General features: G+C 45.8%; 1 protein-coding gene across 2 annotated transcripts; it reads left to right on the top strand.

The window, feature by feature from the left end:
• The first annotated feature begins 82,687 nt into the window (after nucleotides 1–82,687).
• AGA (aspartylglucosaminidase) lies at nucleotides 82,688–143,764 on the top strand. Of its 2 annotated transcripts, XM_073577852.1 has the most exons (9): nucleotides 82,782–82,914; nucleotides 85,324–85,477; nucleotides 97,652–97,764; nucleotides 99,836–99,948; nucleotides 106,149–106,266; nucleotides 106,369–106,444; nucleotides 108,519–108,626; nucleotides 117,211–117,344; nucleotides 143,561–143,764. In XM_073577852.1, exons 1-9 carry the CDS (start codon nucleotides 82,794–82,796, stop codon nucleotides 143,659–143,661), a joined length of 1,038 nt encoding a protein of 345 aa, XP_073433953.1. In that variant the 5' UTR covers nucleotides 82,782–82,793; the 3' UTR covers nucleotides 143,662–143,764. The 2 variants fall into 2 exon arrangements, with proteins under 2 accessions (XP_073433962.1, XP_073433953.1); XM_073577861.1 differs by lacking the exon at nucleotides 85,324–85,477 and having other exon boundaries at nucleotides 82,688–82,914.
• The last annotated feature ends 415 nt before the right edge of the window (nucleotides 143,765–144,179 follow it).

Below are 144,179 nucleotides of genomic sequence, written 5' to 3'. Positions count from 1 at the left end.
ATCTAAAAACATCAAGGCTAATGCCTTATCCCGAAGCTTTGATTCGGTGTCCCCTCCAGAACCCCCCTCCTCCATTCTTCAGCCAGGAGTAGTGGTGGCCGAAATCTCATCTGAGTTACTGAGAGAGATTTTGGAGGCCCAGGCACGGGCTCCGGGTGGTAAACCCCCGGATAAATTGTTTGTACCGGAACGTTTCCGTCTCGGACTTATGCAGGAATTTCATGATTCTATGTTGAGTGCTCACCCTGGGATTGCAGCTACCTGGGGGGCAATTGCGAGGGGTTTCTGGTGGCCCTCTATGGTAACAGATATTAAAAAGTTTGTGACTGCATGTGGGGTGTACGCTCGTTCTAAAAGTTCTCAGGTCCGGCCGGCCGGGGAGTTGGTGCCTTTGCCAATTCCGGATAGACCATGGACACATTTGTCCATGGATTTTATCACAAATCTTCCACCTTCCATTTTCAATTAACTTTATTGAAATTTAAAAAGTAACAGTAATATTCAATGTAGCCTTGAAATGTAGATGTTACATTCATAGAGTAAAGAAGGGGGGGGGATAGGGAAAGTTGGGTATGGTACTGGTAGGGGAGTTCGGAATGAGTTTTATTGTTTTATTAAAACAGACAAGGAAGGAGGGGGGAAGGAGGGGGGATAAGGAGGGGGGGGAAATATAACAGTAATGTTACAAGTATGAAATAGGTTGAGATAAAATCTAACATTAACAATACAGTCACAAACAAATTGCAAGTACAAAAGAGGTAAAACCTAATACAAAAAAAATTAACCGTTGTTTAATCAAACAATAATGCGGTTAGGGATTTGCTTAGAGTAAACAGTGATACAGATATTCAGATTGGATTAGGAATAGGAGAGAGGCCAAAGCAGATAATTAAGAAGCGTTAAAATCTGTCCAACACTTCCATCTCTTACTATAAGTTGTGTAGTAATTATTCGCAGTAGCGTGGCTTTTTTCGTAAGACTCATGTAGATTCATTTTATCAATAATGTCGCTAATTTTAGGGACTGAGTCTTCTTTCCAAAAAAGTGCTATAGCATTTTTAGTTATTAAGAATAGATGAATAATTACGGAGCGATATGAGGGATGAATATTCTCGAGATCAAGGGATAACAGGGCTTTATGTGGAGTTAAAGTAATTTTAGTTTTGGTGATTTGATTGATTAAATCGGAAATTTCAGACCACAGGGGTCTGATTTTTGGACAATCCCAGAACATGTGGAGTAAGCTGCCTATTTCACCACATTTTCTCCAGCATTCAGGGGATCTACCAGGAAAAAACTTTGCTAATTTAAAGGGGGTGAAGTACCATCTAGATAAGATTTTGAAATATGACTCATGAAGATTTGCACAGATGTTAGATGAGTATGTTGATTTTAGTGCTTTGGACCACTGTTGTTGAGTTCTTGAAGCGTTGAGGTCCTTTTCCCAGTTAAGCATAAAGGTGGTTTTCTCTGGACAATTATTGGAGTTGAGAAAATCGTAAATATTTCTAGATTTCCAATAATATTTATTGCCAGGATTACATATTAGCGAGCTAGTGGAATCTGTTATGAAGGTTCTTTTTCTCAGAAGCTTCTTAATGAGTTTTTTTAAATTAGATAAAAAGTAGAAGTCATTGATGGTAAAATTGAATTTGGTTCGTAGTAAATTGTCGCTGGTAAATTGTTTACCATCATGTATATCCGCTAGCTTTTTAATACCAGCTTGTTTCCAATTAGAAGGAATTTCCCTCTCTAAAATTAAACCAAAAACTTTGAGAGGAACGTTTTTGATTTGTTTATACTTTGAACCCTTACTGGTGTGAATTTGGGATTTGGCTAAGTATTTCCAAGCTAATAATGTGGCTGAGGTTGTTGGAGGAAGATGTGTTAAGCAACTAGAGGATACCAACCCATCCAGAATTAGTCTTGATAGTGGAGTGTTATTGTTCCATGATCTCTCTATGTCTGCCCATATTGGGCGGTCAACCTGGTTAAACCATGATAAGGATTGAGTTATAAGATTCGAATAGTAATAATTAACTAAATTAGGGAGGGCCAAACCTCCCTCATCCTTCCTTCTAGTAAGAGTTAGGAATGCTACTCTAGCTTTTTTTTTGTTAGAAATAAATCTGTTCACTATGGTCTGCAGTTGTCTAATATATTTAAGGGGAAGGGAAAGGGGTAGAGACCTAAAAATGTAAAGAATCTTGGGAAGGGTGAGAAGCTTGAAAAGGACTATCCTCCCTACCCATGAAATTTCGTGCTTGGAGTAAGTGTTAAATTCCGTTTGAGTATTTTTAATAAGATTCTGCATATTTACTTCGATTGTTTTGTCAAAATTTCTAGATATGGAAATGCCTAAATATAAAATTGCTTCTTTTTCCCAATCAAATTTGGTGATGTTTTTAATACTAGAAATAGTTTCAGTGCATAAGAAAAAATCTAAAATCTTAGATTTCGTATCATTTATTCTGTAAAATGAGACCCTTGAAAATTCCTCAAAAATAGGAAGGACACTTTTAATCGAATCTAATGGGTTTGAAAGGCTTAATATAATATCATCGGCAAATAATCCTATTTTATATTGTGTCTCACCAATTTGGATACCCTCAATAAGTTCGTTGGATCTAATAGTTTCTGCTAGGGGTTCCATAATTAAAGCAAAGAGTAGGGGTGAGAGGGGACAACCTTGTCTAGTACCGTTGGTAATCAAAATTTGCTTAGATAAGTGGTTATTAGCATATATATTGGCAGAGGGGGATGAATAGAGTGCCATTATTGTATTTATTAATTTAGAACTAAAACCGAATTTGTTTAGAGTGGCGATTAAGAATTCCCAATTGACTCTGTCAAAGGCTTTCTCAGCGTCTAGAGCAAGGAGTAATGATGAAATCTTTTTGGTTTTGATATGATTAATTAGCTTAAATACTCTCCTAGTCCCATCACTTGTTTGTCTACCGCCTATAAAGCCTAACTGGTCTCTATGAACTATGTTTGGAAGGAATTTTTTCATTCTTGTAGCAATTATTTTTGAGTATATCTTAACATCAGTATTAATTAATGAAATGGGCCTATAATTTCTAACAGATTCCAGATCTCCTTTAGGCTTAGGAATTAAAGATATAATGGCCTGTAGCATTTCATGAGGGAATTTCCCAGTTTCAGAAGCTTTATTAAAAACCCGGGTCAAGTATGGAGTTAATATCGAAGCAAAAGTTAAATAATAGTCGTTTGAAAATCCATCAGGACCTGGTGATTTCTTTGTTTTGAGTGTTTTAATGGCTTCTAAAACCTCTAGATCTGAAAAGGGAACCTCAAGGGATGATAATTGTTGAGTAGAGAGTTTGGGTAAATTAAGACGCATAAGAAATTTGTCAATTTTTTGTTTACTTGGTTGCGGAGTACTTTGGTCATCTTTAAGATTATACAGTGAGGTGTAATAGTCCGCAAATTTATTAACTATATCTGCCGGATTGACTAGGGATTCACCATTATGTTTAATTTTGTTGATTCTCTTTTTAATTCTATCCATTTTGAATTTTTGGGCCATAATTTTAGTCGGCTTGTTGAATGAGGAGTAAAAATTTGATTTCATGCTTTTTGCAAATTTTTCATATTCATTAAAGAGAATCGCCCTCAATCTAGTTCTAAGTTTAATAATTTCCAAGTGAAGAGTCATAGAAGGTTGGGGTAAGTTTTTCTGAGTATCCTCTTTTTCTTTTAGCTCTAATTGTATTTTGTTTATATCTTTTATATTTTGTTTTTTATTTTTACAGGAAATGTGTATCATCGTACCTCTAATAACTGCCTTATGGGCATTCCAAATTGTAAATGGGCATATGCTATCCATGTCATTTTCTTTAAAATAATTCGTGATAGAAGATTCGATTTCTTTCTTTGAGTCAGGTTTGTGTAATAGTGAAGTGTTACCTCTCCATAAGGGATGATGACCTGTTGACCTACCTAGTAGAACTTCACATAGAACAGGTGTATGATCTGAAAAGGATCTAGGAAGGATCTCGATTTTTTTGAATTTGGAAATAGAAAGGGAATCCGTAATAAAAAGATCTATTCTGGAAAAAGTTTTGTGAACCGATGAGTAATGAGTATATTCCAAAGAAGAGGTATTAAGACACCTAAAGATATCTAAATACTCATGGTTGATAAGCCAGTTACCCAACTCCGGAAAAGCTGATCTGGTGGGAGAAGTGGAGTCGTATGCACTGTTAGGGACAATATTAAAGTCTCCAACCACAATCAATGTACCTTTTTTAACCTCTTGTATTTTTTTGTCTAGATTATTAAAATAGCGCATTTGCCCATCATTGGGTGCGTAAACATTGACTAGGGTGGTCAATTGGTTTTCTATCAAGCATATTAAAATTAGGTATCTACCCTCTGAGTCGGAAAACTGTTCGAGTAGCTCAAAAGATATGGAATTTTTAATTAAAGTGATCACACCAGCCTTTTTAGATTCATTTAAGGATTTAAATGTATGAGGGAAATTCTTGTGTTCTATCCCGGGATGCCCTGATTTAGCTAATTTATCTTCCACCTTCCAGGGGCAACTCTGTGATATGGGTGGTGGATAGGTTTTCAAAACAAGCCCACTTTGTACCTCTCCCAGCGTTACCATCTGCTGAAACCCTGGATGCTTACTTATGCAGCATATAATTCGGTTGCATGGAGTGCCTATGAATGTGGTGTCAGACAGAGGGGTACAGTTTGTAGCCAGGTTCTGGAGGGCTTTTTGCAAAAATCTGGAGATTTCGTTGTCCTTCTCCTCTGCGTACCACCCAGAGTCTAATGGACAGACGGAGCGCACGAACCAATCATTGGAGCAGATTCTGAGATGCTTGGCCTCTTCCAGGCTGGAGGACTGGTGTGAGGTATTGCCCATGGCAGAGTTTGCATTCAGCGGTCGTGTGAGTCAATCTACTGGGAAGTCTCCCTTTCAGATCAACTATGGGTTTAACCCACATTTTGGAGAGTTTTCCCGCATGGATTCAGGTTGTCCTGGAGCTGAAAGTGCGACACAATGTCTTAGAATTCTTTGGAGCGAGGTTCAGAGGAGTATTTCCAAGGCCCAGGAAAACTATAAGCGGTTTGCTGACAGGAGGAGGGGGTAAGGTCCAGCATTTGCAGTAGGGGAGAAGGTTTGGCTATCCACCCGCAATATCAAGCTTAAGATACCATCTATAAAGCTGGGCCCCAAGTTTATTGGCCCATACAAAGTTGTGGAGGTTGTTAACCCAGTAGCCTACCGACTGCAGCTGCCCATCTCCTTTAAAATTTCTTATGTCTTCCACAGGTCCCTGTTAAAGCCTGTGGGGACAGTGAGAGAGGATCCCTCATCAAATGCTCCGCCAGTGCTGGTAGAGGGGCAGCTGGAGTATGAAGTAGGGCGCATTGTCGACTCCCAGTGGGTGTGCCAGAGACTTCAGTATCTGATACACTGGAAGGGGTACTCTCTGGAGGATCAGTCATGGGTTCCGGCCAGTTCGGTGCATGCCGATCATCTGGTGCGGGCTTTCCACGCCAGATACCCAGACAAGCCTGGGGGTCCAGTGGCCCCCCGTTAAGAGGGGGGTACTGTCATGGTTTGAACAGGGTTTTTGCCCTGCACTCACAGGGTAAAGTGTTCGTGGCCTCTTTCTGGATCTGGGAGGGGTATTTATACTCAATCTTTACCAGGGTTCTCTGTCAGCTATACTGTTATTCTGGTGTGTCTGACCCCTGGTGTGCGTGTATTCTGCGTTGCTTGTTTGCTTCCCGTGTATGATCCGGTCCGTTCCCTCACTCTGTACTCCGTCTCTCGTTTTGGTACTATTGTCTTTTCTGGTTCTGACCTCCTGGCTTGGCTATCGTTACTCCGTTACAGTTTGTCCCTATTGTACCATCTATTGCCCGTTCTGGCTTTCGGATCTATTGCTACGTCCTGACTATCCATTCTGTCTAACCCTTTGGTACTGTATTGCTATCTCGTGCTTTGACCCGGCTTGATCTGGTTTCTGTCTCTGTCTATGCCCCTTGGTAACATTGCCCTGTAGTTACCTTTCTAGGAGTTTCCCTGCAGCTCCTGGCTCTGTGGAGCTGAGGACACGCCCCCAGCAGTCACATGCTTCAGGTCCTGTGAGCTTGGAGCATGCATCGTTACCACTGAGTCCCCACTCCGCAGGTATCTTTGTGCACAGTCTTTGTACTCAGGACACGCGCACTGGCTCAGTGAGCAAGTGCAGTGCGGTGTTCCTGACAGCTGACATCTCAAACTGTGTGACCTCAAGAAAAAGAGCTGGAGTGACAGAGGCTTGGAAAAAGCTTGCATGCATGTAAAGTCCGTCACAATCATTTACATATTGATTCAAACGCTGGACATGTAAAGGTATTGCCTGACGTGTCTTTGAAAGATCTACATGACAATATAAATAGTTTGCGAGGTGAATACCTGTTGACAGACTAACTTTAAGTGAAGGTGGCCCAGCATTTTTTTTTATATTGAATAAAAGTAGTTACTAGATTAAACATATTGGGAGAGATGACAAGTCCTCTTAAAAACAATCTAGAGTTATATTTGCCATCATTGTATCAGTAATCTCTTATCAGTAAGTAACAGCCAGACATGTACATATGATGCTGGTTTGAATATTTAACCTGGGCTGCTTTATTACTTTTTGTTGGGGTAATCAGGAAATGCCATTTTCTTATTACATCGATATAAGCTATACTCTGTATTTTTCATCTGATTTACTCTAAAGGGTTACAGACTTTATACCAAAACCTCCAAGAAAACGATGACTTTGTTCTACTGATCTTTGACAGTAGGGATCTTAATTGGTGATTTTAATCCCTTGAATATTGCTATTGCACCCAATGTGCCATCTTTTTGCTTGTACTTTGTTCTCCACAACCAGAGATAATCAAGGATTTTCACCTACTGACTGTAATTTGCCAGCGAGGTTGGTGGAAATAGTGGGATGCCAGAAATACACTGATGGACCAGTGCTTGCTAGCTCCAGAAACAATGATTAATCTGCACAGGTCAATTATTCATTGCTTGGAAGAACATCAAAGAGGCAGAAAACCACATGATATGCTACCAGCGTCGAAAGCAAAGATAAAGCCAGTATTAATGCTGGAGATATATCAGCTATAAAATCATATTATTTCCAATGTTATGACTATCTTGGAGACATTCTAGTTTCATGCAATAGTACTCAGTGATAATGTTATCAGTAATCTCTTTGGAAAGCTATGCATAAATTGATGTGTATCTAGGCAACCAGGATAAAAGTGTATAAGTACACATATAAGAATCACATCATACGTGTTTTTAAATATTATCAGGCCTCGATCACTCCCATCAGGTACAATGGCCAACCGTGACTAATAATAATAGAACTTAGCTTGTTATGTGGTCATTTTGTAAATTACATTTCTCAAATGATTCTTAAATGTTATTTATAGACAGAGAGACCTTACAAGCCGAGAATAAGTTCAGACTGAGGGAAAAGTAAATGTAAAAACATGATGGCGAGTATCATGAGACACTTTGTAATTTTAGCTCATCTTAATGTGAAGAATTTATGGTGGAAGATAGGCGAAAAAATACTCCACCCCTGGAACCAACAGGAATCATTAGCACAGATGTCTCAAGTCTCTTTCTCTTCATCTGAACAATCACATAGAGAAGTTTGTGCAGAGCGATGGTGCAGGGATGTACAGTGGCACGAAAAAGTTTGGACACCCCTGGGCAAAAATACTGTTATTCTGAACAGTTAAGCAAGTTGAAGATAAAATGATCTCTATGACCTAAAGTTAAAGATGACACATTTCTTTTGTATTTTAGGCAAAAAAATGGATAAATTGTCATTTTTTACATTTAAAAGATTACAAAAATTACATGCATGCAATCCTTGACCAGCTGGTCGAGGGTGCATACTGCTGCGTGAGATGTGAGCACATTGTGCATTTGGAAGCCCAGATACTGGATCTAAATGTGCAGCTGGCAACACTGAGATCAATAGACAATATGGAAAGGAGTCTTCTGCTCACTGAGCAGACACTCTGTGGAATAGATGGGGGGGGGATGCTAGGTGGGAGCTGCAGGACAGTGAAGCATCAAGCTGGGTGACAGTTAGAAGGCGGGGTAGAGGGAAGAGCGCCAGGGAGGCTAGTCCTGATCTGGTACACCCCAATAAGTTTGCTAAGTTGGCAGATAAGGGGGGTGTCAGTACAAGGGAGGAATAGGGCTAAGTGACAGCACATGTGAAAAAGACTTGGGTATACTAATAGATCACAGACTGAATATGAGTCAACAGTGTGATGCAGCAGCAAAAAAGGCAAATGCAATTCTAGGATGTATTAACAGAAGCATACAGTCTAGATCACGTGAAGTCATTATTTCCCTCTACTCCTCTTTGGTCAGACCTCATCTGGAATATTGTGTCCAGTTTTGGGCACCACATTTTAAAAAAGACATCAACAAACTGGAGCAAGTTCAGAAAAGAGCGACCAGAATGGTGACCGGTCTGCAAACCCTGTCTTATGAGGAAAGGTTGCAGGATTTGGGAATGTTTAGTTTGCAAAAGAGAAGACTGAGAGGAGACTTAATAGCTGTCTACAAATATCTAAAGGGCTGTCACATTGTAGAAGGATCAACTTTATTCTCATTTGCGCAAGGAAAGACTAGAAGCAATGGGATGAAACTGAATGGGAGGAGACACAGATTAGATATTAGAAAAAACTTTTTGACAGTTAGAGTGATCAATGAGTGGAACAGGCTGCCACGAGAAGTGGTGAGTTCTCCTTCAATGGAAGTCTTCAAACAGAGGCTGGACAGACATCTGACTGGGATGATTTAGCGAATCCTGCTTTGAGCAGGGGGTTGGACCAGATGGCCCAGGAGGTCCCTTCCAACTCTACGATTCTATGATTCTATGATTCTATGAAGGGTAGCACTGCTGCAGCAAGGCATGTCCTCTGAAAGCCGGAGGAGTGTCTGCTCCAGTAAGGGGGGAAATAGGAGAGCAGGGCAGGCCAGACAGGTGCTGGTAGTGGGGGAGTCAATTATTACGGGAACAGATAGGGCAATCTGTCACAAAGACAGGGATCATCAAATGGTGTGCTGCCTACCTGGCGCTTGAGTCCGACACATTACTGATCGAGTTGACAGATAACTGGGAGGGGCTGGTGAGGATCCAGCGGTCATGGTGCACATTGGCACAAATGACAAAGTTAGTGGAAGGTCCTTAAAGATGATTTCAGGTAATTAGGCTGCAAGCTTAAAGCAAGGACCTCCAAGGTGGTATTTTCGGAAATACTTCCTGTAACACGTGCCACGCCAGAGAGACATTGGGAGATTAGGGAGGTTAATAAGTGGCTCAAGAATTGGTGTAGGAAGGAGGGGTTTGAGTTCCTGGAGAACTGGGCCGACTTCTCAGTTGGCTACAGGTTCTACGCTAGGGATGGGCTGCACCTCAATGGGGAGGGTGCAGCTGTGTTTGGTGATAAAATGGCTAGAAGGTTGGAGGAGTGTTTAAACTAGGAACTGGGGGGAAGGTATTCCTTTTATAGGAGAGGAAGACAGTGCAGATAGAGACCTGGGCACAAATAATGAAATTAGGGGTGGGGTTAAAACAGTTAATAATTTAAGTAAGAACAGAGGTACAGAGAGATACATTAAATGCATGTATACTAATGCTAAAAGTCTCACCAACAAAATGGAGGAATTAGAATTAATTTTGTTGGAACATAATTATGACATGGTGGGGATATGAGACATGGCTGGATGATAGACATGACTGGGTGGTCAATTTACAGGGCTATAGTCTGTTCAGAAATGACTGTACAAATGAGAGGGGGGTATGTTTATATGTAAAACCATCCTTAAAACCCATCCTGCATGATAATATTTGTGAATCTAATGAAAATGTAGAGTCTCTGTGGGTGGAGATAAGGGGAGGGGGAATAAATAATAATTTACTGATAGGGGTTTGTTATAAGTCTCCAAAAATAATGGAAGCAACAGAGAATATCCTCATTAAGCAAATAGATGAAGCAGCGACTCAAGGAGAAGTCATTATTATGGAGGACTTCAACTACCCTGAAATACATTGGGGAACCGAAACCTGCAGTTCCAGTAAAGGTAATAGGTTTCTGACAACTATGAGAGACAATTACCTTTCACAACTGGTTCAGGACCCAACAAGAGGGGGGCACTGCTAGACCTAATATGAACCAACAGGTCAGACCGCATATCAAATATAAGGGTTGAGGGTCACTTGGGTAATAGTGATCACAAAATAATACGTTTTCATGTATCCTTTAATAAGATGTTTGGTAGAGGGGTAACTAGGACACTAAACTTCAGCAAGGCAAATTTCCAACAGATGAGAGATGATCTTGGTGCAATCAACTGGGATGTTATCCAGAGACATAAAAATGCACAAAAAAAAAGGGAGACTTTGTTGATATGTGCACACATGCGGAATTCCTGCGGAAATTTCCGCGGCAATTCCGCTACTCCCTGCCGCGGGAAATACGCGAGAAATACACATGCGAAATTCCCGTGAAGAACTAGCATTTTGCAAGCGTAATTAGCTTGCAGAATACTAGCGTTTTCCAAGCGATCTGTAGCATCACTTGGAAAACTGATTGACAGGTTGGTCACACTTGTCAAACATAGTGTGACCAACTTTTTATTATTGAGGCTGCCTATGCAGCATCAGTAGTAAAAATATATAATGTTAAAAATAATTTAAAAATAAAAAATTATGATATTCTCACCTTCCTGCATCCCCTGCAGCGTCCCCAGGCCTCTCCCGGCACGTCCTGTTCCCATCGATGCCTTGCGGCAATGACATTTGATGACGCAGCGGTCTCGCGAGACCACTACGTCATCAATGGTCATTGTCGCAAGGCATCGCTGGGAACGTGAGTTGCCGGGAGCATCGCTGAGGCCTGGGGACGCTGCGGGGGATGCTGGAAGGTGAGAATATCATGATTTTTTATTTTAATTCTTTTTTAACAGGGATATGGTACCCAGAGCCTGGAGGAGAATCTCCTCTCCTCCAGACCCTGGGGACCATCCGCACATTTTCCGCTTACTTTGCGCATGGTGGGCATAGCCACATGCGGAAAGTAAGCGGAACAATGCATTCCTATGTGTGCGGAGTTCCAGCGATTCCGCAAAAAGAATGAGCATGCTGCGTATTTTTGCACATAGCCTTTTTAGCATCCTGAATATTACCTGTGCACAATATATACCGTATAGGCATAAACATGGTAGAAATAGGAGGAAACCACTACGGTTAAATAGAGCTGTAAGGGGTGCAATAAGTGACGAAAAGAAAGCATTTAGAGAATTAAGGCAAGTAGGTAGTGATGAGGCATTAAATCAATACAGAAGATTAAATAAATTCTGTAAAAAGCAAATCAACACAGCAAAGTTTGAGACAGAGAGACTCATTGCCAGAGAAAGTAAAAATAATCCCAAAACATTCCTTAACTACATAAATAGTAAGAAACTAAAAAATGATAGTGTTGGTCCCCTTAAAAATAGTCTGGGTGAAATGGTGGATGAGGATGAGGAAAAAGACAATATGCTAAATGACTTTTTTTCAGCAGTATTTACACAAGAAAATCCCATGACGGATAACATGATCAGTGATAACAAAAATTCTCCATTAAATGTCACCTGCTTAACCCAACAGGAAGTATGGAGGCATCTAAAATTCACTAAATTGACAAATCCCCAGGCCCGGATGGGATACACCCCCGAGTACTACAGGAATTAAGTACAGTCATTGATAGACCACTATATTTAATCTTTAAAGATTCCATAATAACAGGGTCTGTACCACAGGACTGGAGTATAGCAAATGTGGTGCCAATATTCAAAAAGGGGACAAAAACTGTACTTGGAAATTATAGGCCTCTACTGTGGGTAAAATCCTGGGGGTTTTCTAAGAGATACTATACTGGAGTATCTGAAGAAGAATAACCTCATTACCCAATATCAACATGGGTTTACGAGCGACCATTCCTGTCAGACTAATCTGATAAACTTTTATGAAGCGGTACCATATGTTCCGGGGTATAAGACGACCCCCCAACTTTTCTATTTAAAATATAAAATCTTCTTAAAAGTCACGGGTCTTCTTATATGCCGGGTGTCATCTTATACACAGGGTGTGGAGCAATCTGCATATGGTGGGGGAGTGGTCCTGATGACGAAGGGAGGGGGCGTCTCACAGGGAAGGTCTAAGTGTAGTTATCATCCCCTTTTACCTCATTGGTGGCAGCGGTGCTATCTGCGGGTCTCTGTGCTGGGGGGCAGCGGCTCCTCCTTCAGCAGTGTGGAGGATCTGTGCTGCGGGCTGTCGTCGGCTCCTCTTTGTGCAGTGTGGGGGCTCTGTGTTGGAGGCGGCTGCGTCAGCTCTTTGTCCAACGTTGGGGCTCCGCCTGCAATTCCCCAAAGCCCGGAGGCCCCGGCAGCTCCACTGCTGCGATGCGGTGGCCTCCGGGAAATCTGAATCTGAGCATGCATGGGCTCCAGCGGCCATTTACCCGCAGGCCACCGCATTGCAGCAATGGAGCTGCCGGGGTCTCCGTGCTTTGGGGAAATGTCGGCGGAGCCCCGATACTGGACAAAGAGCTGTCGCAGCCGCCCCCAGCACAAAGCCCCCACGCTGCACAAGGAGGAGACGCTGCCGCCTCCAGCATAGAGACCCGCAGATAGCACCGCTGCCACCAATGTGGTAAAAAGGGAATGATAGCTTCACTTACACCTTCCCAGTGAGATGGCCCCTCTCTTCGTCATCGGGACCACTCCCCCACCATATGCAGATTGGTCTGCACTCAGCGTATAAGATGACACCCACAAAGGGTGGTTATTAATGGAGCACACTCGGACTGGGTCAAGGTTAACAGTGGGTCACATGGGTCAGTATTGGGCCCGCTTCTTTTTAACATATTTGTTAATGACCTTGTAGGGGGCATAGAGAGTAAAATTTCAATATTTGCAGATGACACTAAACTCTGCAGGGTAATCAATACAGAGGAGGACAATTTTATATTACAGGAGGATTTATGTAAACTAGAAGCTTGGGCTGATAAATGGCAAATGAGCTTTAATGGGGATAAATGTAAGGTCATGCACTTGGGTAGAACAACAAGATGTATAATTATGTGCTTAATTGTAAAACACTGGGCAAAACTGTCACTGAAAAAGACCTGGGTGTATGGGTGGACGACAAACACATTTAGTGGCCAGTGTCAGGCAGCTGCTGCAAAGGCAAATAAAATAATGGGATGCATTAAAAGAGGCACAGATGCTCATGAGGGGAACATAATTTTACCTCTATATAAGTCAATAGTGCAACTACACTTAGAATACAGCGTACAGTTCTGGTCTCCGGTGTATAAGAAAGACATAGCTGAACTGGAGCGGGTCCAGAGAAGAGCGACCAAGTTTATTAGGGAACTAGGGGGTCTGCAATACCAAGACAGGTTATTATACTTGGGGTTATTTAGTTTGGAAAAACGAAAGTTTGGGGGGGATCTTATTACAATGTGTCAATATATGAGGCGGCAGTACAAAGACCTTTCTAATGATCTTTTTACTCTTAGACCTGTGACGGGGACAAGGGGGCATCCTCTACGTCTGGAGGAAAGAAGGTTTAAGCATAATCACAGACGCAGATTCTTTACTGTAAGAGCAGTGAGAGTATGGAACTCTCTGCCATATGATGTTGTAATGAGTGATTCCCTACTAAAAAGTATAATATTACAGGGTATATACACTAGTTTCCTTGATAGGGCGTTGATCCAGAGAACTAGTCTGATTGCCGTATGTGTAGTCAGGAAGGAATTATTTTCCCCAAATATGAAGCTTACTGTTTGCCACATGGGTTTTTTTTTGCCTTCCTCTGGATTAACATGTTAGGGCATGTTAGGATAGGATATGGGTTGAACTAGTTGGACTTAAAGTCTTCCTTGAACCTTAATAACTACACTCACTGGCCACTTTATTAGGTACACCTGTCCAACTGTGTGTTAAGACTTAATTTCTAATCAGCCAATCACATGGCGGCAACTCAGTGCATTTAGGCATGTAGACATGGTCAAGACAATCTCCTGCAGTTCAAACCGAGCATCAGTATGGGGAAGTAAGGTGATTTGAGTGCCTTTGAACGTGGCATGATTGTTGGTGCCAGAAGGGCTGGTCTGAGAATTTCAGAAACTGCTGATCTACTGGGATTTTCACGCACAACCATCTCTAGGGTTTACAGAGAATGGTCCGAAAAAGAAAAAAAATCCAGTGAGCGGCAGTTCTGTGGCCGGAAATGCCATATTGATGCCAGAGGTCAGAGGAGAATGGGCAGACTGGTTCGAGCTGATAGAAAGGCAACAGTGACTCAAATTGCCACCCGTTACAACCAAGGTAGGCAGAAGAGCATCTCTGAACGCACAGTGCGTCGAACTTTGAGGCAGATGGGCTACAGCAGCAGAAGACCACACTGGGTACCACTCCTCTCAGCTAAGAACAGGAAACTGAGGCTACAATTTGCACAAGCTCATCGAAATTGGACAGTAGAAGATTGGAAAAACGTTGCCTGGTCTGATGAGTCTCGATTTCTGCTGCGACATTCGGATGGTAGGGTCAGAATTTGGCGTAAACAACATGAAAGCATGGATCCATCCTGCCTTGTATCAACGGTTCAGGCTGGTGGTGGTGGTGTCATGGTGTGGGGAATTTTTTCTGGGCACTCTTTGGGCCCCTTGGTACCAATTGAGCATCGTTGCAACGCCACAGCCTACCTGAGTATTGTTGCTGACCATGTCCATCCCTTTATGACCACAATGTACCCAACATCTGATGGCTACTTTCAGCAGGATAATGCGCCATGTCATAAAGCTCGAATCATCTCAGATTGGTTTCTTGAACATGACAATGAGTTTACTGTACTCAAATGGCCTCCTCAGTCACCAGATCTCAATCCAATAGAGCATCTTTGGGATGTGGTGGAACGGGAGATTCGCATCAGGGATGTGCAGCCGACAAATCTGCGCCAACTGTGTGATGCCATCATGTCAATATGGTCCAAAATCTCTGAGGAATGCTTCCAGCACCTTGTTGAATCTCTGCCACGAAGAATTGAGGCAGTTCTGAAGGCAAAAGGGGGTCCAACCCCTTACTAGCATGGTGTACCTAATAAAGTGGCCAGTGAGTGTATGTTACTATGTAAAAAAGGAACATGGGCCAATGCAAATGTTTGGGCAACCTTAGAGATTTGTGTGCTCAGATAACTTTGTCCAATGTTAATGAACCTGTTAGGGTCCAATCTATACAAAAAATACAAAAATAATTAACCTGATTGGAAAACCTGGCATTATGGTAGCTGCAATTCTATAAAAAATGCTGTAACAAGAGATTAAAATGTTACAGCTATCCAAAATGCTATTAATAAAAATGTTGTCTTGTCCCACAAAAATTAAGCCCTCACACAGCTCCATCAACAAGAATAAAAATGCTATGACTGTAGGGAAAAGGCAACACAATCTCCAACAATTTTTTTTAAGAAAACTTCTGATTTTGTTTCACAACTTAAATTTAAAAAAAATGGACGTTTATTATCACCATAACCGTATAAGCAGAATCACATTGCAAAATGTATAGTAAAAACAATTCCTAAAAAACAATGTCAGAATTGCGTTTTTCTTCTTCACAGTTTCTCCCCACTTGAAAGCTTTTTTTGTTTTCTAGTACACTGTGTGGTAAAATGAATGGTGTCTTTCAAAAGCACGACTCATCCCGCAAAAAAACAAGCCCTCATATGTTATGTTATGATTCTGGGGAGGAAAATGCAAAAAAAATGGAAATTGGCTCCATTGTGAAGGGGTTAATGGGCCTAGGGAAATTGAAAAATATTGACAAAGTTGATTCTCACCTTCTGTACCAAAACAACTTCTCCAGACTCAGTGACCTGTCAGCCCACTGTTTCTAAAGCTGTGATCAAATCAGCACATGCTGATTGGCTACAGCCCCAATGAGAGACCCTCCAGATGTTAATCCTAACAAAACGGCAGGAGACATAGCACTAAGTATTATTTTTTGTTTATTTTTTCTACCTTTTCTGGTCTTGTAAAGGATAGACACTTTCAGTTGAAGAACGGCAACTATTTGGTAGCTAGTTTAAATGGAACGTGTCATCTTGGAAAACGATATTCGCAGTTACAGGTTTAGTCTGCAGGTAAATATTGTTACAATGCTGATTAGTCTCCTTATTGAAAGTATGGCTACTAAAATGAACTTGTTTCCTCTCAGGTGTCATGGGGCTTTGAGTTGTGAGGCAGCTACAGTCACCGTTAACAGAACCACTCACTATGATGCTCACAATTGTGACAGCAGTATATAAGTTATTACAAAGGCGTCACAAGACCCCCTTAGTAACCAACGGAACCCCGCAATGAGAATCACAGATCTCGATGGTTACCATGATGCACTGAGGTCATGTGAGATACAGCATGAGGCTGGAGTCTGGAGTCTGGAGTCACACACAATGTATAAAAATAATGGTCTGTTTTTCACGGACCAGAATCGCACAAATGTTTCATGCTACCGGCCTGGCTGTAAACCACTGCAGAATTAATGAAATCATGTCTACACAGGTGCCCCGGCTGACCAGGGATGAATTGATTAGCGTGGGAAAGTTTCTGAACTCTGCACAGCCTCACTGACTACCACTGACGTCACTGAGGCTGCACAGAGTCCCCGGCTGACCTGAGGTGAACTCATGGGCATAGGAAAAAGTTCAGAAACTTTCCCACACTAAACAGTTCATCTCCGGTCAACCAGAGAGGCTGCGCAGACATGATTTCATTCATTCGGCAGTGGTTTACAGCCAGGCCGGTAGCATTAGCACTGGTCCCAGTTGTAAACTAGTTAACCCCTTGTGATGGATTGCAACGGGGACCTTGCTGAACTGGGTAGAGGTATGGATATTGTTGGTTTTTTATTTATTTTTGGCTACAGGAGAACAAGAGATTCTGTTGGATTGGCAGCGTAATAAATTTGGTCAAATTTGGTTTGTGTAATTATTTCATTAAAAGAATTTTAAATCAATGTGTGTGTGTCTTTTTAACCCTTTACTACTATAGGATTAATAATGGAGAGGTGTCTTATTGACACCTCTCCATTATTAACCTGACTTAATGTCACCTTTCAATACCAAGGTGACATTAACCCCTTATTAACCCATAAGTCACCGCTAAAAGCAATGTGAATAGAGAGGCTAAGTGCCAGAAAAAGCGCATCATATAGATGCACCTTTTCTCCTTTTCTAGGGTGGCTGGGGGCAGATGTTTGTAGCCGGGGGGGGGAATAACCATGATCCCTTCAAAGGCTATTAATATCTGCCCTCAGTCACTGGCTTTCCCTCTCTGGCGGAGAAAATACCGCGGGAGCCCACGCAATTTTTTTCCGTGATTATAGCCTTAAATTTAACCCCTAGAGTTCCAAATTTTTCCTAACACAATCCAATAAATTTATTAAACACTGACATATATAAATCATTTTGATAGAACATAGTTTACTATATGTAAACCATGTTTCATATCATGTCGGGTTCTGTAATGATTTTACAGAAGCTGGCAATTGATTTAGCGGCTATTATGCTATGTAGAACTCTATGAACTATAAATATATATATATACTGCTCAAAAAAATAAAGGGAACACTTCCATTTGCATCAGGCTATTTATGTTCCCTTTATTTGTTTGAGCAGTATATATATATGTCTCAATGACATGTATATATATATATATATATATATATATATATATATATATACACACACTAGTTGAAGAGCCAGGCGTCGCCCGGGCATAGTAACTAACTATGGTTAGTTATAACAAATTATAATGATTATATATATGTATATATATATATACTAGTTGAAGAGCCCGGTGCTGCCCGGGCATAGTAACTAACTGTGGTTAGTTATAGCAAATTATAATTATCCTCCATCCCATAGTCCTGTGCCCATATACCCATCATACATATCCACGATCCCATAGGCCCGTGCCCATATACCCATCACACATATCCTCCATCCCATAGTCGAGTGCCCATATACCTATCAGTGATAGGTATATGGGCACTCGACTATGGGATGGAGGATGTGTGATAGGCTATCACACATCCTCCATCCCATAGTCCCATGCCCATATGCCCATCACACATCCTCCATCCCATAGTTCTTTGCCCATATACCCATCATACATATTCGCCATCCCATAGTCGAGTGCCCATATACCCATCACACATCCTTCATCTCATAGTCCCATGCCCATATACCCATCATACATATCCTCCATCCCATAGTCCCGTGCCCATATACCCATCATACATATCCGCCATCCCATAGTCCCGTGCCCATATACCCGTCATACATATCCTCATCCCATAGTCCAGTGCCCATATACCCATCACACATCCTCCATCCCATAGTTTCGTGCCCATATACCCGTCATACATATCCTCCATCCCATAGTCCAGTGCCCATATACCCATCACACACCCTCCATCCCATAGTCAACCATTATGACATCATAATGAGCGATGGGCTTGCAACTTATGATGACATCAGCGTCGCCATGGCAACCATTATGACATCATAATGAGGGGCGGGGCTTGATACACACACACTTTTTCCCCATTAAGTAGATAGGGGCAAAATTGTTTGGTGAATTGGAACGCGCAGGGTTAAAATTTCACCTCACAACATAGCCTAGGACACTCTCGGGGTCCAGACGTGTGACTGTGCCAAATTTTATGGCTGTAGCTGCGACGGTGTGGATGCCAATCCCGGACATACACACATACATACACACATACATACATACACACACTTGAGCTTTATATATTATATATATATATATATATATAAAGTTGAGTGTAGAGCCCTGCCCACTCCGCATAGCCACATTCACTATAATATCCCACATCTTCCCATCAGCCAGATCCACCAGACTACTGCCCCCAATATCCCACATCATCCCATCAGCCAGAGCCACCCGACTACTACCCCTAATATCCCACATCATCCCGTCAGCCAGAGGTCACCAGACTACTACGACTAATATCCCACATCATCCCGTCAGAGCCACCAGACTACTACCACTAATATCCCACATCATCCCATCAGCCAGAGTCACCGGACTATTACCCCTAATATCCCACATCATCCTGTCAGCCTGGGATCAGAACCAGAGTGCTGAATGGACCAGTCCTAACTTCCATACCGGGGATCCCTTTAAGAGAGGCCTGGTATCAGAACCAGAGTGCTGAGTGGATTTGCCCTGACTTCCATGCCAATGATCCCTTTAATAGAAGCCTGGGGTGAGAATCAGAGCACTGAGGGATTTACCCTAACTTCCATACTGGAGATCCCTTTAAGAGAGGTCTGGGGTCAGTACCAAAGCGCTGGATGGATTTGCCCTGACTTCCATACTAATGATCCCTTAAATAGAAGTCTGGGGTCAAAATCAGAGCGCTGAGGAATTTGCCCTAACTTCCATACCGGAGATCCCTTTAAGAGGGAAGATGTAACTATGGGAAGGAGGATGTGTGATGGGTATATGGCACGGAAGAGGGTGATTCATTTCTGTCATGTGCTCTCTGCTTCTTTCTGGGGGGCAGACAATGGCTGGGAGCTTACTGTATGTTCCCGGGGATGCTAGATTTCTCCCACCTGGTCACTGTCTGCTGAGGTGTTGTCGTGGAGTGGGAAAACTGTTGTTCATAGCAACCAATCACAGCTCAGCTTCTTTTAAACAGCTCTGGTGAAATGAAAGATGCTTAGCAGCGCCGCCATCAGGGCATGACAGCCCTTACTGCTGTTTGGGGCCCGATAAACAGCAGTACAGAAGGGGGTCCCGCAGATCATGGGCCCCGCTCCTGTGCTTACAGTCATCGGGCCCCAAGTGCTGCATGTCATGGGGCGCCAGGCGGGCCCCAAGTGTGCGCTGCGGTCGCCAGTTGGGCCCCAAGTGTGCTCTGCAGCCGGGCCTGCAGCGCACACATCAGCAGAGCCACCACAGCGGCCGACATCCAAAGCTACAGAAGAGCTGAAGGACCTGTAGTGACGTCATCATTACCACAGTCCTTCACCATTGATCAGCCCACCCCCTGATCACATGACGATGACGTCACCACAGGTCCTTTCAGCTCAGCCTCACACAGCTGCAGCTCCAACTTCAACGCAGGAGCGAGGCCAGGTAAGAAAAAAGCTTTTATTTTATGTTATTACTAGCTGAAGAGCCCGGCGCTGCCCGGGCATAGTAACTAACTGTGGTTAGTTATAGAAAATTATAATTATCCTCCATCCCATAGTCCCGTGCTCATATACCCATCATACATATCCACGATCCCATAGGCCCGTGCCCATATACCCATCATACATATCCTCCATCCCATAGTCCAGTGCCCATATACCCATCACACATCCTCCATCCCATAGTCCCATGCCCATATACCCATCATACATAATCTCCATCCCATAGTCCCATGCCCATATACCCATCATACATATTCTCCATCCCATAGTCCCATGCCCATATACCCATCATACATATTCGCCATCCCATAGTCGAGTGCCCATATACCCATCACACATCCTTCATCTCATAGTCCCGTGCCCATATACCCATCATACATATCCATGATCCCATAGGCCCGTGCCCATATGCCCATCATACATATCCTCCATCCCATAGTCGAGTGCCCATATACCCATCATACATATCCTCCATCCCATAGTCCCATGCCCATATACCCATCACACATCCTTCATCTCATAGTCCCATGCCCATATACCCATCATACATATCCTCCATCCCATAGTCCCGTGCCCATATACCCATCATACATATCCGCCATCTCATAGTCCCGTGCCCATATACCCATCATACATATCCTCCATCCTATAGTCCAGTGCCCATATACCCATCACAAATCCTCCATCCCATAGTCCCGTGCCCAAATACATATCCGCCATCCCATAGTCCCGTGCCCATATACCCATCATACATATCCTCCATCCCATAGTCCAGTGCCCATATACCGATCACACATCCTCCATCCCATAGTCCCGTTCCCATATACCCATCATACATATCCTCCATTCCATAGTCCCGTGCCCATATACATATCCTCCAACCCATAGTCCCGTGCCCATATACCCATCATACATATCCTCCATCCCATAGTCCGGTGCCCATATACTCATCACACATCCTCCATTCCATAGTCAACCATTATGACATCATAATGAGCGGCGGCGGGGCTTGCAACCTTTGATGACATCAGCGTCGCCATGGCAACCATTGTGACATCATAATGAGGGGCGGGGCTTGATATGCACACACTGCTTCCCCAGTATGCAAATAGGGGCATTGTGACATCACAATGAGGGGCGGGGCTTGACGCGCACACACACTTTTTCCCCCAGTATGTAGATAGGGGCAAAATTGTTTGGTGAATTGGAATGCACGGGGTTAAAATTTCGCCTCACAACATAGCTTAGGACGCTCTCGGGGTCCAGACGTGTGACTGTGCCAAATTTTGTGGCTGTAGCTGCGACGGTGCGGATGCCTATCCCGAACATACACACATACACACACACACATACATACATACACACATACATACACACTTTGAGCTTTATATATTAGATTGAAAGGGGCAATATGTTTCCCTGGCAGAATGGAGACTCGGGGGCAGGACTGGAGACACACAGGGGCAAATATGGAGAAATGGGGGCAGAATGCAAGACATGGGGGCAGAATGCAGACATGATGGGGCAGAATGCAGATATGATGGGGCAGAATGCAAGACATGGGGCAGAATGCAGACATGATGGGGACAGAATGCAAGACATGGGGGCAGAATGCAGACATGATGGGGCAGAATGCAAGACATGGGGCAGAATGCAGACATGATGGGGGCAGAATGCAGATATGATGGGGGCAGAATGAAAGACATGATGGGGCAGAATGCAAGACATGATGGGGCAGAATGCAAGACATGATGAGGCAGAATGCAAGACATGATGGGGCAGAATGCAGATATGATGGGGCAGAATGCAAGACATGATGGGGCAGAATACAAGACATGATGGGGGCAGAATACAAGACATGATGGGGCAGAATGCAAGACATGATGGGGGCAGAATGCAAGACATGATGGGGCAGAATGCAAGACATGATGGGGCAGAATGCAAGACATGATGGAGGCAGAATGCAAGACATGATGGGGCAGAAGGCAAGACATGATGGGGGCAGAATGCAGATATGATGGGGGCAGAATGCAAGACATGGGGCAGAATGCAAGACATGATGGGGCAGATTACAAGAAATGGGGGCAGAATGCAGACATGATGGGGCAGAATGCAGACATGATGGGGCAGAATGCAGATATGATGGGGCAGAATGCAAGACATGATGGGGGCAGAATGCAGACATGATGGGGCAGAATGCAAGACAGGATGGGGGCAGAATGCAGACATGATGGTGCAGAATGCAGATATGATGGGGGCAGAATGAAAGACATGATGGGGCAGAATGCAAGACATGATGGGGGCAGAATGCAGACATGATGGGGCAGAATGCAGATATGATGGGGGCAGAATGCAAGACATGATGGGGGCAGAATGCAAGACACGATGGGGCAGAATGCAAGACATCATGGGGCAGAATGCAAGACATGATGGGGGCAGAATGCAAGACATGATGGGGGCAGAATGCAAGACATGATGGGGGCAGAATGCAAGACATGATGGGGCAGAATGCAGACATGATGGGGCAGAATGCAGATATGATGGGGGCAGAATGCAAGACATGATGGGGCAGAATGCAAGACATGGGGGCAGAATGCAGACATGATGGGGCAGAATGCAGATATGATGGGGGCAGAATGCAAGACATGGGGCAGAATGCAAGACATTGGGGAAGAATGCAGACATGATGGGGCAGAATGCAGATATGATGGAGGCAGAATGCAAGACATGGGGCAGAATGCAAGACATGATGGGGCAGAATGCAAGACATGATGGGGCAGAATGCAAGACATGATGGGGGCAGAATGCAAGACATGGGGCAGAATGCAAGACATGATGGGGCAGAATGCAAGACATGACGGGGCAGAATGCAAGACATGATGGGGCAGAATGCAGACATGATGGGGCAGAATGCAGATATGATGGGGACAGAATGAAAGACATGATGGGGCAGAATGCAAGACATGATGGGGGCAGAATGCAAGACATGATCGGGGCAGAATGCAAGACATGATGGGGGCAGAATGCAGATATGATGGGGGCAGAATGCAAGACATGATGGGGCAGAATGCAAGACATGATGGGGGAAGAATGCAAGACATGATGGGGCAGAATGCAAGACATGATGGGGGCAGAATGCAAGACATGATGGGGGCAGAATGCAAGACATGATGGGGGCAGAATGCAAGACATGATGAGGCAGAATGCAGATATGATGGGGGCAGAATGCAAGACATGATGGGGCAGAATGCAAGACATGATGGGGCAGAATGCAAGACATGATGGGGGCAGAATGCAGACATGATGGGGGCAGAATGCAGATATGATGGGGACAGAATGAAAGACATGATGGGGCAGAATGCAAGACATGACGGGGGCAGAATGCAAGACATGATGGAGGCAGAATGCAGACATGATGGGGGCAGAATGCAGATATGATGGGGACAGAATGAAAGACATGATGGGGCAGAATACAAGACATGATGGGGGCAGAATGCAAGACATGATCGGGGCAGAATGCAAGACATGATGGGGCAGAATGCAGATATGATGGGGCAGAATGCAAGACATGATGGGGCAGAATGCAAGACATGATGGGGCAGAATGCAAGACATGATGAGGCAGAATGCAAGACATGATGGGGCAGAATGCAGACATGATGGGGCAGAATGCAGATATGATGGGGCAGAATGCAAGACATGATGGGGGCAGAATACAAGACATGATGGGGGCAGAATACAAGACATGATGGGGCAGAATGCAAGACATGACGGGGGCAGAATGCAAGACATGATGGGGGCAGAATGCAGACATGATGGGGGCAGAATGCAGATATGATGGGGACAGAATGAAAGACATGATGGGGCAGAATGCAAGACATGATGGGGGCAGAATGCAAGACATGATCGGGGCAGAAATCAAGACATGATGGGGCAGAATGCAGATATGATGGGGCAGAATGCAAGACATGATGGGGCAGAATGCAAGACATGACGGGGGAAGAATGCAAGACATGATGGGGCAGAATGCAAGACATGATGGGGGCAGAATGCAAGACATGATGGGGGCAGAATGCAAGACATGATGGGGGCAGAATGCAAGACATGATGGGGGGCAGAATGCAAGACATGATGGGGGCAGAATGCAAGACATTATGGGGGCAGAATGCAAGACATGATGGGGCAGAATGCAAGACATGATGGGGCAGAATGCAAGACATGATGGGGGCAGAATGCAAGACATGATGGGGGCAGAATGCAGATATGATGGGGCAGAATGCAAGACATGATGGGGGCAGAATGCAAGACATGATGGGGGCAGAATGCAAGACATTATGGGGGCAGAATGCAAGACATGATGGGGCAGAATGCAACACATGATGGGGCAGAATGCTGGACATGATGGGGCAGAATGCAAGACATGGGGGCAGAATGCTGGACATGATGGGGGCAGAATGCAAGACATTATGGGGGCAGAATGCAAGACATGATGGGGCAGAATGCAACACATGATGGGGCAGAATGCTGGACATGATGGGGCAGAATGCAAGACATGGGGGCAGAATGCTGGACATGATGGGGCGGATTGCTGTACATGATGGGGCAGAATGCAAGACATGATGGGGCAGATTGCTGGACATGATGGGGGCAGAATGCTGGACATGATGGGGGCAGATTGCAAGACATGATGGGGGCAGATTGCAAGACATGATGGGGGCAGATTGCAAGACATGATGTGGCAAGAATGCAAGACATGATGGGGCAGATTGCAAGACATGATGGGGGCAGATTGCAAGACATGATGGGGCAGAATGCAGACATGATGGGGGCAGAATGCAAGACATGGGGCAGAATGCAGACATGATGGGACAGAATGCAAGACATGGGGCAGAATGCAAGACATGGGGGCAGAATGCAGATATGATGGGGCAGAATGCAGACATGGGGGCAGAATGTGCCAGTAAGACAGGATGGGGCAGAATGTGACAGTGAGACACAGGAGGGGGCAGAAAGTGAGACATGGGGGCAGAATGTGACAGTAAGACACAGCAGGGGGCAGAATGTGACAGTGAGACACAGGAGGGGGCAGAATGCGAGACATGGGGGCAGAATGTGACAGTAAGACACAGCAGGGGGCAGAATGTGACAGTGAGACACAGGAGGGGGCAGAATGTGAGACATGGGGCAGAATGTGACAGTGAGACACAGGAGGGGGCAGAATGTGACAGTAATGACACAGGAGGGGGCAAAATGTGAGACATGGGGGCAGAATGGACATGGTGCAGAATGTGACAGTAAGACACAGGAGGGGGCAGAATGTGACAGTGAGGCACAGTAGGGGGCAGAATGTGACAGTAAGACACAGGAGGGGGCAGAATGCAACAGTGAGACACAGGAGGGGGCAGAATGTGACAGTAATGACACAGGAGGGGGCAGAATGTGAGACATTGGGGCAGAATGGCCATGGGGCAGAATGTGACAGTAAGACACAGGAGGGGGCAGAATGTGACAGTGAGACACAGGAGGGGGGCAGAATGTGACAGTGTAACGCAGGATGGGGCAGAATGTGAGGCACGGGGGCAGAATGTGACAGTAAGACACAGGAAGGGGCAGAATGTGAAAGTAGGACACAGGAGAGGGCAGAATGTGACAGTGAGACACAGGAGGGGCAGAATGTGACAGTGAGACACAGGAGGGGGCAGAATGTGACAGTAAGACACAGGAGGGGGCAGAATGTGAAAGTGAGACACAGGACGGGGCAGAATGTGAGACACAGGGGGCAGGATGGGAGACACATGGTGCAGGATCATGGGGCAGAATGGATACGATGTAGACGGGGCAGGATCGGGAGATCATATGGGGGCAGAATGGATACTCATGAGGGCAGGATGAGAGAAAATATGGCTGAAGTCAGGAATGAGACACACAGGGGTCAGGATGGGGGATATTATTACCATAGGGGCTAATTAAGGGATATTATTACTGCAGTGATGTATTTATTTTATTTTTTTGAGGATACTGTTTTAAATGGGGGCGGTTCTGTTACTGTGGAGACAGACACTATGTCGCCTTTTTTTCTTCATCTGGTGTAGTGTAGAAGTTGGGAAAAAAATAAGGAATGTGTTCTGTAAGCGGAGCTCTAGATAATTCTGTTATTTCCTGCAGAGACGAGCCCTGGCTGGAAGACGTGATGGCTGTGTGTGCTGGATGAAAGATGAAAAACAAAGATGAAGGACTTCACCTAGAGACATCACTGGTGAGTCAGTGTGTTACCTGTACACTGACACTATACACTATATACAGAGTGCCTTTGTACAATGTCACCACTGATCACTGTGTTATCTGTACACTGACACTATATACAGCGCTCCTGTGTATAATGTCATTAGTGGTCACTGTATTACCTGTACACTATATACAGAGTGCCTTTGTACAATGTCACCAGTGATCACTGTATTACCTGTACACTGGCACTATATACATTGGTCCTGTGCATAATGTCACCGGTGATCACTGTATTACCTGAACACAGACACTACATGCTAAGTACAGCTCTCCTGTGTATAATGGCACTTATGGTGATAGTATTATGTTTTTTTATTAATGATCAGTATTGTAGTATTCAGTCACCATGTCATGGTAATATGTGGTCTGGGCATGGTGCAGTGGTATTTGTTCCTTGTATGTGCTATTATTCTGTCACTGGTGGTAATATGTGGTCTGGTCATGGTGTGGCAGTATTTGTTCCTTGTATGTGGTATTATTGGTCACCATGTGGTGGTAATATGTGGTCTCGGCATGGTGCCGTGGTATTTGTTCCTTGTATGTGCTATTATTCTGTCACTTGTGGTAATATGTGGTCTGGTCATGGTGTGGCAGTATTTGTTCCTTGCATGTGGTATTATTGGTCACCATGTGGTGGTAATATGTGGTTGGGACATGGTGTGGTGGTATTTGTCCCTTGTATGTGCTATTATTTTGTCTCTGTGGTGGTAATATGTGGTCTGGTCATGGTGTGGCTGTATTTGTTCCATGTATGTGGTATTATAGGTCACTATGTGGTGGTAATATGTGGTCTGGACATGGTGATGGTGCGGTGGTATTAGTCCCTTTGGATGTGATATTATTGGTCATTTTAAAAATTAAAAAATAAATAAAAAAACATACCTAAATTGTATTGGATATTTTAGCAAATGTTTAATAGGTTACAGTAGAGTAGGTGGCAGATTTAAAAAATCTTTTGGCCAAAACAAGAGCTGCTGGCTAGATGTGTGATCTGGTAATGGGAACTGTTAATGTGTGATTGATGAGAAGTGCAGTTTTTCCAAGAGAGAGGTGGGACTGTGGACAGTTTGAGGGGTGGAGGTGGGGCTGGGGTGGAGCCTGGGTGGAGTCTCAAGGGGGCCCCGAAATTTTTGCCAGTATGGGGCCCTGAAATTCCTAGTGGCAGCCCTGATGCTTAGTGATTGGTTGCAAGGAAAACTGTTGCTCATAGCAACCAATCACAGCTCAGCTTCTTTTAAACAGCTATGGTGAAATGAAAGATGCTTTGTGATTGGTTTTTGATACACACACACACTTTCAGTTTTATATATATAGATGTATTCTATGTGTATATATCTATTCTTTCTATTTTTTTTTAAACATGTCAGTGTGATTTTACTGTATCGCACACTGAATTGCCTGCTTTTCTAAAGGACACCGGTGCGTATTTCTCGCAAATCACACACATAGTCCTTGTGTAATCCGTTTTTTTCTCGCACCGATAGACTCACATTGGCGAGTCTCGGGCGTAATACGCTGACAATCTCAGCATGCTGCGATTTCCTCAGCACGTATAATACGGTTGAGAAAAAAATCGGATGATGGGAGCTGCTCCATAGATTAACATTGGGACGAGTGCTACGCGATTTTTTCTCGTATAGCACTCGTCCATATTTCTCGCTTGTGTGACTCTGGCCTGAAGCTAAGTCTCACAGGCACAGTCATTGCCTTGCCGACAGTCTAATGCCACTCAAAAAACAGCGTTTCTGATAAACCAAAAATAAACAAAAAAATACACATAATTGGTATTGTCGCATCTGAAACGACCCGCTCAATAAAACTGTCATGTTATTTATTCCATTTCACGAACGCTGTGAAAAAACTAATATAAAACATGTCAAAAATTTCACTATTTCTTCATACTGGCTCACAAAAAAGTGAATAAAAAGCGATTAAAAAAGTAATATTTAAATAAAAATGGTACAAATGAAAACGCCAAACTGTCTCGCAAAATACAAGCCCTAATATGGCAATATGGCTCATTCAGCAAAAAAATAAAAAAGTTACAGCTCTCAGTTACAAATTCATTTTGCTAAAATATTGCTTTTAGTGTGTAAAAAGAGCAAAACATAAAAAAATATAAATCTGGTGTCGCTGTAATCGTACAGAGCCGACGAACATATTGGTCTTATCACTTTTACCGCACGATGAACAGCGCAAAGAAAGTAAAATAGAAACAATAACTGAATTGCTGGGGTTTGTTCATTCTGTGTCTGAAAAATCTGAATAAAAAGCTATCAAAAATTATTATGTGCCCCAAAATGGGACCAAAAATATCTGCAAAAAATTAGGCCTTGTGCAGTTCTGTTTGCAAAAAAATGAAAAGTTAGGGTTTGTGCACATGCTGCGGATTCTGCTGCAGATCCGCAGCGGATTTGGCCTCTGCGGATCCGCAGCAGTTCCGCAGACAATGTACAGTACCCTGTAAGTCTATGGGATTTACAATCCGCTGTGCACATGCTGCATTTTTTTCACTGCGGTCAAGCTGCGGTTTTAAATCCACAGAAAGAATTGCCATGTCACTTCTTTCTGCGGATTCCGCTGTGGTTTGCCACCTATTCCATTGTCCAGGTGTCAAACCGCAGGGGAAAACCGCAGGCCAATCCACAGGTAAAACCGCAGGTCAATTTATCTGCGGTTTTACCTGTGGATCCGCATGGAAAAATCCGCTGGTGAATCCGCAGCGTGTGCACATAGCCTTACAGCTTTCCAAATATGGCAACAAAAAACCCTGCTTTGTATGAAAAAGCATTTTTAATGTGTGATAGCAGTAAAACCTAAACAAAGTAATATATAAAGCCAGCCTCCTCTCAGGTGCGTCATCTGTCAATGGAACTATAGGGGGTTTCCCAATTTAGTGGTAGAACAAAGACTCTGAAAAAGTAACATGAATTCCGCTCTCCCAAATCCAAATGCCCCTCTCCTTTCGGCATTCATAGATGTATTCATTGAGGAATGTAATTTTCAAAATATGGTCTCTTTTAGGGTTTCTCTGCTTTTTTCTGTATGTCTGGGTCTCTGTAAATTGGAAACGGAAATCTATCCGAGAATTTGTCTCCAGGGATACCCCCCAAAAGTGCAGATTAACATTGAAAAGAAAGCATTTTTCAAACTATACTAATGTTATTCTGCCCTTATGTGGGTTTCCTTGTGTTCAGGAGAAAATGCATAACAAACTGAGAGCAAATTTAAGGAGATGGGTTCACCTTGGAGAGTCTGGAGTAGCATCCCCTCAACCCGACGCGCGTTTATCCACTGGCTCCTTCCAGGGGTGTCGGGGTGAATCTCCAGACTCTCCAAGGTGAATCCGTCTCCTTAACTTTGCAAGCAATGTATTTTCCATGGTCTAAGGCCACTTCTTTTCCTCCTCACTAGTAGGCGTTACCTTACACACAATAGGATTAGATGCTCTGACCTGCCATTATTATCCATTGATAAGCATTGTGAGTTTCAGATTCACTAGGTACTCATACCCTTCCTTTCAAGGGGAAACCTTTAGAGCATGATAGGAATATATTGATTCAGGTCATTGAAATTTGTTAAGTACCAGGCACTTTATCGATTTGTACTAATAAGTAGGTAATCATTGTCTTACCATAAGTCATTCCCTGTCTCATTTGTTGGAGAATGGTATAGTCCCTATCACTTTTTCATATATGTTCACAATAATATATTGTGATCTATTGGAAGTCTGGGCCATCTCCTAAGTGAGGCACTCTGCTTTTTTATGTTTGTGCATGTATTTTGCTTTAATTCATTAATAAAAGTTAATTTTTATTCTAATAGATCTCTTCATTCCACTTGTTTATTTTAACTGGGGTTCGTGGTTCATGTCATGTAGTAAGCATTTTGTTGAATTTAACGGTCTGATGTCAGGGCGTTACAATTCAAGGTTTGAAAATTGCACATTTTTCTAAATTTTCACCAAATATCTGATCATTTCACAAATAAATGAAAATTTTATTGGATTAAATGTTGCAGTGTTTCAGATAAAAAATATAGTTTTATAGCCACCGGGGACTGAATCGTGCTATAGACTGATCGGACAGGTGGGTTTCTTCTCCTCGCCCACTGCCATTGACTGACAGGTCTCTCCCAGGGCAGAGGGCCGGGAGAAACCACTGCATACCTGCCTCTCTGACTAGTCCCAAGAGTGGCACAGTCCCCATGCTGTGATTAATACAGTATATGTCTGAAATTATGTAGTCACTCTTTGCCGGTGGATCGAGCTGCATGTATCACCTGTCAGATTCCTCTTAAACAATTATGCTTAGTTTACTGACAATTTAAAGTTATTTTACTGAGTTTGTTGTTCTTTAGTTCAGCATAAGAAACAGCAGCTAAAAGTCAATTTCTGAGAGTGATATTTTCTGCACGATTGTGGTGCAGTACATACATATTATATGATGCATTTTAAATATCTAGTTGAAATGTGCAGTCTCTCTTTAGATTTGCTATAAGGCTGTCTACAGCATGTTTGCTAAAGAGAAACAAAGCTAGCTTTGGCCATGTTTTATGATTTTTAACTCAGTTGGGATGCTTCTCTAGTCAGTTTCTACTGCTGAGAAGTATTTGATGAAAATCTTAAAAGCAATTGAGTGGTCTAAACTATCGACTTTTATCCATTTTTATCAGCATCTACTTGTTCTTTGAAGATTTTACCTGGGAGGCTTTAAATTGCCATTGCTATTCTATATTAAGATAAAAATTTAAGTTTTCAAGGACACAGTGTTCTGGGGTTATTCAGCTGAAAAGTTACTGAGCAAGTTACTTACCATATGTGCCATAAATTCTCAGAGTCAATTACACGTAGAGACTCCAAATAAAACATAGATCAATCTATTCTGCTTAGACCTCCTAGGAGAAACATACTGAGCGACTAGTAAAGCTTTCAAAAAGACAAAACACACTGCTCAACATTAAACAAGAAGATCCTAATGGCCAGGGAACCAGCTATGAAAAGATGTTGTTGACATATGAAATATGTAAATGGTATATGCCATAGTTCAATTGCGTATCATTCGTTTGTTGAGTGTTTTATTTTGCCCTTAGCTTAGGTAATGTTTCTTTTTACGATCCCCCCCTACTTAGCTCAGTGTATGTGCGGCAATAACCTGATAATTTTTTTTTTTCAGAGGTTTAGTAGCTTGTTCTTTGCAATCTTTATGACCCTGTTGTAATGAAAAGTAGCATAGCCCCTTAGTGACAGAGCCAATTTTGTACTTAATGACCAAGCCAATTTTTACTATTCCGACCCCTGACACTTTGTGAGGTTATAGCCCTAGAACGCTTCAACGTATCCCACTGATTATGAGAATGTTTTTTCGTGACACATTGTACTTCATATTAGTGGTAAAATTTCTTCTATATAACTTGTGTTTATTTTTTAAAAAAATGGAAATTTGGCATAAATTTTGAAAATTTTGCAGTTTTCAAACTTTTAATTTTTGTACCCTTAAATCAGAGAGTGGTGTCACACAAAAAAGTTAATAAATAACATTTCTCACATGTCAACTTTACATCAGCACAATTTTTTTTGTTAGGACGTTATAAGGGTTAAAAGTTGACCAGCGAATGCTCATTTATCCAACAAAATATACAAAGCCATTTTTTTAAGGGACCACCTCACATTTGAAGTGAGTTTGGGGGGTCAATATAGCAGAAAATACCCAAAATTGACACCATTCTAAAAACTGCACCCCTCAAGGTGCTCAAAACGACATTAAAGAAGTTTATTAAACCTTCAAGAGCTTCACGAGAACTAAAGTAATGTGGAAGGAAAAAAATGAACATTTGACTTTTTTCACAAAAAGTTTACTTTGGAGCCAATTTTTTTTTATTTTCACAAGGTTATCAGGAGAAAATGGACCACAATATTTGTTGTGCAATTTCTCCTGAGTACACCATTACCCCATATGTGGGGGAAAGCCATTGTTTGGGTGGATGGCAGGGCACAGAAGGGAGGGAGCACCATTTGACTTTTTGAATGCAAAATTGTCTGGAATCAATGGTTGCGCCATGTCACATTTGGAGACCCCCTGATGTACATAAACAGTGGAAACCCCCAATTGTAACCACAACCCTAACCCCAACACACCCCTAAATCTACTCCCAACCCTAAGCAAAATGCTAACCACAAACCTAACCCAAACACACCCCTAACCCTGATCCCAACTCTAATAGTAATCCCAACCATAATCACAACCCTAGCCCTAGCCCATCCCTAACATTAGCCCAACCCTAACCCTAGCACAACCCTCATTTTAGCCCAACCCTATCTTTAGCCAAACCCCAGCCCTAGCCCAACCCTAACCCTAGCCCAACCCTAACCCTAGCCCAACCCAAACTTTAGCCGAAACCTAATGGAAAAATGGAAATCATTTTTTTTTAATTATTTTTACCTAAGTGGGTGATAAAGGGGGGTTTGATTTACTATTTTTTTATTTTGATCACAGATCTCAGTGGGCGCACTGCACTTGTGCCTGCCATTTTCTTCTCGGAAGAAGATGCGCTGTCTGGGGACATCATGTGGGGATGCGGGAGGGACCAGAGACATCGGAGCTACCGGAGGGAATCGGGGAACACCATTTCCCTCTCCTCTGATGTGGACTTACATCAGAGGAGAGAGAAATTAAATGGGAAATCAGACTTTTTTTGCGGTTGCCGTAATTCCAATAATAACGGCGATCGCAACACTGGGGTTGGTAAAAAAACGATCCGAATCATGTTCTCTGGGGTCTTAGTAGCCAAGACCCCAGAGAATTTACGACACTAGGGGGCGCTATACACTTATTTCTCAGTGCTGTTAAAAAGCGCTGAGGCATAAGTGCCCCTAACTGCTGCCATTAAAATGAGTATCGGGGGTCGTTAAGGGGATAGACCTCAGCATAAGCTCTGCAGCCAGCATATACAGGAGACAATAAGAGAAACAGATGAAGTGTAGAGTATATAGGAGGTACACTGCTGCCATTTAGACTTCTCATTATAAATGAGGTGCATTTGGTTGGGTTTTGATGATACATCAAATGTGTCCAATCATTTTTTTTTTACTGAGCCGGACACAATTGAAGCCAAGGTGAGCACAGAGTGATGTAGGGGCAGAGACCCTAATTCCAGTGATGTATCACCTTCTTTACTTTATGCTGCAGTTTTGATTAAAAACTTTTTTATCTGCTGCAGATCTACCAGTTCTCAGAATGCTGAGAGCTTTATTACCCACCCACACCTCTGATTGGCAGCTTTTTATGTACCCAGTGTATAACCAGAAATCAGTGGAGGGGGAGGAATTTGAAATGAGGTCAAGTAGTCCTCTAATGATAATCTCCCACTGATAAATCTGAAATTTTATAAAAATAAACTACAGCCCAGCAAGTGACAATTAGCTGGAATCAAGGTATCTCTCTCTCAACATCATGCTGCTCTCAGGTTAGTTAGCAAGAACCGGGTGACAGATTTCATTTAAGTGATACACAACCATAGCTTCCATATACAGTATGAATGCTTCACTACTACCTCTACAACTGTGACTAGACAGTCCCACACTTCCATTGCGGACAATGCAGAGTGACACAAGCAGTTCTATGAAATAATTTATTGGACTTGTGGTGCCATCCAAGCATGGAAATAATAGGTTAATACCTTAACATTGTCCATCTAGGTAGCTCTTTGCTGAGAACCTTAGACAGGGCCACACACTATTTAAACCTACTGCAGCTATAGCCTAAGAGTGTTGACAGCTAGAACTTGTAACTACCCTTTTCTGTTTCTTATCTAGTCCTAGTGTAAGGGGAACAAACTAGTTAGACATGTCTCCTTCGTGATGGGTCCAGAACCATCAGGGCTGTCACCTAAGTCGTAGGGGGAAAAGCGAAGGGGTCGTGCAAAGGGGGCGTGAACAAGCTGAGAGAAGGTTCGTTTACGAGAATTCAAACAGTTTGGGGGGAACGTCAAGCACACGAGTCTATGCTGACTAAAAGGATAGGACTACATGCTGAGATGCAGGTGGAGACAGTCAACATGCTGGTACTGTGCATGTGCAGCACAGTCTGTGCTGACGGAAAGGATAGGACTATGGGCTGAGCTGCAGGAGGAGACAGTCAACATGCTGGTACTGGTCAGCACAGTCTGTGATAACTAAAAGGATAGGACTACGGGCTGAGCTGCAGGTGGAGACAATGTGCCTACTAATCTTGGCACTGGAGATCTGTCCCCCTGGGCCCTGGCTCACCCCATCAGCCGGGCCTCCTGGGCCCCCCCATCAGCTGGGCCACTCAGACCCCCCCCATCAGCCGGGCCCCTCAGACCCCCCCGTGAACAGCCAGGCCCCCCCATCATCAGCTGGGCCCCTGGCTCCCCCAGACCCCCCCACGGACAGCTGTGCGGGCCCCTGGGTGACCCCCCACGGACAGCCGGGCGGGCCCCTGGGTGACCCACTACGGACAGCCGGGCGGGCCCCTGGGTGACCCCCCACGGACAGCTGGGTGGGCCCCTGGGTGACCCTTCACGGACAGCCGGGCGGGCCCCTGGGTGACCCCCCACGGACAGCTGGGCGGGCCCCTGGGTGACCACCCACGGACAGCCGGGCCCCTGGGTCCCCCCATCATCAGTTGGGCCCCTGGGTCCCCCAGGCCCCCCAATGTCCCCATGATAAGACACAACCAGCCCCCCCGGGCCCCCAGACTCCCCCCCTGTGATCAGACAACCAGCCTACGGCGCCGGGGCCCCCAGACTTCCCCCCCATGTTCATACAGCAACCAGCCCCAGGCGCCGGGGCCCCCAGAGACTCACCCCCATGATCAGACTGAGACAACAGGCCCTCGGCCCAATGTCCCCATCCCCATGATCAGCAGGCTGCAGCCAGACATACAGACATAAAAAGAATTCACTTACCTCCACAGCACCGTCAGACTGCCACCCAGCCCAGGGGCCCAACGTCTTCTGCTCTGCTGCAGGCCTGCAGCCGCTCCCACACCGATGCCACGTGCACACCGCTCTTCAGCTTTCTCAGGAATGAGGAAGTGAAGAGACAATGTGTGACGTCACATCACGTGAGCCGGGGGCGGTGCTGGAGTGACCATCCGACACAGGCAGAGCAGGCTGAGGGGGAGAATGGGGGCCCGAACCGCTGAAATAATTGTAGGGGGGGCCCGGCCAGGACCTGAGCGGCGAGCGCGAACCAGGCTGCAGCGCCCAGCTTGCTCAGGTGCCGCCGTGGCCGCCGGGCCCGGGCGGGCCCCCCTGATCACCGGGGCCCCATACAGGTGTAATGCCTGTCATGCCCTGATGGCGGCCCTGTTGATACATCAAATGTGTCCAATCATTTTTTTTTTACTGAGCCGGACACAATTGAAGCCAAGGTGAGCACCATTGACACTTGTCCAGTGGCCATAGTCATATTAGAAAATGCTACATGCAGTGTTTTCTGATTCAGCTCAACATGAGATACTCCAAATGACTGGAAAAGACGAGATTGCGGCATAAGTGGAAACAAACCTTTAAGCTGCTCTATCCATGAGACAGCTGTCAACCAAACGTTTGTCAGACAACAATCTCTCTCGACTCTCACAAGCATGAGCATTCTGCCAGGTACTTAAGTCTTTTCAATGAGGAGATAGGAGAAAGCCAATGCCAGACACCTTTAGCAGCACCTTAAATCTCCTGAAAACGGAAAAGACATGAGCACTGGAATTGCGACTGCCCGATTTTTCTCTTCTCCGACATCATATATCAAGGTTGACTTGGGAGGCCCCATACACATCATATGGTCATCCGATGCCGCTAATATCGTTAGGACTGGCCAACTATCATCTAGTATGTATAGAGGCCTTCACACTTCCTTAAATTTTCATTAGACATATTTGGAATAACATTGCATACATGGAGTAAAGCTAGAAAGCAGCCAAGCAGACAAAATTAAATAGTACGCTTATGCATACATTTTATCAGACTTATTTTTATTTAAAGAAGCACTCGTCCCATCAAAGTTTTATCCTCTTGATATATTGCAGTCATCATATTATACAGAACTGTGTACATACAATTGCTCATTTTGCCTTTCTACCCAATTAATTCTTCTCTTTTCAATTAGGTATATGGTATCACATGATTAAAAACTGATTAGCTAAATCCTTCTAAGCTCTATGTAGACACAGGCAGTCTATTTTCTGTGAATAAGTCTTGAGTCACTGCAAAAATTCCTGGCAAGGGGAGGAGGGAGCAGCTGAGTCAGGAGTTGAAGAGGAAACGGTAAATACAGGGACATAAGACTTCCTGCTTCTACACAGAGCAGAGAAAAGAGAATTAGCTGGGCGGAAAGGCAAAATGAGCAATTGTAAGTACACATAGCTATATAATATGATGATGGCATTATATTTAGACAATAACAACTTTGATGGGAGAGCTTCTTTAAGCAAACTTTACATGTGATAAAGGTGACATGACAATAAATCCATTAAATGAAAGGTAAAACAAGCACGTCATAGCATTTATTACTCACTAATCTAAGAAAGTAGAGTACTTTTTAACAGTAAAGGGAATGTGTCACCTGTTGTATGCTACCCCATCTAAGCACAGAGTGATGTAGGGGCAGAGACCCTAATTCCAGTGATGTATCACCTTCTTTACTTTATGCTGCAGTTTTGATTAAAAACTTTTTTATCTGCTGCAGATCTACCAGTTCTCAGAATGCTGAGAGCTTTATTACCCACCCACACCTCTGATTGGCAGCTTTTTATGTACCCAGTGTATAACCAGAAATCAGTGGAGGGGGAGGAATTTGAAATTAGGTCAAGTAGTCCTCTAATGATAATCTCCCACTGATAAATCTGAAATTTTATAAAAATAAACTACAGCCCAGCAAGTGACAATTAGCTGGAATCAAGGTATCTCTCTCTCAACATCATGCTGCTCTCAGGTTAGTTAGCAAGAACCGGGTGACAGATTTCATTTAAGTGATACACAACCATAGCTTCCATATATGAATGCTTCACTACTACCTCTACAACTGTGACTAGACAGTCCCACACTTCCATTGCGGACAATGCAGAGTGACACAAGCAGTTCTATGAAATAATTTATTGGACTTGTGGTGCCATCCAAGCATGGAAATAATAGGTTAATACCTTAACATTGTCCATCTAGGTAGCTCTTTGCTGAGAACCTTAGACAGGGCCACACACTATTTAAACCTACTGCAGCTATAGCCTAAGAGTGTTGACAGCTAGAACTTGTAACTACCCTTTTCTGTTTCTTATCTAGTCCTAGTGTAAGGGGAACAAACTAGTTAGACATGTCTCCTTCGTGATGGGTCCAGAACCATCAGGGCTGTCACCTAAGTCGTAGGGGGAAAAGCGAAGGGGTCGTGCAAAGGGGGCGTGAACAAGCTGAGAGAAGGTTCGTTCGCGAGAATTCAAACAGTTTGGGGGGAACGTCAAGCACACGAGAGACATGTGAGGTAAAATCAGCTGAGAGGCGACTGGGCAGAGTAGAGAAGAGCCTGAGACGGCAGAGCGCTTTGACAGAAGACTACCGACTGAGTACCGCTGAGACACCACTGTCCCTGCTGACATCACTGCCCTCGCTGAGACCGCTGACGCAGCTGACATCTTTGCCACAGCACTGACCGTGAGAGACAAGGTCTGTGAACTGCACTTAGGAATGTGTCGAGTCGACACAGCGAACCGGGCTGCCAGTTGTAAACTGTGTTTGGGCAGTGCTGCAAGTCTCCATAGTGTTGGGACACTCACCGCTGAGGGAAAAGACATTTCCCTCTTCATCGCTTCATCTTCTGGATACAAGACCTGCATCAGGATCCCGAGGAGTCGCCACCATCATCATGACCACGAGAGGACACCCCCATCGTCAGGATATATTATACCAGCTTCCTCGGGACTGTGTCAGACCTCCACTATGACACATCCTTAGCGGCTCCAGTCACGGTCAAGAGTTTAACCGTGACTGACACCTGAGGGATAAGTAGTATTTAATTGTACTGTCTGCCTTACTTATTCTTGTGCCTTAAGCTATCCTCAATAGTCATTTGCTGTGTTAGAGAATAATATCCCTCCGTTTTCTCCCTGCGTGGAGTTTTCTGTTGTAAAATAAACTCCTTTCACCCTTTGTCTATGTATGGTCCGTTACTGCATCCTATGTGCCTGCAGTCTACTCACACTAGCGTTCTGTGTTTTCTGGTGCTTAGTTCCTAACCTCAGATTGTATTTCGACTACCCAACTGTTTCTCGATTTTGACCTTAATTTGTGAGACCCGGCTTTATAATCCTTCACACCACCAACCAGAAGTCACTCCTTTGGTGTAGTCTAGGGGGGGTTTGCATAACTGTGTAAGTCCAGATCGCCAGGTAGGGGTTAAAGGCTGAAAGACAGGATTCCTCTGGGAATTACTATACAGAGTGGCTTGTGTAGTCTGACACTGTTCAAATCCGTCGCTGTCTTGGCCAAAAGTGAATTTAATTGAAGACAACCTAGAAGGAAACCACTGTTGAAAACAAATTATAAAAACTACAAAACTGGAGCAATTTGGCAAGTCACATGATTTCTATGTTCACAACCCCAAAAAAACGAAGCATACAAACAAAACAACTTTATATCCACTGTGAAACATGGACAAGAATGTTACATTTTGGGTCTGCTTTGCTGTATCTAGAATGGGGTGTCTTGCATCTGCGAAGGGTACAATGAAATCCCAAGACTGAAAAGGTATTCTGTAAGAAAATATGCAGCCCAATGTCAGAAATGTGGTCTGAGTTGCAGGTTATGGGTCCTTCAATAGGGTAATTACCCAAAACACAGTTAAAAACATCCAAAAATGGCTAAGAGCAAAGCATTGGACTATTCTGAAGGGGCTTTTAAGAGCTCTAATTTAAATCCTATTGAACATCCCTGGTAGGAGCTGAAATATGAAGTCAGGAGAAGGCATACTTCAGACCTGAAATCGGCTGGAGCAGTTTGCTCAGGAAGAGTGGGTCAAAATACCTGTGGACAAGTGCAGAAGTCTCAATGAGAGTTACAAAAATTGCTTTTTTGCACTGATAGCTTAAAAAAGTTGTGCAGCAAAACATGAAGTTAAGGCTACCAACATTTTGTCCAGGGCATTTTCACTAGGTTTTTTAAATCTATTTTTATGTTGAACTAAAATTCAAAAGCTATGTCTGATTCTCATTAGTTGGAATTCAGAAGGGGCCGGAGCCGTATGATTGTGATTGGGCCAGGAGAGGGAAATAAGGTTTAAATGGGGGCTATGGGATTGGATCATGAAGGAGTGGGAGGGAGCAACAGTAAAAGGGAGGCATAAAAAAAGAGTGCTTGAAAAGGGGGGTCATTCTTGTGGGGATATCACTTACAAGAGTCCCACCCACCATCTTTTTCAGGAAATTGAGGCATTTATTATTGTATATATGTTGTCATATTGTATGATTTGGACTTATGTTAAGTAAAAAAATCTTTCCTGTGAGTCGCAGTGGCTGTGGTGGAGGGGGGGTCCTTGGGGTTGGTGGAATTTATTATGTGGGGGGAATTTACTGAGATGGTTCCCCTCAAGATGGAATTACTGTTTGACTGATCTGGCAATTAGTGGGGCTCTGGACCAGGGTGTTTCCTGGGAGCCAGTGGTGGTGTTTTTTTTTACTACTGATTGTGATGTGATGCCATGGAGCTTGGGGGTACGTCTGAGGGTAAAATAACTATATTAAAAATACTTTGTTGTACATGTGCCGGATGTTGGAGCATTGGTTATTGTTGTTGGTTACTAAATGGCCGCTGTGGCCAATAATATCCAAAAAAGAAAGTCTCCTGTGTATTATTATTATTACAAGTTAAGGGGTATGGGAGAATGTGGGAAGAAAAATAAATAAATTAATATAGGGGATGGCTTCAGTAGAACGAGTTGGGCCATACACTGTCAAGTAAATTTAAATTTGAAATGACTTTTGCCAGCCTTAACATATTGCAGTGAATGTTTTTGTGGGTTTTTCTTACTTTACCAGAAGGGTACCAACAATTTTATCCTTGTGTGTAGTAATAAGATCTTGTAAATATTTGAACAGAAATGTTAAGAGTATATTCTCTTTACTGTAAAATAACAGTGAACCAAATTCCTGATTTGTTAAAATGTATTTCTAAAGAGGATGGCTTCAGGGGGTGAATTGTGTTTTCATTTCAGAAAAGCTTCCTTCTGAACAGAAAAAAATTATGTGTACTGCTATGCAAATATTTATTATCAATAGAAATACCCCTGTTTTCTAACCCTGGACCTTAAAAGTACCATTAAATTGACTAGAAATTATAGTCAAAATCAATGTTCATTATTTTTATTTGAAATCATTTTGCTATTCATCTATTAATCCGCCTCTAGAAGCATATTCTACTTTGCAGATGTCTGCCATTCTACCTGAACTTGAATGAGGCCAAGTTCCGACTAATATTTGTGGATTTACGTGCTGTGATTGTGTTTTTCTTGTGAAAAAAATTAGTTCAGGAAAATGCTGCAAGCAAAACTGCAAATGTGGTACCACATGTAACGACAGAAAACATTAATCACATTTTTTTACATGTGGCTTTCAATGCTAAATTTTTATATATTAAAGGGAACCTGTCAGAAGGATTGTACACAGTAACCTACAGACACCGTCAGGTCGGCACCGTTATACTGATTAGAATGATCCCATGGCAAGTGGGAAGAGCCAGGCAAAGCCCCAGAATTGGTTCATCTAATAGATGGGCCTTTTCTAGGTGGCCTGGGGTGGGGCTGTGGTCGGCCTGGAGCTGGCTTTATGTGGTGCTCTGCTAACATATTTATCTGTATGGCCCTCAGTGATCTGTCCCCTACTTCACATACTGAATATATGTTTTGAAAAAAAAAATTCACATTCAGCAGGTAGGCGCCAGCGGCGGCTACGCTGTAGCATGGTCGCATCTATAATATCCATGTAATCATTTTATTTGGTGATATAAATTTATTCAGGAAAAAAATCTCTCTCAAAATGACGCCAGCCGCCCCTGAGAACTAGCATCAATGGACGATCCGATAGATGATACTGCGCAGGCCCTGCCAAAACCATCTTGGTGGAGCCAATTTTCTTTGTACTCTAGCAAAATGTCTCTGGCTGCGCCAGCACAGTAGCATCTGTCGGATTGCTTATAGATGCTACTGCACAGGTGTGGCCGGTGCCATTTTGATCAACAATTGTTTTCTGAATAAATTTATATCGCCAAATAAATACATGAAACAAGAGAAAATGAAACAGCACAATCCAAAATCTTCAAGTGCACAGGCCTCCCAAGCAATTATCCCAAAAGCCAAAATTCACATATGAATAAACTGAAGGCAGCACTCCTTTACAAAGAGTAAAAAATGTGGTTTTATTTCAGACCCACATGGTTGGCGACGTTTCGACTCATGCAGAGCCTTTATCAATTTTATCATATTTCATATGCAAATAAATACATGGCTATTATAGATGCGATCATGATACAGAGCAGGCGTGTGCCTGCTGAATTTGATGTTTTTTTCCAAAACATATTATATTCAGTATGTAATATAGGGGGCAGGTCAGTGAAGGATCAGTGACCAGTCATAAGCCATACAGATGAATATGTATGCAGTTCACCACATAAAGACCCCCCACATACCCATCCCGAAGCACGAGAATATCATTAAGTGAAAACTACAAAGATTAAACAACACCCACAAGACAGCTTTCATCACCCAAGGTATCATTTTAAACCGTATAACGGCACCAACCTGACAGCTTCTGTAGGTCACTATGCACATGTAATAACATGCAGGAGAGGTATATGTCACCACGGAGCAGGCAGACCAACAGTAAAAGGGGAGGTTTATTTACAGGGGATAATACTGGTAAAACAAACAGTATAAAAGCGAATATGATCTGAACAAATTATATCAACAGCAGAGAGACATATACACAGTGCAAACAGTAGAAAAGTTATTTACCTATGAGACAAACTTATCAGTCCTCAGGGGTCTTGATTGGAGGGATCACTCTTGTCCAACGTTGGCACCGAGGCACCAGCGGTGCTTGCTGTCCTCTGTCTCTGGGGTCCTCGATGTAGTCCAGCTGGAGTATGAGGGGTTAACGCAGGAGCCAAAGGGGTATGAGGCTGATGATATCCCCCTTTGCTCCAAGCCCTTATCTCTGATAAGGCAGCGGTGTTCTCCCACCGAGGCCAGGGGCTCTGCCGTACACAGTCTCTCTTTACAGGTCACTGCCCTGTCACTGAACGTCCCTTGGTCACAGGGGAGCGTCTCAGCACACAACACGGTCTCTCTGCGGGGGGAGCGCCTGGTCGAGATATGCAGTCTCCCTGTGAGGCAAAGTCTCATCAAGGAGGGGAGTCAGCAGCCTTCCTGGCAGTGCAGTACCAGGCTTCTCGTACTCACTGCCCACCGCCTGTGTCCACAGTCTCTCTGACTCCAGCGGCTGTACCCGCATCCTCTCCCCTCCTGGGTCAGCATCCTCTCTCCTCTGGTCTCTGCGCTGCTCTGCAGAAAGCGCGCGCAGTTATCCCGCTACCAGTCCTGCCCTCTTCCAGTTCCTGTATTCAGTCCAGTCCTCTAAAGTGTCCCCCGGGGAACCTAATGCCCTGCTCAATGGTTTCGGGCATGGAGCTGGGAAGGCAACTCCCCCTCAGCTCCTTCGGTGCTTCACCCCCAATCCTGTTGAGAGGTTCCATTTATTATAGTCAATTGTAAAAAAAAAAAAAACAGCAAAACTGCGACACAAAAAGAATGTAATTCAGAGTTACGTAGAATCTAGATCAGTGGTCACTACCCTATTTCACTTGCCTCTCAGCTGGTACCCGAGTCATGTGTGCTTGGTACACTTGTAAGGTGTTAGCTATTTAAAAATACAAACATTTGGATGCAAATGTTTTCAGAGGCAAAACATGATTGTGATGCATAAGGATATGACAAGGGAAGATAGGACTTGAGAACAGCTGCTGGCGTGAAGAAAGAACAGACAGAATCTGCATAGAAGTGGCCTCCAGAACTGAGTTATAGTTGGGGAAGAGCCGGGGCAGCACTTTTCCGCAGAGAGTGAACTGGTACCTGAAAGAGTGGCAGTTTACCCATTTCTCTCATTATACTGTAGTACTGAACATCTTGCAACTCTTCATAGTTTTTTGGGCATTTCATTTCTTAAAACAATCATAGATTGCTGTGTTATTAAAATGACTGGTTTTGTTTTGTCAATTTTTCATTTCAGAAATAATCTTTCTGCAGCTGATATAATAAAAAGTTGACTACTCCATACATTTGAACAAAGTTTATAAAAAGACCAAATAGTTACAGCTGTCACGCTTGGGTCGGGAGAGCCGCCGGCCAGTCTGAGTATTGCGTTGCGATCCCCATCTGAGTTATATGGCCGCCGGACTGTCCCTTAACTCAGGAAGATTTATCAGTCTCAATTAGAGCTGAGCGAAACGGGTCGGTCAAATTCATAAGTCGCCGACTTTCGCTAATGTCGGGTTTCGCTGATCAAAACCCGACCATAGCGTGAGGTCGGCCATGAGGTTGCCGACCAGCGCGCCAAAGTCGCGTTTCCCATAATGTTTCCAGCGCCTTTTCTCAGCCAATCATCAAGGACGCACACTGTGAGCAACGCGATGACATCGGCAGCGGCCACCACCATCTTAGAAAAGGGCATTTGTGTGATTGGCTTGCTTTGTGTGGCGTCACAGTGGCTACAAAAACCCTGACCGCCGACCGCCATTTTACTTCTGCCGATCTTAGCATAGGGAGAGGTTGCTGTCGCTGATTCTCAATAGGGAGAGCTTTAGGCAACAAAGAAAAAAAAACTGTGCTTCTTCTGATAGCGATTTCAAATGTACAATTAAGGTACTGTCACACTTAGCGATGTACCAGCGATCCCAACCAGCGATATGACGCGGTCAGGATCGCTGGTACATCGCTAAGTGGTCACTAGTGAGATGCCACACAGGCAGATCTCACCAGCGACATAGCAGGGGTCGGGGGTCGCTACTTACCTGTCACACTAGGCGATCCTGCATCCTCCCGCCCGACTCCACGCGTCGCTCGTCGTCACAGCAGGAAGCGCCGCAGGAAGGTGACGACGAGAAACAGTCCAGCCTGTTCTCGCGCGATCAGCGATAACCAGCGGGGGAGCGGGTCGTAGGTAAGTATCAGACATAGCGATATCGCTAGCAATATCACTATAACGTCACAAGTTATAGCGATATTGCTAGCGATATCGCTTAGTGTGACATGCCCTTTAGTGTGCAGTGACAGGGGAGGATTTTTGTGTGTGCAGCAGCGCTGGTGATTATTAGGCTACCTTATACGGCTACCTGATAGCTGCATTGCTGTGTGCATACTGCTGTGCAAACTGCTTTTTTAAAAGCAAAAAAAACTTTTATTCTGATTTTCTGCACAGTTACAGAGCGTTCATTTTTTCACACACCGTATAGAGGTGTATGCTCCTCACACACTACCATGTACCGGCTGGTATCACGGACATATAGATGCTATCTGTGTGTGACTCCGTAAAAAAATAGACAGAGATTTTAAATTTTCCATACATACACCAGATAGAGCTGTCCGCTTCTCAAACAGTATCGTATATCTGCTGTTTATAATGTGGTCAAACCTATACAGAGACAGCGTGTGTGTGTGAGACTCCGTAAATACATATACGGACATTTCAATTTTTCCATACACCATATAGAGCTGTCCGCTTCTCAAACAGTATTGTATATCTGCTGTTTGATAACGGTCAAATCTATACAGAGACAGCGTGTGTGTGTGTGTGACTCTGTAAAAAAATAGATGGAGATTTAAAATTTTCCATACATACACAGTATAGAGCTGTCCGCTTGTCAAACAGTATCGTATATCTGCTGTTTGATTACGGTCAAATCTATACAGAGACAGCGTGTGTGTGTGACTCCGTAAAAAAATAAACGGAGATTTAAAATTTTCCATACATACACCATATAGAGCTGTCCGCTTGTCAAACAGTATCGTATATCTGCTGTTTCTTTATGGTCAAATCTATACAGAGACAGCGTGTGTGTGAGACTCCATAAATACATATATGGACATTTCCATTTTTGTATACACCGTATAGAGCTGTCCACTTGTCAAACAGTATCGTATATCTGCTGTTTGATAACGGTCAAATCTATACAGAGACAGCGTGTGTGTGACTCCGAAAAAAATTAGATGGAGATTTACAAATTTCCATACAAACACCGTATAGAGCTGTACACTCCTCACACACTACCGTTTACCGGCTGGTATCACGGACAAATACATGCTGTCTGTGACTCCGTAAAAAGGTAGACAAAGGTTTTCATTTTTCCATACATACACCGTATAGAGGTATCCGCTTCTGATACAGTACCGTATATCTGCTATTTAGATTACGGTAAAATCCATACTGAGACAGCGTTTGTGTGTGACTACGGAAAAAAATAGACGCAGATTTTCATTTTTCCATAGATACACCATATAGAGCTGTACGTTCCTCACACACTACCGTGTACCAGCTGGTATCACGGACAAATACATGCTATCTTTGTTTGACTCCGTAAAAAAACAGACGGAGATTTAAAATTTTCAATACATACACCATATACAGCTGTCCAATCTATACAGAGACAGCGCGTGTGTGTGTGAGTCTGTAAATACATAGACAGACATTTCCATTTTTCCATACAAAGTATAGAGCTGTCCGCTTCTCTAACAGTATCGTATATCTGCTGTTGAGAAGGCTGAACTTTTAAATTCCTATTTTGCATTTGTTTTCTCTCAGAAAGGAAATGTAACATCAACTGTTCTTCACTGTCCTATTAAGGGAATAGAAGAATCCAGGATATCTATAAACAGAAAGATAGTGAGGAAATACTTAGCTAACCTAAATGAATTCAAGTCTCCAGGTCCAGATGAATTACACCCCAGAGTACTGAAGGAGATAGCAGAAGAAATTTTTGAACCCCTCTCCATAATCTTTGAAAATTCTTGGAGAACAGGAGAAGTGCCAGAAGACTGGAGAAGAGCAAATGTTGTTCCTATCTTCAATAAGGGGAAGAAGGTGGATCCAGGCAACTATAGGCCGGTGAGTCTGACTTCTATACCAGGAAAGATCTTTGAACAAATTATTAAACAACATGTATGTCAGTACCTGGATAAGAATGAAGTGATTAAACAGAGTCAGCATGGGTTTGTAACTAATAAATCATGTCAGACTAACTTAATTTCCTTCTATGATGGAATCACTGATTGAGTGGATCAAGGAAATGCTGTAGATATAGTATATCTTGACTTCAGCAAAGCATTTGACAAAGTCTCTCATACAATCCTTATAGAAAAAATGACTAAGTATGGAATGGACAAGGCAACTGTTAGGTGGATTCATAACTGGCTTAGTGATCGGACCCAAAGAGTGGTCGTAAATGGCTGCACATCCAGTTGGAAGAATGTCTCAAGTGGGGTACCATAGGGCTCTGTCCTGGGCCCTGTATTGTTCAACATCTTTATCAACGATTTAGATGAAGGAATTGAGGGTAAACTGATTAAATTTGCTGATGACACAAAGCTAGGAGGGATAGCTAATACTAGAGAGGAGAGAGAGAGGATTCAAAAGATATAAATAAACTGGAGAAGTGGGCAGCAACTAACAGAATGGTTTTTAACAGGGAGAAATGCAAAGTACTACATCTGGGCAATAAAAATGAAAAAAGCATATACAGAATGGGAGGAATAGGGCTAAGTGACAGCACATGTGAAAAAGACTTGGGTATACTAATAGATCAGAGACTGAATATGAGTCAACAGTGTGATGCAGCAGCAAAAAAGGCAAATGCAATTCTAGGATGTATTAACAGAAGCATACAGTCTAGATCACGTGAAGTCATTATTTCCCTTTACTCCTCTTTGGTCAGACCTCATCTGGAATATTGTGTCCAGTTTTGGGCACCACATTTTAAAAAAGACATCAACAAACTGGAGCAAGTTCAGAAAAGAGCGAACAGAATGGTGACCGGTCTGCAAACCCTGTCTTATGAGGAAAGGTTGCAGGATTTGGGAATGTTTAGTTTGCAAAAGAGAAGACTGAGAGGAGACTTAATAGCTGTCTACAAATATCTAAAGGGCTGTCACATTGTAGAAGGATCAACTTTATTCTCATTTGCACAAGGAAAGACTAGAAGCAATGGGATGAAACTGAATGGGAGGAGACAGATTAGATATTAGAAAAAACTTTTTGACAGTTAGAGTGATCAATGAGTGGAACAGGCTGCCACGAGAAGTGGTGAGTTCTCCTTCAATGGAAGTCTTCAAACAGAGGCTGGACAGACATCTGACTGGGATGATTTAGCGAATCCTGCTTTGAGCAGGGGGTTGGACCAGATGGCCCACGAGGTCCCTTCCAACTCTACGATTCTATGAAAAAATAGACGGAGATTTAAAATTTTCCATACATACACCGTATAGAGCTGTACGCTCCTCACACACTATCGTGTACCGGCTGGTATCATGGAAAAATACATGCTATCTGTGTGTGACTCCATTAAAAAATAGACAGAGATTTTCATTTTTCCATACATACACCATATAGAGCTATCTGCTTCTGATACAGTACCGTATATCTGCTGTTTGGATCACGGTCAAATACATACTGGGAGAGCGTCTGTGACTAAGGAAATATATACGGAGATTTAAATTTTTACCTACACCTTATACAGCTGTACGCTCCTCATACAGTACCATACATCTGCTGGTATTTTTGTTACATTTTCACAAATATGAGGAAGTATGGTGGAAGAGGCCACGAATGTGGGTGGGGGGGCATCTGGTACTGATGGTGGTGGTGGTGCATCTGCTGGTTATGCCAAAAGCACAACAGCAGCTAAGGCAGGAGGTGTTGAGCCTGCATCATTGTCTGGCACAAGAAGGCCTGTAAGGTTCCCTTTTCTGGGAGTAGAAAAAACGCTTTTAAAACCAGAGCATCAGGAACAGGTTTTGGCTTACATTGCCGAAACAGCCACCAGCTCTATTGCCTCCTCTTCTGAACTTTCAAAACCTGCATGCACTGAGTCGTCAGTGCAGGGATCTGGTCAGGAAAAACATCTTTCCTTGTGTCCTTCACCCCCACCAAAAGTGAAGGATGCGGCAGCCCACACTTCAGATTACTCCATGGAGCTCTTTTCACATACCATGCCTGGGTTATCAAGTCAAATCCTGAATTCCCCAGTCTAAGATGAATCTGACATGGAGTGCACTGATGCACAGCCACTGCTAGATGATTCTGCTGGTACATTGACCCACAGCACTACATTGCCCTCGCAGTCCACTGAGCCAGAATCTGACTCTGATGAAACTCAGGTGCCCCTTCCTGCATACTAAACCACCTTACAAGGTGACGAAGAGGAAGGTGCAGATGAAATTGAAGAGGAGGTGATGGATGACCCAGTTGTTGACCCGGATTGGAATCCATTGGGGGAAGAGAGTGCCGCTGGAAATAGCTCAGATGAGGAGAAGGATCCGCAGCTGGCATCGACATTGCAGCAGCAGTTATCTGGCAGGCCCGTAGCTGTCCAAAAACGTGGAACAAAAACCAAAAGAGTTGCAGGACAGCTTGGCCACACGGTCAAATTAGCACAGCGTGCAAGCCCTGAAAATTTATACCATAGTAGGAAGAGTGCAGTGTGGCACATCTTTGTCCAAAATCCTACTGATGAGGCAAAGGTTATCTGTAAGATGTGCGGAAGGACCTTTAGCCGAGGGAAAAATCTCAGAAATTTGAATACCAGTTGCATGCTTAGACATTTAACCACCATGCACTTGCAAGCATGGGCAGATTACAAAACCTCAGGTACCACATGTGCACCTGCTCCGACTGAAGGTAGCCAGCAATGCTCCATCGCTTGCCCCACTGTAAGACCACCGCCACTGGTAAGCACACCACCAGCAATAAATGTTGAGGTGTCGTCGAAAGGCCAAAGCAGTCAGGGAATCACAATGGTTTTGCAACGAAAGACTGAATCTAGGCAATCCCCACCAACACCATCACCAACCCCCTCTCAGTCCGTCCGGTCCACTGCTAGTTCCCCCATATGCAGCTCTCAAGTCCAGCTCACCCTACCAGACACTCTGAGTAGGACAAGAAAGTACTCATCCTCTCATCCGCGTACACTGGCTTTGAACGCCTACATTGCCAAACTGATCTCATTAGAGATGATGCCCTTCCATTTGGTTGAAAGCAAAGCTTTCCATGAGCTCATGGCCTACGCTGTCCCACGCTATGACCTACCTAGTCCGCACTTCTTTTCTCGAAAAGCCATCCCAGCCCTCCACCTGCATGTGAAAGACCGCAGTGTCCATGCACTCAAACAATCAGTGAATGGAAAGGTGCACCTCACAACAGATGCATGGTCCAGTAGGCATGGCCAGGGCCATTACGTGTCCATCACTGCGCACTGGGTTAATGTGGTGGATGCAGGCTCCACAGGGGACAGCGGTGGTGGAACAGTGCTGCCTAGCCCATGGTACAGGAAACAGTTGGCTGTAGGCGTTCGACCCTCCTCCTCCTCCAGAAGCAAAAGCTCATCGACAGAGCGCAGTCGCACGAGCACTCCGCAGCTGCCAGTGTTTCACACGAGGTGTCCCACTATCGAACAGCTAGTGGTAAGCGTCAGCAAGCTGTCTTAAAGATGATGTCTTTGGGCGACAACAGACACACAGCGGAGGTACTGGCTGACTACTTGCAGCGACAAACTGAGTCATGGCTGGGAAGTCTACATCTTGAGCCAGGCAAGGTAGTCAGTGATAACGGACGGAATTTTGTGGCAGCCATAGCCCTTGCAAAACTCACACACATACCTTGCCTGGCTCACACTTTGAACGTGGTGGTGCAGTGCGTCCTAAATACTTATCCAGAGTTAGCAGTCCTGCTCCATAAGGTGCGAAGACTGTGCTTGCACATCCGTCGCTCACCCGTACACTCGTCGTATGCAGAAGCTGCGATTGCTCCACCTCCCCAAGCACCGCCTAATCATAGACGTTGCAACAAGGTGGAACTCCACCCTGCACATGGTTGAGAGGCTGTGCGAACAGAGGCAGGCTGTAATGCATTTGTGGGAGGATACAAGGGCAGGCAGTTTGAGGGCAGACATGGAGTTGTCCGGTGTGCAGTGGTCAAAGCTGAAAGACCTCTGTAAAGTCCTTAAGTGTTTTGAGGAATGCACACGGCTGGGAAGCGCAGGCGACGCCATCATAAGCATGAGAATCCCACTTATTCATCTGCTCATGCAAAGTTTGACGCACATTAAGGAACAGGCGTCTGCAGCGGAGGAGGAACAGGAGGAGGAGGAGGGAAGCCTTGATGAAAGTCAGCCATTGTCTGATCAGGGAACTGTCCTGGACGAGGTGGAGGAAGAAGAGGAAGAGGAGGATGAGGGGGATGACTATTTTGGGGAGGAGGATGCTTCTCAGGGGGCAAGAGAAAATCTTGGCATGGCAACGTCAGGTACAGAGTTTGTGCGTGACAGGAGGGGTGTGGATTTGCCAGAAAGTGCTCCTCCACCCACCACTGCCAGTGCATCATTGACACCTGGAACATTGGACCACATGCATGATTATGCCTTGTGGATCCTAAAAAGGGACCCCTGCATTGCCAAAATGGTTAGCCAGCATCCTCGATCCACGCTATAAAGGCAAATTACACAACATCATGCCACAGGAGAACCTAGAGATAATATTGGCTAACAAACAAGCAACTCTGGTAAACCGTTTGTTTGAGGCATTCCCAGCACACAGCAGCAGTACTGGTTCTCCCACGAGCCGTAGTGGGCAAAATGGAAGAGGTGTTCGTGGTGCACACAGCCGAAGTGGCGTTGGAGACAGGGGTTTTATGACCATGTTGTGGACTGATCTCTCAAGTACCGCTCACACGACTGGTAATACTGCATCGATTGCAAGTGACAGGAGACAGCAGTTGTCAACTATGGTTACAAACTACTTCTCCCATATCGATGTTCTCCCTCACAGGTCATTCCCCTTTGACTATTGGGCCTGTAAACTGGACACCTGGCCTGAATTGGCATAATATGCCTTACAGGAGCTCGCTTGCCCTGCTGCTAGTGTGCAATCTGAAAGTCTTCAGTGCTGCTGGATCAATCCTGACAGAAAAAAGGACCCGTCTGTCTACCCAAAATGTTGATGATCTAACTTTCATTAAAATGAACCATGCATGGGTTTCAAAGGATTCAGTCCCACCTTCCCCTGATGACACATAGGTTGCCAGAAAATTGGCTCGCTTTTGTCCTCCTCTTCCTCGGACTTGTCCAATTTCTCCATTTGCAGCTGCTGAATGTACAGCCTACACATCAACATATGCCATTTTTTTTAAACCTCCCTAACTGGGCTGCCCCCCGGGGCCACCACCTGGCGCAAGTGCCATTGCTCTGAACAGGTGGGTGAGCCCACTCTTGGCCGACAGCACTGGCACAGGGCCCCTCATAGTACAATACAGTGTCTCTGACGGTGGGGGGCCCACTCGCCGTCAGACACACCGGCGTACTATGAGGGGCCCTGTGCCAGTACCGTTGCCCACGAGTGGGCCCCCCCTGCTTGTTCATGGCCACAGCACTTGCAAGTTGCAATACATAACTCTCCCTGCTCCACCGCTGTGTAGCCTGGGCAGATAAAATCCTTCACAGAGACAGCCACTACAAATTTGGTGAACTGATCGATGATGGTTAAGATGTAGCTATGGCCTGTCCTGCTGGCCTCTACCTTCAGATGATCAATGGCTACCATTTGTAATGGACGTCAACTCACAATTGGATGCAGTGGTGCTTTATGATCAGCTTTCACAATTTTCCTAGTCACAGACGAGTGACATTCCTGCCACCATTTTTCAATGTCTCCTCTCATGCCAATCCAATAGAATCGCCTTCGGCCTGTGGCTTCTGTCTTTTGCACTCCAAAGTGACCAGACACATCATGATAGGCAGTGAGGACCATGTCTACATCTTTCCCTGTGATCACAATTTGATGGAGACGAGTAACGGTGATGGGATCCACGCTATGCGATACAGCAATCCTTTCTTCACAAATAACCGTTTTCGCTGTCTCCACAAAGTAATTGAGGGTCAGCATCGCCTCTGCAAAATCTACCAGGAGGTTTTCCCGTGATTAGTAATTCCCAAATTTCTGCAAACACTCCACTTTCCGTCTGTACTTGTATCCATCTAGTTTCCAGTAGCGGAGAGTCTGGACTGTACTTACTGAGACTGAAATATATACGAAGATTTAAATGTACCCCAACATTGTATACTGGTGTATGTTTCGAATACATCTCCCTTTTTCTACTTTTTATATTCTGGTGTAATCCATACTGAGCCTGTGAGTGTCTGTGTCTGACTTCGGAAATATAGACGGAAATTTACAATTACCCCTAGACTGGATACACCTGGTATCTGCTGATACAGTACCTTTGTTCTAAATTTTTTATTACGGTATAATCCATACTGAGTGAGCGTGTGTGGTTTACTCCTTCTATATATACGGAGATAAAAATTTTACCCTATACTATCTACAGCTTCTATCTTGTTATACAGTACCTTTGTTCGACATTTAGTATTACGGTCAAATCCATACTGAGTGAGCATCTGAGGGTGATTACGGGAATATCTATATGGAGATTTAAATTGTACCCTATAATATATATATATACTTGCTATCTTGTTATCCAGTACCTTTTTTTCAACACTTTGTATTATGGTCAAATCCAGACTGAGTGAGCGTCTGCGGGTGACTCCGGAAATATATAAGTGGATTTCAAATTTGCCCAGCACTGTATACAGCTCTACACTTCTGATACAGTACTCTTTTTTGCTATTTAGATTCTGGTGTAATCCATAATGAGCCTGTGAACATCTGTCTGTTACTCCGGAAATTTATTTTGATTTTTAAGATTACACCAACACTGTATACAGCTGTACGCTTGTGATACATTACCCATTTACAGCTTTTTATATTCTGGTATAATCCATACTGAGGCAGTGAGAGTCTGTTTCTGACTATGGAAATATATACGGAGATTTACAATGCCCCCTATACTGTATACAGCTGTACGCTTCTGATCCATTACCCTTTTATTGCTTTTTATGTTGTGGTGTAATCCATACTGGGCCTGAGAGCATATGTGTCTGCCTCTTCAAATATATACTGAGATTTAGAATGTTTAAACAATACTATATATACCTATTATCTGCTGATACTGTACTTGTTGTCAAATTTCTATATTATTGTCGAATCCATACTGGGCCTGAGAGTGTCTGGGTCTGCCTCCTGAAAAAAATATGGATATTTTTTCTACTTTCACTAAACTATATATACTTTGTATCTGATAGAGTACCCTTTGAGCCAGAAAGTCCTCCTCCACCAACCACTCTAAGTGCATCATTGACACCTGAAATATTGGCCCACATGTGTGATTATTTCTTGCGGATCTTTTTTTATATTATGGTGTGATCCATACTGAGCCTGTGAGAGTCTGTGTGTTACTCATTAAATATACACTCACTGGCCACTTTATTAGGTACACCATGCTAGTAAGGGGTTGGACCCCCTTTTGCCTTCAGAACTGCCTCAATTCTTCGTGGCAGAGATTCAACAAGGTGCTGGAAGCATTCCTCAGAGATTTTGGACCATATTGACATGATGGCATCACACAGTTGGCGCAGATTTGTCGGCTGCACATCCCTGATGCGAATCTCCCGTTCCACCACATCCCAAAGATGCTCTATTGGATTGAGATCTGGTGACTGAGGAGGCCATTTGAGTACAGTAAACTCATTGTCATGTTCAAGAAACCAATCTGAGATGATTCGAGCTTTATGACATGGCGCATTATCCTGCTGAAAGTAGCCATCAGATGTTGGGTACATTGTGGTCATAAAGGGATGGACATGGTCAGCAACAATACTCAGGTAGGCTGTGGCGTTGCAACGATGCTCAATTGGTACCAAGGGGCCCAAAGAGTGCCCAGAAAAAATTCCCCACACCATGACACCACCACCACCAGCCTGAACCGTTGATACAAGGCAGGATGGATCCATGCTTTCATGTTGTTTACGCCAAATTCTGACCCTACCATCCGAATGTCGCAGCAGAAATCGAGACTCATCAGACCAGGCAACGTTTTTCCAATCTTCTACTGTCCAATTTCGATGAGCTTGTGCAAATTGTAGCCTCAGTTTCCTGTTCTTAGCTGAGAGGAGTGGTACCCAGTGTGGTCTTCTGCTGCTGTAGCCCATCTGCCTCAAAGTTCGACGCACTGTGCGTTCAGAGATGCTCTTCTGCCTACCTTGGTTGTAACGGGTGGCAATTTGAGTCACTGTTGCCTTTCTATCAGCTCGAACCAGTCTGCCCATTCTCCTCTGACCTCTGGCATCAACATGGCATTTCCGGCCACAGAACTGCCGCTCACTGGATTTTTTTTCTTTTTCGGACCATTCTCTGTAAACCCTAGAGATGGTTGTGCGTGAAAATCCCAGTAGATCAGCAGTTTCTGAAATTCTCAGACCAGCCCATCTGGCACCAACAATCATGCCACGTTCAAAGGCACTCAAATCACCTTTCTTCCCCATACTGATGCTCGGTTTGAACTGCAGGAGATTGTCTTGACCATGTCTACATGCCTAAATGCACTGAGTTGCCGCCATGTGATTGGCTGATTAGAAATTAAGTCTTAACACACAGTTGGACAGGTGTACCTAATAAAGTGGCCAGTGAGTGTATATGTAGATTTAAAAATTATTTATATTCTTGTCTAATCCATACTGGGCCTGAGAGCATTTGTGTCTGCCTCGTGAAATCTATACGGAGATTCAGAATGTTTAAACTATACTATATATATCTTGTATCTGGTGATACTGTACCCTTTTTCAACTTTTTAGATTATTGTGTAATCCATACTGAGCCTGTGAGCATCTGTGTTTGACTCATAAAATATATACAGAGATTTACAATTATCCCTAGACTGTATAGAGCTGTACACTTCGGATACAGTACCATATATCTGCTGGTATTTTGGGTACATTTTCACAAAAATTAGTAAGTATGGTGGAAGAAGCCGCGTGGGGGGGGGCAGCATGTCTGATGGTGGTGGTGGTGCATCTGCTGGTAGTGCCAAAAGCACAATAGCAGCTAAGGCAGGAGGTGTTGAGTCTGCGTCATGGTCTGGCTCCGGAAGGCCTTAAAGGCTCCCTTTTCTGGGAGTAGGTAAATAATAATAATAATCTTTATTTATATAGCGCCAACATATTCCGCAGCGCTTTACAGTTTAACAGTTTCAAAGCACAAGTCATAAGTAACAACATTAACAATACAATAATTAAAGCAAAATAAGACGAAGTAAGACGAAATAAGACGACCCTGCTCGTGAGAGCTTACAATCTACCATGAGGTGAGGGAGATTCAAAGTACAGGGGTGTATTTACAATTGTATATTTACAATGAAGGTCCAGCCATCTTGAGGGAGTGAAGGATGGATGGAGATAGTGAATGGGCTATACACGCACACTTACACATAGAATGACTTTGATTAGTGAACGTGATAAGTCGCTCTGAACAAATGTGTTTTGAGGTAGCGCCTAAAACTATGCAAATTGTGGTTAGTCCTAATTTCTTGGGGTAGAGAATTCCAGAGGATAGGAGCAGCACGGGAGAAGTCTTGGAGTCGGGAGTGGGAGGCACGGATTAGTGCAGAGGTTAGTCGAAAGTCGTTTGCAGAGCGCAGCGATTGGCTAGGCCGATAGACAAAAATGAGGGAGATGTAGGGGGTGCCACACTGTGGAGAGCTTTGTGGGTGAGAACAAGTACTTTGAATTGGATCCTATAATGAATGGGCAGCCAGTGTAATGACTGACGAAGAGCAGACACGTCCGAGTACCGATTAGCCAGATGGACGACCCTGGCTGCTGCATTAAGTATGGACTAGAGAGGGAATAGTCGAATGACGGGGAGGCTAATTAATAGAGCGTTGCAGTAATACAGGTGGGAGTGGATCAATGCTACAGTGAGGGTGAGAAAAGGGCAGATTCTAGAGATGTTCTTTAGGTGTAAGTGGCAAGAGCGGGCAAGAGATCGTATATGGAATGTGAAGGAGAGATTGGTTTCAAACATAACACCCAGACAGCGCGCCTGCTGCCGGGGAGTTATTGTGGTACCACCCATGGAGAGGGAAATGTCAGATTTAGGGAGGTTAGTAGATGGCGGGAGCAGAAGTTCAGTTTTGGAGAGGTTGAGTTTCAGATAGAGAGTGGACATGATATTGGAGACTGCGGACAGTCACTGGCGTTCTGTAGTACAGCGGGGGTAAGGTCGGGGAATGATGTATATAGTTGTGTGTCATCAGCATAAAGATGGTACTGAAAGCCAAATCTGCTGATGGTCTGTCCAATTGGGAGTGTAGAGAGAGAAGAGAAGGGGGCCAAGGACTGAGCCCTGAGGTACCCCGACAACGAGAGGAAGAGGAGATGACGTGGAGCCAGAGAACAAAACACTGAAGGGGCAGTCAGAGAGATAGGAAGAGAACCAGGAGAGAGCAGTGTCCTTAATGCCTAGTGACTGGAGCCTAGAGAGTAGGAGATTGTGGTCAACAGTATTGAAAGCTGCAGATAGGTCAAGAAGAATGAGCAGAGAGTGGTCACCGTTACGTTTTGCTGTCAGAAGGTCATTGGTCACTTTGATGAGTGCAGTTTCACTCGAATGTAGGGGGCGGAAGCAGGACTGTGAAAGGTCTATAAGGGAGTGAGTGGAGAGGTAACGGGTAAGGCGGGAGTAAACTAGGCGCTCCAAAAGTTTAGAGATGATGGAGTGATTGGAGACTGGTCTGTAGTTGTTTGTGCAGGATGGGTCAAGAGCGGGTTTCTTTAGTAATGGAGTAATGATGGCGCATTTGAAAGAGGAAGGAAAATGCCCGAGGAGAGGGAGAGATTAAAGATTGTAGCTAGGTGGGTTGTGACGACTGGAGAGAGAGACTGGAGATGTGAGGGAATGGGGTCGGTAGTGCATGTAGTCGGACGAGAAGAGAGGAGTCTGGAGACTTCTTCTGTGATGGGATCAAATGTGGAAAGTGAGCCAGGGGAGATGTAGGAAGGGATACTGCTTTTAAAGCCAGAGCATCAGGAACTGGTTTTGGCTTACATTGCTGAAACAGCCTCCAGCTCTATCGCCTACTCTTCTGAAGTTTCAAAAAATGCAAGCACTGAGTCGTCAGTGCAGTCTTCTGGTCAGGAGCAACCCCTTTCCTTGGGTCCTTCACCCACACCAAAAGTGAAGCATGCGGCAGCCCACACTTCAGATTACTCCATGGAGCTCTTTTCACATACGATGCATGGGTTCATTCTAAATGGAGCACATTATATATGGAGCATTATTTGGGCCCATAAGACCCTGGAGCATCATCCATGGGGCCCATCATATACTGGAGCATTCTAAATGGGGCAGATTATATATGGAGCATTATTTGGGCCCTTAAGACACTGGAACATCATCCATGGGGCCCATCAAATACTGGAGCATTCCAAATGGGGGACATCAGACACCGGAGCAGCATTTACGGGGCCCATTATCCACTGGAGCATTAGAAATGGGGCTCATATATGGAGCATTATTTTGGCCCATAAGACACTGGAGCATCATCCATGGGGCTCATCAAATACTGGAGCATTCTAAATGGGGCAGATCAGACAATGGAGCAGCATCTATGGGGCCCATTATACACTGGAGCATTAGAAATGGGGCCCATTATATATGGAGCATTATTTGGGCCCATAACACACTGGAGCATCATCCATGGAGACCATTATATACTGTAGCATTATGTGGAGCTCATCATATACTGTATGGAACATTATATGAGACCAATTATTCTGTATGGAGAAATATATGGGGCTCATTATTCTGTATGGCGCACCATGTGGTGGCCATAATACTGTATGGAGCAATATAGTGTCCGTTTTTTGAGCTATTGTAGAATTTAAAATAGATATCAGTCATGTCATGTAAGAAGTGAAGTATTTTTCATTGTACTATGCCTATATTTCTGTGCCGTATCGGAGCATCATGAATTGTGGTATGTGTTAAAGGGGCGCACTGACACTCTTTGGCCCAGGGCACACGAAAACCTGGAGCCAGCCCTACCTCCCCACAACTTTAGCCAAATAACCCCGCTTTCAATGCGTAACTATTAGGCTGAGTTCACACGTGGCGTTTTTTTCGCGTTTCCACGGCGGTTTTAACCGCGCGATTTTGCCGCGAAAACGTGAAAAATAAGCATCCCATGCATTCCTATGGGATTCCGCAATGCTGTGCTAATGCTGCGGTTTTTACCGCGGCGGAATCGCTTCGCGGTAAAAACCGCAGCATGCTCATTAATTTGCGGAATCGTGGCGATCCCGCACCCATAGGAATGCATTGTTCCACTTACTTCCCGCATGTGGCTGTGCACACCATGCGGAAAGTAAGCAGAACAATTGCGGATGGTACCCACGGTCAGGAGGAGAGGAGACTGTCGTCCGGGCTTTGGGTACCATATCCCTGTAAAAAATAGAATTTAAAATAAAAAATATTGTTATTCTCACCCTCCGGCGTCCCGCGCAGCCTTCCCGCTTCTCTTCACGCTCTCGTTCCCAGTAGTCCTTTGCGAAAATGCTCGCGATGACGTCCGTTCTCGCGGGATCGCGAAGTCTCGCGGTCATTCGTGCGACGTCATCGCGAATTACCGTGAGACGTCGCGATCCCGCGAGAACTGACGTCATCGCGGGCATTTTCACAAAGGATTACTGGGAACGGATGCGCGGGACGTCGGAAGGTTAGAATTAACACTATTTTTTTTTTTTTTTTACATTCTATCTTTTACTACTGATGCTGCATAGGCGGCCTCAGTAGTAAAAAGTTGGTCACACTTGTCAAACACTGTGTTTGACGAGTGTGACCAACCTGTCAATCAGTTCTCCAAGCGATGCTACAGATCGCTTGGAAAACGCTAGCATTCTGCAAGCTAATTACGCTTGCAAAATGCTAGTTTTTCCGCGGGAAAATCGCGGGAATTTAAAATGCGATTTTCCCACGGACTGGAATTCCGGAATTCTCGCGGTAATTTCCACGAGAGTTCCGGTACGTGTGCACTTAGCCTTATTATAAAGTAAATTATGGTTGACAAGCTTAAGTAATAAGAATTGATGTTGTTGGCATTGAAATGGGCACTGTAGGTGTGTTTACTGTCCTCCACTCCCTGCCGACTTTGCTTCCCCATTGACTTGCATTGGGTTTTGTGTTTCAGTCGGACCTCCGACTTTTGCCTATAGTTGGCCGATTTCGTTCGACTCGACTTTTGAAAAAGTCAGGTTTCATGAAACCCGACTCGACCCTAAAAAAGGCAAAGTCGCTCATCTCTAGTCTCTATGTGCATGAGATATGTAAAACATTAGAGACTGATAAATCTTTCTTTTTCACAGCAGAATAATCTTTATCCAGATAATCTGCACACTGCTCAAATGATAATTGATTTCTCATTTTAAAAAGGATTTGTTCTTGCACTTCAATCGGCAGCATGCCATAAAAATTTCCCAAAATTTGGATATCCTTAGAAATCTTTGAACAGTTGACAGAATAGTTTTGTCTTCAATTTCACATCATGCCGTTTTAAATGTTTCATGTTACTAATAAGGGTTATTTTGCAATTTGTGTCTCAAGGGGTTTGCTAATACCGCTGAGAGAAAAAGATTATTTTTCATTCAACATTAAGTATAAATCAAGGTCAAGGCAAAAAACAAAATCACGCAGTTTTAGTTGAATAATTAATGCATTTAATTATTACCTGAACTGTGATGAAAGACATAATTTTTGGTGATTGCGACATACTTTTCTTGATCTTGGAATGTCAAATTCAAAACTTGTCTGCATTAAAAACTAAGTACATAGTTACAAAGTTATCAAGAAGACAGTGATCATTAATGTGATAAAAATATGTTCAATTCCAAGCAGTTTCATTAACAGTACAGACCATCTGACTGACTCAAACTCAACAAGTAGGCCCGCCACCCACCCGCACAATGTATTCTGTACTTAGACTGTTAATGTTGGATGTGTTGGATGTGTGAAACCAGCCTTAAGGGAAATTTATATAATTTATACTATGTGGTTTTCTGGATTTTATTTTTGATATTCTATCTCTCAAAGTAAAAAATAACCTACCTTTAAAATTATAGATTGTTCATGTCTTTGTCAGTGGGCAAACTTACAAAATCAGTAAGGGATCAAACACTCATTTCCCCCACTGTACAGGCGATAATCAGATCTCCTGTATGTGGCAGAATTGCTCACTTGCTATGATCACCGACCACCAGTTGGCGCTCATAGCAATCCAGCAGTAACAACCATAGACATCTGCTGGAGACCTCTGGTTGTCATGCCAACCCATCAGCGACCCGTGGTCATATGACACGGGTGAAGATGGGTGGGATTTCCGGCAGGCTGGAAGCGTGTGTTAAATGCTGCTGTTAGAGTTTGTCAAATGCATTTAACTAGGTAACAGCCGCGGGTGGATCGCAATTCTACCCACGGCTGTTAGTGGCACATGTCAGCTATTCAAAACAGCTAACATGTGCTGGAAAAGATTTGGACTCAGCTCACATGAAAGGGATGGAGTCCGACAACGGCAAACTATTACGCCCGATGTCGGAAAGGGGTTAAATTATTGGTGTCTGGATAAGTAATTGACCCCCAAATATTACTGTCCATTACAACTCTCTAGAATTAGTTTTGGGATGGCAGTTGCTGCCGGATAATGAGAAAGTTTAACTTAAAAGGGTATTGCCTCTGTGATGATTCCCAAGGGTGAACCCACTGGACCGCGGCAAGCGAACCTCCCCTGGGTGAGCGGACCAGGTGGACCACCCCCTATACAGGGAGCGTTTGGGACAGGCCCAGGGGAAACTACTCACCACGGCAGCTGGTACCCGAGGACGGAGGAGCACAACAGGAGATGCAGCGGGCTGGCAGAAGAATGAGCTGGACCAGAACCGGCAGGACTGGAAGCCAGGAACGGAGGCTGAAGGATACAGGCAGGCAAGGCTGGAACGGGCAGACACGGGTCAGACGCAGGTACAGGCTGGACATGGACACGTGATGACGGGCACTGGGAGGAACACAAGGACCAGGTTAACAGGGTGCACGAGGAAAGGGAAGGAACAGCAGGAAAAGGCAGGCAGGCTGGGGCCAGAGTCACCGAGGGAGAAAAGTGACGATCAGGCGGTGATCTGGAGGAAGAGGCTGCCTCTTATAGAGACAGGAGTTCCAGGTCAGGTCGGCAGGGTCAGGAAGGCGGGGAGAAGGCCTGGCTTGGCCTGTACTGGGACCTGGAGCGCAGGGCGCGCATGCGCCCTGGGCAGAACGTCGGGACAGAGCGCGGGGCAGAGGACAGGAGTGCAGGCGAGTGCGCGCCCGCGGCGGGAGCACGCCGGAGGCGGCGGGCGCACCCGGCGCGAGAGGCGGCAGCAGGAGCCGAGGCGGAGGCGGGGAGTATCGAGCCGGTAAGCGTGACAGTACCCCCCCTTTTACGCCCCCTCTTCCCACGGCCGGAAAGAAACTTAGCTAAAATCTGGGGAGCTTGAATGTTCTCCAGGGGTTCCCAGGATCTCTCCTCAGGGCCAAAACCTTTCCAGTCAATTAAAAAGAAAGTTTTACCTCTAGATCGTTTCATAGCAAGAATTTCCTTAACCTCAAAGACATCCTGTGCGGACACGGGCGCGGGAATGCTGCCAGTAGAAGCATGAAACTGGTTGAGTATGACCGGTTTTAAGAGGGAAACGTGAAATGAGTTAGGAATCCGCAGTGAAGTGGGGAGTTTTAGCTTGTAGGCAATGTCATTGATACGGGCTAGGACCTCAAAGGGACCGATGTAGCGGGGACCTTGTTTGTAGGAGGGAATTTTGAGACGAACAAATTTTGATAGCCAAACTTTATCCCCAGGGTGGTACAGCGGAGAATCCAGACGTCTCTTATCGGCGTGCCTCTTGAACCTGTCTCGTGCTCGCTTAAGTGCGGTTTTGGTCTCCTGCCAGACCCTGGAGAACTACTCGGTCAGAAGATCGGCTGCTGGCTGCCGACCTCGGCGGGAGTACCGGCAGAGGTATACCAGGATGTTGACCGTAGACCGTAAAGAAAGGCGAATTGGCGGAGGATTCGCTGGTATGGTTGTTGTAAGCGAATTCGGCCCAAGGGAGCAAGCTGGACCAATTGTTCTGATGGGCGTTGGAAAAATGTCGGAGGTATGCTACGAGGATCTGGTTCGTGCGTTCCGCTTGACCGTTGGACTGAGGGTGGTAAGCGGAGGAAAAGTCCAACTTCACTTCCATCAGCTTGCATAGAGCCCTCCAGAAACGCGAGGTAAACTGAACCCCTCTGTCCGAGACAATGTGCTTGGGGAAGCCATGAATCCGGAAGACATGAGATATAAAAATTCTCGCCAGGTCAGGAGCGGAAGGTAGACCGGGCAGAGGGATAAAGTGGGCCATCTTGGAGAAGCGGTCCACGACCATCAGAATGACCGTGTGACCTGAGGAACGAGGTAGATCAGTAATAAAATCCATCGCGATATGCTGCCACGGAGCCGAGGAACCGGAAGTGGATGCAGATAACCGGAGGGTGGATGACGTGGGACCTTGTTCTTGGCACACGATGGGCAGGAGAGGATGAAACTTCAGACATCTTGAGACAAAGAAGGCCACCAATAAAAACGAGAGATGAGGGAGAATGTTTTCTTGAGGCCGGCATGACCCGCTAGCTTGGTAGCATGACCCCAATGTAGAACTCGCCTCCTGTCATCATCTTGGACAAAAGTCTTGCCGGGGAGCAAGGAAGTCAGGTTAACAGGCGCGACTACGATGAGCTTGCTTGGTTCCACAATGTGTGAAGGCTCCTCCTCGTTGTCGGTGACCAGAAAGGATCGAGACAGAGCATCCGCTTTGAGATTCTTATCACCCGGATGGAAATGGAGCTCAAAATCGAACCGGTTAAAGAATAGTGACCATCGGGCCTGCTGGGGATTAAGCCTTTGTGCTGATTGAATGTAGGCTAGATTCTTGTGGTCGGTGTAGATCTGAAGTGGGTGTACCGCTCCCTCCAGAAGATACCGCCACTCTTCCAAGGCTAGCTTAATGGCAAGCAGCTCTCTGTCCCCGATGGTATAGTTTCTCTCCGCAGGGGAGAATGTCTTGGAGAAGAATCCGCAGGGCACCAAGCGACCGGAAGGAGATCTCTGGCAGAGAACCGCACCGGCGCCGGTGGCAGAAGCGGCTACCTCTAGGGTGAACGGTTTGTTCGCCTCTGGACGATGTAGCACCGGGGCTGTGGCAAAGGCTTGCCTCAAGGTCCGGAAGGCGTTCTCGGCTTCAGGAGGCCAGTGGTGAGGATCGGCTCCCTTTCGGATCAAAGCAGAGATGGGAGCGGTCAGAGAGGAAAAGTGCGGGATAAACTGCCGGTAATAGTTGGCGAATCCCAGGAACCGTTGGATTGCCTTAATTCCCTGAGGACGCGGCCAGTTGAGTACCGCAGACACTTTTCCCGGATCCATGCGCAAGCCAGAATCGGAAATGATGTAACCCAAGAACGGCAGAGACGACTGTTCGAAGGCGCATTTCTCCAGCTTGGCGTAGAGACGATGTGTTCTCAGACGAAGTAAAACTTGACGCACGTCTTTTCGGTGTGTGGACAAGTCCGGAGAGAACACCAGAATGTCGTCCAAGTAAACCACCACGCAGGAGTAAAGAAGATCTCGAAAAATGTCGTTGACAAATTCTTGGAACACCGCGGGAGCATTGCATAGGCCTAAGGTCATAACAAGGTATTCATAATGGCCGTCACGAGTGTTGAAGGCGGTCTTCCATTCATCACCGGAGCGGATCCGGACCAGATTGTAGGCCCCTCGAAGATCTAATTTAGTGAAGATCCGTGCACCCCGTAGACGGTCGAAAAGCTCCGGAATGAGGGGCAGAGGATATTTATTCTTGATGGTGATATCGTTGAGCCCTCTATAATCGATACAGGGACGCAGGGACCCGTCCTTCTTCTTGACAAAAAAGAACCCAGTGCCTGCAGGTGAGGAAGACTTACGAATAAAGCCCTTGGCCAAGTTTTCCTGAACGTATTCGGACATGGCCTGGGTCTCGGAGGGAGACAGCGGGTAGATCCGACCACGAGGCGGCGTAGAACCGGGGAGCAGATCGATGGGGCAGTCATATGGACGATGCGGGGGCAGGGTCTCTGCTTCCTTCTTGTCGAAGACATCCAAAAAGGCCCAGTAGGCGGAGGGTAATTCGGTAGACATCGACGTTGGACGTGGAAATTTCGGCGGCTGTACAGGGAGTAGATACTTCTCTTGACAAAGTTGACCCCATCGCAGAACGTCACCAGAGCGCCAATCCAGGATAGGCTCGTGGGTCCTTAGCCAGGGGAGTCCCAGAAGGATGGCATGGGACAAAGAAGGCAGCACGTAGAAAACTATCTTCTCCCGGTGTAAGGCTCCGACCTGAAGCTCCACCTCTTCGGTAACCTGAGTAACGGACTCCCGCAGGGGTTGACCGTCGACCGAAGCAATCTGCCGAGGGGTCTCGAGGGATCTGACAGGAATTCCGAGTCTTTTAACTGCCTCAAGTTGAATGAAGTTACCGGCCGCCCCAGAATCTATATAGGCCCATTCAGAAAAACGTTTAGAATCCAGGTGCAAAAGGACAGATAGGGTCAAGGGTAGAGAGGAGTCAAAATGACCTAGGAAGACCTCTCTTACCTGTCCTAGGCGGAGGCGTTTCCCGGACGAGTGGGGCAGGCACGAAGAAAGTGGGACGCACTCCCACAGTAGAAACAGAGCCCCTGTTCGACCCTCTCTCTCCGACGCTCCTCCACCGGTTTGAGGCGATCCACTTGCATGGGTTCCGGTAGCGGGAGCGTGGAGGCTGGAGTGGAGCGGACTCGAGGTGGACTCCGAGCGGCCGGAGGAGCGCAAAGAGGTCTCCTGTCCCTAGCGAGCTCTCGGGAACGTTCTTGAAAGCGGAGGTCGATGCGGGTGGCCAAAGAGATTAAGTCCTCCAAGGAGGTGGGGGTATCCCGACCCGCCAACTCGTCCTTGATCCGCCCTGAAAGACCCCGCCAAAAGGCTCCCACCAAGGCCTCATTGTTCCAACCCAACTCTGAGGACAGGGTGCGAAACCGAATGGTGTACTGACCTACTGAGAGCGTGCCTTGATGAAGATTGAACAGTGCCTCGGTAGCGGAGGCAAGGCGACCGGGTTCATCAAACACCTTACGAAAGGTGTCTAGAAAAAAGGAGAGTTGGGTGACCACGGGATCGTCTCTTTCCCAGAGGGGGTTAATCCAAGCTAGAGCCTCTCCTTCTAAGTGGGACACGATGAAGGCCACCTTGGCACGGTCAGTGGGGTACTGTTGTGGCAGCAACTCGAAATGTAGCTGGCATTGATTTAAAAACCCTCTACACGTCTTGGGGTCGCCACTATATCGCGGGGGTTTAGCCAGGCGAGGGGAAGGGAGCGGAACCGCAGGCTGTGCCGGGGCTGCGGCCGCGGTCTGGAGGGCCAGCAAGCGGTTGTCCACTGAGGCCATGTAGTTCAGGATATGAGCCTGAGTGTCGCGCTGCTGGGCAAGCTCCTGCTGGAGGCCGGCGATCTGGGTGGTACTCCCTGGATCCGAGGCCTGTAGTGACGAGAGACGAGACTCCATGGACTTGAGGAACGACATGATCCTCGCTTGATTTTCCCGCAGGAACAGAAGTTCCTTTTGGGTCGGGGTAGAAGTACCAGCGGGGTCATGGCCTGATCGTTCTGTGATGATTCCCAAGGGTGAACCCACTGGACCGCGGCAAGCGAACCTCCCCTGGGCGAGCGGACCAGGTGGACCACCCCCTATACAGGGAGCGTTTGGGACAGGCCCAGGGGAAACTACTCACCACGGCAGCTGGTACCCGAGGATGGAGGAGCACAACAGGAGATGCAGCGGGCTGGCAGAAGAATGAGCTGGACCGGAACCGGCAGGACTGGAAGCCAGGAACGGAGGCTGAAGGATACAGGCAGGCAAGGCTGGAACGGGCAGACACGGGTCAGACGCAGGTACAGGCTGGACACGGACACGAGATGACGGGCACTGGGAGGAACACAAGGACCAGGTTAACAGGGTGCACGAGGAAAGGGAAGGAACAGCAGGAAAAGGCAGGCAGGCTGGGGCCAGAGTCACCGAGGGAGAAAAGTGACGATCAGGCGGTGATCTGGAGGAAGAGGCTGCCTCTTATAGAGACAGGAGTTCCGGGTCAGGTCGGCAGGGTCAGGAAGGCGGGGAGAAGGCCTGGCTTGGCCTGTACTGGGATCTGGAGCGCAGGGCGCGCATGCACCCTGGGCAGAACGTCGGGACAGAGCACGGGGCAGAGGACAGGAGTGCAGGCGAGCGCGCGCCCGCCGCAGGAGCACGCCGGAGGCGGCGGGCGCACCCGGCGCGAGGAGAGGCGGCAGCAGGAGCCGAGGCGGAGGTGGGGAGCGTGGAGCCAGTAAGCGTGACAGCCATCTTAATAATAATATTAGAGAAAAACTTCTATTAGAAATGTAGTATAGTTCTTCTGGATTCAGCAACATAGCAAATCAGAAGAACTATACTACATTTCTAATTGGATGTATTTTCTATTATTATTATACCTACTACATATTGTTATAGCATCTTGGAGATGGGAATATCCCTTTAAGATTGGCAGATAATGGAAAAGTTTAGGGATGGAAGAGGCATCTGGATAATTATAGTAGTGGCATCTAGTAGTGATACATCGTAATGTGGAAAAAAAGCACAAAGACATTAGTTTAGGTACGACAGTGGATTCATAATAATGAGAAATATTAGTTTAGGGATGTTCATGGCCTATGAATAATGGAAATTAGCTGTACAATATATTACTAATATGTAAGGCAGGGGTCTCAAACTCGCGGCCCTCGGGACAATAGTTTGCGGCCATCACCTTGGCCGGGATCACACATGCGATAAACACGGCCGAGTCTCGCATGTGAAATCCCAGTCACATGTAGTACCGCTCATTAAGGTCATGAATATGGACGCCACTCCACTCTCATAGGCGTGGCGCCCATATTCATGAGCCTAATGAGCGGTACCACATGACATGTGACCGCGCGCTCATACAGGAAGATGTCGGCGATGGACCAGGGGAGCTGCAGCAGGAGGAGGTGAGTATGAAGATGGCTAGACAGTCACAGCAGCTTGCTGTCAGCAGGCAAGGCGTATGAGTCACACTCACAACACATGCAGCAGGAGCAGCCGACCAGGGACCGGACCGCGCCACAGACTCAGGTGCGCCAGGTTCAGAATGATCGGTGGGACGGTGCGGTATATTGCTCTCGGAGGCGGGTCATCAGCCGGCCTTATTGCGAACTTGCGCCATTACCCCGGGCTCAGAAGCGGAGGCGGCCGCGGACATTGCTGCTCAGTGGGACAAAAAAAAAGCGGAAAAGACACATCGGCTAACACTGAAACAGTGACACCAAGTGGAATTATCTATTACACAGCCCCAAACATGTCTTTTTCAAAGCCTGCAGTGAAGAGAAAGGTTGGTGATGAGCACAGACAATTTCAGGAAAAGTGGGAAATGCAATAGTTCTTTGTTGAGCACAAATGTTTTTGTAAGAGCTTTTCTTGTGGAAAATCTGATGCGGCCCAGCCTCACCCAGATTCTACCTCCAGCGGCCCCGGGTAAATTGAGTTTTTTCACCACTTGTTTTGACATTGTACTTTGTGTTCAGTTCTATGTGATATCTTTTAAAATTCTAGTAATGGAACACTGACAAACAATAAGTGAAGTTTTCTGTTCTGCCTTTCCTAGAATGATACAAAAACAGAGGACCGCTAATCTAATCAGCGATGCTTCATTGAGGCTCCCTGCAAAAGAAGCAGCAAAAAAAAAATCCAGAAGGGCCACTTCAGCTTAATATTACGCACCCATTCATTCCAACTGTGAATGCAAGACAGGATGTGAAATACCCAGCTGGAATCTAACAACATCTCACCGGGCTCCAGATGCCCATTCAGTGTAGAATACAACAGCTGGGTCCCACACTGCACAGCTGGTGTCCCTATCTGAACGATAATATTCCAGCTACAAACTATGTACAGTAATATAAAAAATATGTTCGCATAGAGGGTGATGAACGCTTCATCCCACTATTCTCTACACTTAATGCACACAGTATACACTGTTGATTCATATTCTTAGTACATTTTCCAGTCAGTTGCCCTTGGCCGTATTGGGTATTATATAGAGTGAAAGCAATGGCATGTAAACCTGACATCTTTCTGGGCTAATGTTCATCTGGGCAATTATCAGTATCAGTTTAAAAACAGAGGGATAAAGCACACTGGAGCTTCTGCTCGATGCCTGATGATTTCTTAATTGGTCGTTGTAGAAAGCCAGAAAAAGCTTTGTAGAGATATTTAAACTTTTATGGAATAAAATTCTTGGACTTATGTGCGCTGCTAAACAAGATACCAAATCCAGGTTACGTAGATAGATTAATCATTTATTTTCCAACGCGTTTCGAAGTGTATAAGACTTCTTCCTCAGGGGATGACATATCTTTTATTCCTATAGTTTATACGTATTGTAGAGATATTTGTCATGCAAGTTGTAAGTTGAACATTTCCACCAAGCTGAAAAGGTTTTTCTTCTTCTCCCTCTAAGCTATATACCTTGTAGAACAGAAGAGGTATGCATTGGATCATGACTTGCTAATCTACCCTGAAGACAGCTCTTATAGTATATCCTCTGGCCTCTAAGGGGCTGTAGCAATAAAAGAGTGGGTTCTGCTCCACCATGACCAAGAACGTGAACTCGAGAGATGGAATGGTTATTTCCTTGGTCATTGATTATCTCAGAGTTCCATTATTCATTGCATTCCCTCCACATCCTAATTCTATCGTCGTTACCTAAAATGATGGTCTACTACCACTCACCAATAAGTCTCTTTTAAATCGAAGTTGGGTCCCACAGCAAACGCTCAACTGTAATGCAATATATACAACTGTGACAACAACATCTGTTAACTTAATAAAGATTTTAGGGGTGAAATAGCACAAAAAAGAGGACTTAAAAATCCTCCAATAATACAAGAAAACAGCAAAAAAGCAGAGAGGTTTACCTGTCCAGGCCTCCAGACATATGCACTATCAGGATGCAGTGGACCCATATAATTAAGATGGCAAAACAGGTGCAAGAATACCAATGAAACAACCGCTCACAGCCTACCAATACATGGACGGGGCGGTTGCTTGGTATATTAATGCACAATAAAAAACTTGTATGCGGCGCTGTTTACACTATGGCAATGCACAGCATCCAGGTTAACAGCCTATTAGTTACGTCCTTCTATTAGGTCAGGCGGGCTGCCCAGCACTATCAAAATGCATGCCATGTGAACAGACACCGCAGTTTACAAGACCGCAGTTTACCACCCTGAATAAAAAGTGCAAAAAACACATAAAAAAGTGAGGTATTAGCTGATATTTTGGCCAAAATACGTGAGCCCGTAACCTGCGCCAAAGGTCCCCACGTTTACGGGTCCCTAACACTAAATTCTAACACTGAAATAGCACAAGAAGAGGACTTAAATATCCTCCAATAATACAAGAAAACCGCAAAAAAGCAAAGAGGTTTACCCATTCAGGCCTCCAGACAAATGCAGTGGACCCATATAATTAAGATGGCAACACAGGTGCAAGAATACTGATGAAACAACCGCTCACAGCCTACCAATACATGGAGGGGGCGGTTGCCTGGTATATTAATGCACAATAAAAAACTTGTATGCGGCGCTGTTCACACTATGGCAATGCACAGCATCCAGGTTAACAGCCTAGTAGTGACACCCTTCTATTAGATCAGACACCGCAGTTTACAAGACCAAATGGGCCCACCTGCACCCTGCATAAAAAGTGCAAAAAAACCACATAAAAAATGTGAGGTATTAGCTGATATTTTGGCATTAATATACCAGGCAACCGCCCCCTCCATGTATTGGTAGGCTGTGAGCGGTTGTTTCACCGGTATTCTTGCACCTGTGATACCGTCTTAATTATATGGGTCCACTGCCTCCTGCATTTGTCTGGAGGCCTGGACGGGTAAACCTCTCTTCAAAGATTTTAGGGGCCAAACTCATAGATGAGTGAAAAGAGCTGGTCACATAAAGACTTATTGGCCAATTTTTGCTCTTATTTTATTCCCACTGCTCCCTCGGGTGTTCTTTTTTCTTTTAAAAATGCGCTATACGGTTCTACATGTGGGCTGTTGTATTTAGGGCTCCCTTCCATGTTCCTTATGAAGGGGGTGTTGGTGACAGGATTCACTTCAGGCTGCTCTGCATTATTACCTTATGAGCAACACGCCTTGGTAAAGGCCATAAAAAGTAACAATGACTAGAAATGTCCAGATCTGTGGTGGATTAACATAATAAAAAAATCCACAAAATGCTCAAGGTAGCAGCTAGAAAAATATAAGAGCAAAAACTGGTCACTTTTGACCTGGTGACAGATTCTCTTAACGTGTCCCGATCCTAAGGGTAGGCCATCAATATAAAGAGTGGACAACCCCTTTAAGAATATGGAACTGATATAAGTGGACATATCATCTGTGTCAGCAGTGCAGTGTCCGGTTTTGAGCTGCCCTAGAGGCTTTCATATGAAGTTGCGATTCCAACAGGAAAAAAGGGACTAATGTCAATGATGACAAAATATGTACAATTTTGAAGAATGTGATGATGATATAAAAGCATCTGAAAATATATCCTTTATTTTTAATTGTAAATATTTATTTTTAATAAAGTTTGCTCTCACATACAGTAACCTCAGCGACCAAGTGTTCTTCTCTTATGCACACAGAGCGGGCTAGCACAGTTGGTGCAATACATTTATCTCATTGCACCACCTGCTCCAGGAATGATGATTTCTCACAACCGCTCACTGCCTCACCCTGGGACCCAACGGAATCAGCATCACGGTAATATCAATACAGTGGTGCTTGCCCAGAGATCTAGTGTCCCTAGCCGGAAGTCTGGGCCATGTGCCCTGCTCCAGATCGTAGGTGAAGCAACTCCATTAGTGCTTTTTTTTTTCTTTTGAAATTTTGCATCTCCAACAATTTTACACCCAATACAACACTGCATGCTGTCAGTACCCTCTAGTATAAGAGCAGAGGGTCACATGATGGCAATTTGCATAAATGCAATACCGTACCGACTAAACATGCTCTACCTTCCTCAATTCACTTGCATTGGTTGAGGCCACGCACATCTAATCATGGCTGGAAGAGTGCAAATCGCATACTTGGGGTCATGTGACCGCCCGCGTTCACCACTGTCACTGGAGAATCCTGACAATGTGCAGTGTGCGCTATGTGAGGATTTAGAAGTCTGCAGTCACACATAGTGTTTGCAGATTTTCGTCTCAAACCTGGACAACCCGTTTAAGGCAGAGGCTCTTGGTGGTCTATGTATTAGCGCTTTTGGTATTAGAACAGCTCCCTCGTAGAGTCTCTTCTACATTATGTGGGCAGATAGTAGAAGCATATGCTCCGAACTTGAGCAGGAATCACATCTATGGCAGCTTTCTTAGCCTATAACTTGGAGGTAGCAAAGTAGAGGAATTCAAAGTAAATCTACAAACTTAATTTTTCATTTGAAAAGTAGTTTTGCAGTATTATACTAGAAGTCAATTTCACAATATTTCAAAATGTCAATGTTTGCTTCTTAAACTGCGCCTTTCACTTGCTGCCTCTGGCTACAGAACGACTGTGAATACCGCATAGCAAAACTCCAGGGAAAGATTAGGCTTTGAAGGTAGGAATAGTAACGCCTGGTTTGTGGAGTCTGCTTATAAAATCATTAAGGTCCCTCTCGCATCGTCTCAATGCTTACATTCAGATTCTCATAAAAAAGACCTTCTAAGCGTTCTGCGGGGCTAAAAGGCTGAGAAGTAAAATGTCAATATATGATTAAGAAGATAATGCAAACTCTAATCCTGTCATTCTCAGTAGAATAACAGTTGGTTTCAATAGGTTACCCTGCTGAATACTACAACACATCAGTCTAGTAACCCTAGTGCCTCGTAAAATATTGCCATGAGGAGTTAGCATTTGCTCATTCCTTTGTTGGATGCATCGACTTCTCTAATACCCAAGCCACAAATCTACTTTTATTATCTAGTAAAGGCTCTCCCAAAAAAAATCTCTGCATTCACTACTCCCAGGTTGACTCTAAGGTTGTAACAAAACTTTGTGCCAAAAAAAATCTTGGATGTAGGGTTGGAAGTCAGTTCTGAATTCAGTTCCCTTGATATTAGAATGGTAAAATCTAGTATGCAGATATTCTCTGGTTTGCAATGACAGTCGTACAAAACAATGCTTCTTTCTTTTCATATATTTTCTTATTTTTAGAGTATCAATTAAAGCATATCTATTTTTTATGTAACTTTTTCAATATAAGATAGCGGGTGTACATGAGGAATAATACTATTTTTGTAATTTTTATGACTTATATCCTGCTTTTTCATCAGTTTCCCCTTCTTCGGAGAGAGATAGATTTCTGTTCTCTCCTCTCTATAGTACACAAACAAAAGCAACAGCAGCATAGAAGACGTTATGCAGTAGTACTAGGCTATGCGGCTGTGAGTCCGGCACTGAAGTGAGATAAATCACTTGCTAGAAGCAGCAGCATAATCTCTGTGTTCACCCGCTGCTCTGCTTTTCCTTCCTCTTCTCTCATTAATAGTAAAATGTGATGTGACAGTAAGCTGGTAATCTATCTGTCTTTGCCCAAAAAAGGATTTTAACAGTTTTTTTGAGTGAATGATGAGATCAGCAGATGGGGAGACGGGAAGACATGGCACATGATTAGAGAAAGAAACAGATTTCTTTAATAAGATATATTACAAAGTTTCTTACAGTATCAGTAAAAAGTTTGGACACACCTGTTCAAGCAATAGTTTTAATTGTTCTTTTTGGAATGAGAACATTGTAGATTCAGACTTAAGGCAGCAAAACAACAAGGGTAAACACAGAAACAAGGAGTAAAGAAACATGTTGAAAAAAAACATTGTATGTTGTGACAAAGTCACTGACATAGTGCTGGAGGGGAGCTATGTTTCACTATGCTTAATGGCCTCAATGGTATAAAACCCAGAGATTTTCCTCCAACACGCTAAGTGCAGTGAGGGGTTAAAAGTTAATTTGTATAATGGGTTGAGTTTTAAGTGGACATCCATGGAGGGGGTGGGAGGATGTCCACCTTATCTCCACCACAGGGTGTGGTCTGGGGCTTAAGTAGCTGGCCTCCAAAGGCAGTAGGGTTCAGTGTCTGAAGAGAAACAGTCCAACACTCCAGAGAAGAGGTTGTGCTGGAACCAACCTGAACAGTGTGTGTTCTGCTAGTGGTGAGCGGAAGGAACCCCGCTCCCTGAAGGACTGTGCTTGGTGTTACCATTTTGTTCTGTTTCCTGTTTTGCCCAGAAGAGGGCTGTATTTGTTTTGCTACACCTTGGTTTATGCTGCCTATAAGCCAAAGGACGTTCTTAAAGAGACAGTGTTCCTGTGTCTGCCTCCGTGAACAGTCTTGTAAGCTGATCTACCACTATATGTTAAAAAAAAGTCATTATCTCAGTAAATTAGAATAATGAACAAAAAACACCTGTAAAGGCTTCCTAAGCATTTAAAAACATCCCATAGTATTAGGGGCCGGGATTCTTCCACTGCACTGGATGGATCTCAAGCTGTGTCACCCTCTGCGGTCTCCCATTCAGCCACAGTGGTTGTTGCTCAGCAAAGACGTCAGTCCCAGCGCCTTGCTTAGACTCATGCTGTTCACTTGGTTACTGCTGGCTCTCCATCCAAAGCTATAGTAATCAGCAATAGGCAGCGGCAAACAGACGTTCCTGGGACTAAGCCCAGAAATCACTCTATTGAAGATTCTCGTGAGGCGACCTTTCATTGGTAGTCGGTCATCAGCTGCTCGGGTGACGTGGCAGTTCTGAATTGGTCCACGAGCAAGGTCCTGTCTGACTGGACTTGAACAGGAACGTATAAAAGGCCCTCTACAGCGCACGTTGGAGCGCTAAGATCATATGTGTTTGTGGATACGTTACCACCCTGTGTGCACGTGTGCCGCTAATAGCACTCCAAGTGTTTTTTTCTATACAGGCAGTGTAGGGTGGGAACTCTCGCTTGAACTTAGCATCTGCACTGGGTGTCTTCAGGTGCGCGTTCTAAAGCACACCCTGTGTCAGAGCAGGGTCAACTACCAGCTTAGTCTTCCTGGGGGGATAGCTATAGAGACTCCAACTAGCGTCATTGCCACTATGCTCCTGTGACATCTAACAGGGCATAGCTTAGAGTGTTTTCAGTTGTTGTACTGCTTTGTGGAGTAACAGAGACATCTACTTGGCACTCTGATCACACCGAGTGACATTTAACTCGGCATGTTTACAGTGGTTGCTCGCATTTCTGCCATTGTTCACATTAGCTGCAGTTTTACATCTCTGCGCGGTGGACCCCGGGTTGCGAGCACACATTATTATATTTTACACATAGTCTGTTTCAGTAAGCTCCACAATCATGGGGAAGACTGCTGACTTGACAGATGCACAGAAGGCAGTCATTGACATACTCCACAACATTTCGGATTTTAAAATCATTTTTCAAGCTGTTATAAAGTATTCTAATATACTGAGATAAAGACTTTGGGGTTTTCATTGGCTGTAAGCCATAAACATCAACATTAACAGAAATAACACTTGAAATATATCACTCTGCTTGTAATGACGCTATATATGAGTTTCACTTTTTGTATTGAAGAACTGAAATAAATTAACTTTTTGATGATATTCTAATTTTGTGAGAAGCACCTGTATCAAAATTTGAAATTTTTCAACATGTGTCTTACTCAACGTGGAGCATGGAGGGACAGGTGGTTTGTTTCACACGTGTTTCTTTACTCCTTGTTTCCATATGTGATCCTTTGTAGTTTGCGGCTTTAAGTCTAAATCTACGATGTGCACATTACAATAAGAGCAAGGAAAACCACTGTATAAACAGATGTGTCCAAACTTTTGACTAGTACAAAATATTCACTTGTACCATTGATTTTTGCTGTTTGTTGATATGACCATGCTATTACAATATAGTTACTGATTTGTACTGTCATAATGCTATTCAAAGCAGTTAGGCTTTGTTCACACTTGCATCCTGATCTCCATTTGTAAAAGATGTCACAGCAAATTGTTTGATCTGTTGCCCAATTGATACCACCAATGCATAATAGACAAAATAGCTTAATATTTCTGATTCCACCAAGAACCCGATTGGAAGAGCGCCGAAAAAAGGAACATAAGCAACAATGTTAAATGTTGCAAAAATTTAGGGCAACACAATTTTTTAAAAACTTTTGGCGCTATCGGACTGACACATTTGCAAGGTTGACTCACCAAAACCCTGACTAATGCACTAGCAGGATGCAGCAGACCTCCATTGATAAAGGCTGGGGCAGCACAGGTGCAAACCACTGATGAAAACAGCCAGTAACCCAAGAGGGTCTGGCTGCCTAGGGAAAAAATGCAGACAAATAGGGCTTGCATAGGACATCAGTCACACAGATAAGTGTGGTGCAAAGTGTCTGAACAGCCTATTAATGACGCCCATAGTATTAGCAAGCGGGCTGCTCAGCACTATATATATGCATCACACACAAAAAACCAAGCCAACAAAGAGGTCTAGCTGCATCCTGCAAAAATAATAAAAAGTGATAAAAGCGTTATCGGACTGCTCTGCAAAAATGTGCAGGTCTGGGGAGGAACCAGGCTGGGACGGGCCCAGTAAATTCATAAAAAGCAGCGTCTTCCTAACTGGAGTAACATTTCTGGAGAGGAGCACGCCATGGATAAGATGTGGTTACTTCATTTATTACCATGAATGTGTGTTTTACTCCTTCATACCCCTCATTAAGACTTGGGCAAAGGGCTGTGACTTGGGCAAAGGGTTGTCTGGTCTTAAAGGGAATCTGTCACCCTTTTTTCGACTATGAGCAGCCAGCTCCGATATCAGGGGCTTATCTACAGCATTCTGTAATGCTGTAGATAAGCCCCCCGATGTAACCTGAAAGATAAGAAAAACAAGTTAGATTATACTCACCCGGGGGGGGGGGGCAGTCCGGTCCGGCACCTCCCATCTTCATACGATGCCGTCCTCTTCTTTGCTGCCTGTCGTGGCTCCAGCGCACTGCTCTGCCCTGTTGAGGGCAGTGCAGAATACTGCAGTGCGCAGGCGCCGGAGCCACGACAGGCAGCAAAGGACAGCATCGTTTGAAGATGGAAGGCGCCGGACCGTGACACCTATCGGACCGGACCGCCCCTGGGTGATTATAAATAAACTTGATTTTCTTATCTTTCAGGTTACATCGGGGGCTTATCTACAGCATTACAGAATGCTGTAGATCAGTGTTCACCAACTCCAGTCCTCAAGGCCCACCAACAGGTCATGTTTTCAGGATTTCCTTAGTATTGCCAAGGTGATCATTGCATCACCTGTGCAATACAAAGGAAATCCTGAAAACATGACCTGTTGGTGGGACTTGAGGACTAGAGTTGGGGAACACTGCTGTAGATAAGCCCCTGATGTCGATGCCGGCTGCTCACAGTCAAAAAAAGAGGTGACAGTGTCTCTATGTGACTGCAGGCCTGTAAGTCCTGACATTATGCGCACTGTGAGGATTCTCCGGTGTTGTTAGTGGGCACGTGACCGCAAGGATGCAATAGGCACACTCTTCCACATTGTGACCGGATCGCTCAATACAAGTGCAATGAGCGATGGTCAGAAACAGCATAGTCAGAATGTGGCCAGGAGCATGAACATCGCATACGTGTGGTCACACGACTACCGTACCCAGCGCTGATTCCGGAGAATCCTCACAGGGCGCAATGAGCACAATGTGAGGATTCACAAGTCTGCAGTCACAAAGAGAGAGCATAAGACTGGACCACACCTTTCATGAATCGGGGTCACAGCTTTTCACCGCTGGGTAAAAAAACTCAGTGTGAACATGCCCTTCTTGCAATGCTATAATTTGGGGATTGCTATTCTTATTTCCACCCAGTGTACATATATGGATGATTAGTAGGACCGAGTCTTATCCTACAATGTACAGGATGTCACAATAAAGCCATCGCATTTTCTACAGCTTGTGGAAGAAATTGTCCATGTTGTGCTTCTTAGACCGGATTCACATTTACGGCTGTGTCCGCAGCGTTTCATCCGCATGCGTCACGTGTACATATCTTTAACATGGTGTACACAGGGCCACGCGTTCACCTATGGTTGCGTCGTTTCGCAGCGAATGCATCATGTTGCATTTTTTTGCGGTGTCAAATATCCGCGGTGTGTGTAAAAAACTTGCATTACTGCATACGAGAAAGCAAGGGTACGCAACGACATAGGGTTTGCGTACACAAGCGTACGCCAGAGTTTACATAAGACACGCCCATTAGGTGTGTCCAGGAAATTCCAGTGGAAAAAGCATTGTCCTATCGAAAGCAACCTCATTAGCATGCGTTTTTGCGTGCGTTTGCAGACGATACGCTGTGGACTCAACTGCAAATGTGAAACTAACCTTAATGATTAATCTCATTTATCATCACTTTCTTTTTACTTCTATTCTTGCACTTTACTATTGAGTCCTACATGATTCTGACCTCCCGGGGGTCTCACCTGTGCTCCGTATCGTGCCCACCACACACAGCTGTGTGCCCCGTATACTGTGCCCACCACACACAGCTGTGCCCTGTATATTATGCCCACCCACACAGCTGTGTGCCCTGTATATTGTGCCCACCACACACAGCTGTGTCCCCGTATAGTGTGCCCACCACACACAGCTGTGTGCCCCGTATATTGTGCCCACCACACACAGCTGTGTGCCCCGTATACTGTGCCCACCACACACAGCTGTGCCCCGTATATTATGCCCACCCACACAGCTGTGTGCCCTGTATATTGTGCCCACCACACACAGCTGTGCCCCCGTATATTGTGCCCACCACACACAGCTGTGTGCCCCGTATAGTGTGCCCACCACACACAGCTGTGTCCCCGTATAGTGTGCCCACCACACACAGCTGTGTGACCCGTATATTGTGCCCACCACACACAGCTGTGTGCCCCGTATATTGTACCCACCACACACAGCTGTGTGACCCGTATAGTGTGCCCACCACACACAGCTGTGACCCGTATATTGTGCCCAACACACACAGCTGTGTGCCCCGTATATTGTGCCCACCACACACAGCTGTGTGACCCGTATAGTGTGCCCACCACACACAGCTATGTGCCCCGTATATTGTACCCACCACACACAGCTGTGTGACCCGTATAGTGTGCCCACCACACACAGCTGTGTGACCCGTATATTGTGCCCAACACACACAGCTGTGTGCCCCGTATATTGTGCCCACCACACACAACTGTGTGACCCGTATATTGTGCCCACCACACACAGCTGTGTGCCCCGTATATTGTGCCCACCACACACAGCTGTGCCCCCGTATACTGTGCCCACCACACACAGCTGTGTGACCCGTATAGTGTGCCCACCACACACAGCTATGTGCCCCGTATATTGTACCCACCACACACAGCTGTGTGACCCGTATAGTGTGCCCACCACACACAGCTGTGTGACCCGTATATTGTGCCCAACACACACAGCTGTGTGCCCCGTATATTGTGCCCACCACACACAACTGTGTGACCCGTATATTGTGCCCACCACACACAGCTGTGTGCCCCGTATATTGTGCCCACCACACACAGCTGTGCCCCCGTATATTGTGCCCACCACACACAGCTGTGTCCCCGTATAGTGTGCCCACCACACACAGCTGTGTGCCCCGTATATTGTACCCACCACACACAGCTGTGTGCCCCGTATATTGTGCCCACCACACACAGCTGTGCCCCCGTATATTGTGCCCACCACACACAGCTGTGTCCTCGTATAGTGTGCCCACCACACACAGCTGTGTGCCCCGTATATTGTACCCACCACACACAGCTGTGTGCCCTGTATATTGTGCCCACCACACACAGCTGTGTCCCCGTATAGTGTGCCCACCACACACAGCTGTGTGCCCCGTATATTGTGCCCACCACACACAGCTGTGTGCCCCGTATACTGTGCCCACCACACACAGCTGTGCCCCGTATATTATGCCCACCCACACAGCTGTGTGCCCTGTATATTGTGCCCACCACACACAGCTGTGCCCCGTATATTGTGCCCACCACACACAGCTGTGTGCCCCGTATAGTGTGCCCACCACACACAGCTGTGTCCCCGTATAGTGTGCCCACCACACACAGCTGTGTGCCCCGTATATTGTACCCACCACACACAGCTGTGTGACCCGTATATTGTGCCCACCACACACAGCTGTGTGCCCCGTATATTGTACCCACCACACACAGCTGTGTGACCCGTATAGTGTGCCCACCACACACAGCTGTGTGCCCCGTATATTGTACCCACCACACACAGCTGTGTGCCCTGTATATTGTACCCACCACACACAGCTGTGCCCCCGTATATTGTGTCCACCACACACAGCTGTGTGCCCCGTATATTGTGTCCACCACACACAGCTGTGTGCCCCGTATATTGTACCCACCACACACAGCTGTGTGACCCGTATAGTGTGCCCACCACACACAGCTGTGACCCGTATATTGTGCCCAACACACACAGCTGTGTGCCCCGTATATTGTGCCCACCACACACAGCTGTGTGACCCGTATAGTGTGCCCACCACACACAGCTATGTGCCCCGTATATTGTACCCACCACACACAGCTGTGTGACCCGTATAGTGTGCCCACCACACACAGCTGTGTGACCCGTATATTGTGCCCAACACACACAGCTGTGTGCCCCGTATATTGTGCCCACCACACACAACTGTGTGACCCGTATATTGTGCCCACCACACACAGCTGTGTGCCCCGTATATTGTGCCCACCACACACAGCTGTGCCCCCGTATACTGTGCCCACCACACACAGCTGTGTGACCCGTATAGTGTGCCCACCACACACAGCTATGTGCCCCGTATATTGTACCCACCACACACAGCTGTGTGACCCGTATAGTGTGCCCACCACACACAGCTGTGTGACCCGTATATTGTGCCCAACACACACAGCTGTGTGCCCCGTATATTGTGCCCACCACACACAACTGTGTGACCCGTATATTGTGCCCACCACACACAGCTGTGTGCCCCGTATATTGTGCCCACCACACACAGCTGTGCCCCCGTATATTGTGCCCACCACACACAGCTGTGTCCCCGTATAGTGTGCCCACCACACACAGCTGTGTGCCCCGTATATTGTACCCACCACACACAGCTGTGTGCCCCGTATATTGTGCCCACCACACACAGCTGTGCCCCCGTATATTGTGCCCACCACACACAGCTGTGTCCTCGTATAGTGTGCCCACCACACACAGCTGTGTGCCCCGTATATTGTACCCACCACACACAGCTGTGTGCCCTGTATATTGTGCCCACCACACACAGCTGTGTCCCCGTATAGTGTGCCCACCACACACAGCTGTGTGCCCCGTATATTGTGCCCACCACACACAGCTGTGTGCCCCGTATACTGTGCCCACCACACACAGCTGTGCCCCGTATATTATGCCCACCCACACAGCTGTGTGCCCTGTATATTGTGCCCACCACACACAGCTGTGCCCCGTATATTGTGCCCACCACACACAGCTGTGTGCCCCGTATAGTGTGCCCACCACACACAGCTGTGTCCCCGTATAGTGTGCCCACCACACACAGCTGTGTGCCCCGTATATTGTACCCACCACACACAGCTGTGTGACCCGTATATTGTGCCCACCACACACAGCTGTGTGCCCCGTATATTGTACCCACCACACACAGCTGTGTGACCCGTATAGTGTGCCCACCACACACAGCTGTGTGCCCCGTATATTGTACCCACCACACACAGCTGTGTGCCCTGTATATTGTACCCACCACACACAGCTGTGCCCCCGTATATTGTGTCCACCACACACAGCTGTGTGCCCCGTATATTGTGTCCACCACACACAGCTGTGTGCCCCGTATATTGTACCCACCACACACAGCTGTGTGACCCGTATATTGTGCCCAACACACACAGCTGTGTGCCCCGTATATTATGCCCACCCACACAGCTGTGTGCCCTGTATATTGTGCCCACCACACACAGCTGTGCCCCCGTATATTGTGCCCACCACACACAGCTGTGTGCCCCGTATATTGTGCCCACCACACACAGCTGTGCCCCCATATATTGTACCCACCACACACAGCTGTGTGACCCGTATATTGTGCCCACCACACACAGCTGTGTGACCCGTATATTGTGCCCACCACACACAGCTGTGTGCCCCGTATATTGTACCCACCACACACAGCTGTGTGACCCGTATATTGTGCCCAACACACACAGCTGTGTGCCCTGTATATTATGCCCACCCACACAGCTGTGTGCCCTGTATATTATGCCCACCCACACAGCTGTGTGCCCTGTATATTGTGCCCACCACACACAGCTGTGCCCCCGTATAGTGCCCACCACACACAGCTGTGTGACCCGTATATTGTGCCCACCACACACAGCTGTGTGCCCCGTATATTGTGCCCACCACACACAGCTGTGCCCCCGTATAGTGCCCACCACACACAGCTGTGTGACCCGTATATTGTGCCCACCACACACAGCTGTGTGCCCCGTATATTGTGCCCACCACACACAGCTGTGCCCCGTATGTTATGCCCACCACACACAGCTGTGCACACTCCGGTCCGGATAGATGGCGGCCTGGAGTCCACAGCCGCTTTCCTATGAGCTGCCGCCTCCGCCCTCCCCTCAGCGCTGCGCACACTGCTGTATTTCCGGCAGACATGGAGAGCAGCGGTTCCCCGGTGCTGTACGTACTGGCGGCTCAGCTATGTGCCGTGTACTCGGAGTCCCCGCTGCCCCTGGTCGTCAACACATGGCCCTTCCACAGCGCGACACAAGCAGGTGAAGAAGCTGTGCCGGGCTGTGTAGTGGCCCTGAGGGCAGTAGCCTCTGTGCCGGGCTGTGTAGTGGCCCTGAGGGCAGTAGCCTCTGTGCCGGGCTGTGTAGGAGCCCAGAAAGCAGCAGCCCCTGTGCCAGGTTGTGTAGGGGCCCTGAGGGCAGTGGCCTCTGGAGGGAAGCAGCCTGTGTGTTGGGTTGTGTAGGGGCCCGGAGGGCACTAGCCCCTGTGAAGCGCTGTGCCAAGTCCCATAGGGCAGTAGCCTCTGCGCTGGGGCCTACAGGGCAATAACCCCTATGCAAGCTGTGTAGTGGCCCGGAGGGCATTAGCCCCTGTGCCGGGTCGTATACAGGGCCCGAAGGGCAGTAGTCTCTGTGCCGGGCTGCGTAGAGGGGGCCCGGAGGGCAGTAGTCTCCGTGCCGGGCTGCGTAGAGGGGGCCCGGAGGGCAGTAGTCTCTGTGCCGGGCTGCGTAGAGGGGGGAGGCCTGGGGGGCAGCAGCCTCTGTGCCTGGCTGCGTAGAGGGGGGGGGGGCCCGAGGGCAGCAGCCTCCGTGCCGGGCTACGTAGAGGGGGGGGGTTCTGGAGGGCTGCAGCCTCCGTGCCGGGCTGCGTAGAGGGGGCCCGGAGGGCAGTAGTCTCTGTGCCGGGCTGCGTAGAGGGGGAGGCCTGGGGGGCAGCAGCCTCTGTGCCTGGCTGCGTAGAGGGGGGGGGCCCCGAGGGCAGCAGCCTCCGTGCCGGGCTACGTAGAGGGGGGGGGTTCTGGAGGGCAGCAGCCTCCGTGCCGGGCTGCGTAGAGGGGGCCCGGAGGGCAGTAGTCTCTGTGCCGGGCTGCGTAGAGGGGGAGGCCTGGGGGGCAGCAGCCTCTGTGCCTGGCTGCGTAGAGGGGGGGGCCCCGAGGGCAGCAGCCTCCGTGCTGGGCTACGTAGAGGGGGGGGGGTTCTGGAGGGCAGCAGCCTCCGTGCCGGGCTGCGTAGAGGGGGCCCGGAGGGCAGTGGTCTCTGTGCCGGGCTGCGTAGAGGGGGAGGCCTGGGGGGCAGCAGCCTCTGTGCCTGGCTGCGTAGAGGGGGGGGCCCCGAGGGCAGCAGCCTCCGTGCCGGGCTACGTAGCGGGGGGGGGGTTCTGGAGGGCAGCAGCCTCCGTGCCGGGCTGCGTAGAGGGGGCCCGGAGGGCAGTAGTCTCTGTGCCGGGCTGCGTAGAGTGGGGAGGCTTGGGGGGCAGCAGCCTCTTTGCCGGGCTACGTAGAGGGGGGGGGTTCTGGAGGGCAGCAGCCTCTGTGCCGGGCTGCGTAGAGGGGGCCCGGAGGGCAGTAGTCTCTGTGCCGGGCTGCGTAGAGGGGGCCCGGAGGGCAGTAGTCTCTGTGCCGGGCTGCGTAGAGGGGGGAGGCCTGGGGGGCAGCAGCCTCTGTGCCGGGCTACGTAGAGGGGGGGCCTGGAGGGCAGCAGCCTCTGTGCCTGGCTGTGTAGAGGGGGGGGCCCCGAGGGCAGCAGCCTCTGTGCCGGGCTGTGTAGGGGGCCCGGAGGATAGTAGCCCCTGTGTAGGGGCCTGGAAAGCAGTAGCCCTGGTGTAGGGGCCCGGAGGACCATGGCTACTGTGTAGGGGCCCTGAGTGCAGCAGCCCCTGTGCCAGGCTGTGTAGGGGCCTGGAAGGCAGTGGCCTCTGTGTAGGGGTGTCAGGAGGCTCAGGGCCATATGATACATAATGATGTGGGGGAGGTGGCAGCAGTGTGGTGAGGCAGTGGTGGCACATCCAGTACTGGTAAGTAGTGTTCTCATAACTTCACCCTGTAAAGTTCCCCCCTCTACTGATACCATGACCAGTGGGGGGCAGTGTTGTTTCTCACAGCTGTGTGCCCCTTTAGTCTGTTTTTTTTTCTTTTTCTTTTTTTTAAGAAAGGACCCTGGTTTTATTTCCCATCAGTGGTTAGAGATGAAGGCGTACCCTACTCTGAGACTCTCAGTAGCCGCGGAGGGCGTTTCCATTCCCCATATCTCTATGGTCACATAATGGACCATGTTCATGTAGGAAGAGAGATTCTTTTTTTTTTTGGCTGTGTAGCTGTTTGGAAGAGGCGATACTTGGTAGCTTGCGCCAAGTCACGGCTCCTTAATGCCGCAGGTCAGGGCAGAACTTGTCAGTATATCGATGTTTCTTTGTCATTTTCACAAATTATTAATGGGACTTTGGCTACAGGCCCTGAAAACATATGAAATCTTCAGCGTATAGTACAGAATCGGGTCACCCCCAGGATCCCATCATTTATAATATGTATACAGTATGCCATACCACACACCAGATAAATGGGGCACCAGAGACTCGTTTAGCAAACTTGGCTTTTCTGGTGGCTCATAAAGAGCACCATTTTGGCACATGGTGTGATGTCCTTTCTGGCACCGACGGTGCGCTTTTGTATGCAGCCTGGAAGGCGTTTGCGGCTGGTGGATCTCCGTTGGACGCAGTGGAGAAGGGCTGTGCTCAGTGTGAAGTTGACCAATGTGATGGCACCGTGGGATATGGGGGAAGCCCTGATGAAACTGGAGAAACAACACTGGATGCAATGATCATGAATGGGTAAGACAGCAGTCATCTGGATCGTACAACATTTGCACAGCTTTATTTCTTTATATTCATTCATTTACTGCTAATTTTGTTACATTTTACTTGTCACGTCGCCCTCCAGGGCCCTGTGCGCTGACCTGCGCTCATGCTATGTGCCTCCTTAGGGTACATTCCCACAGTCAGTAAACACTGCATGTTGGGCGCTGCGTACATCTGCAGAATCCAGATTTTACTGCATAGTGGATGGGATTATAAGAAATCCTATGTCTACTATGCGTGCACCAACGCCCGAGGATCACCTGCTGAGACGGACATGCGGTGTGTCTTTTCAGACCGCGGCGTGTCTTTTCATCTTGCAGAGACGCGAGTCTCCGCAAGATAGTCACCCGTCCAATGTATAGGACTCTTTGATTGCGCACGGTTCAATGAACACATGCGAAATAACCTGCGTTCAAAAGCCGTCAGCGCTTTGGATGGAGTGGACATGTGCTGCATCTGAAGCGCTGCCATTTACTAACCGTGTGCACCCGGCCTTAGTGTAATGTATATGGTATGGACTCTGTGAAGAATATCTGTATACATGTGGACCCCAGTGAAATATGCCATGTTTTTTTTTTTTTTTTCCTGGTCAGATTTCAGATCTATGGGGCGGTGATTTGTCAATGTTTTTTCACCAGACTTTCATTGAAAAAAAGCTTTGAAAAGTTGCAATTTTCTTTCACAAGGCGAGGATATGCAAATAAAAAATGCCACTTCAGGTGTTTTCATGCCATTCTTGCCCCAGCTCCGACAACGTAGGTAGAGATGAGTCCGGGTGTGACACCTGTTTGTCAAATTAATGAGGAACTATTTGCTATGCCACAAGTCTTACTCCGCCAGAGGCACACACAGCGGCACACGCCACCTTGCGCCTCGTCAAGTCTCTTCATGAATCAGGAGCATCCGCTTCAGTATGTCCCCTAATCAAGACTGGCGAGAGAATCACCGCTCTTGGTGACGCTCCACATACGACTGCAATGAGGCTGGGGACACACTACATTTATGGCCACTGTCATGCGCTTATATTGAGTCGGTAAATGCCCAACTACAGCCACAGCCTGGATAGATGCCCAGGAATACATCCACCATAGCAAGCCATTCCAAAAAAAAAAAGTATCCTCGAGGTGTGCAATGCTTTCCAGTACTGTTACATTGCAGATTCATTAGCCAAATAAAGGCCAAAAGAAAACACTTGTTGCCTTCATTTGGTAACTAACGGCCCAAAGGAACATTGAAAAGAATATGCTGGAAAAAGTTCCTGATGTATGCCTTTATCCTTGGAGACAGGTGGCGGAACAATAGTCACCTAGTGCTTCTGGGGAAGTCCGACTATGGCTTGTATAAATCAGAGCTGTAATATCTGAGATCTTTGTGTATCTTCAGTTTCTGTAGTTCCTCATTTGATTTCTAAAGAATCGCTCAGCAGCTACTACCACGTACTATAATGCAGGTGACTGGGATCGCAGAGCAATCCCTGGGGTCCTGCCACAGTGACAAGCAGGTAACAAAAAAAAATCCATCTTGTTGTGACTTCTTGTGACTTTCTGGTTGGGGTTATGGTAGCCTAGGGATTCCATTCATCTGCATCACAATGCAGTGTAGCAGCTGCACAGAGTGATCTTTGGCAATACATGTGTGATGATCAATGTCGTCATCTAGCTGCAATTTAACACAGTATTTGCCAAACTCCAGCCATCACGTCCACCCACCAATAAATAGGTTAAAAAAAAAAAAGACGTGGGTTCCCCTGTATTTTTGATTACCAGCCAGGCAAAACTCACAGCTGGGGCTGCAACCCTCAACTGTCAGCTTCCGCAAGGCTAGTTATCAAGAGTAAAGGGGTCTCCACGCTGTTTTTTTAAATTATTTAAATAATTTTTTAAAAAAAGGCGTGAGGTCCCCCCGTTTTTGACAACCAGTCTGCTAAAGCATACAGCTGGGGGCTGGTTTTTTCAGGCTGGTAAGGGGCCATGGATATTGGCTCCCCCCAGCCTAAAAATAGTAGCCCGCTGCTGCCCAGAAAAAGCACATCTATTAGATTCATGAATTATGGCACTTTGCCTGGCTCTTCCCACTTGCCATGTATGCACCAGCATATCATTAACTCAAAACTGAAAATAAAGATTAAACAACCACAAGACAGATTTCATCAACCAAGGTATCATTTTAATCCATATAACTTCTCCGACCTGACACTGTAAGGCTGCTGTGCACAATCCTGCTCCCTTTAAAGAACTTCCCACCATGATAAGGGAAGCACAAAGGAAGGAGTGATGATTGCTGGAGGATTGTCTGACAAGACATACTGCATTATGGCAGATCTAAATCCTCTAAGGCTGGTTTTACACTTGTGTTTTTTGCGGCCCGCTTTTATGGGCCGTATTGCCGTGGTTTTTGCGGCCTCCCGCAAAAACTGGCTGCAAAAAACCTTCTTGGACCACCATTTTTCTCCTTCGCCTCATTGGGGACACAGGACAGTGGGTGTATGCTACTGCTGCCAGGAGGCTGACACTAAGAGGATGAAAAAAAAGGTTCGCTCCTCCACAGTATACACGCTCGCCTCGATTGCAGGCGGAATCAGTTCTTGCTTGGTGTCCTAGGAGGCACACACGTCTGGCCTTTTTTCCAGACTTGTTTATTATTTTTTTTTTTTTTTTTTTCATTTTTTCGATGAAGATGACAGGGGCAACGGACCCTATTGAAAGGGTCAGATTTCAAACCAACAACGGGCGAGCACGTGCGAGTGTCGCCTCCACATATCCTTTCCCACGACGCGGGACATGATGCCGTACTCGCCCTGACCACCCTAAGGTATCAAAACCCTAGGCTGTACAGAGACTTACGAATAGTCCTTGCGGCCCCCACTGCACCACCAAGGCCAGACTGCGGTGCTGCAAGGTTGTGGATGGTCCCTCTCCTCATCCCTTGGTGGGAAAGATGGAGCTAGGGTGCCTGCACCGTCCTTGATTTGGATGCAGCCCCCCTTCCCTCCCCCTAACCTGAGGATCAGCTGGAGCTCCAGGGGTGAGGCGCTGAAGGAGGTGGGCTGGGAGGGCTCCTGAAACCCCCAGGGTCGGCATTCCCCTGGGCGGCAGCAGCGGTCGGGTGCCAGCATGCACCCCCACAGCGGTAGCACTCGGCAGCGCATGTCCTTACCAGACCTCGGTTTCTTGGTGGTCCCGTGTCTGGGCGGGCGCCGTAAATTTAGTCCCCGTAACGCGCGTATTTCCAGCAGACCCGCCCTCGGAGCCTCGGGCGCGAGCCAAAAAATTTAGTCCCCGACTTCAGCCGGCGCTAGGCCTCAAGCCCATAGGACATCACCGGCGGCACCTCTCCCTGCAGGACAGCCCACACGCCGAGACGCACTTTTTGGAAAAGGGTGCAGCGGTTCGGCAGTCTGGATGTCTAAAGGGGATCCAGTTCTGGGCACAGGACTGGGGTAAGTGCTATCCCTGAAGGAGGAAGGCCACCCTCTGTTTTTTGTTTTTTTTTTTGCCAGAGGCTAAGCAGTGGAACCCTGCAGGCATATCACCTAGCAGGGCCACCATGCCCAGAGCAGCTAAGACGTTTCTGTATGCTGCTTGCACCTCCTGTCGGTCCGCCTTCCCACATGAAAGATCTGTGAAATCTGCGAGTCCGAAGTGCCCAGGAGCCCTCCCCTGCGACCGCCCGGAATGGGCTCTGCCTGTGTCGCAGTCTACGGCATTATGAGAGCAATCGAGTCCCTTCAAGCCCCAGATAGGGGCAGGGATACTGGCTCGCCTGTCTTGGAGGGGTCCTCTACCTCACAGGAGCCTCCGGCCTGCAGGGGCCGCCCTCTCACTAGGCAGACGCGGGGGAATCGAACCCACACAGCGTCTCCCTGTCCGTCCGGTGCCTCGGCATCCGTGAGCTCTGCCTCTCCCTCGCCCGTAGTCGATAACGAGAAGTCTGATTACGACTCGGATGAGCCCCTTGACTTAGTTACTCTGGGTTGCCAGGAAACAGTGAACAGCCTTTTCGAGGCCGTCAACCAGACCCTGGGGATTGACAATAAATCAACCCTGGCCTCAGGGTGTCATTTAAACGGGTCAAGCAGCCTCATAGAGTAATTGCCGCTCACCCAGAGTTGACATAGTACAGAGATACAGAACGGCCGGGCAGGCGTTTCTTAGACCAAAAAGCTCTTGACGTTTGAGGTGGGTGGAATCCCTGGCGGTAGATCCACCCATGTCGCGCTTGGTCTCTAAAGCCCTGTGGTCCATACCTAACGGTTCCTCTATTAAGGATCCCACCGACTGTCTCATAGAGAGCATGGCGCGCTCAGTATTAGAGGCGTCGGGTTCAGCACTTTCTCCCTTGTTCACTGCAACTTGATAAGTTAAGGCCATGGGCTCTGGGTCTGAATCATTATAGAGAGCCTTGCAGGGTATGGACCTGCCTGCGGAGATAGCAGATATTGCAAATCAGATTGCGTTGGCCGCAGACTACTTGATTAGTGTGTCTTTGGATACGGCTAGCTGCGCAGCACTCGCTGCCGCAAATGCAATCTCTATTAAGAGGGGCTCTATGGTTGAGGACTTGGCGTGCAGATTCAACCTCAAAGAAGTCCCTAACTTCTTTACCTTATCAGAGCGGCCGCCTATGTGGGTGCCACCGGCCATTCTAGGCTGAGCGTGGCTGCATTCGCCTATTTGGTGAGAGGTTGGACCAGCTTATCTCTGACCCCACAGGGGGCAGGAGCAGTTTTCTCCCTCAATAAAGGGTTTAACAGCTTTTTTGTCACCTGCTTTAGACACGGTTTCGGTCCTTTTTGCAACCCCAGGGGGGGCTTCAGCAACCAACTCCGCCATTGCAGGTTGGCCCAACCAGGACAGAGATCTTCAAGTCTCATATAGAGCCAACCCATTGGGGAGAATGCGATCCCAACAAGCCCAGATCAAGGGGACCTAGATTCCAAGGATCTTCAGCCTAATGACTCAAGGCAAGTGCCGGGCGACACCAGCAGAGTAGGCGGTCACCTACGCTGGTCTCGCCATGTCTAGCTCTCCTTCGTGCACGACACATGGGTAAGGGAGCTGGTATCCTCGGGGTACAAGTTATACTTTGTCAAACAGCCCCCAAGACTATTTTTTTTTTTTCTCTCTCTCGTCCTCCCAGGGTGGAATCCCGGGCACAAGCCTTGTTCAGGGCCATCGAATTGCTCCGGAAACACAGCGTTGTCACCCCCGTACCGGAAGGTGAAAGAGGTCAGGGTTTCTATTCCGACCTGTTCACGGTCCCCAAAAGGGACCGGACTGTCAGGCCCATTCTGGACCTAAAGCTTCTGAACAGATTTGTCAGGATCAGGCAGTCCCGGATGGAGTCTCCGCTCGGTCATAGCTGCCATAGACGCGTACCTGTACATCAGAAAGTTCTACGCTTCGCTGTCAGCGGCTTATACTTTCAGTTCGCAGCTCTCCCCTTCAGGCTAGCTACCGCCCCTGTAGTGTTTACAAGGGTCAGGACGGGTGTCATGGCCATCCTGCACTCCCGGGGCATAGTCGTCTTGCCTTATTTAGACCTCTTGATCAAGGGCCCCTCATATCGAGCATGCGAGGAGAGCATCAACATCACGCTAGATACACTTGCCCGCTTAGGGTGGTTGGTCAACCTGGAGAGATCATCCCCAGTCCCAGCTCAGAGGAGTTCCCTTTTAAGGATGGTCTTTGGCACCTCCCGAGGGTTGGTAATCCTCTCTCAAGACAAGGCCCTAGATCTTCGGCAAGGAGTCCAGATACTTCGCCAGCCAGTCCCTCATACCTTTCGTCTTTGCATGAGGGTCATAAAGAAGAGGGTGGCAGCAATGGGAGCAAGTCCATTTGCCCAACTCCATCCTCGCCCTCTTGACATCATGGGACAAGAACCCGTTCTCACTCGACCACCAGTGCAGGTCAGACAGGTGTCACGCCGTTCTGTTTGTATTTGGTTGTCGGCGTGACAATGCTTGTTTTTTGCTTTAACCCCTTCTTTCCCCCTAATTGAGCTGGGATACTGCTGGCTTTTACCTGTGTGGAGCCTGCTCGGTTCCCTGCTCTGCTGCGTAGCTGCACATGTGGTGTTGGGTCTTTGCTCTGCTGCTTGACCATTCGCATGTGTGGTCCCTGGTCACCGCTGTGGAAGCTGTCCGCGGGTTGTGAGGTCATTTGCAGCTGGTGCATGACTTTCCACGTGTCTTGGCTGGCAGTCATGGCCAGGTGCTCTAGGCTGCAGTTCCTGCACTGACTGTCCTGTAATGGTTTCTGTGTGTGCTTAGGGTGTGCGCAGCCACACCTTCCCTGCTTTTATCAGGGTTAGTGTGTGTACTTGAAATGCTGTCCCCAGCCAATTGCTATGGGCAGGGCCAGAGCTCACAAAGCTCCTGGACTTTGCTATGTGTCTCGTGTCTGTGGACCTCATCTGTCTCGGTTATGGTACCAAATTCCCTGCCTTGATTCCTGCTTTGTCCTGTTCCCTCGCCCGGCCCCGGCGGCGGTATATCCGGGCCTGAATCCATGATCCTGTACCTGTCCTATACTTGACCCTGTCTAAATTCGCCCTGCCCTGGAGGCGGTGTATCTAGGCTTGAATCCTTGATCCTGTACCTGTCCTGCACCTGACCATGTCTGAACTGTCTGCTGTGTTATGTTCCTGGAATCCCTCTGTGTTTGGAGCCCCGCACCCAGTGACTCTGAGACTCTTATAACCGGTGTTCCTGCTGAGCATCTACTATGCTGTGCTCTGACTACCATGTGGTGCTAGCTCCATGCAGGCCCAGCAATCCTGCGGTGTTAGCACCATCACGCTTGAGTTCCTTCCTAGGTCCGATGCCCGGAGCCTGTCGACCGCAGTCTTGAACCTGATGACCGCTGCCTGGAGCTGGATGATTGCAGTGGAGCCTGTAGGTCGTGTTGGATGTCCAGAACCAAACGACACCCGTCTGATGTCTGCCGGTGACTCTGATGTCCTGTGGGTGACCTCGTGTGTCCTGATGACCTCGTGTGTCCTGATGACCTCGTGTGTCCTGATGACCTCGTGTGTCCTGATGTCCTGCCTGTATCCCGCTTAGGCTAGTTTCACACTAGCGTATTGGGCCGCAGCGCATGGCCACCGCTAAGCCCCACCCCCTGCCCGCCCCCTACAGTCATCTCCGCCTAGTATCTCCTAGTAATGCAATATGGTGCGTTCGGCGCACCGTCAAAAGGGCGCAGCGCACGCAAAATTTTACTAGCGCACGGTCTGCGCATCCTATGCTAAGGATAGGGTGTGCAGATCGCATGCAGCCGTGTGCGACACTAGGCGGAGATGACCGGTGGGGGCGGGCAGGGGGCGGGGCTTAGCGGCAGCCGTGCGCTGCGGCCCAAAACGCTAGTGTGAAGCTAGCCTTATGAGTGCCTCGGTGATCCGATGGTGCCTTAGGGTCCACTGGGAGGTGTGGAATCGGGAGCCTGGTTTAGCCCTGTTTTGTCTATGTACTGTGACTTTACTTTAAGTAAACTTTACTTTATTTATACCTGAAGTTGTGCGGTGTTATCTAGTCCTACGTGTCTTCTTTGTCTACATGCTCAGCTGCCACAGAATCCCGGTCCCCCTCTGTGGTATAGAGGGTCCATATTGCGTCCCTCGCCATGGCGTGGAGGAGCCTGCTGGGCCGCGTCTGCGGCTGCAGTCGTGACAACAGGCACTTGGATGGAGGACAGTCAGTTCCTCCCGTCTTCAGGGGAAACCCTTTCCCCCGGACCATGGGTTGGTGGTCACAACCGACGCTGGTCTGCTCGGCTACGGAACAGTCTTTTTCATCATCACGTGACCCAGGGACGGTGGTCGCCGCAGGGGGCACACATCCCAATCAACTTGTTAGAAATTCAAGCAACCCGGCTGACTCCGCAACATTTTCATCATCCTCTAGCAGGCTGCCCTGTCCGGATTCAAGCGGACAACGCCACCGCCGTGGCTAACATAAATCATCAGGGGAGCACCCGCAGCAGAGCAGCCATGTACGAAGTGAGGCAAATCCCTCACTCGGCCGAGAGGAATCACTCAGCCGGCAGGGTCTTGTGTCCAGGGAATGGCCACTACACCCCGAGTTTTTTCCGGCAAGTATGTCGATGTTGGGGAACGCCAGACGTGGACCTGACGGCCTCCGGGGTAGGCGCCAACGTGATCGCATTGGTCGCCTCGGTCCCGGGACCCGCAGGCAAGCGCCGGGATTGCTTTGGTTCTGCCATAGAACCAGTATTCGCCTCCCATACCTATTTCCCCTGCTGCCGCTATTCCCAAGGATCATCAAGAGGATCAAGGCAGAAGGAGGTTCCAGTGGTGCTACTGACCCCAGATTGGCCTCGGCGGGCGTAGTACGCAAACCTGGTGCAGCTACTCGCTGACATTCCCTGGCGACTGCCAGGGCGCCCAGACCTACCTTCTCAGGTCCCCAGCTACCACCCAAACCCAGGGGCCCTGTGTTTGATGGCTTAGCCGTTGAATCTTGGATTCTGACCTAGGCTGGGTTTGGACGCAATGTGGTTACCACAATGGTTAGTCCCTAGAAGCCTGCCTCGGTACATATTGTACACCACACCTGGAGGATTGTGTTTTCATGGTGTCAGGACCTTGGTCGTTCTCCACTGGGATTCTCTATTCCCAACATTTCGGCGTTTTTTCCCAGTCCGACTTGGACTCGGGTTTAGCTCCAAGTTCCCTTAGGAGACTAATATCTGCCTTATCCATCCTGTTCCAGCGCAGAATTGCTACCAATCTGCAGGTATAGACCTTCAGCCAGGGGGTCTCGCACTTGGTACCCCCCTATAGGACCCCTCGGAACAACTGAGACCTTAACCTGGTCCTAGGCGTTCTGCAGGAAGCTACATTCAAGCCACTACAATAGGTATCTTTGACATACCTTCCCTGGAAGGTGGTGTTCCTCGTGGTGATAACATCGATCAGGTGGGTCCCAGAGCTGGCAGCTCTATCTTGCCGAGCTCCGTTCCTGATATCTCACAGGAGAAGGTGGTTCTTAGGCCAGCTCCCCTTTTTCGGCAGAAGGTTGTTTCCTCATTTCGTTTTAATGAGGATATTGCCTTGCCCTCCTTTTTTCCCGGCACCAGTACATCGGGTGGAAAAGGCTCTTCATACCCTTACACAGTAGGTGCGTGTAGCTTGGACAGGTGAGTCGACTCCCCACCCAGGGACTGCTTTAGGACATCCCACTGTCCTGTGTTCCCCAAGGAGGCGAAGGAGAAACATGGATTTTTGTGATAACTCACCGTAAAATCCTTTTCTCCAAGACGCTCATTGGGGGACACAGCACCCACCCTGTTGGCCAATTGGCTCCTTTTTTGTTTATTAATAGGTAATTATGATACCAGTTGGGTTTTTTAGACAGGTTTTTACCTGCATTGAGGCTGATTTTGTCTTGTAGATCTCCTACTGCTTTTGCACCGAACTGATTCCGCCTGCAATCGAGGCGAGGGTATATACTGCGGAGGAGGAGCTAACCTTTTTTTTTTTTTTTTCATCCACTTAGTGTCAGCCTCCTGGTGGCAGTAGCATACACCCACTGTTCTGTGTCCCCCAGTGAGCGTCTCTGAGAAAAGGATTTTACGGTGAGTTATCACAAAAATCCACGTTTCCCTGTTATAACAAATAAAAACGGCGATCCGCAAATACGGTGTACCGCAAATCAAGCTAATGTTGTTTTTGCGGTACCATTGAAATGCATTGCGGCCGTGTCCTTAAGCCGTGAAAAATATCGAGCAAGCTCGATATTTTTTCACGGCTGCACATACGGCCCTCACGGCCATACGGAGCATGGCCCTCCTCCTAATTTTTGTGGCTCCATAGAAATGCATTGGGGCTGCAAAAACGGCAAGTGTAAAACCTGCCTAATAATGTACCACTTACATAAACATTGCAGCTCTGAAATAAACAAATACAGTATGGTCCAGAAATGCTTGGACAGTGACGAATCATCGTTATTTGGGCTCTGCAGGCCACCAATTTTTTTTATTTAAATGAAACAACTGAGATGCAATTGAAGTGTAGACTTTCAGGTTTAATGAAAGGGGTTAATTAAAAATATCCTGCAAAACAATTAGGAATTGCAGCCATTTTTTTCTACAAAGCCTCCTCATTTTCAGGGGCTCAAAAGTAATTGGACAAATTAACTTTAATCCTAAACAAATGTTCAGTTTGCATACTTTGTAGAGAATCCTTTGAAGGCAATGACTATGTAAGGTCTAGAAGCCATGGACGTCACCAAATGCTGGATTTCCTCCTTTATGATGCCTTGCTGGCTTTTACTGCAGCTGACTTCAGTTGTTTGTTTATGGGTTTATTTGCCTTAAGTTGTGTGGTCAGCATGTGAAATGCATGATCGATGGGGATGGAGATCTGGGGATTGACTTTGCTATTTTGGGTCATTTTCCATCTCTACTGTGAAGCGCTGTTCAATGAACCTTGCTGCCTTTGATTGAATCTGAGCAGAAAAGATCGCCCTGTACACTTCAGAATTCATATGGCTGCTTCTGTCAAATCATCAATTAACACAAGTGAACCAGCGCCATTGGAAGCTATGCATGCCCATGCCATCACACTGCCTCCATCTTGTTTTACAGAGGATGTGGTGTACTTTGGATCATGAGCCATTTCAAGCCTTTTCCACACTTTCTTTTTCAAATCCTTCTGGTACATATTGAATGATTTTCCAGTACTGTACTGGCTTCTTTAGATCTGTTTTTGGCAACGCCTACTCTGGCCTTTCTATTTTTAAGGCTGATTAATGGTTTGCACTCTGTGGTGAAACCTATTTGCTCTCATGAAGTCCTCTTGGGGTACGTGCCCACAATCAGAAATGGCAGTGTTCAAAATGCTGCGTTGTACAGTACAAGCACAGTGGATAAGATTTATGGAAATCCCATGCCCACTGTGCTTTTATTTGATGCGATGCAAACTCACCCGCGGTGCGGGTCTATGAGTAGCAGCATGTCAGTTTCTGTTGAGACACTAGTCTCCGCAACAGAAATTTCCACAATAGATATGCACTTCCTGATCTTGGGAATGTAGCCTTAGATAGTGAAAAGGCTATTTCCTAGAGTGCCATCTTCACTTGGGTGTAGAGGTTTTTCTTCAGCATGGAAAAGAATTCTGCTATCATCCAGCACTATTGTCTGTAGACGTTCCGTTTTTTTTTTTTTTGGAATGTACCAAACTGTTGATTTGGCCGCTCCCATGATTTGGCCGCTCCCAAAATTTATGCTCTCTATGATGGATTTCTTCTTTTTTTTCAGCCTAATGATGGTCTATTTTTCTTCCATTGAGATCTCCTTTGACCGCATGTTGAGAACAGCCAAATGCAAATATCCCAACTGGAATCAGCACCAGACCTTTTACCTGTTTGATGATTGATTATCGAGGGAAAAGCCAATGCTGCCAATTAAGGAGCTTTTGACATAATTGTCGAATTACTTTTGATCCCTTGAAAAGGAGGCAGCCTTATATTAGAGAGCTGTAATTCCTAAACCCTTACTAAAATAAGGATGTGAATACCCTCAAATTAAAGCTGAGGGTCTACGCTTTAAGCCATATTGATTATATAACTGCATCTTAAATATGTTTTGGTAAACAGGTAAAATGCCAAAACTTGTGCCACTGTCCAAATATTTCTGGGCCTATCTGAGCATGCATTTAACCCTATGTAAAGCTTTGATTTATACCTACCAAGTGCCAAGCTTACATATCTTACAGCCATTTGCTCTCTTTTTGCCATACAGAGCTCAATCATAGTATTTCTACTCTCAAGTATAAGGCTGAATTTACATATCCATGTTCCACGGTCTGTAATTCCCACACTGGTCACTGATCTCCCCACCCAAACTCAAAAGCTTCATAGGCATATATGAGGGCTGTCAAGTTTGGACAAGGATACCTGCCACCAGTCTTTATCTTGCTGTCCATACTCAGACTGTGACAAACATGGCCTTATGAATCCAGCCTAATTCTCTTCGATGCCACTGATGTAGAATAGCCTTATCACACATGATCGGGACTGTTTCCAGAAAGGGCAAATTTTAAAAAAATCGTTAAAATTATTGAATCAGATCAAAATTTCTGGATACACTTTCATCTACTTAATTAGATTTATCTTTATTTCAGAAACACAATAGAGGTGGGCGCAGTAGCCAATCTGAGAAGAATTAAAAATGCCATCGGTGTGGCCCGGGCTGTCATGGAGCACACAAAGCACACGTTCCTGGTTGGTGAATCAGGTATATTATTCCGAATTATTACCTCTCATTTTCTGATGTTGTGACGACTTTTCAGTACTATTTGAATTAAAAAATCATCCTGTATTTGAATTAAAAAATCATCCTGTATGAACAATGTGCCGTATTTCATAGTGTAATTACCAAGATGAGTTGCAAACTTGGTTTGACCAGATTGTGTTGCATATAATGTGTTGATTTAAAATGTAGAAAAAAAAAAATCCTTTATTTGGTTACGTTGATTTTTTTTTTTTTTTTCTTATTTTGCTTTCTTAGGGTATGTGCACACGTTGCAGATTTTTCTGCGCGGAATCTGTAGAATCCGCAGGTAAAATGACCTGCGTTTTACCTGTGGATTAAGGCTAGTTTCACATTTGCGCTTTTGAGCACAGCGACGGCCTGCGCACGGCCTCCGCTAAGCCCCGCCCCCTGCCGCGCCTCCGCCGGTAGCTCCGCCTACCGGCGCATGACGCTGCATGCGTCCTGCGTCCCCTATCTTTATCACTGGGGGCGCAGGCCGTGCGCAGTATGCGTTTGGCGGCGCATGCGTCCTTTTCACGGTGCGCCGAGCACAACCAAACTGCAGCAGGTTGCGTTTGGCACTGGTCGGTGCACCGTGAAAAGGATGCATGCGCCGCCAAACGCATACTGTGCATGGCCTGCGCCCCCAGTGATAAAGATAGGGGGCGGGGCTTAGCGGCGGCCGTGCGCAGGCCGTCGCTGCGCTCAAAAGCGCAAATGTGAAACTAGCCTTAGTGCGGATTTCGCCAGCGTTTTTACACCTGCGGATTCCTAGAATGGAATAGGTGTAAAACACTGCGGAATCCGCAAAAGGAATTGACACGCTGCGGAAAATAAACCGCTGCGTTTCCGCGTGGAATTTTCTGCAGCATGTGCACAGCCGTTTTTGTTTTCCATAGGATAACATGATACTGTACATCGCATGGAAAACTGCTGCGGATCCGCAGACGAATCCGCAACGTGTGCACATACCCTTAAGCACTGGTGTTTTATTCCCTTCACTTATCATCTTAGCCGCACACTTAACTGTGGCCAGTCATTTTTTTGCTGGCTTGTCGTATCTGGCCATAGTCATGCATGTTGGACCACACGCAGGTCCAGGTGATCAGAAGTCACAGCTTTGATGAGGATGGACCCACACTTGGGGATCTACAACGATAAAAAACGCACTAAAATTTGCTTGTGTTGCGTGCATATTTTAATGCAGATTTGCTGCAGGTTCGCTGTGTTCATGGCTGAAAAAAACTGTATGTAGGAGCCAGAAAAGTTTCAGATATAGAAGTGAATGGGAGTTACAGAAACAGAGTAGCACAGCCATCTGTTGTGTTTTGGCAATCCTGACCACCTCTGGATGCTACGTATAGACAAGTATTCCCATCTTGGCCTTAAAAAGGTATCATCTTAGGTGGAAATACCCCTTTAAGTAGCGGCTTCACGGATGCTCATTCACACCTGTGGATGGCAGCATTGATCTTTGTTTAGCTTTTTGTCCTGTCTTCTGTGTTGTTCCTTTTCTTGAAGGATTAACCATTGTTTTGCTGTGTTTGTAATGTTGCTGCAAAAAGCTTCATAAGAAAAAGGATAAATGTACCAGAGAAAGAACTTACACTTTTTTAAATTTACCCATTGACTTCAATAGGCTACAAATTGTGCTAACACAGATCTGTTAAAATACAATGCTACAAAATGCCCCGTGCAAAACCCCCCCAAAAAAGCACGTATTATAAAATGGCAGTGTAAGTAAATCCCTATACTAGTGGAAATGTCTGGATTATTTCCTGGTGAAGAACAAGGTGTAATGGTTCTTTTATTTTTTTAGCACACAATGAAGAGACGTTGACTCTCTCCCGACACATTAGGAAATTGACAGATGTTTGCCGTGATATTGGGCGCCACATTTTTGTGGCTCCGTAAAGTGCCGTCATATGTTTTTAAAATGGATTTGAATTTTACTTTTCAAAGTGTAATGTGACCATCCAGCTTATGAGGCAGCAAGAAAATGCAGCATAATAACCATTAATGCCAGACTGTAACGCCAATTTGTCACTTCTAGCATCCTTGTTTGCTCAGAGTATGGGATTTGTGTGCGAAGACTTAACCACCAACAGATCCTTAGCCGTTTATTCCAAATGGCTCGATCAGCAATGTCAGCCCAACTTTCGGAGGGTAAGTAACATCAGCGATCTATATATTGTGGATATATTTGCATGCGCAACAGCATTTACATTTATACATTATAGTATGCACCAATCAGACATAACATTAACTCCTTCAAAATTGGCTTTTTTTATTTTGTGATTTCTTGCTTACCTCACCTGCTTCCAACAGTTATAGCTTTTTTTTTTTTTTTTTCTTTCTATCGACATAGCTGTATGAGTGATTATTTTTTGCTGGACATGTTTTGACAAACCCTATGTACTGAGAAACAGGAAAAAAAATTCCAATTGTGGTGAAATTGTGAGAAAAACTGCAATTGCCCCATTGTTTCTCCTGCTTTGTTTTTCCAGCATTCACTGTGCAGTAAAAAATACCTGGCAGTATAACACTCCAGGTCAGTATGATTATGGCAGTCCCAATACACACACTTCTTTGAGTGCGTGTTCAGTATATGGTTTAAATAATGGTGCACAACGACACTGGCGACCGTGCTATTTAAATGAAGCTGTCAGCGATTGACAGCAACGATCAAGGCTAGCTCTGATCACTGCTGTTGTAGGCAGATGCCGGCTGTGTATCACAGCTGGTACCATGCCTACCAAGTATGATGCAAGCTCACTGTGCATGAAGGGGTTAAAATTCTCAGCAGTGAAAGTAAAAAAAAAAAAATAAAAAATAATTATACAATTGCACTTGTCATTGTGTTTGTCACCTAGTGAACAGTCAGGTTTTTGAACTTTGATGGGTTAAAAGTTGAAAAATGGAAAACCTAGGGATCCGAGCAACTTTGATAGGGGCCAAAATGTGATGACTAGATATCGAAAGCGGTGGGTATTGTGGAGTGTTTCCAGAATGTAGTGGTTAGTACCTACCTAAAGTGGTCCAAGGAAGGACAAGAGGCGAGCTAGTGACGGGATTATGGTGCTTGTGGAGAGAGATGCCGTAATGCGCACACAATATCTAGATTTATATATTATAGTATACACAGGGCTTAATGCAAACAACTTGATTACAGTATATACAAAACCCTTTGGCATACACATATTACACATTTTGGTTTATAGAACAATCAAGGGTAAAGCCCCTCCTGGAAGACACAAAATGCCAAAAGGAGACGCACTACAATAATGCCCTGAACGGAGGATTGACAGAAATTTAATTTTAATATAAAACGCTTACATTTTGTACAATTCTTCTTTATTCATACAGTGTTGCAGCATTTTAGACTGTAAATGAATCTGTACCACATCTGAATAAATTGCTATTATAAAGCTTTGAAATCAACTTCCAGGGGTTGTGCTCAATGGGCAACAAACCTGCGTGACAGCTGAGATGAAGCAAACCTCACTTGTTAGATTACAGCATGTCATGGAGAGTGAAATATGGTATCCGCCTCGGATAATACAAATGCAAAGAAATTGCATTTAATCAAGTGCAAAAAATTTTTTTTATGAGCTTTTGGATAAAATATACTTAGCAGTAGTGAGGCGTATGGAGATAGGAGGCTTCTTATTGTATGTGGCACTAGTTATCAGTGTAATGGATTCAGTCCGATAAAAAATCAGATTCCACTCTGACCAATGTTATTCAATGGGTGACATCTCATTTGGGATTTTATTTTTTTCTCAGCTGAAATCAGACTGAGAAAATTGCTGCGTATCTCTGACCAGACTCTCCAATGCAAGTCAATGGGTGTGAGAGAAAAATCACACAGCACTCGCACCATGCGTCCTTTGAAAAGCTGGCAATTCATGTCCAGCGTACAGTAAAATCACACTGACATGTTAAGAATAGAAAAGATAGAATAGATATATGCACATAGAATACATATATCTAATATATAATTACCTTGTAATGTCTTCACATCCTGTTCCGTCCAGATGTCTCCGGATCCCAGAATTCCAAGCGGCGGAAGTTCACTGACCGCCATATGGAAACTGCTGGTGGTACCAGCTGACAATACTGACATTACAACAGGGGATCACAGAGGATTCATTTTGTGAGGTAAAATATTTCCCTGACTGTTTTTAAACAATGTTACCTCACAAAATGTATTCTCTGCAGTCTCGTGCTGTAATGTCAGCATTGTCTTTTGCTTCCTCCCCTGCCCAGGAGCTGTGGTATGTTCTGTACACTGTCAGACACAGACAATGAGAAAACAGAAGACAGCAGATGTGGAAAAAGAGAAAGCGCACAGGGAGGAGACAGCTCAAATGGGACAGCACATGAGTGGGAGAACACGGCACAGGAAGAAGAGAGACAGCAGACAAGGGGGAAAGCACATGGGGTAGACAAGTCAAAGAAGAGAGCACAGACGGGAGAAGTCAGCACATGGGAGAGAGAATGGATGGGTGGGTGAGCATATATATGTATTTATATTTCATAGAGAGAAGAATAGCCGATAATTCATTTGTTGGCTTTTGTAAAATCATTGCCTTTTCTGGGGTAGCTGGGAGCAGATGTTTTTAGGCAGGCGCGGGAGGGGCAATAACCATGGTCCCTTCCTAGGCTATTAATATCTGCCCCCAGTCACTAGCTTTCCCTCTCTGGCGAAGAAAATTGCGCGGGAGCCCACGCAAGATTTTTCCGTGAAAACATTTTTATTACATACATATAGGTCCCAAATTTTACACACACACACATACTACTGACCGTATTAGTCACTGACATCTATAAATCTAACTGTTCTGCATGTGTTTACTGCATGTAAACCATGTCTCCTCTCCTGTCGGGCTCTGCAATGATTTTACAGAAGCCGACAAACGGCTATGATGTGTGTGTGTGTGTGTGTGTATGTATATATATATATATATATATATATATATATATATATATATATATATATATAAGCTGAAGAGCCCGACACTGGCCGGGCATAGTAACTAACTGTGGTTAGTTATAGCAAATTATAATTATTCTCCATCCCATAGGCCCGTGCCCATATACCCATCATACATATCCACGATCCCATAGTCGAGTGCCCATATACCCATCATACATATTCGCCATCCCATAGTCGAGTGCCCATATATCCATCACACATCCTCCATCCCATAGTCCCGTGCCCATTTAACCCATCATATATATCCTTCATCCCATAGTCCCGTGCCCATATACCCGTCATACATATCCTCCATCCCATAGTCCAGTGCCCATATACTCATCACACATCCTCCATCCCATAGTCCCGTGTCCATATACCCATTATGACATCATCATCACCATGGCAACCGTTATGACATAACCGTCACCATTGCAACCTATGATGAATCAGCGTCACCATGGCAACCATTGTGACATCATAATGAAGGGCGGGGCTTGATGCACACACACTTTTTCCCCATTATGTAGATGGGGGCAAAATTGTTTGGTGAATTGGAACGCGCGGGGTTAAAATTTTGCCTCACAACATAGCCTAGGACACTCTCGGGGTCCAGACGTGTGGCTGTAGCTGCGACGGTGCGGATGCGAATCCCTGACATACATGGATGCATACATACACACACTTGAGCTTTATATAATAGATATATATATATATATATATTATAATGTGTGTGTGTGTTGATGACGCCTATTCTATTCTAACCTATTCTATATGCGGCATCTGCTGGCTTTTTATCTATCCATCTATCTATATGTTTTGAAGATTAATTGGTTTTTAAACTGTGTACAGTTGTATTTTACAATGCAATTTTTAACATGAGCTTTACATACAGAGAACTGCTGTATGTAAAAGCTCATGTTAAAATCGCATTGCATACGGATTGCATACGCATGTCATATGGATGTTCCTTGGAGAAATTGCACGAAAATCGCATGACACTCGCATAGCACTTGTCCGTTTTTTTGGTCCGGAAATTGTACCGTTTTTTTTTCTCACTTATGGGTATGAGCCCTAACTTGTATAATGGGAATAATGTAAGTAATCCGTGTGTGTAGAGCATGTGATGGAACATGTTTATTGGCATGGAAAAAGTGACAGGTAAAGAACATACCGTATTTTCTGGCGTATAAGAAGACCGGGCGTATAAGACGAACCCCCCCCCCCCCCCAACTTTTCCAGTTAAAATAGAAAATTTTCTTATATGCCGGGTGTGGGGGAGTGGCCCCAATGACAAAGGGAGGGTGAACATGGAGTTATCATCACCCTTTTACCTCATTGGTGGCAGCGGTGCTGTCTGCGGGTCTCTTTGTTGAGGATCGGCGGCTACTCCATCTGCACTGTGGCGGCTCTGTGCTGGGGGTCGTCGGCGGCTCCTCTTTGTGTAGCGTGGGGGCTCTGTGCTGAAGGGCGGCTCTCTGTCCAGCGTCGGGGCACCTCCGGCATTTCCCCAAAGCCCGGAGGCCCAGGCAGCTCCATTGCTGCGATACGGTGGCCTCCCTGAAAATAGCCACCAAAGCCCGTGTATGCTCAGATTCAGATCTTGTCTCCCGAGGGGGATGATAACACCACTTACACCCTCCCTTCTTCATCGGGACCACTCCCCCACCATATGCACTCGGCGTATAAGACAACCCCCGACTTTTAAGAAGAATTTCAGGGGTTAAAAAGTCGTCTTATACGCCGGAAAATACGGTATCGTATTTTCCGGCGTATAAGATGACCAGGCGTATAAGACGACCCCCCAACTTTTCCAGTTAAAATAGTAAATCTTCTTAAAAGTCAGGGGATCTTCTTATACGATTGTGTCATTTTATATGCCGGGTGCGGAGCAATCTTCATATGGCGGGGGAGTGGTCCCGATGAAGGGAGGGTGTAAGTGGAGTTATCATCACCCTTTTACCTCATTGGTGGCAGCGGTGCTGCGGGTCTCTGTGCTGTGGGGATCGGTGGCTCCTCCATCTGCAGTGTGGCGGCTCTATGCTGGCTGTCGGCGGTGGCTCCTCTTTGTCCAGCGTGAGGGCGCTGTGCTGGGGGGCGGCTGCTCTGTCCAGTGTTGGGGCTCCGGCATTTCCCCATAGCCCGGAGGCCCAGGCAGCTCCATTGCTGCGATGCGGTGGCCTCCGGGAAAATGGTCGCCGGAGCCCGCGCGAGCTCAGATTCAGATCTCGTCTCCCGAGATCTCGGGACGAGATCTGAATCTGAGCTCATGCGGGCTCCGGCGGCCATTTTCCCAGAGGCCACCCCATTGCAGCTATGGGGAAATGCCAGAGGAGCCCCGACGCTGGACAGAGCCGCTGCAGCCGCCTCCCAGCACAGCGCCCCCACGCTGGACAAACAGGAGCCGCCGACCCCCAGCACAGAGCCGCCGCACCGCTGCCACCAATGAGGTAAAAGGGGATGATAACACCACCTACACCCTCCCTTCTTCATCGGGACCACTCCCCCGCCATATGCACTCGGCGTATAAGACAACCCCCAACTTTTAAGCAGATTTTCAGGGGTTAAAAAGTTGTCTAAAAGGCCGGAAAATACGGTAATTGCTTCTCGAGTTGCCAAAATAATTTCATTTTATAGTACAAGATGTATGTCTAGATTATTTATCACCAGGTTTTTTTTTTTTTTTTTTTTTTTTTTTTTTTTTTTTAAAACAAGCCCAGGATACTTGAAGACACAGTATATTTAACATCCCATTGGCTGGGATTTTTGCCAGTCTCACTGTATCCTTTTGTAGCCAAAAGGGCATGTGACCACTGCAGCCAATAACTGGCTTCTGCCTCAACATGTCTTCACACCGGAAACAGCATACGCCGAGCCAGTTACATGCCGTCTAGCCAAAACAGATGGGGTACCGTTGGAACGTCGGGAAAGGAGTGATGTGTATTTTGAATTTTTTTTTATTTTGCATTCTGGGATCTTTTGGGGAAGAAAATAAGATTGGGGATTGAAAGGGGTTGACGAACATGATCTACTGAATCACTAGTTGTCACTGTGTCCCTCTTTGATTCCAAGCTTTAGAAATTTTTTTCCTTGATGGGGGGAGAATAGGAAAGGTGGGCCCATGAGTGACAAGGGAGGAGACCGTGCACGTAGGGGGAAGTAAAGAAGGTTCTGTTTGGGACACTGAGGGGTTGAGCGTGACTCAAAAATGACTTGTTCTTTTAATTCAATCCAGATATTATTCCTACTCCCAATTATGTCTTAAATCAAATAATCCTGTATCCTGTAAGATGTTTACAAGAGCGTAAAGTGGGTTTAGTCATCTATATATAACCAAATTTAATGTGTCTTTGACACAAAATTACACTTTGTAATATACGGCTTGCAGAATGTGATTCCAGATCCTACAAAATTCTGCGGCCCTTATAAACCCGTAAGAGGTTTACCAGAAGGAAAAACCTCCTCCCCACAGAAAGAAGTGGATTTGCACAGTCATGATACCATTGGTGAGTGTTTTGTGTGATTACCATGTACAGCAAAGTGTGGAGTACTTAAAAAAAATAATTTAGAAGTTGTTTCTTTATGTTTCTTATATATTTTTTCACTAGGAATGATTGCAGTTGATAAAAATGGAAATATTGCAACTGGGACCTCCACAAATGGCGCTTCTCACAAAATCCCTGGGTAAGTGAATAGTTCTCCACAACATTTACGACATATGTCCAACTATCACGGTCTTTAATAGTATTGGTCTACCAGTGTGAACCAAAGGGACCTTTAAGTTCCACCTAGGCTCCAGGCTTCTGGTCACTTGTAAATTCATGCCAAAATGTCTAGAAAAGTACATAGTGGAAATTCGAGACCAGCAAGATAGTGAATGAGTTCATGAAGCCAGAAGTATTCAATATCCACCCATCTAGCCTGATTGACCAGCTTCATTTGGTGTATCTTTCTTCTGAAATCTCACACTTCTCCATGCAAATTATATACAGTACTGACAAAATTTATCAGCACACTGCAGTTTATGAATACATGAATTCCTCTGTTGCTGCACATTCTCAAGTTGTCTCTTGAGCAGCTCATAGCCCTGCAGTCTGCTCAGTTTCTGGTTGCTTGGGAGGGTAAGTGCTCCCTCCCTCCCTATTGGTCTGGAGCTCCGTCCTGCTCCAGCACTTTATGGTCTATGACTTTGTTCTGGGTCTACATCTTATCACTTCATTTATATATAGAGATAAATGTTCATTTGAGCTAGTACATGCTCAGGAAAGTGAGAACTGCGATTAGAAGAATTGCTCTAGAAGCTGCCAATGCTTGTGGCCGGGGAGTGTAGTTATGCAGAAATGAGATCCTTGGCAGTAGCTGATGGGGAAGGAGAGAGAAGTAAACAGGTACCTGCTGCATAGAAACCAATGCACTGGAGATAGCTGACTGTGATGTTCAGTATTAACATCTCTCCTGAAATGTAATTACTGCACACTCTTGGCCAGTGTCTGTTGGATGAACTCCATGGAAACAAGCTTTGCAATATATAAGATAAAAGCTTTCGCAGCACAACAGTAAAAGCCCCGTCACACATAGCGATCTCGCTAGCGAGATCGCTGCTGAGTCACAAGTTTTGTGACACAACAGCGATCTCACCAGCAAGATCGCTGTGTGTGACAGCGATCAGCGACCGGTCCCCCTGCCGGTATCGCTGATCACTGTAGGAAACTGCTGGACTTTTCTTTGGTCACTAGTCTCCCGCTGGCCAGCACGCATCCCTGCGTGTGACATGCTGGAGACCAGCGATCTGCTGGTAACTAACGTACACATCGGGTATCCAAGGGACGTGCGTCCCTTAGATACCTGATGTGTACGTTAGTTACCAGCTCCCTGCATCAGCGTGCTAGTAACTAACGAACACAGCGACGCTGCGCGCTCGGCGTCGCTGTGCTGATCGCTGGTGAAGCTGTCTGTGTGACTGCTCACCAGTGATCACATAGCGACTCACCAGCGATCCTGACACGTTGATATCGTTGTCGGGATCGCTGGTGAGTCGCTATATGTGACTCCAGCTTAAGTCAATGGCAAACTTGTTTTCATGTTGTCTAACCAAAACAATTGGATTAGTTTAGGCTTAATGCAGTTCTGTTACCAGATTGTGGCCAACAACTATCAAGCATCGCACGTCCTTTTTTTTTAAAAAAAAAAATAAACTAAGATAGTAAGTCACAATTTGTGTAAAAAAGTGCAAATTACGCAAAGTTTTTCATTTGCTCCACTCCAACCCAAAGTTGAAAAAGTGGGAGTGGTGTAATATGTGGGGGCATGGCCAACAATTTTAGACAGATTTATTTAAGGGAACTTAAAAACTATTTACCTTTTACCTGGTAACTCACTGTACTGCGAGTGTACAGTAATCACTGCCTGACACACTGATAACCGTACATATTCTGCAGAGCAGGCTGTCAATCAAAATACTAGGGACTGATTACAAAGCGCTCAATGTATAGTGAGCAGGGACTGCAATCGTTCCTTGCAGTGCCCAAATGATTGGAAGTGAGTGGCTACAGGGAGAATATACTCTCTCCTGTAACCGCTGCTCCAGTAAAGCGGTGATACGGGATGTAAATGCTATTCACATGCATATTACCACTATTTGTGGAGATAACTAGTGCTTCTGGATGTAACGGGTTCTCTTTATACTTGGAGGGGCACCATTGCCAGAATCATACACCTATGAAATACCCATGTGATAAAAGCTTTATCTTATTTCTAGACGGGTGGGTGACTCGCCAATGATTGGAGCTGGCTCTTATGCAGACAGTTCAGTTGGAGGAGCAGCAGCCACTGGAGATGGGGACACCATGATGCGATTCCTACCAAGGTAATGTGGAAGAGAATGGTAATGTTCTGGGGAGATAAAATATAAAAAAAAGGTTTTATAAGGAAGTCTTGTAATGATTGAGGTGGAGACAAGATGCATTTAAAATACATGGTGCTAGCATACTGCATGGTGGTCCAATTAACAGGAATGTAAGTAAAATGTAATTTGTTAGTTTTTACTATTATTTTTGATTAATTTTTGATGACTATAGTATTCACATCCAGTATATCTTACTTAGGCTGGTTTCACACTTGCGTTTTATTGCGCAGCCCATTGTGCGCTATCGGTCGCACGCGGAATTGTCCTCTATCTTTAAAATGGCAGGCGCAGTGTCCAGCGATTGCACGCGGGCCTCAGCGTTTGCATGCGCTGCGCATTTTCCAGGTGTGCGACCAGACGTGCCGGACGCTACATGTTGCGTTTTTTTTGTTCCGCCCAACGTCGCTAAAAAATTGCATGCGCACGCAATGCGCAAAAAAATATTATAGGCTATGGTGTCGCTGACGTGCGCTGTGAAGTGCGCATGTCAGCGCTTTGCGAGCACGCGCGATTTCAGAGTAAACAATGTCTAGACACTTGTTTAATACACCCCCTAAACAAGCAACATTGTTTTGTAGGAGGGTAGATAAAAGATGGGGTCTGTAGTGCCCGATCATTACTCTCCAGACAGACTGCAACACAAAAAGAAGACAAGACAACACCCACCCAGCCAGAGACAATCCACTACTTTGGAGAACACAGCAGCTACAATGTGAGTATTCTAAAATCAATTTATGTGAGCCTGTCCTTTAAAATATATTATATACTAATATTTTTTTTTTATTTTTCCAGCATGTCTTCTGGTTCCCAATACAGTCCTTCCAGGGAAGAATTGGCAGAAGCAGAGTGTGAGGTGAGTATTTTGCTGCCTTTGTGTAAGTATACCTGCCTCTCCAAATCGGTAATTATTTCTGTTCTTTTACAGACCTCCGCATCGGATCAGCCAAGTGAGCCGGAGCAGCGTACACAAGTCCCGGCAGGGAGGAGACGCAATGTAAGTATCCATTATTTAAAGTTAACTTTTCTTTTAAATTATGTTTTCTATTCCTGTTTTTATGTCCTGTTTTTCATGTTCTATATTTTTTTTTCTCTATACCATTCTCCACAATTTCCACGATTCTAATGTATTTCTTTTCTAGGTTCCACAATGGGATGAAGACCTGTACATTGACAACGAGCAACTGATCATCCTTGTCCAGGAGTGTGTCCCGTTGTGGGACAGCCGTGACCAGCAGTACAAGGACATTGTGGTGACCCGGCAGCTCTGGAATGAAGTGGCCGCAGCATTGATGGAGGGCTGGGACAGCACCTCTGCAACTTTAAAGAAGTCGTTTAGTAAGTATTTCCCTGTTGTGTGATGCCGCATTGAGTCTTTGTCCTGAGGATACTGTTTTGTTTCCTGATAGATTCTATCAGGGACCATAACAGTGTCCTCAGGATCAAGATGGAATGCATTGTGAATTGTAATGTTGTATTGTTCATGCTTTATCTCTTGCACCTGATGATATTTGTGTGCTTACTGCAAGATATATTCTTGCAGTGAACACACAAGTGTCCTCAGGTTCAACAGTCAATGCATTGTGTATTGAATCATTTTTGGATGCCGCATTGACTGTTTGACAAGGTAAATCAGGTGTGCGTGATGATACAAGATGTTGCCAGCTGTGCATTTTATAATGTTTATTTTATTATTTTTTCAACAGTGAACAAAGTCCGCACACGTTGGCGCTCGATGAAGGACCGCTTCAACACTGATGTTCGTGCTGAGGGACAGGTTCGCAGTGGCTCATCGGCAAGGAGCAGAACCAAGTACCGATATCATCGCGCTTTGGAATTCCTATGACCGGTCCTTGCCACCAGAGCGTAAGTATAATTTTTTTTTTTTGTTTTCATTGAACATAATCGGTGGTTTTATCTTCCACAGATGATCCTTCTTGTAAATGCATGATACTAATTTTTTACTTTTGTTTCCACAGCACCTGGAGCAGCACCCTGCAACCTGTCCCTGGAGCGGTTCTTCATCGATCGACCTCGGACCCGTCCCAGCCATCCGACAGCCAGGAAGCAAGTTGCAGGTCAGCAACACAGACAGCTGGTGACCAGGAAGCTGGTCAATCAGGTGTTCCCCTGTCCCAGGTCTCTGCCACTGATTATGCGGGCAATACCCGCCAGCGGCAGAGGGCCTTGGACAGGCCTGTCTTGCCCAAGTTCATGCACTTGAGCGAAGCCTTTCATGCCAGCCTCAAGACGCTGTCCGAAAGAGTGGAAAGTGGTTTTTTACTAATGGAACGTGGTTTTAACCACATGGAACACCTCATCCACTCTTCCGACCAGCGCCTTGAACGGCTGGAGGCCGACCTCAATAGACCAGCGCACCATTTCTTTAGTAAAATTGAATGGGGCATGGTGGATCACCTTAGTCCTGAGCAACAGCTGAATGTGTTACACGCTTGCAACACTGCTTTCTTGCAGGCTATGCAGCAGAATCAGTACGTGCAGCAGTGAGTGGTGTCATTCCCACCTGTGCCACCACTGACTCGCTTCTCCACTGTACCGATTTCTGCTGCATACCACTGCCCGGCCACCTGCATTCCTAGCCAAGCCGGACACCACTACACCACACCAATGCCGAGTGCTGCTGGACACTTCACCCCCGCCACCACCATGTTAAGCGCTGCTCCTGTCTGGAGCACCAGTACTGCCACCGTTACCATATCTTGGCACACCTCCAGCGCAAAATCTACTTGGGCCACCTCTTCTCCTTTTCGGACCACAGAGACTCCATCATCTCCAGGTCGGAGCACCGCCACTTCGCAGCATCAGCATGGGAGCACAGCCACAACTCCTCATCATTCCAGGAGCACCTACACCACTCATCAGAGGAGCACCGTCACCTCTTCTCCTCATCGTAGCACCACCACCACCCCTCTTCAGAAGAGCACCGCCACCACATCACCACATCTCCTCATAGGAGCGCCGCCACCGCTCCTCATCAGAGGAGCACCGCCTCCGCTTCATCTACTCGGAGCACCGCCACCACTCCTCTTCAGAGGAGCACCGCCACCGCTTCGCCTACACGGAGCACCGCCACCACTCCTCATCACAGAGCACCGCCACCGCTTCGCCTGATAGGAGCGCCACCACCTATTCTCCCACCAGAAGCACCGCGCACTTCTCCTTCAATGAGCACTGACACCACATGTTCTCCTGCAAGGAGCACCACCAGCGCCTCCACCGAGCAGCCTAGGGGAGACCCACATTCCATATTTTATTCTTCACAGACACGGTCCAACATCTGGAGGCGGTCAACAACTGTAAGGCGGTCACAAGGTGGTAGTCGGTACAGGCAGGTGACTCCTGCCCCAAAGAAGAATAAACAAAAGACTTTGATAGTCAGTCCCCCCTCTCCTTCCAACGTTTCTCAACCTGCCTCCAGTTCCATGCCTGTGCTCCCTTCCCCCACTACTTTAGTAGCCCCTTCACCTAGAACCCCTTCCTCAATTTCCAACCGTTCCTCGTCTCTCCACACCCAAAAGTATCCCACTCTTCCCCCAAACGTCCATCAAAAGAAAAATAACCTTTTTTTTTTTTTTTTTAAATAAATGTGCAATTTTTCTTGTTCAAAAAAAGTTTGGTTTAATGTGTCTTTCGCCACCAACACACACTGCGCCGTACACACAATGCGCCTTACATTTTTCTTTTTTGTCAACACATAGCTCCATTAATGACGCATGTTACGCGTGTCAATCTTGGAGATATGTGTAGTCAAAACCAGAAATCTATATGACTTTTCCACATCAGTCTCTTCAGTCAGGTAATAAAACACAGACTGAATAGAGGATGGTGTTGAGTGCAAGGCCTATCTATTGTTACCTTGGCTTGTATCAAAAACAGTAACTTCACTATGGTGTGTTTTAACATCATTTAACTTTTTGTGATACAATCCAAGGTTATTATAGATAGAACTTGTAATCAACCTCATCCTCTATTCAGTGTGTGTGGATAAACTGAGTAGATGATGTGGAAAATACCCGCCATATGTACAATACCCTGGCCTTGTATCATAACGATCACACCTGGGCAGGTGAATACACATGAGTTGTAACCAGCAGCGTCGCTTCAGTCTGCAGTTAACCTCTTATGTGTATTCTCCTTACAATGTGTGATAAGCGTCTGAAGTGTGCATGCGTTAATTTTGCCGTCCTCACTTCAGCATGACACCAGGCCTGGGTATTGTAGAAGTTGTATCAACTTTATTATGTACAGTCATGGCCAAAAGTATTGACACCCCTGCAATTCTGTCAGATAATATTCAGTTTCTTCCTGAAAATGATTGCAAACACAAATTCTTTGGTATTATTATCTTCTTTTAATTTGTCTTAAATGAAAAAAACACAAAAGAGAATGAAGCAAAAAGCAAAACATTGATCATTTCACACAAAACTCCAAAAATGGGCCAGACAAAAGTATTGGCACCCTCAGCCTAATACTTGGTTGCACAACCTTTAGCCAAAATAACTGCGACCAACCGCTTCCGGTAACCATCATTGAGTTTCTTACAATGCTCTGCTGGAATTTTAGACCATTCTTCTTTGGCAAATTACTACTCCAGGTCCCTGATATTTGAAGGGTGCCTTCTCCAAACTGCCATTTTTAGATCTCTCCACAGGTGTTCTATGGGATTCAGGTCTGGACTCATTGCTGGCCACCTTAGATGTCTCCAGTGCTTTCTCTCAAACCATTTTCTAGTGCTTTTTGAAGTGTGTTTTGGGTCATTGTCCTGCTGGAAGACCCATGACCTCTGAGGGAGACCCAGCTTTCTCACACTGGGCCCTACATTATGCTGCAAAATTTGTTGGTAGTCTTCAGACTTCATAATGCCATGCACACGGTCAAGCAGTCCAGTGCCAGAGGCAGCAAAGCAACCCCAAAACATCAGGGAACCTCCGCCATGTTTGACTGTAGGGACCGTGTACTTTTCTTTGAATGCCTCTTTTTTCTCCTGTAAACTCTATGTTGATGCTTTTGCCCTAAAAGCTCTACTTTTGTCTCATCTGACCAGAGAACATTCTTCCAAAATGTTTTAGGCTTTTTCAGGTAAGTTTTGGCAAACTCCAGCCTGGCTTTTTTGTGTCTCGGGGTAAGAAGTGGAGTCTTCCTGGTCTCCTACCATACAGTCCCTTTTCATTCAGACGCCGACAGATTGTACGGGTTGACACCGTTGTACCCTCGGACTGCAGGGCAGCTTGAACTTGTTTGGATGTTAGTGGAGGTTCTTTATCCAACATCCGCACAATCTTGCGTTGAAATCTCTTGTCAATTTTTCTTTTCCGGCCACATCTAGGGAGGTTAGCCACAGTGCCATGGGCTTTAAACTTCTTGATGACACTGTGCACGGTAGACACAGGAACATTCAGGTCTTTAGAGATGGACTTGTAGCCTTGAAATTGCTCATGCTTCCTCACACTTTGGTTTCTCAAGTCCTCAGACAGTTCTTTGGTCTTCTTTCTTTTCTCCATGCTCAATGTGGTACACACAAGGACACAGGACAGAGGTTGAGTCAACTTTAATCCATGTTAACTGGCTGCAAGTGTGATTTAGTTATTGCCAACACCTGTTAGGTGCCACAGGTAAGTTACAGGTGCTGTTAATTACATAAATTAGTGAAGCATCACATGATTTTTCAAACAGTGCCAATACTTTTGTCCACCCTCTTTGTTATGTTTGGTGTGGAATTATATCCAATTTGGCTTTAGGACAATTCTTTTTGTGTTTTTTCATTTAAGACAAATTAAATGAAGATAATAATACCAAAGAATTTGTGTTTGCAATCATTTTCAGGAAGAAACTGAGTATTATCTGACAGAATTGCAGGGGTGTCAATACTTTTGGCCATGACTGTATACTGTCTTGAGTTCTAAACTGGCCACAGTGATCCTAATAGAACTAATATGGATCGTCACAGCGTCAGGTCTCATAAATAGTTAGGGATGCTCCTGCATTCCAAAATCAATAATTGTAACATCATGACAGGTGACACAAATATTACCTGTATTATCTCCACCGTCGCATCACACTGAACTCAAAGTATAAAGATAATAAAGATCATACAAGTTGTGTGTATGTATAGTCACCTGGTCTTGAGTACTATTAAATGAAGGATGCACAAAACACAGCATCATGAATTCAATCGTACACCTGGCCAGTTGATTATTATATTGAAGTGTAAAAAGACAGAGTGCACTCAGTACAGGTATCAACACAGGTTTTTTTATTAACATACACACAAAAGTAAACTTTGTTACATGATTTGGTCTTGCCAGGCCACCCGTCCTAGATTTGAGTTGAAGTAGGCCGCAAATTGGTCCCTCATTTGGCCAACTTCAACGGATGACCTGAGAGGGTGCTGATTAAATTCAGGCAAGGGGTTAGGAGCGGCATAATCAAGTTCAAAGTTTGGGTGCTCTCTAACCATGACAAAATTGTGTAGAACCACACAGGCCTTCACCACCTCATCCACTGTTTCCAGTTTCAGATTAATGGCTGTGCTGAGAATGCGCCATCTAGAGACAAGTATACCAAAGGCACACTCTACAGTTCTTCTTGCCCTGATCAGCCTGTAATTAAAAATTCTTTTGGTGTGGTCCAAGTCCCGGCTGAAGTAGGGTTTGAGGAGGTTTTGGCACATCTGGAATGCCTCATCCCCAACTGTTACAAAGGGCTGTGGTGGACCTTCGGTGTTGGGAAGAGGACGTGGAATGGGGAAATTGAACTGGTTGCCATACAACCTCCGCCCCATGTCCGAGTTCTTAAAAGCCTGGGAGTCATTCCCATGCCCAAATGCACCAATGTCCACTGCAACAAACTTACAGTCTGCATCAGAAATGGCCATGAGTACTGTAGAGAAGTACTTTTGTAATTATAGTACTCTGATCCAGTTCTTTTTGGTTTTATAATCCGGATGTGTTTCCCATTCACCGCACCCAAACAGTTGGGGAAATTGCAGACTGTCCAGAATCTTTCTGCATTTTCAATCCACTTTTCCTCGGTGGGGAAGGGCAGAAATTCGGGACAGAGAACGTCCCACATAGTCCGGCAGATGTCCACAACTATTCCCGACAAGGTGGATATTCCAAGCCGGTACTGGAAGTGCAGTGAAGAGAGGCTCTCTCCAGTAGCCAGGAATCTGGGAAACAGAGAAACCACAAAAATTAATATTTGTGTATCTGGATTTTTACAACACCAAAAAATAAAATTACAAACAAAAAAAGGCATAAAAATAAATATGCAGCCTTTTCTTTACTACATGGCATAAAAATAATGCTGGAGTCTTTGGTTAAGTACATGGCAGAACAATAATTCTGCCAGCTTAGGAATAGTATATGAGAGAGAACAAATAAAATTAGGCAGGCATTGTTTTTGAAATACTACGTACCGTAATGTGACCAGGAGCCGTTCCTCGGGAGGAATCGCAAGACGGAGCTGTGTGTCCTGTCTCAGGATGGCATCTTGGACACGACCAAGCAAATACATGAAGCTTTGTTGGGACATCCGTGTGTAATCAGTAAATTTATCCGGGTTTGCTTGGAGCTCGTTGTAGAGGGTGTGGTACGCTCCACGGCTCTCCTGGAGTTCAACATTCAGATGTATCCACAAACGCCGCCACTGCCGACTTCACTGTCTCTCTCTCTCCCTTTGTTGATGGCAAGCAACTGCATAAGCCTGAGCTATCCTGATGTCCAGATCCAAGTTGAAGTGAAAACTCTTCCAGCGCAGATCCATGTTGTCAAGAGAAAATCCAAGGAAATGTGAAGAATTCAGCTGTAAACTGGGTCTATATAAAGAATTTCCATAACACAAGCCCACTGCTGTCCCATTGGTGGTGTCTGTCGCAAGACTTTTTTTTTAGAATTTTCCTCCTGTGATTGTGACACCATGCGTGTAAAAAATGCATATGCATGGAAAACGCATACAAACGCTGCGTTTTTTTCCCTTAACGCGCACGATAATGCGACAAAAAAAAGCGTTTACAAGCGTTTGATGTGCGCACCAAACGCAGCGCAGAAAAATGCTAGTGTGAAACTAGCCTTAGATGTGAGAAATTTGATTTACGCTACCCTGGTCTACTTTCCAGTTCGGTCCGCTGTGGCAGCAGGTTTTACACCCGGCAACCTCGGCTTTTTGCACTTAATGGGCGCTGTGACGCCATAACATCACGTGAGGCTTAGTCAGTAGGCTTTACACATTGTAATAGTGTACGTCGCGGGGTTTGGTCAGCGCCAGAGACCCCTAGGATGTTGAGCACAGATGTAAAGATTGGCGGTCAAGTAAGAACAGACAAGAAGCTGGACTGAGGCAGCGCTAACCTAATTGCTTATCTCTAATATTATTAATAATGTATCTCCGTATAAAACTGTCCTTTAAAGGTTTATGTGTGAATGTGCTAAACGTGATTAAATACATGAAGCATGATTGTATTTTTTTATGCGTTTGATTATATTGAATTATAGCGCATTAATGGATATTATGTACTGATTCATCTCAGTTATCAAGCTGTGGAGAACATGAGGATGGGAGCAGATCCCACCACTGCGTGTCAGAAGGCTATTTCTAGGATTCAGAAACACATTCCAGTCTTTTTTGGGGCAATCATCTGTGCCAACAGGACAGGAAGTTATGGTAAGTTTACAATTACATATGTGTCAAAAAAAAAAAAAAAAAAAAAGACAAATAGCATACTTTATCCTAACACAACGCGTTTGGTTGCACAGCATGGAGAAGTGATATTGCTGTCAGTGAACCGGGATTAATCTTCTGATTAGCACTGTTCTTACAGGCAGAGAACAATTCCTATTACCTGATAGTATAACATTTACATCAGAGGCAGCGTGCGATATTAAAGGGAACAAAAAAGTATGTACCTGTAGCCATAGTCGTAGTCTACAAATAAATACAGTTTTAAACATATGTGGCAGCATAATTGGAAGTGTGGTTACATGCATTTGCTTCCAGGAGTCTAGGGTGTGAATAGTCAGCACTCAGTAAGGCCTGTTTCACACATCCATTTTTTAGCTCAGTCGAAATCCACCAAAATGGCGGAAAACTGATCCGTTGTCAGATTGAAACAAATGGGTGTCACCGGACCGTTATTTTGAAGAAAAATGGCGGATACGTTTTTTTTTAGCAAAACGGCGGCTTTTGACTGATGGTGACAGACGGATGTGTGAAAGAGGCCTAAACAGTGAGCGCACTGTAATCCCTTTCCATTGTAGTTGTCTGACATCCTAGTCTGATTACATCAAGACTGAAAAAAGTTTAGATCCAGAAATTCCATGTATTTGATAAAAAAAATTGTAAAAATATTAAAAACATGATGAAAAAATTGGGAGAGTAAATATGCTTAGCTACTTACAGGTAGCTGTGTTTTTTGGAGTCCATGACAGCACTACGAGAGAGGGGATCCGCCCTTCAGGGTCGGGAAACCTACAGACCAGACATAATAGGGTGTCGCCTCTCTCCAGCATTAGTTGGATTACAGAGCATGAGAGGACCTTCCAGGTTAGTAGCAAAATATACAACAATTTAAACTGAATATAATTTCCACACATGCTTAAGTTTAAAGGCCAGAAAAGTACTCACCCACACATTAAAGGAGAGAATGTGTTCTGTCATGGGCTCTGAAAAACACCGCTACCGGTAAGTAGCTAAGCGTTTTTTCGGTCTCCCATGACCGCACCATGAGAGAATTACAGAGATGTAAAGAATTTAGGGAGGGACTACTGCCTCAAGCACCCTTCTCCCAAATGCGAGATCGGAGGAGGCACCAGTATCCAGCCTATAATGTTTGAAGAACGTGGATGGAGAAGACCAAGTAGCCACCTTACAGTGTGTCCTCAATCGACACCTCCGATCTCTCAGCCCAGGACGTCGCCACGGCTCGTGTGAAGTGAGCCTTCAGGCACTTCAGAACTGCAACGCCACTTGTTGTGTAGGCCAAAGAAATTGCCTCCCTAATCCACCTAGCTAAGGTTCCTTTGGAGACTCTAAGCCCCTTCCTAACTCCCTGAAAAGAGACAAATAAAAATTTTTCCTTCTTCAGAGGGTCAGTTACCAAAATATAACTAGACATTTTCTAAGCTTTCTTTCTTTTTGATTCGCAGGATTAGAGCAAAAGGAAGGAAGGACTATTTCCTGCAGTCTTTGGAATTTGGAAGCTACTTTTGGCATATCAAAGGGTTCCGGCTTTAAAACAACCCTATCTTCCCTAACCTGGGATATGGTGGCTGCCTAGACAGGACCTGCATGTCACTAACTCTCCGGGCCGATGTCAGTGCAACTAAAAGGGCCATCATCAGAGAGAGAATTCTTATTGGGGCCACCTCAATAGATTCGAATGGAGCCTCCGGCAACGCTGTTAGCACTAGATTCAAATCCAACGGTACTAACTTCTGCTTAAGGATGGGCCTAGAATGATCTAGCCACTGCTCTGATAAACTTGTATACCCAATAATTGCCGACACCTGAACTTTAAGGGTGCTCGTGACCAGACCCATCTCTAAGCCCCACTGTAGGAACTCCACCACCTGGTTTATCTTAACCTTTCTCCCAATAGCCCCCCCCAGACTGACAGGAACTTACTCTAGGTTCTGGTGTATGTTCTTGTCGTGGATGCCTTCCTACTTTTTTGCAAAGTATTTACTAGGCTCCGAGAAAGCCCTTTCAAATTCCATGCGACTCTCGTGGATGGCAGATCGGTCCTTAGGAGAAGAGATCTGTGAGCTCCAGGAGAACCCATGGGTTGGTGAAGGACATCTTTCTTAGCCAGGGAACCCACGGTCTCCTAGGCCAGAATGGAGCTATTAGAATCACACATGCCCTGTCTTCCCGTATCTTCCTTACAGGAAAGATGTATATCTTTGTACCGTGTTAGCCAGTAGATAGAAAAATATTCAGGATTGAGAGTATCTTCCTTAGAACTAAAGGAATCAGGACTATCGGGGGAAAGGCATATACAAGCTTGAAGTCCCATGGGATCAGGAGAGCATCCACAGCATGTGGATCTTCTCTATGCTTTAAAGAACAAAACTGATGTACTTTCCTGTTCCCCCTGTTGGTGAAAAGATCTATGTCCGGGGACCCCCCACATCTGCACAATTTGGTTGAAGACAGTCTGATTCAACACCCATTCCCCCTGCCTGAGCTCGTTGCGGTCCCGGGAGGAACCAAACATGTATTCTCTACCTTTCTTTTTGCCATTGTCCCATTTATTCATCCTTAGATGACCTTCTACAACTGGACCACCTCCTGCTGAAGTAGCATCTATATGAAGGACCCGCTAAGCTAGGGAACTTCTTGCTGTCCCCTACTTTCTCCAAGAGCTTGTCCAACACTGGCCCAAACAGGTGTATTCCTTCACAAGGGCTACTGCACAACTTAGATCTGGCCTGGATGACTCCCGGCCCACACTTCAGCTATAGGGCCCTGTGTGCAGCATTAGAAAGGGCTGCAGCTCTTGCTGCCAGTCTATCCGAGTCTGCTGACGCGTCAGACAGAAAAGCCACAGTCCCCTGGATCATGAGAAGGGAAGATGGGATACTCTCTCTGGAAGCCTTATCCTTAAGTTGGGTGGCAGCCACCGCCGGCCTAAGGGACCCCGCTGACATCTTCCAGGTGTCCTTTAGGATGACCTCTGCTTCCCATCCAACGGGACCTTTAAATTCCCCATATCCTCAAACGGCAGTGAGGCTTTCCTGGATGCCTTAGGAACTGCTGCGTCCAGCTTTGGGGCTTTATCCCATAAGGACGAGACCGACTGTTCGAAAAGGTATCTCCTCTTGAAGGCTGGAGGCAGAGAACCTTTCCTCTTCAGGGGAAAAGATCTGCAAACTTTTTGATCCAGATCCCCAAACATCAGGTCCTGCATGGATCTCTCTGGCCGGAATTCTACAATACCCATCGTATTATTGACCGCCTTCACTAGCCTGTTCACCTGGTTGAGTGAGAAGCAGTAACGGCCTGACCGGGCCTCCGAAGATGACGGTGATGAATCTGATACAATAATTTCCCCAGAGTAATTACCAGTTTCTGACACCGGAGATCTTCTTCTTTCCTTATGGACCAGTTCTTGGGAAAGGGATCTTACAGATCCCCTGACCTCTGCTTTAAACATCTCCCTTAAACTGGATGCAAAGTCTGGAGTCTCCTCCGCCACCATCTGCTGAATGCATGGCTAGCACAGCTTTTTCTCATAGTAATCTGGTAGCGGGACTCCGCAAACCGCACACTCCTTGTGTTTGGCCTTAGAGGTACATTTCTTCCCCTAACAAAATTAAGGAGCGATAAGGGGAAAAACGACATCACCAAGCGAACTTTCACGAAGATCACTTACCAGTGACGTGGAACTGAATGGGACCTCTCTCAGCTGAAGGATAATCCTTGGGGGCTGGAGACTCATCCAGTCTACTGGAACTTCTGACTGAACCTCCTGTCACCAGCGCGACTACCTCGCTGGGTGACTTTTACGTGAGGTTGCGGCTGCACAGGTGACTGCTGCTGCACTTGCTGCACTGGTGACTCCATGTCCAACTTGGATTATGGGTCTAGAAGCAACTGACACCCACCATAGCCTCCTTAAATACTTCTGGCCACTTCCCCTTTTGGTACCGCCCCAGACTGGGGCCAGCAGGTCCTCCATGTAGCCTGCCTGGTGCTTCCTATGCAGACGATTCGCTGTGCCCTCCCCATCCACGACCGCGTCCCTGGCCAACGCGCGGTGACCCGGTACCCGGCCCCAGCAATAGACCCCATGGCACCAACGGCAAGTTCCGGACCAGGCACACTGACCAGGCAGCCCCGGACTGCGCCCCAGACTCACCGCCGTGGCCGCCATATCTCCCGGCGACACTCGGCCACGGCATAGGGCCCCGACCCAGCCGCACTACAGTGATCCCAACGGTCGTGTCACCGAGGCCCGCCACTGACATCCACAGAGCCTGCCCACGGCTGCATCAGCGAGGTCCCGCCCGGCCACATCTCCGAGGTCATGCCCCAGCCATGTCATCAGGGTGCGCCGGATGCCACAGAACGCGCCCGCAGCATTCTGCCGCCGGACACCATCCGGGCACGTCAGCAGCCATAGGAATCACCACTGCGAGCCCAGACACAGTCCCAGGGGCTGCACACCGCCGCAGCCGCATACTTACCTGCACCCAGGCGCTGGACCACCTTCAAACTCGCTCTCCTATGCGGAGGCTGCTTCTCCTGCTGTTGCCCACACATGCAGTCCTCTGGACCCACTGTGGAGCTTCCAGAACACCGGACAGGCTGAGGCAGGGGATCTCCGCTGCCTGAGTAGACCTGCCAGGCCTGGGCATGTCTTCTACCTTCTTCCACAGGTATGTCTGAAGCGGTTCACCTGTCAGGGACAGGAAACCAACTGATGCGGGAGAGAGGTGCCGCACTTTTATGTTCTGTAGGTTTCCTGTCCCTGAAGGGCGGATCCTCTCTCTCGTGGTGCTGTCATGGGAGACCAAATTAAAAAAAAAAAATCACACGGAGGTGACACGTTTCAAACCCTATGGGTTCTAAATCTTAGTTTGTTATAATTTGGTAGCCAAATATATTTATACTTGTTAACAGAATGGGAGTGGTGACCAACATTGGCATTCATATAACATCTATAATAATAAATGCGCTAAGCAGATTCCGGCTTGTAACAAGTTCCGTCCAGTTGTAACTGCTGACGTCACAGCACACCTCTTGCCATGTTAACCCTGAACACACCACTCCTCTTCAACACACACTCCTCTCACCTTTCACCATCTCCACTCACTCTTTCATTCCACATATGACCCTTTCTCTCACTCCGTCTCTCATACTCACGCAGTCATCGCCGCTGCTTCACGATCCCCGGCATCTTCTTCCGCCGGCGCCATCCTGGATCCAGACGTTGTCCACGCCGGCGACATGTTCTTGCAGCGACGCCATCTTGGATCGGCAAAATCCCGCGATACTCAAGATGGCGTCGCCGTAAGAACATGTCGCTGGCGTGGACGACGTCGGGATCCAAAATGGCGTCTGCGAAATCTCGCGAGATTTTGCCGACGCCATTTTGGATCCCGACGTCGTCCACGCCGGCGACATGTTCTTGCGGCGACGCCATCTTGAGTATCGCGGGATTTTGCGATACTCAAGATGTCGTTGCCGCAAGAACATGTCGCCGGCGTGGACGACGTCTGGATCCAGGATGGCGCCGGCGGAAGATGATGTCGGGGATCGTGGAGCAGCGGCGATGACGGCGTGAGTATGAGAGACGGAGTGAGAGAAAGGGTCGTATGTGGAGTGAAAGAGTGAGTGGAGATGGTGAAAGGTGAGAGGAGTATGTGTTGAGGAGGTGTGTGTTGAGGGGTTAACATGGCAAGAGGTGTGTCACTATCCTCCCGATGCGATAGCATCGGGCCTTAATCTAGTATACAATAACCAACATTACAGCATAATTCATCAATCTAAATACATCAAATCTGTTTTTAAATTACAATTTGCTGGTGTAAGAATTTTCATATTACAAATCCAGTGTGCTTCACGCATTAGTAGTGTGCATTTCCAATCTTGGTTAACATTTTAATCAATAAATCTTTGAATAATATGTTCCACAATTGGATGTGTTTTAAAAAAAATGTTCCTGTGCTTGGATAATCTTATAAATGTGCCCCTGCTGTGTACTGTGTAATGGCTGTGTCTGACCGTACAGGAACATGGCCTGATCATACAACATGGCAAGAGTACTACAGCATGATACCACTGCCATTCTCAAGTATTTATGCCACATATGTGTAGGGTTGTTGGCCGGACTGGGGGGTGGTCCCTCTGTATACCGCGCAGTGACGTACAGACACAAGATGGAGGCAGATTCCAGGAGCAACAGGTCCAAGTTTATTTTCCGCCGTCCGACTGATGGCCCTCACGATACACCGCAATTCTCTTCACGGCCCTCCGTATCCAGGCCCCGTTACACACTCACACACCGTACTTTTCCACCAGGGATGTAATTACACGTACCGTCCCTTTTTTCACTTAGAGACGATCTTGTCAGCGCAGTCACTGTGGCCGCCTTAGGCCCGTTCACCATCAGCACTTTTACTGGTCAGTAATCGTCTTCAATACGGTACGCTTCTCTCCGGGGCCTCGTCTGTACTGCGGTACTCCCTGTCAGGACCACCCCCCTGACTTCCTCTCTCCTCAGTCCCCTGGTTTGGCTCTCCTCACAGCACACAAACTGTCACAGACTCCTCGTCTCTTGAGCACCTCCCGGGGACTGGAACTTTCTGGAACCCTCCTGTCGAATTTATAACTTTCCCGATTCCCTGTAACTCCGCCCCCCATGACCAACAGTTTCTAAAGCCCTAAGCTGCTGTCAAGTCCTGAACTCAAACTCCTCCCTGCCATCTTGTGGTTAACCCCAGGTACTGCACGTCACCTACACTTTCCTAGCTGTTTCCCCACTGTCATAACTGCTATCTGTCTAAAATGTGCAAACCCTACTTCCTACTTACTGACAAGTCCGTCCGTCAGGTCACCTTCCCTACACTCCCCCTTCCTTTGTCTATTGTCATCCTCGACAATCGTCGTCCCTGCCTTAGTCGTTCTGAAACCTCTCCTACTTTCTGTTGTCGGACCGGTGGTTGGGTCATACCCACCATCTGCGGGGGGCCGAACCAAACCGGGAGCACCATGCTCCGAGCAGCCTACCGCCACTCGACAGCGCGCACGCCACATGACCACTCCTTTCAAGTTGGGCTAGGAACACCTGGATTCTCTCTACGGCGTGTACCTTCCCCTACTCTCCCCTCCTGTCACCTTCCACTATCTGGCACGCCATGATCGAGGCCTTACGCCTACCAGATCATTGTCAGCGTCCGCTTCCTTCTTCGGGAATGTCTGTGGTGTTAGGGACCTGACTTGGGACTTTTGTCCGTCTCGCATCTTCCATCTCTTTACCTTTCCTTCAATAACAAGTCATGGTCGGCGTCCCGGTCACACAGACCCTCTTATCTCGTAGACCCCTTTGGTCTCACATTCCTTCTAGTCACACATTTCCTTTGGTCCTACAGACCCCTCATACTCGGACCTGTTGCAATTTTCTAATGCGTATTATACATTAAACCAAACTTTATAATATGACACAAGTACCCCCTTTTTTTTTTTTTTTTTTTTCCCATTTGCTACTTACATTTTTTTTTTGTTGGTTAAGAAAAAAAAAACAGGCTTTTTCCCCCTTCCTTTAACATTGTCACTCCCCTTTTTTTTTTTTTTTTATAAAAACCCCCGCCATGTCAGGCAAACCAAGTTCAACAATTTTAACAAAACAAAAAAATTTTTTTTATTTCTTTTTTTTTTTACCGCAAACTGTCCCGATGACCTGCATGACGTTACAACAAATTCCTGACAGCCCACGCCATCTCCTGGTGGCCGGTAACAAGGGACCCCACAGCCGTGGAGCTCCTGGGGTGCAGGGAGTGTTCTTAAAGTCCTTACTATGGGGGCTCGTGTTCCTCAGGTTCAGCGAGCACGGCTACCGCGTAGTAGCCACGGGGACAATATTCTTTATAGTATGACACCAAGTCCCCCTCTTGCAAGGCCCGGCCGTGACGGATGGAGGTCACGTTTATATACACCTTCTGGCCGGTTGCGAGGTCTCGGATGAACCCGTACCCTTTCTGCAAGTTAGTATATACGAGCCGTCCCAGGGATCGTGCAGCCGCCATGCCAGCCTCTCCCCTCTCATGGAGCAGGTTCCAAATTTCCTGCTCCCTAGCCTTTTTCTTCTTAATGACCTCCACGACCCAAACGGAGGGTCCGGAGTAGGCCCCGGAGTCCGGTGGGCGGGACTCAGCTGGGGTCGAGTGTCGGAGCTAAGGCGGTCGTAGATGTCAGCGGCCCAGCAGCCGCTGGGGCCGGGCGGCGGGGAGGAGCAGTCGTAATTCCTTCTGAATAGGCCGCAGAGCCTGACAAATAGGCCGCGGCCGACTTTGGTGACGACACAGATGCAGCCGCGGGGTAGGCCGCACCCGTAGTTGCAAACGGGGTTGGAGCAGCGGCCGGTTTCATGGACGAGGTCGCTGCTGGCAGGGGGAACGCATCAGCGCCTTCTGTGGACAGACTCCGCACCGGCGCCACCGGGCGGGGTGGTTCGGGGACAGGAGCGGGGGCCTTGCTCAGCATAAACCGTAGGGCCCTCCGCGGCCAGACTTTCAGGAACGGAGGAGGCCATGTCCTGCGGCCGAGTGGTGGGAGCCGCCGGCTGAGCCGGGGGACTTCTCACCTTCCCCTGCATGGCAGCCTCCGACATAACATCCCGCGGCTCCTCCTGCAGTCTCCGTCCTTCACCCTGCCATCTGGCGGGGCCAGCCTCCAGGCTCAGCGGTTCTGTGGGGAGGGCCTCTGCTGTCAACGTTGACGGCCGCTTCCACGGGACCAGAAATTGCTCTGCTTCTCCACCCGCGATCCGGATGTCTGCCCGTGACTCTGAGGAAGAAGTCTTCCAGCGAGGCGCGATCTCCTGAAGCCATCGCCACTCCAGGTGCCCGATGCCTCGACAACCACAGCGTTGCATCCCGTCCGGTGGGCAGCAATCAAATGGCGCCAAGCAGCCGCAGCCAATCTCTTCCTCCGCGTCACTCCCTCTTCTGGGTGGGGCGATGGCAGGCCTCTCTAGCCTGGGTCCAGTATGTGGGAGCGTCGGGCCCCCTGGTACATATCGCTTCCCCCAGGGGTACGTTGGAGGGGGTCCCAGTCCATCCGGGACGACTGCAAACACCCGGATCTCTCTCCTGCGTTGGAGCAACACCGCCATCTTGTACAGAACCTGGTACCGCCCGGGTTCCTCTGCCAGCACCACAGATCCTCCACAACATTCCAAATTTGTAATCCACAGGTTAGCAATTTGTAATCCACAGGTGTTTATAATCCAAACCGGGTAGTCCAAATCCTTTTCCATTCCTCAGAGGCAGGCCTGCCGCAGAAGATATCGTATTAGCGGCGGCGATCCTGCCGACTACGCCAAGTGTAGGGTCGTGGGCCGGACTGGGGGGTGGTCCCTCTGTATACCGCGCAGTGACGTACAGACACAAGATGGAGGCAGATTCCAGGTGCAACAGGTCCAAGTTTATTTTCCGCCATCCGACTGACTGCCCTCACGATACACCGCAATTCTCTTCATGGCCCTCCGTGTCCAGGCCCCATTACACACTCACACACCGTACTTTTCCACCAGGGACGTAATTACACATACCGTCCCTTTTTCACTTAGCGACGATCCTGTCAGCGCAGTCTCTGTGGCCGCCTTAGGCCCGTTCACCATCAGCACTTTTACTGGTCAGTAATCGTCTTCAATACGGTACGCTTCTCTCCGGGGCCTCGTCTGTACTGCGGTACTCCCTGTCAGGACCACCCCCCTGACTTCCTCTCTCCTCAGTCCCCTGGTTTGGCTCTCCTCACAGCACACAAACTGTCACAGACTCCTCGTCTCTTAAGCACCTCCCAGGGACTGGAACTTTCTGGAACTCTCCTGTCAAATTTATAACTTTCCCGGTACCCTGTAACTCCGCCCCCCATGACCAACGGTTTCTAAAGCCCTAAGCTGTTGTCAAGTCCTGAACTCGCACTCCTCCCTGCCATCTTGTGGTCAACCCCAGGTACTGCACGTCACCTACACGTTCCTAGCTGTTTCCCCACTGTCATAACTGCTATCTGCCTAAAATGTGCAAACCCTCCTTCCTACTTACTGACAAGTCCGTCCGTCAGGTCACCTTCCCTACATATGTATCCTAATAAAGGGTGACTAAAAATCCATTCGGTTATAATTTCCTAATCTGCATATTGGGATTAGAGGAAATGTTTGTTTTTTTTGTGTGATTATCTTGTCTTGTGTGGTCTACAAAGCTTTTAGCTCTACGTAAAGTTTTATTTTTCTGACCATGTTGTATAACTCTGTAATCTTTTTGCTTCTGGTTCATATGCCCTATTTTCTGTGCAGGCACGTTTGGCTTGGCTCAAACATATTCACCAATGGGTAAATGATTGACAGTATGTGTGGGATGACAACGCTCCGTGTGTAAGATGGTATTGCCACTTATTGGTTTTTCTATATAGAGTGGTATTAAGAGCCATCATGTACAACTTCATGTGATATGTCTAGGAAAGAAACAGTATGATCCTGACATTCAGCTGTAAAACGAAGATTCAGAATTTTAGGGTTTCAAAAATCCAAAAATAAAAAAAATACATCTTTGTCACCCTGTCAGATGAGGAGGAAATCGTCTATGTAATGACCATACCACTTTATATAATCAAGATAAAGGTTGATGGTTGCATACAGACCCTTCTCCCACCAAGACATAGAGGTTGGCCAATGAGGAGAAGAATTTGGCTACCACTGGATAGCCTTTCATCTGTAGGTAGAAAACATCTGCAAACATAAAAAGTTATTCTGTGGAAAAAATAAATAAATAATTTGCAAACTTCATTCTGTGGAATACTGATCACGTTTGGTGAAATGGTAAGATAACGCTTCCGAAGATAGATGGTGTGGTGAGGAAGTAACGTATATAACAACATGACATCTCATGTAAGCCACAAGTTGTTTTTCCTAACGTAGTTGTTGTAATGCGAGAAAATCCTTTGCAGCTTAGGTTGTAAGAGGTCACATAATCAGGAAGAGATATGGTCATCCAATTCCTGCAATAATCAGATGAACAGGAAGTGGAAAAATGTATTTTGTATGCGTTTTTGGCAATACATTAAAATAGCAGTGGTTGAATTTTCTAACAAAGTTTTGACAGTTTTTTATTCATAATGCTCAAATATATGCTCCCTTTCAGGAGCCACGATAGTTCCCTCTTTAATTTAGTGTTTACAGCGTACTTATCATTAACTGGTCACTGCCCCAGGGCAGCCTGATGACTGAAAGCGAGCGGCTGGATGGAGAATATACAGGACGTAATTTCATGTTTTCCCTGTTACTGCATTGCCAGTTAGACTGCCACATATTAAAAACTGTGTTTATCTGGATATTACCACTATGACTACAGGTAAATACTGTTCTTTGGGCTAGATTCCCTTGATGAAAATAATTGATGAACTAATGTTTCTTAGCAGTGCCAGTTCTTTACTGAGGTCATTGGTTAGTGTGACCAATGCACAGCTTATTGCCAGCATTCATTCGGTTGCCAGCATTTTTCTATTGGCATTCTCAAGAACTAAGCGATTATACTCATTTTTATATACCCAGCTTTCACAGTCTTCAGAAGGATGAGTTATGTATGCCTTATGGATTGTAAGCTTATGACTAGGGGGCTCACTCCTCCTATAAAACTATGTGTTACTTTGTAATATCTTTTTATTTTCTGTATTTTCACCGTTCAGGGTCATCAGAGCAATTTCCGCCTGCATAGCAGGAGTCATAGGATATATCATCAACATGCCATTAACCCACTCAGTCTAGTCCCACAACAATAGATTATCCCCCGTGAATTTAGGGAGAATGCTGAGCATGGCCCAAAGCGGCAAGCTGGACTGCGGGGCACCCACATGCATCTGGTCTGCTGCCTCTGCGTTCGTAACGCCAAATGTAAGCAAGTGCTGAGATGCAGTACGCAGGGATTGCAGAGCAATACAGTATAACAATATTATTTATTTTAACAGTAAAGGTAATCTCACAGGGAGTTAATGAGCAGTGAAAACGGGTTAATAGAACAACAATAAATGAATGGAATAAGCAGAATAAGTGCGACATTCTGAGTTTCAAATAACACTTATCGTAGCTCTTGCTGGTGTTCCTTAGTCCGCAATCCGTTAGGGCTAGTAGTATCGGCAACGGCCGGTGTAGGGTCATCTGATGGGGTCCAAGATTAGGTAGGTTTTACCTGCTGAGCCCCCAGTCCATAAGCCTGCACAAAGCGGGAAGAGCTGCAGAAGTCTCCGTACCAAGCGTGGGCTGATGCCTGCTAGCCAGCAAACGGAACCGCACCTCCGTATCCTGTAATCGGCCCACACTTCTCTGCACAAGCGCGGTCCTTCATTTGACTGGGCGCACCGCACTTCCCACACTCGCTGTCCCGCTGGAGCGTTCATGAGAAGTCAGCCAGCCGCAGTACGTCATGGTGCTGCTGCTTGGGGCGCCGGGCACGCTGTTCACTGTCCTGCACTCTCACTGTCGGCAGGAAACTGCACCCTGCTTCGCACGCTTTCAACTGTTTCCCTTAAACATTCCCTCTCTTCCCAGGTCATGGGGTTTGTCCGGTCCCCATTCATTCCCCCGGGCAACACGGGACGCAGCCTCAACAGTTCCAGACCCGGCTCAATGCAGGCTCCCGCAGCCCAGTCTTACTCTTTACAGATGTCTCTGATTAATTGTGTAAAAAAAAAAAAAAGTGCTGCAGAAAATGTTGGCATTCTATACAGTCATGAACAAAAGTATTGGCACCCTTGAAATTATTCCAGAAAATTAAGTACCGTATTATTCAGAATAATCGTCTCCTCCCCCCCTCAATTTAGGATGAAAATATAATTCCCCCCCCCCCCCCCCCCCAATTTGGGATGAAAATAAGGATGCGTCTTATCTGAGTGCAGCTTACTAGGGTGTGAGGGGTGCGGCCGCGAAGCAGCATGGTCACAGGAGGCAGGGTTGCTGCTGCTGGAAGCTGGCGGTGGCAGGAGTAGGGCGATGCTGCAGCCCCAGGCTTGGGAGAAGGGAATGTTAGGCGGTGGTGGGGGCCACAGGTTTTCACAGAATGTCAGCGGAGTCCCCGTACTTCCCATTGTCTTCACTGCGGTGGACTTCGGGGGAAAATGTCTGCCAGAGACACCTTGAATTTTTTTGGAACTTGATACTGACTGTTTATCCACAATCTGGACTGTCCTACGGGGCAACCTTTCATCAATTTTTCATATGCTTGAATCCGAGTAGTTTACCCAAAATTTTGGAAAGGCACCAACAATTTTGTTTGGCCCTTTTTGGGGGTTTTGTGTGAAATTATGTCCAGTTTGCCTTTCTTCTTTTTTTTTTGTGTTGTTCTTATACACACAAAGGGAATAAACGTGTAGAACCAAACTTGATTGCAATAATTTTCAGGGAGAAATACTTTATTTTGTGGAATAATTTCAAGGGTGTCAACACTTTTGGCTATGACTTTATAAATAAACGTATTAAGTAAAATTATGATTTTACTTCGAGCTGCTGCTGTTTTAGATACAGTTCTTTGTATATATTGGGCAGAGAACAATGAAGTATGTAACACAGGATTTCCAGCATGGCTTTCAGTTGTTTGTAAGTCAGATGTTATAGGTACATATTTCCTTTATTAAAATAAGATTAGAAATATTGGGAATTTGACAGATATTAAAGGTAATCACTGCAGATCTTCACTGAAGCATCACTTGCTTCTGTGCGAGTTGTCTTGGATTATGAAGCTTAATGCCTTACAACCTCATGGCTTATGTGATTTTGCATTTCTGTGAGAAGTAGTCCAAGTCAAGTCATTAGAATTATCCGGAATACACACACAACATTATTTTAAAGGGAACCTGTCCGGTCCGGTAACGCTATTAACCTTCAGATATAGGGTTAATCTGCAAAGTTCTTAGCGTTATGAAAGTGCAGCACCCAGGAGAACATGGAGAATATTTCTAATGGAAGCTGCCGTCTTTCAGTCATGCTGGTGTGCCCAGACAGATTGGTCACGGCTGTCATCAGTGAGAACGGTGGCTGTGAACCAGTGCCCGGGGCATTGTTTGAGCTGCTGTTCTCATTGTTGTGAGCTGTGAATGTAGCAACGCTGGCACGCTTTAAAGCCGCAGTTCTCAGGAGAAAGTGTTCTCTCGGGTGGCGCGCTTTGAATACTGCGGACGGGATCCTTCATAATGCTATTAACCTGCGCACTAGACCTATATCTGCAGCTTTGTAGCATTATTAGACCTGACAGGTTCCCTTTAACCCCTTCAGGACATACGACATAAACTTATGTCATGTCGTGTCCCTGCCATTCATGCAGGATTGCTAGCCGATTTAACCCCTTAGTGACAGAGCCAATTTGGTACTTGGTGACCAAACCAATTTTTACAATTCTGACCACTGACACTTTGAGGTTATAGCTCTGGAACGCTTCAACTGATCCCACAAATTCTGAGATTGTTTTTTCGTGACATATTTTACTTCATGTTAGGCCTCTTTCACACTTCAGTTTTTTGCATCAGTTCAAATCCGCCAAAAAGTCAGACAAGCGGATCCGTTTTGAACTGATGTGAACGGAAGGCAGAGGATCCGTTTTCAGACGGATCTTGAAAATGATGAAATTTAAAGGAACCGCTGGCCGGGAAAGAGAGAGAGAGAGAGAATGAGAATATTGAGGATCCGTTTTTTTCAAAACCTGGCGGATTGTGACTGATTGTAAAAAACTGAAGTGTGAAAGAGGCCTTAATGGTAAAAATTTTTAGACGTAACTTGTATTTAAAAAGGAGATTTGGTGAAAATGTAGCAAATTTTCAAACTTTTAATTTTTGTGCCCTTAAATGAGAGAGTCATATTGCATAAAATGGCTAATAAATAACCTTTCCCACATGTCTACTTTACATCAGCACAATTTTGGAAACATAATTTTTCTTTTTCGGTTAGGAAGTTATAAGGATTAAGAGTTGACCAGCGATTTTTTTTTTTTTTTTTTTTTTTTTCCAACAAAATTTACAAAACCATTTTTTAGGGACCACCTAAAAAGCGGCGCTGAGGAATAGGTACGCTAAACTGCAGGTGTTAAAAGGCGTATCAGTGGTCATTAAGGGGTAAATCCGCCGTCATATGTCTCCAACATCCGTGAGTGGAGCAGAGCTCCATCCACAGTTGTTAACCTGTTAAATCCCATTGTCCATCTCTGACGGCATTCAACTTGCGCCGGCAGGAGGGCGCCTCAATCCACACTCCCATGTAAACGCAGAATGCTGATGGGCTGTCATACAGTTTTGTATATTACATGACATACACTCCATTAGGGGCATTTTTCTGATTTATGTTTGCAGTAACATTATATACCGGTTTTGTTTTTTATGACATTCTAAATTGATATGCGACTATTTTTTCTAGCATTCTGTTGCATGAACCACTGTACATTTAAATAAATATTCTCATTTGCCCCATTAACCACAATCTTTCTTTTTCTTCTGTGTATGTCGTACATTTACTGAGGGTCATCCGGGGCTTAGGTGTACAAGAATATTCGTACTGTCACACATTGAATACATAGTGCACATAAATGTATGCCTCATTTTGTTGTTTTTGTCTCATGTTCTTTACCTGAACTGACGCAAACACTCAACAAAAAAAATCCAGGTTTTAGCAAAACACAAAGGCATGACAAGAGGGTGAATACTTTTGCAAGCCACTGTATGTGGCAGATTGAATGGTGCCAGTCAAACCTACAACTTGTCCCACAAAATAAGGCCTCATATGGCTATAATGACTGAAAAATAAAACTGTTATGGCTTTTGGAGGAAGCTGGGGAAAAAAATGGAAAATGGCAATGTCATGAAGGGGTTAAATAGGACTTGTCACCAAGTCAAAAGTGGCTAGTTTTTGCTTTTATTTATTCCTGCTGCTCCCCTAAGTAGTAATAGGGGAGTTGCTCTGATCCTCCATGCTCCATCGGTAAAGACCTTTGAAATTATCTCCTAAATAAAAAGACCCCAATTTCTGGGATCATATATTGGATTAAAAAAAAATACATTGAGGAGTTGCGGGAATATGAGCAAAATCTGGCCACTTTTAAACTGGTAACAGGTTCTCTTTAAATAAGATCACTCACAGTAGTAGTAGAGCAGCAGATGTTTCAGCTGTAAAGGTCTATTCACATGCACAAAATTTATTGCAGAAATTTCTGGACTGAAGGTTTGCTCCATTTCTTTTTCTATTAGGTTGTTTTGGACACAAACGCACTATTTTTATTGAAGGCACATGTTGGAGTCAGACACTCGTGAACCTGCCTGGTTGCAAGTCTTACTCCAGTAGGGTATTGGAGTTGGATTTGTGGTGAAGGTATGCCACAGCTCATTAATTTGAAAACCAGGCATCACCATGAAAAGCAGGCATCATGACGACATCGGGTTACCATGGGAGCGATCGGGACCCTGCGACATGCCACGGGGTCTCTGATCCAAAGGCAGAGGGGTTGTCACACCTGACAGCCCCTCTGCCTGCTCCCGGAACCCTGCGATCATGTTCGATCGCAGTGTGCTGGGGGTTAAAGTGCCGGGAGCGGTCCGTGAATCAGTTGACACCCGGCCGCGATCAGCCACGCTCTCCCAGTGAGCGCGGCTGATTGGTATGACGTTCTATCCCGTCTATAGGCATTAAGGCCCAGGACACATGGACGGGATAGTATATCATATGTCCTTAAAGGGTTAATAATAACTTTGTCTGCAACTGCTTTTTCTTATCTAGATGTATATAGACAAATTAATGAAATACAACTTTTGAAATGTTGCATTTTTTGGTGCAAATCACTTCAGTTGCGCCTAATTCATTACCCGTGCTCCATTTTGATGAATTTGGCGCAGAAAAACCTCTGTGAATGACGCAAGACAATAAAAAAGTAAAAAAAAATCACAGATGATGAAGGGGGCCCAAAGCTTTGTTCACGCACCATTCACATCAATGTGGATGGTTGCGACAAGTCTTCTGTGTGTGACTATACCATAAAAGTGCGTTAAAGCTTCGGCTTGTCACTCCCTCTAGATGTCAGAGTTGAATAGATTTATATAGCCCTTTTATCTATAGGTTGCATTTGCAGATACAAGATGCCATTATGATCCCATCAATAGTCTTGAGGACATGAGATTTAATTGACAACTCATTCTTAGCTTTGGCAGTGGGGGGCTGGTAGTTTGAGACACTCCATGTAGACCAAGATGACATTTGCAGTGGCTCGATAAGCATTTATTTTCCAGCTGCTAGCCGTGTATTGATTATCATTTGAGAGGGGGGCACACAAACTGACTTCAATCTTTTATTTTATCTTCTTAAAACACAACTTTTATAAAGTACATTGTGTCCACAGTTCCCTCTTCTCAGCGTGCAGTATGAAAATCATTTACTGTTACATTTATTTGGACTAAAGGTAGCCAAAAAGATTTGCAGGTTTGGCCGAAAGGGAGACTACCTGGTCGAAGAAGAGAACATCTATGTGAGCTGCAACCTCCAGTGTAGACCTACAGGTTCTTCTCACAAAATTAGAATATCATCAAAAAGTTAATTTATTACAGTTCTTCAATACAAAACGTGAAACTCATATATCAGTCATTACAAGCAGAGTAATCTCTTTCAAGTGTTTATTTCTGTTAATGTTGATGTTTATGGCTTACAGCCAATGAAAACCCAAAAGTCATTATCTCATTAAATTAGAATACTTTACAAGGCTGAGTTCACATCGCGTTCGGTGCCATCCGTTACTAAGTAGCACTAATGCTATGTAACGGATGCGTTGACGCACCCATTGCCAGGCATTATCGTAACGCATGTCAAATTCGGCATGTGTTAGCGATGTTCCGTTACTTTGTGACGCACTTTCAAACGCGGTCTACCGCGTTTTCGGGTGCGTTAGGTCTAACGCACAGCAAATGGATGCGTTCACTGTGCATAGATCTCTATTGCTAACACAATGCTACCATGCGTTAGCGCAATTGGGCCAAAAAGGACATCAACGTTAGCGCATCCGTTTAACGCATGCATTAAACAGATGGCACTAATGCGATGTGAACCTAGCCTTACACCAGCTTGAAAAAATTATTTTAAAAATCTGAAATGTTGGCCTACTGAAATACATGTATATGTTTAGTAAATGCAATCAATACTTGGTCGGGGCTCCTTTTGCATCAGTTACTGTATCAATGCGGCGTGACATGCAGGCGATCAGCCTGTGGCACTGCTGAGGTGTTATGGAAGCCCAGGTTGCTTTGATAGCAGCCTTCAGCTCGTCTGCATTGTTGGGTCTGGTGTCTCTCATCTTCCTCTTGACTATATCAGGTCAGGCGAGTTTGCTGGCCAATCAAGCACAGTGATACTGTTGTTTTTAAACCAGGTATTGGTACTTTTGGCAATGTGGACAGGTTCCAAGTCCTGCTGGAGAATTAAATTTCCATCTCCAAAAAGCTTGTCACCAGAGGAAAGCATGAAGTGCTCTAAAATTTCCTGGTAGACTGCTGCGTGGACATGGTCTTAAAACACAGTGGACCTACACCAGCAGATGACATGGCTCCCCAAACCATCACTGATTGTGGAAACTTCACACTAGACTTCAAGCAGCTTGAATTGTGTGCCTCTCCACTTTTCCTCCAGACTTGGACCTTGATTTCCAACTGAAATGCAAAATTTACTTTCATCTGAAAACACCACCTTGGACCACTGAGCAACAGTCCAGTTATTTTTCTCCTTGGCCCAAGTAAGACACTTCTGGCATTGTCTTTTGGTCATGAGTGGCTTGACACAAGGAATGCGACACTTGTAGCCCCTGTCCTGGAAATGTCTTGTGTGTGGTGGCTCTTGAAGCAATGACTCCAGCAGCAGCCCACTCCTTGTGAATCTCTTTCAAATTTTTGAATGGCCTTTTCTTAACAATCCATTCAAGGCTGCAGTTATCCCAGTTGCTTGTGCACCTTTTTCTACCACACTTTTTCCTTCCACTCAACTTTCCATTAATATGCTCAGATACAGCACTGTGTGAACAGCCAGCTTCTTTAGCAATAGTCCAGATGAGACAGATTAGTGGAGCGCCAGGCTGACAGGTCTCGGGGCGCCAGTGAATTGAGATCCGATGCTGTTTTTTAGGATAACGGCTTCTTTAAGAAAGTCACTGTCTTTTGTGCAGTTCTTCCTTATCCTCCAGTACTGTCCGTAGGGGATGTTTAAAATCCAATTGGGAAGGTGACCGCTGCTAAAATTGAGGTAACTATTAACATCAACTCTTTTAAAATGAGTGGAGGTTGAAAAACAGCCAAATGAGTCAACTTGAACCATTAGATCTAGGAATTGAATTGTAGTATTATTAATATTGGCTGTGAATTTCAAACCCCAGGAGTTATTGTTAAGGGATTGGACAAAATCTAGGGCCTCTGACTGGGAGCCAGTCCAAATAAAAAAGAGGTCATCAATAAAGCGGAGGAAAAGGGATATCTTGCCCGCTGCAAGGGGGGACTGCGTGATGAGGACTGACTCAAATGCCCCCATATACAAATTAGCATAACTGGGGCGAATCTCGTCCCCATCGCACAGCCCCTCACCTGGTGGTAGAAAGCCCCCTCGAAAGAAAACACATTGTTGGTGAGGACAAATAATATTGCTTTCTTAAGAAAATCGATTTGTAAAGGAGGTAATTGGTCATCCTTCAATAGAAATTAGACCACCGCTTCAAGGCCTAAATCATGGGGGATGTTAGAGTACAGGGCCTGAACATCCATGGTAAGTAAATAACAGTTGGGAGCGCTGGGCAGTTAAAGTAAGAGATCAATTAGATGCGCTGAGTCCCTAAGATAGGAAACAAGATTCAAGACTTATTTTGCAGAAATAGATCCACATAGTGTGAAAGGTTGCTGGTTACATAGCCAATGCCTGAGATGATGTGGCGGTCTGGAGGGTTTATGGGGTCTTTGTGGATTTTGGGGAGAAAATAAAAAAGAGTTTTGTACCTAGAGATATTAAGGAATTTGAACTCCTTTTTGTTCAGAATTCCAAGGGACCAAGCATGTTTTATAAGTAAATTATACTGAGAGAAAATGGTGGATGAAGTATCAACCTCCAATTTAACATAGTACTCAGAATCATTTAGGATTCTGAGACCTTCATTAATATACCATTCTCTGTCCATAACAACAACCCTACCCCCCTTATCTGCATTCTTTATGATAATGTCATTGTTATTTCTTAGGGTATTCAAAGCCAATTTCTCAGCTAAGCTGAGATTGGTGCTTTTTTTAAAAAGGAGGGAGGGAACTGAGCTCTTTAAAAATTAGTTGTTGGAAGGTTTCAATGTGTGCACCCTTATGTTGGACTGGGTAAAATTTACTAGAGTTTGTCTTTGGATTGACATGTAGATAGGTGTCAATGGTATTAGAGAGGGGCGGGGTTAAAGAATTAGAAGGAGGTTTGTTTTTTTCTACAATTAAAAAATGCCGCTGTATGGTGAGCTTTCTGATAAATTCGTTTAGATCTAAAAACAGACTAAAAGGGTTTAATGGCACGTCAGGGCAATAGGAGAAGCCATGTTCAAGGAGCAATTCCTCAGCACTGGGTAGTGTATGGCTTGAAAGGTTAAAAACACTGGATTTTTCCATTACGTGGATTCCACTGTCATTAGTTTTTTTTTTTTTTTAGGTTTAAAACTATCTGGTTTTTCCTCTTCCTCTACTTCCACGCTTCCTCTTTCTTTTTATTTTGGAGGAACGGCCTGGAGCAAGCTGAAAAAATTGCGTGATTTTGGTATTAGAAGAAAAATTGGTGGTGGTCTGTGTAGGGCCTATTCGGGGGGGAGTCAGGAGATTCTAAATTTGGTAGGGGGAAGTCTGGGGAAGTAGAAAATGTTTTTATACAAGAGGAGACTACTAAATTGCTTCTCAAAAGGTCCGTCGATTCAACAGTTTCGACTATAGGGAGTGTCGGTATAGTCGTATTAAGAGTGGGGGGAAGAGTGTCCTTTGTGCTCACCTGTGACCGGGCTTTCTCTGCTGTCCAGCTTCTTTAGAAATGACATTTTGTGGCTTACCCTCCTTGTGGAGTATCAGTGACTGCCTTCTGGACATCTGTCAAGTTGGCAGTCTTCCCCATGATTGTGGAGCCTACTGAAACAAATTAAGGGACCTTTTGGAAACGCTTAGAAAGCCTTTGCAGGCGTTTTTTGTTAATTATTTACTGAGATAATGACTTTTGGGTTTTCATTGGCTATAAGCCATAATCCTCAACATTAAAAGAAGTAAACACTTGATATAGATCACTGTTTCTAATGACTCTATATAATGAGTTTCACTTTTTGTATTGAAGAACTGAAATAAATTAACTTTTTGATGATCTAATTTTGTGAGAAGCACCTGTATTATTCAAAAACAAGGGATTGGGGCCCTGTTTAAAGGAATGGAGGCGGCCAGCGTGAGGGGGTGTACTACTCTCATCATTATACACAAGCTGTCACTGATAGCTATTAATAAAAAAAAGACGTGGGGGTCTCTTCTAGTTTTGATAACCTGCTCAGGTAAAACCGACAGCTGCGGGCTGCAACCCAGCTATCAGCTTTCACATGGCTTGTTACCAAGAATAAAGGGGTCTTACGCTGTGTTTTTTTAAAATAATTTTTCAAAACGGGCATGGGGTCCCCCCCATTTTTGACAATTATCCAAGCTAATGCACAGCTGGGTCTGGTATTCTCAGACTGGGAAGAGGCCATGAACCTTGGCCCTCCCAACCTAAAAATAGCCGCCCCAGAAAAGGCGCAATAATTAGATGCGCCATTTCTGGCGCTTTGCCCGGCTGTTCTCACTTGTGGCAAGTTGGGTACTAGGGTTGTGATTGATGTCAGCTGTTTTTTGACTGCTGACACCAAGCCCAGGGGGGCTTGGTCACAGCAGGGCTCAGAAGGGAGGGAGCGCCAATGGACTGTTGGAGCGTAACATTGGCTGAAATAGATAGCAGACACCATGTAGCGTTTTCAGAGCCACTGATATGCCTAACCACTGGAAAACCTCCACAAGTGACCCCATTTTGGAAACTACATTCCTCAAAGAGCCTATCTAAAAGGTGTGGTGAGCACCTTAAACCCACAGGTGCTTTACAGAATTTTATAACTTTGAGCCATAAAAATGAAAAAAATACATTTTTCATGCAAAAAATGTTTTTTCGGTTCCAAATTTTTAATTTTCACAAACCTAAGGGGAGAAAATGGACCCTACAATTTGTTTTGCAATTTGTTCCGAGTATGCTGATACCCAATATATAGTGGAAATCTACGGTTTGGATGCACGGCTTGGAAGGGAAGGAGAGCCATTTGAATTCTGAAGCACAGTTTTGTCAGGAACTGATTGCGAATGTGAGCACTATTTGACTCTTAGAGAACAAATTATCATAGAGTAGTTTGCAGACTCCATATATAGAATCCTATAGAAGAGCAGAATCCCCATTCAGGTGACCCCATTTTGAAAATTACACCTTTCTGGGAATTTATCTACATGTCTAGGATCTATTTTGACTCCATGGGTGTTTGCCATAAAGAAGCAGCAATGAATGTTGCTGAGTGAAAATTGCAAATCTGCTATTGTAGTGCCCACACATTATGCCCAGCTTGTGCTTCTGGAGACATGAACCTGTAAATTAGACTGGCTCTCAAAGAAATCCCATACATGGTTGATGACTGTTGATTTAGGCACACAGTAGGGCTCAGAAGGGAGGAGAGCATTTGGATTTGGGTGCGGAGAATTTGCTGAATTTCTTTAGGAGGGTGAGGAGCAATAGCGCTTTTCCAGAGCCTTTATGCTACCAGTAATGTGGAAGCCCCCTATATTTCCTTTAACAGATGACAGGCCAGAGTGAGGGCTTGCTTTTTTTTTTGTGGATTGAGTTTGAAGCTTTTATTGGGAACATTTTGCAAAACACTTTAGATTATGTTTATCCTGTCCTCTACGATTAGTACTTGTACTTACATCGGGATTTCCATCTAAGGCTGGAGTCACACTAGCAAGGGCATTGGATGCGATATACTAATGACACACAGCTCAAACTCTGCTGCGTGCATGAGCCGAGTATCAGTGCTATGTGCTCCGAATGTCTCACATGAGAGAATCGCAGCACAGGTGCAGAGGAGACAGTGAGTAATTTCTATGTCTCCATTGCCTGTCTCGGTGTATATCAGACTGCTCTGAGATGACTTTAGAGTGCAGTCCGATGTTTCACTCACCCATAGACTTGTAAGGGTGCATGTGAGCAGAGTCTTGCTGCTAGTTGCAGCATGCTGCAACTTGCTCATGGCAAATCGGCATGAGAAAATAGTTGCTGATCAGCACTGCCTTATAATATAACATCGGGCTTAGTGTCAATCAGATAAAACATAGGATAGCACTCTGCCGTGTTATACTGTCATGTGAGCGAGGCCTAAATCTCCGAGTGATGTAATTCAGATTAAACCCCGACAGATCCATTCACTATAATGAGGCAGAAGAGTTCTCTGGACTCGGTCTGGCCTCTATTCAGCTGTGCCTCCATCTGCTTAATTATAGAGACTTTTCCACCGGGGTTCCGTCTGAATCATGTATTTTAGAGATTTATTCAGAAATCCCGGTGTAAGTGCTAAGCGTAGAGCACAGGATAAATGTGAGCCGAGCCTTACTGCGATCTTTGGGAGTATTCATCAGCCTTGATAAAACAGACAGCTGGGGGCTGGTATTCTCAGGCTGGTAAGGGGCCATTGATATGCACTAGGGTGACCGCAAAAAATCGATGTCGGAATTTTGTCCGTCTGGACCCCACAAAACGATTCCCCTTTCCAGATATTTAGATAGCCAAAATTTGAGCTCGATCAAACGACGTTAACCCGTGCCGCTCGTCGCTCAAAGTTTGAAAAAATCCAAATTGAGGTATTTTAAGATTTAGGTATTTTGCATAGTCTGTTAGACTATAAAGAATGTGACAACAGCATTGCAGAAATAGCCCTGACCAAATTTTCGAACCATTTGTGGTATTTGAATGCAGAGTTGGTGGGATTATCGTTTTTTGATCCCACCATTACAGACAATGAAAAGTTGTTAATGGCTAATAAATTGCTCAGTAGCACAGATGAACCATCAGAGCACGCTAGGGTTGTAAATCCAAAAGTTAGGAAAGAAAAATTAAAAGAGGTAGGAAGTAACCGACTTTAACGACCTTCTGACAAAAGATGAAGAACAAAAGCAATATGTCCTGCAAGTTGTAAGCAAATGCCGAGTATTATATTCTGTCGTTTCAAAAACTACTTTAACAAAAGCTCTAGAATAGATTAGATAACTATGTAGGTTCAACTCATGTAGGTTAGCGTGCTCTGATGGTTCATTTGTGCTACTGAGCAATTTATTAGCCATTAACAACTTTTCATTGTCTGTAATGGTGGGATCAAAAAACGATAATCCCACCAACTCTGCATTCAAATACCACAAATGGTTCGAAAATTTGGTCAGGGCTATTTCTGCAATGTTGTTGTCACATTCTTTATAGTCTAACAGACTGTGCAAAATACCTAAATCTTAAAATACCTCAATTTGGATTTTTTCAAACTTTGAGCGACGAGCGGCACGGGTTAACGTCGTTTGATCGAGCTCAAATTTTGCCTCTCTCAATATCTGGAAAGGGGAATCGTTTTGTGGGGTCCAAACAAACAAGATTCTGACATTTTTTTTCCCCCCCATATGAGATCCAGTCACCCTAATATGCACAATAAAATGAATAAAAAACTGGAGTCTGAACTGAAAAAGTAAGTTAATGTGTATGCACAATGTAAGTGCATATTAACCCATGACCATTAACCAGAGAAAACAAAAAGCAAAAAACACAAATATCCTGACCTAAAAAGTAAAAAATAAACTGCAAATAATGCATAAAGGTAATAATAATAATAATAAGGGTATTTAGTAAACATAATTTTGATCAAAATAATGTACAAGCCTTCCCGCCACGTCATGGCAACCCTTGTGGGGTTTTTAGTTTTACTTTTTAGTTCAGGATATTTGTGTCTTTTGCTTTTTGTTTTTCTTTTGTAGGGTTGTGGTGCTATTGGATCCGGCTGGGCCCCCGTTATGCTTGGAGACCAAATATGGCTCCTCTTCTTCTACTAGCTTTTCTGTGGCCTGGGGTGCTAGAACGGGTCTCAATTGGGATGCGGAAGGCTCTTGGCCCGTTCCAGAGATCTCGAAAATGTAACCGGTGTACAGCTAGGATGTACGATAATTCCATATTCGCCTTAAATCTCTTTATAAAATTGCCATCTGACAATGTATCAGTTACACAAGATGACTCCTGTGGATACTAGCTATGCTGGGGGAGGGGAGTGTTCACTTTGAAGCAGAGAAGGTTAGACCACCTGCTGAACCAGGTGTTCTGTTACAGCTACACATGCTGAAGGAGAGGACTGGACTGTAGTAAGCTGCCAGTAAATCCCCTATATTCTTCACAGTGATTAATACATGAATGATAATTATTCTTTATTGGTAACTGAAAGGTATAGATCAGCGCCCTTGGCATCTAGAATTTTAATGACACCCGCAGATTGGGCTGCATATATGTGCCGACAGATACACTGTAACTAATGATCGCTAGACTGATTCTCTGAAGTTGAATTCAAGCCCGGTCCACTGAAGAGCTCTGCTGAACAAGTTTCCTTCAAATCTTCTGCAATCCCCACTACAAATTGCCTGATGTAATGATGGAGCGTGGCATTTAGATCTATCTTTGTTTTGCATAAATATATAGAAAGGCCTGAAACTTCAAAGCAATCAGAGATCACTCATTGTGCAGGGTGTCTCATTAGTAGGGTTTAGTTTAGCAGAGAGTACAATTTACCAATCAATAAGACTTATTAGCTTAGACTGCTTACTTCATACTTTGATCTTTTACTTCCCACAGATTTGTGTATGCGAGATTAAACTCAGAGAAGCTCGTTACTCTTTAATCATTAAGATACTGCATAAAGTGGTAGGATGAGTTTTTTTCAGTTGTATGAATGGTATTCGGTATGTTTTAAGTCGGAGGTCATTTCGTTGGACAAGTCCACAAGTTGTGCAGTTGTCATGTGTTGTCTTTTAAAAAAGATTCAGATTCTTAAATTGATAAGATCCACATTTTCTTTTTATAGGTGCTGCCTGCAGTAAAGCTCCAGGATTCACTGAATTTCACTACTCCGTATATAAACCAGGCTGCTCTCAGCCTCTGGAAGAGATGGTGGACTGTCTGTAGCTGAACAAGACTGTTCACAGTAATGCTGTTGTACAATTTCACTCTCCATGCACTGTATATGTGTATTGAAAAAGACAGCTAATAAAATTCCTTTCATTCAGAAGCCAATATTACGCTTTTCTTCCAGCACATAACTGCATCATAATGCAGCATTTGAGAATACTAATGGACTAGACCAGATAATTGAAATGATCATATTGCATGTATCCGAGAGGCTCTGAGGTAAAAGAAAAATGGCAGAGGAGTAGCATTTTATTGAAAACTACACCCATCAGGGCATTTATCAAAAGGTTTATTGAGCATTTTGACCACAGATGTTTACCAGAAATTAGTATGCAGAGGATAATACAAAGTAAAAAATGCAATGTTTCCAGATACATATGCTTTCAGAGTACAATATGTTGCCCCAGCGTGTACCACAGAAGATAAACAGTGAGCCTGCTCTACTGTGTATGGCAATGCCATAAATATGGTCATCATGAACTGTTGTTTGGCATGTCATGGAATGACTGCCATGC

This window comes from Dendrobates tinctorius, unplaced genomic scaffold (genome assembly GCF_039654945.1).
Source record: "Dendrobates tinctorius isolate UK_male_01 unplaced genomic scaffold, ASM3965494v1 ptg000008l, whole genome shotgun sequence".
In the NCBI taxonomy this organism is placed as follows: Eukaryota; Metazoa; Chordata; class Amphibia; order Anura; family Dendrobatidae; genus Dendrobates; species Dendrobates tinctorius.
The sequence above is the reverse complement of the archived record's forward strand: the minus strand, read 5'-3'. Positions and strand labels throughout refer to the sequence as shown.

Coding starts and splice junctions, on each gene's coding strand:
- AGA (XM_073577852.1), top strand. CDS start 82,794: ATGGAGAGCAGCGGTTCCCCGGTGCTGTACGTACTGGCGGCTCAGCTA. Junction 106,267..106,368: donor GCACAGTCATGATACCATTG/GTGAGTGTTTTG, acceptor TTTTTTCACTAG/GAATGATTGCAGTTGATAAA. Junction 108,627..117,210: donor ATGATGCGATTCCTACCAAG/GTAATGTGGAAG, acceptor GATTCATCTCAG/TTATCAAGCTGTGGAGAACA.